Genomic DNA, 138,137 nt, shown 5'->3' with positions numbered 1-138,137 from the left:
CCAGATGTATGAGTAGAAATGCTGAGAAGGCAGGTAAATAGAAGAACCTGAGTCTGGAGTTCAGGGAGAGAGATCTTCTACCTCCCTTTTCTCCCATTTAAAGACCCTCTACTTTGGCCAGGTGGGAACAAAACAAACTTGGTTTGGTCATACTGGGCTCAGAGGCAACTGGGGAGACGGCACTGATATTGCAAACCGTGATTGTGTCAAGCGCAGATAAGGCTGAGAACCAGGACCTGGGAAGGAAGTCACAGGTGGGCTTTTGTAGATCAAACGCCAGGAGAGGCCATGTGGTTAGATGGGGGCAGGATGGGGAGTGTGATGGGAGATGTCCTCAGGTTGAAGAGCCGGCTGGAGCACGTGGGGCTTTAAGCCATGGCAACAGGTGTAGATTTTGCTTTGAGTGCAGTCAGAAGCTGCTGTAGAATTTTAAGCTTAAAATTTGGTTTCTGAAAATAATTAACCCAGTTATTTTAAAATAAAAAATTTAAATCATGACATACATCACCCATGCAAGAGAGTATGCAACGTATATTCAGTTCTAAAACCAATATGGAGACAACTGTTTCTTTTGCTCAACATAAGAAACATCATCAGTCCATTGGAAACCCTATTTATTGCTCTCCCGGATCACGTCTCCGTGACCTTTATCCTGAAATTCTGTAAGCAATTCTCTTGTGTTTCTTTCTTTATGGTTTCCTCATATGTGTACTTAACCCCATACATTACTGTATAACTTAGTTTTGCCTGTTTTTGGACCATAGACAAATGGAATCATATCATGAGTATTTTTTTTCTGTGACTTGTTTCTTTTATTCAGTATATTTTTGAGAGTCATCCCATTGGTGTGGGCAGCTGTAGTTCAGTGGTCAGAGCACATACTGGTTGTTTTGGACCTGCCATTTATACAATTTTTAGAGTCCTTTTAAAAAAATACAAAATTGTAATAGAATATTAGGTAACAAGTGAATTTGTATTTAGAGTGAGAAAAGAACTCACAACAAATCCTAGATTTAAAAAAAAAAACTGGTAAATATCACAAAGATCATAAAATCCAGAAATACATTTTTTCTGATCCACTGTTTGACCCACATTGCTAGGATCCCTCCCACGGCTGTACAAGAGACTTGCACAAGGGAGAGAACTTTCACTGAGGCAGTTTCACAGTGAATCCATCCCAGAAAGTCGTATGTTCCACTGTAGGAAGACGCTGCAGTTTCACTTCATGCTACTTGTGATAAATGGCTCCCAGACCTGCCCACATCCTCTTCCCTGAAATCCATGCGTGTGTTCTGTCACATAGCAAGTTTGCAGATGGAGTAAAATTTGCCAACCTTGAGATGGAAGATTACCCTGGATTATCCAGGGGGACTCCAGTGTAATCACAAAGGTCCTTAAGTGGAGGAAGAGGGAGGCTGAAGAGTAAGAACCAGAGAGATGGCATCATAAAAGAACTGACCATTGTAGGCTTTTAAGATGGAAAGAGCCCACAAGCCAAGAGGTGGGCTGCCTCTTGAAGGTGGAAAAGGCAGAATCCAGATCTTCCCCTACAGCCTCCAGAAAGAACACACATCTGCTGAAAGCTTGATTTTAGCTCAGTGAGACCCTATTTGTCCTTCTGACCTCTAAAACTGTAAGGTAATAAATTTGTGTTATTTCAAGCCACCAAATTTGAGACAGTTTGTTTCAGCAGCCTTAGGAAATTAATATACTACTGTTTGGGTTGGATATTTAGGTTGTTTCCAGTGTCTTACTTTTCAGATAATGTTGCTGTTTGCACAGCCTCACCTTTACCAGGTTGAGGCAACTGCTTCTCAGAGGCTACAGTCTGACTGATTTGAGGAACGGCTGGATGGTGGTGAGACCATTAGGGGCCATCTCAGCGAGCTGGAGGTGAGAAGTGACAGTGGAGGTGGGAAGAAGGGACAAATGTGAGAAATATTAAGGAGGACTAGTCCGCAGGACTCCCAAAGGGGTTTCCTGTTGGAGGTGAGGGAGCAACCAGAAAGAGTCCCGAGTTCTGGAGCAGAAGCACGGATGGTGGTGGAACCAGAGATGCTGATGGCTAGAAGTCTGATACTAGGACCCTTCCTCAAGGGCATCCCCATTCCTACCCTCACTGGTGGGTCTCCTGGTCCCTTCTCATCCTTTATAACTTCATGCCTTGGAAGCTGAACTCTCACCCACTTCTCCCAAGTTAGGAAAATGATCGAAATCCCATGTGAACTGAGAGCCAAATGATGGACAGAAAGATAAACACACACTCCCAAGACAAAGGAATGAAAATGCAGGTGATAACTTCACCGTTAAACTTTAACTAATCTAGTTGAACTAAACTTTAACTAATTTTCTAAGATTTAAAGCAGCAAAGACATCACCAAGGCAAAAACTGAGGGTTTTCATTCTTAGGAACAGTTTAATCTCCAAATCTTCCCTTTGGGAATCCATGTGACTCTTCATTGGAGAGCAGGCTGTACATGAAGACTTGGGAGGTGTCTGTATTATACCAATTCAGAAAAGCAGACTGAGAAAAATTTGTGTGGGGATATAATTTTTATAAAATAGGGCACTTCATCCAGGTATATAGTAATAGTTCATATCTATAGAGCTACTACTGTGTGCCCAGCATTGTGCTGAGGGCTATCTGCTCTGTTGATAGGTAGTAATGTGACAGAGGTTAAATGGTTGGATAGCATCACTGAATCAATGGACATGAGTTTGAGGAAACTCTGGGAGATAGTGAAGGACAGGGAAGCCTGGGCATGCTACAGTCCATAGGGTAACAAAGTGTCGGACACGACTTAGCGATTGAACAATGACAACAATGCATTTGGACCTTTTTCTGTTATTGTCACTTCCTCTGACAGATGGGGAAGGAACCTGTCCAAAGGGGTCTGACTCCATGCTCTAACCAAATCTCAAAGCTTCCCCTCCCTTAGACTTCCCTGGTGGTCCACTGGCTAAGATTCTGTGCTCTCAATGTGGGGGGGCCCCAGGTTTGATCCCTGGTTGAGGAACTAGATCCCGCTGCAATAAGTGTTCGGGTGCCACAAGTAGAAGATCCTGCATGCTGCAACTAAAAAGATCCTGCATGCCACTACTAGGACCTGACACAGCCAAAGAAATGAATAAAAAAATACAATAAAAAAACAAATGCATATTTAAAAAGCAAACAAACAAACAAACTTCCCCTCTCTTAACCTGGGGACTAGGAGGGCAAATTTGTGGCTGTCCCTGGGATCCCCAGGAGGAAAGAGCGCCGGGCACCAAGCCCTCTCTTATTTGGGTCATTGAAATTAGCTGCCATCTGACCCATTGAAACAGTCCTGACTAAGGTCATCTGGCAAAGAAGACACCTATGCTCCCGAAGAGGGAGGTCACTCTGTGGGAAGGCAGACACCACATGAGCTTGGGCAGGAAGCCATGTTCTCCCCCAATCGCGCCCCCACCTTCTGGCATCATTCCTATTTCAGGGATCAAGAACTGAGCTCGGTATGAACCTTGGGGCCAGCAACAGTCAGGCTGGGAGCTATGGAAGTGGGATTGGCCTTAGAATCCAGTGAGCTCTGGGAATCTCAGGCTATTCTGGAAGAGACCTCAAGAGGGAGATGCTGGGCCTCTTTACCAATAAATGCATGCGAGTGCATAACAGATGGTTTAAAAAAAAGCAACCACAGGACTTCCCTGACTGTCCAGTGGTTAAGACTTCACCTTCCAATAAAAGGAGTGTGGGTTCGATCCCTGGTAGGGGGGCTAAGATACCAAATGCCTTGTGGCCAAAATGAACATAAAATAGAAGCAGTATTGTAACAAATGTAATAAAGACTTAAAAACAATAAAACATGCTGAGCTGTGACCAGTAGGTCGTTCTCAAGTCTGGACAAGTGGGCTGTGGATATGTGTATGTACATGCATGTTATTAGTGCCAGTTTTCTCTGAAGAGTGAATTAGGTCATGGCAGGCTTTATTTTTTACTTTTATACTTCCATTTCGTTTTAATTTTTGAAACAATAAGCATGCATTACTTTTGTAATAAAGAACCTTCATAATGTCAGAAACATACATATGAAGAAAAGGCAAAACATAATATTAAAAAACTGCTTCAGAGTAAATATGATAAACATTAAATATCCAAAGCATATAAAATAATGTTACAAGTCCTTGGGAGAAAAATGGTCACGCCACAGTGGAAAATAGTACATAAACAGATAAATTATAGACAAGTAAATACAAATAGCTCATTTGATCTCATATATAAGCTAAGATGTGCAGCATTAAACAGTAGCAATGTCAGATTTTTCACATTTCAGGATTTTTTTTTTGGCTGCACAGCTTGCAGGATCTTAGGTCCCCTTAGTTCCCTGACCAGGGATTGAACCCAGGGCCTTGGAAATGAAAACATTGTGTTAACCGTGAAGGAATTCCCTAAGAGTTTTACAAATGGTAACAGGACTGGGAGTGAGTCAGGCACACCCTTCCCATGCTCGTGGGAGAGGACATTAGATCAACATGTTTGGATAACAATTTGCTGCTAGTACTCAAGGACCTTGAATTGTTCAAGGATCTAATCAAGAGAAGAGAACCAGACAAACACAAACCAAGGGACATTTACAAGATGACTGGCCTGGATCCTCCAAAAACATTGAAGTCATGAAAAACTACGAAGTCAGAGACATGTCCCAGATTACAGAAGACAAGAGAGACCCAACTAAATGCCAACTAAATGCTTCTGGATGGACCTTGGATCTAAAAGAGAATAACTTCTAACAGACATTATTGAAACAGTTGAGCAAGTTTGAATGTTGGCTCTATAATAGATAACGTTGCACCTGTGTTCCATTTCCTAATATGATCATTGGATTGTGCTCTTGTGAGTGAATGTCTTTTTATTTAAGAGATGGATGCTGAAGGGCTGAGAGTGTTGTGATGTCTGCAACTCAGATCACTGAGCAAAATGTATATATTTAGATAGAGATATAGGTTTATAGATTTGAATATATATAGACAGAGGTGTCAACAGAGAACACAAGGGACAAAGCAAGGGTGGCAAATCTTGACAGTTGGTGAGTCTGGGCAAAGGATACATGGGAATTTAATTGGACTATTTTTTTGGTAAAATTTTATTTATTTTTGGCTGCACAGCGTGGCATATGAGGATCTTAGTTTTTGTTTGTTTACTTTTTGGTTATGCCCCACGGCATGTGGGATCTTAGTGCCCTGACCAGGGATTGAATTCATGCTCTCTGCATTAAAAGCACAGAGGCTTAACCACTGGACTACTAGGGAAGTGCCAGCAAGGATTTTAGTTTTCATATGCGGATCTTAGTTCCCTAACCAGGGATCTAACTCACATCCCCTGCATTGGAAGGCGATATCTTAACCACTGGATACTCCAGGAAAGTCTCCCTATTGAACTTTTCTTGCAGCTCGTCTGTAGGTTTGAAAATGCACAGAATAAGCTGGAGGAGAAGCGTTCAAGGTCAAGTGAGTCCAGCGGCACAGCCCATTCTCAACTCAGCTTCTGAGCGACAGGCAGGATGTGCAGCCTGGTGGGGCTGACACTGGCACTCCCAGTACCCCCCAGCTTGCTCCTGTTCTCCCCTGTCCTTAGGTCCCAGCCCTCAGCACTTCCGGGCTGAAGACCCTTTGCAGACCTGTCTGGGGGGTTCATGCCACGTGCTGCTACTGCGCCCTGGTTTCACTCCAGACCCCAAGCCAGTCCTTTCTCCTCAACCCCTCATCCCATGGCCAGGATGAGGCCAAACTGGGACCTTAATCTCAGCTCTCTCTCTGCCTGTGATCTTTTGCCCTCGCCTACCCCTGCGCGCTGCCCTGGGACCGCTTCCTCACTGGACTTGCCTGTCCATCCTCCCTTACTGGGGGCTTGTGTCTTTTCCAGCAAGTGTTGCGTGGGCAGCCACAGCCTGGAAGATCACGGAAACCCCCAGAGCGGGGGGTCTCCTGGGAGAAGCTGGGAGCACCCCATCCCAAATCTGAGGCCCTGCTTCTGCCACCCCAGTGCAGGCCCTGTGGAAGCCCAGGGCATGTGGAGGGTCTGTTTGATTTTATTTTTTCAAAAACCAGCAACACCCAATGTCAGCAGCAGTTCTCTTAACCTCGGGGCACATGCTCTGCTATTGAAGTGGTCAGCTGAGCTTGACCTTGGGGCTCTTCCAGTGAGTAAGAGCCCGCCTGGATGAGGAAATAAAGTGGGGTCCCTGGCTAGAGGCAAGGGAACCAGGGTGTCTTGCAAACAACACACAACACAAGCAAAACCAGAGTTTCCAGGAAAACATGGCAGAGTACACAGGTCGTGGCCCTTTCCCTCTGAGAGACCGAAACCAGCTGCCGGTCAACTCTTTGATGTTTTCCAGGCAGCCACTCCCTGACTGCCCAGAGGAAGGACCATTGGCCTTCCTTGGCTCTGGCTTTTGGGAGTGAAGGGCAAAGATTCTAGAATCAAAGAATTCAGAGAAATTATGGAAGCCAAAAATTCAGTCCTCAGAATTCTTAAATATTAGATTCACAATCTCTTATAGCTGGACTTCCCTGGTGGTCCAGTGGTTAAGACTCTACACTTGCACTACAGGGGTTCGATCCATGGTCGGAGAACTTGGTAAGATCCCAAGTGCCACATGGAAAACAAAAAACAAAACTAACAACAAAAAACACCAACCTCTTATAGCTGGAAAGTGATTAGACGGATGGGCAAATACAGTTTTTCAGCTCCATGCACCACACTCTCAGATACCCTAACTGGTACTCTGACCAGCGCCAGTGGCTGAAGGAACCTGGAGGCGAGGCTGGGATGCCCAGGATGGCGAGGAGGCCTGCATACTGGGTCTAGCTGTTCTCTGGTGAGAGCCATGCCCAACTGCAGCCCGCACATAGCTGGCATCACTCTCTGCAAGTGTTCAAAACATGCTTTGGTGCTGGCTGGGGTGGAGAGCAAAATGCTGCTCCCAGGAAGGGGTGGGCAAAAACTCCAGGTTTCTGCAGCATCTGTGCAAAGGTTCAGGGCCTTTCCCCATGTGCACTGAAGGTGTTTAAACACACCTGAGGAGGCAACGTGGGTGGGAGAAACACCTGAATCTGCTATGTGACCTAAAATAGTTTGCTAACCCTCTCTGGGCTCGTGTGCTCTCTCCTATAAAATCAGCATTGGGAAGGCCTTACTGACCCACTGCTGCTGCTGCCAAGTCACTTCAGTCATGTCTGACTCTGTGCGACCCTGTAGATGGAAGGCCACCAGGCTCCCCCGTCCCTGGGATGCTCCAGGCAAGAACACTGGAGTGGGTTGCCATTGCCTTCTCCACACTGACCCACTAGAAGTCCACAAAGTCTAGCCTGGTGATGAGGTCCAAGCACCATAGATTCATGTTGTCTGGGTTCAGATCCCAGCTTTACCACTTACAGGTATGAGGTCTGGGCAAGCTGACACTCCTGTGTCTCGATTTCCTCCCCCTGTAAACTGGGGACAATAGTAGCACCTCCCTGATAGAGTTTTCTTGAAGACTGAATGTGTATATATGTGTATGGATAAATACGTGTATGTGGGCTTCCCAGGTGGCTCAGTGGTAAAGAATTCATCTGCTACTGCAGAAGACTCCAGTTCCATCCCTTGGTTGGGAAGATACCCTGGAGAAAGAAATGGCAACCCACTCCAGTATTCTTGCCTGAAGAATCCCATGGACAGAGAAGCCTGGAGGACTATAGTCCATGGTGCTGCAAAGAGTCAGACAAGACAGCAACTGAGCATGCACGCATATGTGCATATGTAATATGTTTATATAAATTATATGTCATTTTACCTAACATCTATAATGTTATTATATTATGATATGATTCTATCTATATCACTTAGAAGAGTGCCTGACACATACTCAGCACACTTTAAGCATTAGCTGTTATCATCATTGTTGGTATATCATCACCTGGACGGAAATTATGTGTTTACCCACAATAAGGCAGTAGAGACTCACAGATGTGTTAAATGTCTTTACTTTTGGCTGAGATGTGTGTCAGTTCAGTGTGGAAACAGTGGATTTGCTCCTGCTGATCCAAACCTCTGACTGGCTTTCCTTAATTTTTTTTTAATGTAGATATCTCTTATTTATGAATGTAGGTTGTTTGAGAGACCAGAATTTTTAAAACGTGAAAGAGGGCCACTTAGAGGAATCCAACCAAATGAAATGACCCTTGAATTCACACAAATATTTCTGTATGAGGATGTTCCCTGCAGCATTGTTTTTAACCCTAAAAAATGGAAAACACTCCTATGTGAAACGGAATAATAGTGGAGTAAATCTTGGTCTTATCTCATGCCAGTAAGAATGATGGTGAAGCTCTCCAGTTTGTTGTCATGAAAAGATGCTGATGTGTCAAGAGGTTAAAGATTTCGACAGAGCATTTTTAGCATTTTGCAGTTTTCGAGTAGCCTATGTATAGTGTGATTCCATGAAAGCATATACATTTTACATTAAAAGAAGTATATAAATGTGCATGGTCATGTGTATACACAGGGTTACAAAACAGTCTGACAGGATATTCAACAACTTCATAAAGTTTTGCTTCTAAGTGGTAGGTTTACTGCTGATTCTTCTTTTAGCTCATCTGCTTTTGCTCACTTTCAAAAATTAACATACTTCACTTGCATAGTAAATGTTTTAAACTCATAGGGGACAAAATAAAAGTGACCAAAAAGCTGGTTCCTGCTGTACCTGAAGAACTCCAGGTCCCTTGGTGGCTGAGCCCCAGTCCCATCCCAATTCCCCTAGACCTTTGCCGGATCAGGTGATCTCATTCCTCTCTCCTCAGGGGTGGTTTTCTGAGGATCTCCTCAGGGCACTGCGCTGAGCGTCTTGTGTTCATGATACCATTTTATCTTCAAGATCTTCCTTTGAGGCAGGAATGATTTTTCCCATTTTATAGATGAGGAAGCTGAGATTCAGAGAAGGTAAAGAACGTGCCCATGGTCACAAAGCTGAAAGGCACTGGAGCCAAAACCAAACGTGCTGGACTCTAAAGAGCTTGCCTGTAACCATCGAGTGGTCCTCTCTCCCTCCTCTGAACTCAGGCGGGAAGTCACTGCCAGCCCTTCTCTGCACAGGCAGTATAGGCTGGGGTACATCTAGAGTCTTTTTTTTTTTTTTTAAAACTACGGTTTATGTGCTCCCAGCCTGGCAAAGAATTCCCAGCATACTGTCTGAATTTTAGGCAGTTGAGTTGGTAAATACTGATGTGGTGGAGTCAATATCCATGCCCCCTTGGAGCACAGTGACATAGTCTCCAATGTTTGGCTTGGGCATGTGACCACCCAAAGTGGAAGCTCCCTTTTCCACCCTCTTTTACAATTAAAAATGGCCATGTGACCAAGTTCTGGCCAAAGGAATATAAATAGAAGTGTTGTGCTAGGGCTTTCTTAAGAGAAAGCTGGCATAGGCCCTTTGCCCCTTCTTCTTCACTTCACTTCTCCTAACTCCTGGCTGGGATGCAGATGTGTTGTCTGGAACTAATGCAGCTATATTGGACCATGAGGTGCATTTGTGAATGGACCTGCTGTTTAAGATGGGGTGTAGGTCCTAGATATAAGTGTATAAGGAAGCTGGATCCCAGACACTGACTCAGCTCAGCTTGAGATCCCTTCCTTCAGACTTTTCCAGATAAGGCAAATAAATGTCTTTCTTGTTTAAGCTACTGTTTGGTCACTCACAGCTGAATATATCCTAACTAATTCAGTCACTGATGACTCTCCTTACCAGAATTTGGACTGGGTTTTGGGAACAAAGACAAATCAGACATGAGCTTTATCTTCTTCACACTCACAGTTTGGGGGGAAGATGAAGATGAAATAGATAATCCCAGGACAACTCTAGTCTCAATTTCATACAATAGGAACCATTTGTTCATATAGTCAACTCTTGCCAAGAGTTGGGCCTTCTGCTCAACACCAGGCACTGTACTGGGTGCAAGAACACAGATGCAGCCAACCCTCAAGGGGGTTCAGGCTGAGGACACACACCATGACCCTGGAGCCTTCTTTGCATTCAGAGTAGTAGCCTCTGACTCAGTGCCTCTGGAATGTGGTTCCTGGCCTCCTATCAGTCTGGGTCTGCTATTGGTGAGTCTGAGAAGGCGGCTGGGGCCTGGGGAACTGACTTGGTTCAGGCTGGGGCAGCCTTTCAGACCACCTGCCTCACTGCCCTGTGTGCATATTTTGCTTGGGAAGAGAGGGTGGAGGTGAGGTGGGCACCTTTAGAGGATGCTTGTGTGCAGACACGTGTGTGTTTGAGGGTGTGTATACATACATACGCACATGTTTGTAGGCGTACATGAGATGTGTGGTGTGTGCTTACAGGCTTTTGCGTATGTATACATAAAATACATATTAATATAAACCCTCTAGGCATGCATTTAGTAAAACAATAATAGAGTCTATGAAATATGAATACATAATGTAATGATATTAATGTATCATTGAGCGTGTTAGAATTCATGTTAACATGCCTATTAGAAACCATAACAGTGAATATCTGTTGAACAGTGTTCTCAGTACTCTACAGGAACTACCTCATTTAATCCTTACCACATTCCTACAGGGTCAGTACTGTTATTATCCCCAGGTGAGAGGTGAGGAAACAGGCCCAGAGAGGTTAAGTGATTTGCCTGTAGTCACACAGGTATTCAGCAGTCTGTCCCCAGCCTGCACCCCAAGCTGCCCACCTGCAAAGCCCTGGAGCATATGCAGACTCCTGTGCAGGCTGGATGTTTGAGCGGGGGAGTGTGTGAGTGCAGAGGATGGGGTGGCCGTGGGCACAGGTGTTCTCGACAGTATGCATCTACAGCTCTGTTTACATGGTGCAGCTCCAGGTGTCCCTGCCCACTCCCTCAGCCTGGAGTGCCCTTCTCTTCCTTGGTCTCCTGATGATGCCCAAGTCCCCAGAGACTCAGTGTGGGCGTCACCTCTCCCTACAGGCGGCCCTGACTCCTCTGGCTGGGGCAGTTGCAACATCCACCCTCCCTGGAATTGTCTTCATTGGGGGTGAGGGTGTGTCCTTCACATTTGTGTCACCCAGGTGCTGGGACAGGCCTGACCAGGACACGAACAGCATTGATGACAGCTGCCACTTGGTGGGCTCGGGCCCTGTGGCCGAGTGTCCTCGGGGGCGGTGCCCCCATGACCTCACTGAATCCTGTTTATCAATCCATTCCAGGTGAGAAGGAAGTAAGTACTTGGCCGGACCAGAAATTGAGCCCCAGGCTTGGCGTTAGCTCTGGGGCTCCCGTCGTGTGCTTCTCTGGGGCTCTGTTATTCATTTTTTTAATATACACCAGGTCTTAGCTGCGACACATGGGATCTCTAGTTGTGGCATGTGCGATCTAGTTCCCTGACCAGGGATCGAATTCAGGCCCCCTGCCTTGGGAGTGCAGAGTCTTAGCCACTGGACCACCGTGGAACTCCCCTATTTTATTACTTAAACTTTTATTTATTTGGGAATAGCTACCACTGCACCTGGGAAAACTCAGGAAAGCCTACAACTTCAAAATAAGAGTCCCGTCCCCCTGTCACCCTTCCAGACCCCTCCCAAGGCAACTGCTGCTCCAGGCTTTTGCATGGCCAGGGCCATATTCCCCCTGGGTTTTCCCTCTCCATGTGCACGCACATGAGTGTGTCTCCTTCCAGAGAGGTTCTAAGCATCTCTAAGTACATATGCCAACCATACCTGTTGTATTTTCTTTCTTTTACATGAACAGTGGCACAACCCACACCTGGATTTGCTGATTTCTTTACTTCACATCTTGGTGATCTCTCCACATCAGCATATGAGAACTTCCTCACCGGGGACTTGCCTGATGGTCCAGGGGTTAAGACTTCATGCTCTAAAATGCCAGAGGCCTGAGTTCAATCCCTGGTAGGGGAACTAAGATCCCACAAGCTGCACAGTACCACCAAATAAATAAAAATTTTTTTAAATTAATTAATTAGTTTGGCTGCACTGGATTTTTGCTGCTGCGTGGGCTTTCTCTAGTTGCAGCAAGTGGGGGCTGCTCTCTAGTTGTGGTGCTTGGGTTTCTCACTGAGGTGGCGGCTCTTTTTGCAGAGCACAGGTTCTAGGGCACCTGGGCTTCAGTAGTTTCGGCTCAAGGGTTCCAGAGCATGGGCTCAGTAGTTGTGGCTCATGAGCTTAGGTGACCCACAGCATGTGGAATCTTCCCAGACCAGGGATTGAACCCATGTCCCCTGCATTTGCAGGCTGATTCTTTACCACTGGACCACCAAGAAGTCCCCTCACTGCTTTTTATAACTGCTTGACGCATGTGGTGGGGAATTTATTAACCACTTCTTATTCCCAGTGTGGCAATGAACGTCCTTGTACAGGCACAGATTTTGACTTAATAAGTGGATCAGTGAAGGGGTGAGAGGATGCCTGAGATTGGGGCCTGGGTTATGGGGGGACCCTGAGTGTGGAGTCAGAGGTACCTCCAAGCCTGTCTTCCTAAGGAAATGGGAGATTATGAGAATCTCCTGGAGTCCTGAGGGTCCCAGGTGGCTGGGTCTCAGGTGAAGGTCTCCCGGTGGGATCCCCTTGACTCCTTCTCAACAATGCAGCAACGTCTTACTGTGTGTCCACCATGAGTCACCTTTCACACCCACTTGGCCAGCTGCCCCCATCTCTTGAAGCTAGAGATGCCTCGCTGAGGTGGCAGGACCCATGGGTGGCCACGCCACAGAAGCATCTCTGGGATGCAGGCTCCACGCCTTGCCCTGATGGCGGAGATGGAAACACAGAGACGGCCACTGACCTCGGTGAACCATGATCTCAAGGAAATGCAAGGGCGCTTGGAGAGAGCGGCCAGCTGGGTCCAGCGTGCCCAGAGCCGGGAAGGGTCTGGTGTGGGGGTTCAGAATGGGGTTGGAGGTCCAGGCGGGAAGCCACACTGCAAGAGCTCAGGAGCTTTGAGAAGAAAGTGTGTTTGGCAGCCCCCCAACCCAGATCTTTTCCCTGTTGGCTCAGACGGTAAAGAATCTGCCTGCAAGGTAGGAGACTCAGGTTCAATCCCTGGGTTGAGAAGATCCCCTGGAAAAGGGAATGGCTACCCACTCCAGTGTTCTTGCCTGGGGAATCCCATGGACAGAGGAGCCTGGCGGGCTACAGTCTATGGGTCACAGAGTTGGACTGGGCAGCTCACCCTTTCACTTTCACTGATATGGGGTGAGGCTGGAGCTTCAGGATGGTGAAGGGACAACAATGCAGGCCCCTTTCCAGGGGCCCTAGCCTTCCTAGCCCACTTGGGAGGGAGCTCTTGATCTGCTTCACTGGGGAAACTGAGGCAGGAGTGTGAAGGTGGCTCATCAAGTCAGCCCAAGAGGTGAACCCCTATCTCCCTGCAAACCTATGTCCCAAGCAAGAGACCCAAGGCATGCGGTCTGTGGGTGGTTTCCAGTAAGAAGACCTGGGTCAGCCTGGGAAGCCCCCTGTGCTATGAGAGCCACGGACCTGGACATGAGCTCTGATTCCTGCACTGCTAGGTCCCTGCCCCTTGCCTATAAAATGGAGGTAACAACAATAACAACAATAAAACAAAAACAGAAAAATATTTTAAAAAGAAAGTAACAAAAAAACCCAAACCAAACAAAAAATAAAATGGAGGTGACTATGCACCTCCTTCACTGGTTGTTCTGGGGATTAAAGGAGACGATGAATGCAAATGGTTATTCTAGGACCTGGCACACGGTTAGCGCTCCACAAAAGGTAGATATTCTTCTCTTCGTCAGGTAGCCTGAATAAGAAGATTTGGGCTCTAGCACCAGACACGCGGTGATATGACACAATAAGTTATTGACCTTGGTGAGTCCTGTCCCCTCTCTGAGCCTCAGCTTCCTGCTCTGCAAATGGGGACAACATATCAAAGACGTGTTGTCGGAAAGTCCACTCACAGCAGAAGCTCCCTCAATGTGAGTTCCTCCTTCCCTGGGCCTCAGAGCCCAAGGGGCCCTCATAAAATCCAGAAGGGGACGCTGGGATGACAGGATGACTCACAGTTATAGCCTGGGCCCTTTCATGTACAGGAAACTGCCATTAGCTTCCAGTGCCTCCAGCTGGTTGCTGAGCTTCCCAGCTGGTTTATGGGGAGACCTCACCCTTTGCCGTTTGGCGTGGGAGTAAGGCTGAGGCTGTGGCTGTGCTCTGTCTGGAGGGTGCCTGACTGGGTAGTCATTCATTTCCAGTCAGTCAGTCACGGAGTCAATCAACAAACAAGAATCCAGCTGAGACTCCAGGTGTTCTGTGCTGGGTGCTGGGGAATCAGAAGCAAGTGAGAGCTGGTCCCTGGCTTCACGGGGCTCCCAGACTGAGTGAGCCACGCAGAGAGAACATGTCAGGTGGAAGGGCTGTGGAAGCCAGAGTAGGCATCTAGCCCTATCTGGGGGAATCTGGGCAGGCTTCTTGGAGCTGGCAAGTGATGACTAATCTGCGTCTTGACTCTGCCAGGGGCCTACCAAGGGAGGGGCAGGAAGTGTCAGGTACAAATGGAGGACAGGGGTGAGGACAGACAAGTGCCTGGGTGGGCATGCTTGGGAGCTGCAGGTGCCTTTGTGGAATGGAAACCCAGAGCCCAGGGGTCCTGAAGGGGCAGGGAGAGGAAGCTGGGGTAGAGGCTCATGTGCCAAGACTCCATCCTAAGAACAGCAGGGGCTCAGGGCAGGGTTTCACAAAGGGAGATCTCTGTTTTAGAAAACCCACGCTGGTGGTGTGTGGATTGGATGGGAAGGGAAAAACCAGAGGCTGGGGACCAGGGAAGAGGGTGACTCAGGTCCCAGTTGTTGGAATGGGGGAGGATGCAGAACAAATCATGGGTTTGGAGACAAAGATAAGCAGCAGCATTCAAGGGCGGTAAAGAGTTCATCAGCTACCCTAGGGCTTAGCAAGGGAGATGGAGCAGGCAGTTCCCCACGACCAGGTGGTCTCCTCCCAGACTGCCAGGTGCCCCTACTTGTTGGGATCAAGAGGGCGCAGGGACAAGATGGTGAGAGCTCGCTAACAGGACTCTTTTCCAGAGGATTTATCACAGAGCCCATGAAGGGGGTGGCTGACATGGCAACAGATTCCTGCCACCGCCCCCCACCCAAAGAGAAGTCTCTGGATGCCCTGAAAAATGATAAGTGGGAACCTGCCAGATGGGATAAAGAGGCCTGGATTCTCTCAGGCCATGGAATTGGAGTTTGGACCAAGTTCAACCAGATCTCCTGGAAATGTCAAGGGTCAGGGGCAGTCGGCTGACCTCTGACTAAAAATAAAAAATACTGTTTTGAAATACTGTATTGTGGGCCCCATGGCATGCATTTTACTTCCATCATTTCATTTAACCCTTATAACTACCCCATAACAATAACAATCACACCAGTAATAACATTTTTATTGGATTTTACTGGATCCCAGGCACTTTTCTCACCATGTCACATCTTCTGGCTCATTTTTGAGCTTCACAACATTCCTGAGAGGGATGTACTACTATTCCCATTTTACACAAGGGGAAACAGAGGCACAGAAAATTTATATAACTTGCCCAAGTTTGCCGAGGAGCTAGGAGACGGCTGAAGGACCCTCTGGACCCCTTACTCCCCTGCCCCCGCCGCCGGCCTGAGCTCTTACTCCCTCCTCACCCTGCCTCTCACAGGCATCACAGGCGGCAGAAGGGAAGGGCTGCATCACTAGTGCCTTCTGAGGTGACACTGCCCCGCTCCTCCCAGAGGAGCTGCGCGGCAGAATAAAGTCTGCCAAGGTGTAAAGAGTGAAGGCGGTAGGGAAGTGACAAAACTTTGTCCTCTCCCCATAGCCCCCATCCCCACACAGCTCCCCACGCTCCGCGGCCTGAGGAAACCCAACGGGCCCTTGGTGGGCTTTTCTCCCAGCCCATCAGCCAGTCCCTTCTCAAAGCATTCACTCCCCGGGGCTGTTGGGAACCTACCTGCTGCTCTTCCTTGGGGTCCTGTCCTCCCCTCCAACTCCCACTACATGCCACCCCTAAGGCCAACTCAGAGCCTTCGCCAACCCCGTGTGCTGAAGGGGTTGTGCACACTCCCATCTTTGCCCAGACCCTCATCCTGAAGGAGGGCAGTGCCTGCTTAAAACTCCCCTGTGGCTCCCCACTGGGTTAAGAATGCAGCCAGAGCTTGGACCCATGGTACCCACCCTCCTTGCAGTTTGAATTGCAGGTCTGGCTTGTTCCTCCAGCCTCATTTTGGATCCCTCTATATATGCCAATCTCAATCCAAATACAGCTGCTCTGTCCCTGAATGGACTTTTCTTTCCATCTAATATCTTCTTTTTTTTTTTGACCATGCCATGCAGCATACGGGATCTTAGTTCCCCAACGAGGGATTGAACCCATGTTCCCTGCACTGGAAGGTAGACTCTCAGCTATTGGACCACCAGGAAAGTCCCATCAAGTGCCTTTAAAATTTTTATTTATTTATTTTTATTGAAGTATAGTTGATTTACAGTGCTGTGCCAATCTCTGTTGTATAGCAAAGTGACCCATATATATATATAGCCCTTCTTCTCCCATCTAGTGCCTTTGAACATGGTGTTCATTCGACCTGGAATACTTTCTCCTAGCTAGTTCTGGCTTAGCTCCAGGGCTGCCTCCTCCAGGAAGCCTTCCTTGACCTCCCAGGCTCGATTTGCTGCATCCTCTGTGCTGAGTGCACATTCTTGTAATTAATTGAAGAGGAGTGGGTTGGAGGGAAGACAGGACTTTGATAGCAGCCCTGAGATTGAGGCTGCCCAGGTCTGGAGTTTCTGAGAAAGGTCTGGACTGGAGACAGACAAAAGCCAAGGACTAGAGATCAAAGACAGAGAGCAAGCTTGTCACAGGAGAATGTGTTGAAGGAAGGAGAGCTGAGGTCAGACACTGGGGAACCCCAGCATTAGGGGGCTGATAGCGGAAGATAATTCCACAAAGGAGACTGAGAAAGAGGAGCTGGAGAGTTGGGTAGAGAAGCAGGAACACAGAGGAAAAAGCTGTCTCCCCGTGAAGCACCCCCAGCACTCATGCCCTGGTGCTGTCTGCACACCCCCTCCCCCGCCGAGCCTTGAATCTGGACTGGCCCTGTAACTTGTTTTTGACAAATGTGATGGAAGCAGTGTCACAGCACTTGCAAGCCTAAGTCCTAAGAGGCATGTAGATGCTTCCAGCATTTGAAACTCTCTAGGGAAGTAAACCACCATGTAAGAAGTCAGACTACAGACTGCCCACAGACTGCCATGTTGTGAGGAAGCCCAAGCTAGCCATATGAAGTGACCACATAGAGAAAGAAAGAGAGATGTCCAGTGGCCCCTGCTGTCACCACCATCCCAGTTGAAGCCCAGATACGAGTGAAGAAGCCATCTATGATGGCTGACCCAGGTGACCCTTCAGGTAACTCCAGCCCTGCCACCACCGACAGCAGCTGCAAAGCAGACAAGAGAACTGCCCAGCTGAGCCCAGTCTATCCACAGGGTCAAGTGTGGTCATAATAAAACTTTCTAAACCATTAAGTTTATAGTAGTTGATTACATAGCAATAGATCATTCAAACAGTTGGTAGTTCAATACCTGAACAACTCTGTGGCAGGCATTATCATCTCCACTTAAGAGGATGAGGAAATAGGGACTTCCCTTGTGCTCCAGTGGTTAGGACTCCTCGCTTCCACTGCTGGGGGCTCAGGTTCGATCCCTGTTCAAGGAACTAAGATCCCACAAGCTGAGAGACTCTGCCTAAGTAAATAAATAAAAACACTGGGTTTGCATGCCTAGGGCAGGGGTCCCAAGTTTTTTGGCAACAGGGATCAGTTTTGTAGGAAGACAATTTTTCCAAGGATGTGAGAGTTGATTCAAGTGCATTCCACTGACTGAATTTGTTGAGCAGGAGGAGGAGCTCAGGTGGTAATGCAAGCGATGGTGAGTGGCTGTAAACACAGATGGAAGCTTCGCTGGCTTTCCTGCCACTTACTTCCCGGTGTGCAGCCACGTTCCTAAAAGGTCCATTGCCTAGGAGGTGGGGACCCCTGTTCTAAGGGGAAAAAGAGGGAGATGGGGAAATAAACCCAGAGAGGGATGTGACTTTGTGAGGCTCATGTAGCCTGCTGGAGGCAGCGATTGGGGTTTGAACCCAGACAGGTGTGTCTGATACCCTGCCCTGTGCTCTTTCCACAGCACACACTTGGCTGCCTGAGGAGACCAGACCTAGCAGCCACACCATGTGGCTTTGGCCAAATTGCTGGCGTGACAGGTTATTGTGGTTTTCCTAGGAGCTTCACCTGGACACCTGCTAGAAACTTGGATTTCTTACAAAATTAGACATGATTCATGTAGTCAAATGCACAAATCTTTGTGTGCAACGTGGTAGGTTTTACGTGTGGCCTCCCTGGTCGGGATATGGAACACCTGTGGCACCCCAGAAACTTCCCTTGTGCCTGCCACTAGCCCATGTGCTCTGCCATTCCCGGAGCCCAGAGGAGCCGTGTTCTGATGACAGGCTCCATAGTGACAGTTCTGTCCGCTCTTGAACTTCTATAAATGGACTTGTACAACATGGACCTTCTTTGAAAAAAAGTATTTGACTGCGTGAAGTCTTAGTGTAGCATGCAGGATCTTCTATCTTCATTGCAGCATGCGGGATCTTTTTTTTTTTTCGGTTGCGGTATGTGGGATCTAGTTCCCTCATCAGGGGTCAAACCTGGGCCCCCTGCATTGGGAGTTTGAAGTCTTAGCCCCTGGACCACCAGGGAAGTTCCAGCGTGGGCCTTTTTGTGGCTCGTTTCTTTCACTTAACATTATGTCTGGAAGACTTACTGTGCAGTTGCATAGAGCAGTAATTCTATTTCCCTATTGTATTCTAATGTATGAATATGCCACCATTTATTCATTCTGATGACAGACATGAAAATCTGTTTTCAGATTTGGGCTACTATGAGTAAGGTTGACATGAAGATTATTGTACTAGTTATTTTGTAGACCTAAGCTCTCATTTCTCTTGGGTGTACATGCAGGAGTGGAAATGCTAGGCCACAGGCAGGTGTGTGTTTAACTTTATAAGAAACTGCCAACAGTTCCTCATAGTGCTGGCACCTAGAATACTCCCACCAGCCCTGCGTGAAAATTCTGGTTCTTCGGATCCTCAGACAGTTGGTATGGTTAATTTTGTTGATTTGAGCTATTCTAGTGGGGTGGGGCAGAGAAGGCAATGGCAACCCACTCCAGTACTCTTGCCTGGAAAATCCCATGGATGGAGGAGCCTGGTAGGCTGCAGTCCATGGGGTCGCACAGAGTCGGACATGACTGAGCGACTTCACTTTCACTTTTCACTCTCATGCATTGGAGAAGGAAATGGCAACCTACTCCAGTGTTCCTGCCTGAAGAATCCCAGGGACGGGGGAGCCTGGTGGGCTGCTGTCTATGGGGTCGCACAGAGTCGGACATGACTGGAGTGACTTAGCAGCAGCAGCAGCAGCAGTGGGGTGGGGTGGGGAGGGATATCTCATTGTTTTTCAGCGGCTGAGGTGGGGCACCTGTTCATAGGTTGGCCTGATTTTTCAATTTGCCTGGGAAGCCCTGGCTGCGGAGAGGGTGGGGTGGGAGGGAGCTGGTGGGGAGGGTGTTGCCACAGCCCAGGTGCCACATGGGCGGCCCGAGTTGGGCTGAGAGTCACGGAGGCAGGGGATGGAGTAGAATGATGTCCAGGAGGGGCTGGTCTGGGGCAACAGGGCCTGGTGAGGATGGGCAGGGCTCTGGACTCAACTGTCTGGTTACCAGGGCTGCCCACGGCATGCTCCTTACCCCATGAGACGGGAAGTCCTGAATCAAGGCAGCACCAAGCCTGGGTCATTTGGTGGCTCGGGGATTCTGGTTCTTCTTTCTTTCTGCTCCACCATCTTTAGCATATTAGTGAGAGAGATTGTGGCAACACGGGGACCTGACCCAGCACCGTCCAGAGGTCAGGAGAGAGAGGGCTCACTTCCTTGTGCCCCTAAGAGTAAGGCAGACCTCGGAGGATGATCTGCTCCGTCCCTCCACCCCAGTCAAGCCTTTCCTGGGCCATCTCACTGGCTGGAACTGCATCCCATGCCCATTCCTAAAGCCACCATTACAAGGCAATGGGGCACATTTCCCCCACACCCTACAAGCTTGCTCCCCAGCGGGTTCCCTGAACACACTGGGGAGGTTCACAGGGCACTTGCTCACACTTTTCCCTTAGAATTGGAAAGCCTTCCTGATTTTTTCATCTTGTTTTGCAGTTGCTCAGTCGAGTCCGACTCTTGTGACTCCATGGACCCTTTTTCCACCTAGAAAAGTCATATTCCAAAGCCACCCCCGGAACCCTCTTCCACCTGTCGGCTGGGGGTCTCCCCTGGGTTCCCACAGCCTCCTGGGACCCAACCCTATGTGACCTGTTTCTGTGGCCTCGGTCGGGGGCAGGGCCAGTTCCTGTTCAACTCTACACACCCAGTGCTCAGCACAGAGGTGCCCCAAGGGTTGATGGGAATAGCTGCAGGGGGTGAGGCCGGCTTGTCTTCATCACCTTCGCCACAGCCCTGAAAATCGGACAGCCCAGGCTGGACCGGTGGCATCTTAGAAAGGGGGCCTCTTCCCAGCCCCAGGTGGGGCCATCCATGATCAACACAACAGCCAACAGAGATGAGGCCCCCAGCATGGTGACCTGGGGTGACTGCTTCTACTTCCCCACCCCTAACCCTGCCAGGTTGGACAAAACCTCTGGGCACAGTGTCAACATGAGACTGGGGCTGAAAGATATCCATTTGATGAAGAAGCAAATTAAGGCTCTTAGAGAGGGGCATGGCTTGACCAAGGTCAGTCATGGGCAAAGCCTCAGGTCCAGTCCTTCCTCCAAGGCTGGCCCAGCGCCCACTCAGGACTTTGAGTGAGATGTCCCTGATCTCTGGGTGGGGTGGGGGGAGGCATGTTAAAGTGCAGATTCTGACTCAGGAGGTCGGGGCGGGGCCTGGACTTGGGGTTTCTCACAAGCTCTCGGGTATCACAGCTGCTCCTGCTGGCCTGCAAACCCCACGTGGAGCTGCAAAGCCTGGTGGAGAAACAAGATTCTCAACCCCAGCCTCAGAAGCCCACATGCTGCTCCTTCAGGAAGGGTGGAGTGCTGGAGGGTATGGGTGGTGAAGCCACTTTAAGAAACTCTGACCATACAGACAGTCTTCTGTATTATGCAGGGAACCCAAAGCTGGTGCTCAACGTAGAGGGGTGGGATGGGGGGAAGGTGGGACGGGGGTTCAAGAGGGAGGGGACATACGGGATGCCTTTCTCTCTCTCTCTCTCTCTCTATATATATATATATGCACCTACATGGGCTTCACAGGTAGTGCTAGTAGTAAAGAACCTGCCTGCCAACGCAGGAGATGTAAGAGACAAGGGTTCAATACCTGGATCAAGAAGATCCCCCGGAGGAGGGCATGGCAACCCACTCCAGGTCCTGCCTACAGAATCCCATGGACGGAGGAGTCTGGCGGACTACATATAGGATAGATATACCCATATATCCCCATGTACCTATGGCTGATTCATGATGATATATGGCAGAAACCATCACAATATTGTAAAGTAATTATCCTCTAATTAAAAAAAAAAAAGAACCCCCAACCTCCGCCACCCACCCTGCATAGGCCATCCAGGACACCAGAGCTGCCAGAACATTTTATTAAGTTAAGAAGGCTCACGGAGCAGGAGAGAAATGCCTGCACGGGGCAGCTCCCACAGATCTATGCCCAGCACCCGCTCAGAGGAGGGGGCGGGGCTGTGGGGACAGCTACCGGCTCCCTCTGTCCATCTGTCCCTCTGTCCAGAGTCCCAGGGAGTGGGTCCCCCCAGGGCAGGAAGTAGTTAGTGGGAGGTAGGGTAGGAAGAGGGTGGCCGGCTCCCTGCCTCTCCCACCAAGTCCACCCTGCCACAGCTACTGCCGGGCCTTCGCTAGACCACAGATGGGGACACAGGCCCAGAAGCCCAAGCAGGTGGCTGGAGACAGAGCGGGGGCTGGTGCTGGAGGCATGTGCCACCAGGAATTGCTTTTTTAAAAAGTATAAAGTGTTTTTGGGAAAAAAAAAAAAGGAAAAAAAAATCTATATAAAAATCTCTTCACATATAAAATCCTGAAGAAGGTGCAAGGTAAGACCCAGTGCTAGGGGCGCGCTCAGATACGCAGAGTGTACATGTGTATGTGTGTATGTTGCTGTGTGTGTGTGTGTGTGTGTGTGTGCATGTGTGTGGTGGGTGTGAGTGCATGTGGGTGTGAGCCCACAGAGGGTGGGGAGAAAGCTTGGCTTCTGACGTCCGTCCAGCAGGGAAGGAAGGCGATTGGTCCCCCTGGACTGGGGGGTCTGCAGTGGGCTGGACCACGAGGACCTAGAAGACAAGAGTGGGGGAGTCTGCTAATTAGAAAAAAAATGCACCCCAACGTCCTCAGCAGCACTATTTACAACAGCTAAGACACGGAAGCAACCTAAGTGTCCATTGACAGGTGAATGGATAAAGTATACACATATTAATACATGGAATATTACTCAGCCATAAAAAAGAATGAAATAATGCCATTTGCAGCAACATGGATGTGCCTAGAGATGATCATACACAGTGCAATAAGTCAGATAGAGAAAGACAAATATCATATGATATCACTTGTATGTGGAATCTAAAAGAGATAAAATGAATTTATTTACAAAACAGAAACAGACTCATAGACACAGAAAACAAACGTATGGTTACCAAAGTGGAAAGTGGGGGTGGGGGAGGAATAAATTAGGAGTTTGGGATTAGCAGATATAAACTACTATGTGTAAAATAGATAAATAATAAAGTCCTACTGTATAGCACAGGAAACTATATTCAATATCTTATAATAAAATATAATGAAAACAATTCTGATAAAGAACATATCTATATCTCTATCGGGTTAGCCAAAAAGTTCGTTCCATAACACCTTACGGAAAAATGCAAATTTTTCGGCCAACCCAGTATATATAACTGCATCACTCTGCTATACACCAGAAACTAAAACAACATTGTAAATTGTAACACTGTAAATCAACTACATTTCAATTAAAAAATAGAGCAAAGGAGTCTGGCTGAGGCCAGGGAAGTGTGACCAGCAGGTCCTTCTAAAGCCTCTCAACCCCAAAGGCTGGGCCAGACCTGCTCCTCTGGGCTGCTCCCCACACCTGGCCCGCAGGGTGGCCTCTCCTGAGTGCCTTAAGAAGTCCCCAAGGACGTGTTAGAAAGAGGAAGCTCCAGGTAGACAGGGCAGGAGGAAAGGCATCATAAAAATATCTCAGAGGGATTTCCCAGGTGGTCCAGTGACTAAGACTCTGTGCTCCCAATGGAGGGAGCCTGGGTTCAATCCCTGGTCAGGGAACTAGATCCGACATGCCGTAACTAAGACCCAGTGCAACCAAATTAAATAAATAAAATATTTTTTAAAAAAAGTCTCAGACCCTGCAAAGTCAGGGATGACTGTGAGACTGAGTGGGACAGAACATGGCCTCCAGTGACGTCTGGGGTGTGAAGCTCAGAGGAAGGAACCTGTGGGTGATTAGCACACACACACTAGCGAGCTATGCTGCTGGGTCTGATGAGGAGGTAGGCACACCCACACTGGATGTGCCACCCAAGCCCAGGCTGATCAGTTAGGGCACTGCCAGGCCTGAGAAGGGGTGTGGACGGTGCAGGGCTGCAGCTGTGGCTCTGTGTTAAGAAGCTCCCACTGTCACATGGCAGGGACAGGGCTGATAATCACATGCTTGAACTGGCTGGCCCACCTGAGAAGGCAATGCGCTCCAGCTCACAGAGCAGCCTCAGGGCGAGTCTGACGGATCCCCGGGATGGCCCTGAGTTGCTGGTGTCCCTGTCCCCCTACCCAGACAGGGAGACGGAGGCTGGGAGGAGAAAAGTGCCTTGGGCCAGGGGGCAGCGCGGGTTTTCAGATGCAGGTGAGCCTTGAGGTCACACCTCCAGGCCTGGCACCGTGATGGCCTCCCCCTGCCTGCCCTGCGGCGCCCGCCCTGCGGCACCTGTCCCGCGGCGCCCACCTCTACTCGGCCAGGCTGTTGCGCACAGCCTCCTTCTCCTGCAGGGCAGCCATGGCGAGGCGCAGGTGCTCTTTCAGCTGCTCAATCTCCCGCTCCGACCGCGTCTTGATGTGGTTCAGCTCCACGTACACGTCCTGGTACTTTCCCGAGGTGAAGCGCTTGTCCTGGGGGCCGGGGAGGCACTGTGAGGGCAGGGAGCCCTCCCTCCTGGCCCCACCCATCTGCCGGCACAAACAGCCAGGCCCCTCCAAGCCCCCTCTAGGTGGCCTCCCCAAATGGCTCCCCCGCCCCACCCAGTGACACAGGTTTCGGCATCATTTCCATCCCATTCAAGATGAGAACCAAGGCTCAGGATGGTGAAGCTCCTGTCTGAGGCCACACATGCAAGTGAGTGGCTGGGAGGGCAGGTCAGCCTGGCCCAGGGCTTGGGCCCTTTCCAGGAGTCTCCCAGAACCACCAACACACAGCGCGTTGCCAAAGACACATGGACACAGCACCAAGGGTGGGTCAGGCTGGGCCCCAACTCTCAGTGCCCCAGCTCCCAGAAACACAGGCTTCTGGGAACGCACACTCCACAAGGACAGGGATTTTGGTCTGGTCCACAGCGAGTCACCCAGCACCCAGTATAGTGCTGAGCACGTAGTAGGTACTCAATAAATATTTTCTGATGAAATACTGGTTGGCCAAAAAGTTCGCTCGGGTCCCTTCTGTAAGATGTTATGGAAAAACTCCAAAGAAGTTTTGGGCTAACCCAATAAAAACAAGGGTGGCCTGGAGCAAATCACTTAGCCTCAGTTTGTCTGTAAATGGGAATACTGACTCCTACATGCGGGAGGCACGGGGAGGGCCTAATGAGGCCAGGAGTGGCCGTCACAGAACAGGTGTTCACAGGATGGGGGCACAGCTGGATCCAGGGGCTCCCCACCCCTCTGGCACCCTACCTCAGTTGGCTGGGACTCACCTTCTGCATCATCTGGAGCTCATCTCGGAGGCACTGCACCTCCTTCTTCAGATACTGCAGCTCGTTCTCCTTCACTCGCAGCAGCACCTGAGGTCACAGGTTCCAGGCTGACCTGGGGCCAGAGTCCAGAGCTACCCTGGCCTACCACACCCCAAAGCCTGGCTTCCTCTGCTTTGGGCCCCTAGAAGGCAGCTCCAAACCTGCACCAGGGTCCCTGGGGGAAGACTCCTCCAGGAAGCCCTCTCTGGTTTCTCCTTGCTCTCTCAGCCCGTCTGTATCATGTGAGTGGATATCTTATGGTCACCCCTGCTGTGGTCACAACACAGCACCAGGCCCTCAACTTGAGGGCAAAGATCATGAAAAGAAGCCACAGTATGGCCCTACTGTGAGCCAGAGAGGGCTGGGCTTCCTCATTAACCCCCTCCCCAAACCCTGATGAACAGGTACTTCTATTCTGACCTGACTGAGAAGGAGACAGGATCAGCCAGGGCAAGGGAGGCTTAAAAGCTTAAGACTCTGCAGCCAGGCTGCCTGGTTCAAATCTCAGCTCCCACACTGACAAGCCATGTAACCCTGGGCAAGGTACTTGACCTTCCTGTGTCTCAGTTTCCTCAACTGTAAAATGGGGACAGCAACAGCATCTTTTTCATAAAACTGCTAGAAGCTTCAATGATTTAGCAGATATAAGGGCTTATAGAAATGCCAGGCAGAGAGTAAAGCTGTGTACAGATTTTTGTTAAATATAACCAAAGACGAGGGTGATCCTGGGATCACATATACATTTTCTCATCCCAGCTTCTCTCAGTAAGGGAGGGGCTAGCTCCATTTTACAGATGAGCAACTAGGACTCAAAAAGGTGAGGTGACTTGCCACGGTCACACAGCAGGTAGGAGATAGGATTCAGGTGGAGAACTTTCACCCAGCTGGCCCAGGAGTGCTGGGTGCACAGCAGGCCTCCTTCCGAGCTACCCTGTCCTCTCCACACTGCAGGGCAGACCCAGCCTATCCAGGTACCCTCCCAAGGCCCAGGCTCCACGCCCCAGCTAGGAGGCCTGGCACAGGGTGGGGGGGTGCGGGCGCACCTCCAGCTCACAGGAGCTCCGCTCGCTGCTGCGACCATAGCCATTGCCCGTCCCCTGAGAGGCGATGAAACTGCGCAGCCGGTCAATCTCCTCGGACAGGCGGGTGTGCAGCTCCTGGGAGGGGGAGGGGATGGTCAGTGCAGGGGTGCTGGGATGCCCATGCCCTGCCCACACCCCCGGGGGGCCAAGGCCCACCTGGTTGTGGCGCAGCAGCTCCTGGCCCTCCTGCTGGCAGCGCCGCAGTGTGTGCTCTCGCTCCTCAGCCTGCCGCGTCAGGGCCCCAATCTCCAGGCACTTCTGCGAGTACTGCTCTGATAGCACCTGCAGCTCCCGCTTCAGCGCCTCCACGTCTGACCTGCCAGGGTAGAGTCGGGGAGGATGGCCCAGGTTCTCTGGCCCTTGGCCAAGCCGGGTCAGGTCATGCAGACTTGAAGCGGCTCAGGACTCCTGATTCTTGCCCTAGTTTTGCCTTCGGCCCACTGTGGGGCTGTGAACTGGTGTCAGCCTCTCTAGGGTGCAGGCGCCTCCTCTGTGAGGGGGGTGGGTTGGAGAAGCCCATCTCTTAACGCCTCCATAGCCCCAGCATTCCAGAGCTGTGCTCTGACAGGGAGGGACACCCACCGGCTGCTACTGCAGCCCTGCTCGATGTGTGTGCATTAGTCACTCAGTCGTGTGCGACTCTTGGTGACCCCATAGACTGGCCTGCTGGGCTCCTCTGCCCATGGTATTCTCTAGGCAAGAATACTGGAATGGGTTGCCATGCCCTCCCCCAGGGGATCTTCTTGACCCAAGAACTGAACATGGGTCTCCAGCATTGCAGGCAGATTCTTTACTATCTGAGCCACCAGGGAAGACCCTAAGCCCAGTTCTAGGGGACACTAAAGAGGGGAAGAGAGGGTGGAGACTGAGAATGGATAGACAAGAAGGGGCCTGAGAACAGTTGTGCGCACTGGTGTGGGGTGTCCTGCCGCTTCTGTTCCCTGTGCCACATGACTGGAACAAGAATCTCAGCTGGGGGCAAACTGACATGGTCCCCTGCCCAGGGTTCTCAGCACAGGTCCCTCACTCATAACCAGCAGAGTGGACAGCTGGGCCCCCCGGCTTAGAGGGAGGCCCTGCCTCCAGGCTGCAGGGCCCCATCGCCCTCTTACTGGTGCTGTTTCCAGAGGCCGTCTGGACCCTGCTGGAGAGTCCGTGTCTTATTCAGCTCCCGGCTCAGCTCTTCCTGGTAGGCTTTCTTCATGGCTTCAATGGCTGGAAGCAGGGCAGAGAGGTAGAAGGGAGATTGGGGAGGGGTCAGGAGCGATGAGTTGCACTTCCTCTGGGACTCCACGTGGAGACAGGAGCAGAGAGTGGTAAGCACAGAGTGCTGGGCTGGGCTGTGTCATGGACTGAGTGGCTTTGGGTAAGCTGTTCAACCTCTCTGAGCCTGTCTAACATGGGAGGATGACAGAACCTGTCTGAAGGACTCTGCTGGGGAGAAATTTCAGTGTCTGACCACCAGTACCTCTTGTTATTCATGATTTCTGGATAAGACTACACACAGTCCTCCCTGCTGAGCCTGGAAGGTTCTTTAACAAGGTCCATCTGCCTGGCCCAGCCAAGTAGTCAAGAACACTGGCTCTGTGGCCGGTACAAATTTGTGTGACTTTGTGCAAGGGACCTAACCTCTCTGTGCCTTGAATCCTTATCTGGAAAACAAGGATAACAAAAAACGCCTTTCCTCATGGGTTACTGGGAGATGTGAGTAGAGCATGCAGAACAGAACAATGCCTGGCACAGAGGCAGTACTCAGACACTGGCCCTCACTGGTTTATTTTCAGTCTGCAGGCCCCCAAGGACTGAGTCTCTTTTCACACTCACACGGTGTTGTTGTGAGGATTAAACAAGTCCTCATTCATTGTCTTATCCATAATTCCAAAATCCAAAATCTCTGAACACTGAAAGTGTTTCATAACTCTTTTGGTGCAATCCCCAACCTGAACAGACCCAAGGCTATTTCTGGTCATTATTATCTTACTTAAGAGCAACACAGAAATTTCACCGCTAAATCTTAGTGCTAGATTTCAAGGTGAAACCCAGACCCTGCTGGGGGAGGATATCCTGGGTTATCTTCCTAAAATGCAAAACACACTGACCCCAGGGTTTGGGATGAGGGGCCCTCAGTTTGAGTGCTTAAACACTGGCAGGTGGCAAGTTCCAAATCATGTGACCTCTTTCATCATTTCTATTATTCTGCAAACCCCATGGAAGTGTCTAGGATGTGCCAGACACACACAGCAGGTCTGCAGGGGACAGAGAGGGAGAGCTGGCCAGAATCTTGGGTATACCTGTTCCTGACTTGGAAGAGCAGAGGGAAGGGTTTAGAGCATGGCTTTGTAGTCAGAGTGCTCTGTGCTCCAGCTCCATCTTCTAATACCTCTAAGCTGTGTCATCTGGGATAAGTTGCTAACTTCTGAGCCCCAGTTTCCTCATCTGTGAAGTGGGTTCACTCCCTGGGGCACTGCAAGGACCAAGGTTGCTCATGTGTGTAACAGGGTTTGGTTAAATGCCGACACCTTTCCTTGCTCTCCCCTGGGTCCAGCCCACTGGCCCAGTGAGACGGCACTCATATAAGAGCAGGGTCTGTGGCTAATCAGTCTCTCCCCAGCACATGGCATGGATTTTTGGCTGTGGAACTGCAGCTCAGTGTGTGTGTGTATGTGGCTTGAGGTGGGCCTCCCAGTAGCCACAGGTCCCTGAGGGAGAAGACTAACCCTAACCCATGGTCTGTGTGTAGGGGGAAATCAATTATTGCCTTGGTCTCCCCTTTGCAAGTAGGGTTAGAGGCCATATCTAGGCGCTCCGGACCCCTCACCACAAGTTTGGCACCAGACCCTCATCTCTTATTTAAACACCTCCAGTCAAGAGAAGCCACAGCTTGCAGGCTCATGGGGCCGGGCCCTGTGTGCCGTTCCTGCCCAGGGTCCTCACCTGAGGCTGTGGCCGCCGTCTCCTCAGCCAGGAGCCACTCCTTCTCCTGCTGCAGCCGCTGCAGTTCCCGCTCATGGTGCCGCTGTAGCTCCTGCATCACCTGCTGGTGCGAAGACTCCATCTCTGCCAGGCTGCGCTCACATGCCTCCTGCAGGTGGGAGGCCAGGCCATCACGGGGCTGCCCCCATGGCCCGGGTAGTGCCCCTTTCCCAGCCTGAGGCAAGAAGCCTCGGGGGCAGGCCTGCCCTGGTCCAGGCTTCACCACCTCCCCAAGACCCTGGCATCATCAGCCTGTATCTGTCCCTGCTTCCTGCCACCCACAACCCCCAGCCTGTTATTCTGCTTCAAACCCTTCTGGGCTTCCCATCCCACAGAGAAAGTCCCTGCCAACCCCGATGGTCTCAACCTAAGCCCTCCCCAACCAAGGAACATCATAGTTACTTAAAAAAGAAACAAAACAAAACAGCTCATGGCATGTTCACACCTCTGAGCTTTAGCTCATGTTATTCCCACTGCCTGGAACATTCTTTTACAACTTTCTCTTCCAGGATAATCCACTTGGCCTGCAGCCCGGCTAAAATATCCTCCAAGTTCTGACTCTGGTCAGTCTCTCCCCTGATTTTAAAGGCTCTGCTTCTGCCAGATTATAAATTTCCCCCCACAAACGAAGAAGATCTGATACAGCTCAGAGTCCCTGGGGTCTAGGCCAGGCCTGACTTGTGGCAGATGCTGAGTAAGCAAACTGAAATTGATGACTTAGCACAAAATGGGGCTGTGTAGACAAGACCGGCAAGTTTTTAAATGACTGATAATACCCACTGCTGGGAGAGTCAGCTGCAGCCGGGTGTGTGGAGGGCAGTTTGGTGGCGTCATCAAATTTTAATGACCCTTTAACCTGGCAGGTCCACTCCTAGGAATGCCCCCACAGAAAGTCACGCATGTAACAAAGACTCTTAGACAAGGGTATTGCCTGCGGCCAGGTTGGTAACAGATGAAAACTGGAAACAAGCTAAGTACCTAACAGGGAAGCTCTTAAATAAGTTATGGGATTGCACTTTACAAAGGATCCGGACAGCTGTTAAAAGATAGAGCTGCCCACGCAGACTGCTGTGGAAAGGTGTCTCGAAAATTAGGTCATGAAAGCTGCTTTCTGATGATACACGTGGTGTGATGCCATTCACGGACCAAAAACGCTTAAGAGCTGTAGGTCTGAGTGCCTGTGCATAACGACACAGAAAAAGGTGTAGAAGGCTACCCTGTAAAGTAGAGTGGGTGACCCTCTGAAGATGTCCACGCCCTACTCCGAGAACCAGCGAATATGTTACCTTACACAGCCCAGGGGACTAGAGATTGCTAATCAGCTGACCTTAAAATAGGGAGATTATCCTAGATTATCCTCTGGGACCCAAGTAATCACAGGGTCTTTGGATGTGGAAGAGGAGGCAGGAGAGCAGGGAGAGGAAGAGGGGACTAAGGCAGGAGCCCAGTGGGAAGTGAGAAGGACCGGACTCTCCTGCATGAGTTCTGAAGATGATGGAAGGGCCATGAGCCAAGGAATGCAGGCGACTGCTGGACACTAGAAAAGGTGAGGAGATGGAGCCTCCCCAGAGCCTACGGAAAGGAACGAGATCCCGTGGATGCCTGGATTTTATTATGAGCCTGGGGAGACCCATGTTAGACTTCTACTCTACAGAACTGTGAGATGATCAATGTATGTTACTTATGTTTCTGGCAATTCATTACAGCTGCAACAGAAAACTATACAGATATGCTTAAAAGGTAACCAAGGTAACCCCTGGGGCTGGAAGCAGGCAAGGGAAGGAGAGTTCACACATTTGTTTCTAACCTTTTGACTTGTTTGAAATTATTTTTGAAAATGTAAACAAATTTCTTACATGATTAATATATGTTTAAGATCATTCAAAAGGGAAGGGGAAGAGCCAAGGGAGAAACGGGAGGCATGGATAAGAGACCCAATGCAGATGAGAAGCTGAGTCCTCCCCCAAGGCACAGGGCACCTCACGGCTGGGGCGGGAGGATGACCCCCACCTTGCACCAGCGGCCACATCTGGGGGGCTGCACGGGCCAGTCAGGGGAAAGGACAAGGGCCAGGTCCCCTGGATCCAGGTGTTCTGAGCAGTAGGCAGGGGACGCCTGTCTCACTGAGCCTCTGTGCCAGTCCTCTGTGTGTCCCCTCAGGTGGGGCAATAGAACGTGGCCTTGGGAGTTCCACAGGCCGGGTCCTAGTCCTGGCTGAACCATGGAGTGAACCTGAACAAGCCCTTCCCCTCTCTCAGCCTCAATCTCCTCATCTGTAATACAGATCCCATAAGACCAACTTGCAAGGCTCCCTGAGCTAAGTCAGCGTTCACTATAGAGATCACCCACCTGTAGAGACAGGAGCCCACAGGAGATGGGACCGCTGTTCTGAAAGAGCCCCACCAGGCCGGCAGACCCGGCAGCCAATAGGGCATCCAGAGGCTGATGTCAGGAGGTGGGCACTAGCCCATGAGGGGCTCCTAGAAGGCCAGCCGCTGCTCCCTCTGGCCTGCCTTCCTGAGGGCCCAGTGTGTCGCTGCCACCACTGACATGGATCAAAGTAGGTAAAGAAGTGCCCGTGGCCCCTACTGCAGTAGGCACCGAAGACCCAGGCCCCCTAGCTGCTGTCCTGTGGTGGCAAACCCCACAAGCTGGAAGGGGGCACCCCTCGGCCTGAGATACCAGGCTTGGGAATGCCTGCCCTGCGGTCACCTCACTAGGGTCCACTGACTCTCCAGCTGCCTCCCCCGGGGCCTAAGAGGACACAGATGGTTCAGCTCCTCTTTTTGGGTACCCTCTCCCACCCCGTCTTGGGCTGTTTCCCCATTATGCCCTTTTCACCCCCCACTCCACCTGCTACCCCTGCCCTCCCAATCTAACAGGATGAAATGCTGACAGCCTTGGGGAGCCCAGCGAGTGCCTGGGGACCAGGAAGCCAGGACTGCAGACACAGGTCTGCCGCCAGCTTGGAGGACTCGCCTCCTCTCTGGGTCTCTGTTTCCCCATCTGTACCCTGAGAAGTCAGAGCAGTGCTTTTCTAACTTCATTTTAGTGACAGAAACCTTCCTGCAAAGGGAAATTAAAGCAGATTCTAATAGTCAAAGATGGTGCTGCTGCGGGACCAACAACTGTGGATGGACCCAGCCAAAAAAGGCAGCCTTTGGGGTGTCCAAGGGGTCCACCAAGCTCAATCTGAAGCCCTCTGGGGTGGGTAGGGGGGCATCTCTGAGGTCCCCGGAGGCCTCAGGTGGTGGTGCTGGCCCCTATCCTGTCTAGAGATGCCCCACCTTCCTCTGGCCTCAAGGGAGCCCTGACAGTAACTGGGCCCACCCTTTTCCCTTCCCCACATCAGATGATCCCCAAGCTCACACTCCACAATACACCCCCAACTCCCCTCAGCCCTGGGCTCCCTTCAGCTGAACGTTCCAGAACCACTCAGCCCCAGATGGCCCTAGGCCTTGCAGGGTAGCCCCGGCTCCCGGCCGGCTCCCCACTGCCTTCCTCGGGGCAGTGGGCCAGTCTGAAGCCTCCCTCCCCCCCCACACCCTCTCCCTTCCCCTCCTTCAGGATCGTCCTAGCTCCCTGGGCTAGTGCTGGCTGCGCCCCTTCCCAGACGCCCTGCACGCCAACCCCACCTTCTTGATGTCGCGTCCCAGACCCCAAACCTCCTCAGGTGTGTAGGTGGCGGTACCAGCTCCTCAGCTTGGCAGTGGGTGTCTCCTTGATAAACACCCAGCGGCCCTCCCCCTCCTGCCTCAGCCCCCGCCCCCACCCCCAGCTCCAGGAACACTTCCTGAGAGCCCCACGCTCCCTTGGAACCTCTAGAAGGCCTCCCTTCCCAGAGCCTGGGACCCTAGCCTTCTTTTGTTTTTTTTTTTTTTGGTTCAGGCAAGAGTGTGCTACCTGGGGAACAGCAATTGTCAAGTTTTTAGGAATTCTGTGGTGCAGCTATTTAGCATAGCTGTTATTAGAAATTATATAAACTTATAATTAGTTACATTAAAAAAAAGGCTGAGGGACTTCCCTGGCAGTCCAGGGCATCTGCCTTCCAATGCAGGGAACACAGGTTCAGTCCCTGGTAGGGGAACTAAGATCCTACATGCCGAGGGACAGCTAAGCGGTGCGTTCCAACGAGAGAGAAGCCGGCACACAGCAATGAAGAGACTGAGGGCAGCAACTAACACCCAATGCAGCCAAAGACAAACAAGTGCTAAAACAAAGCTGCTACTCAAGGTTCATTATCTCCTAATTATTTCACTGCGTTTTATTATTAGCTATGCTCTGAGGTTATTTACATGTCCTGTTTCTGCAGGGTGGAAATGCCACATGATGGTCGGTGCACAGCTTCCCAACTCTGTTCAGGGACATCAGCCATAGCAGGAATATTTACACCATGGAAACTGGTAAACATTACAAATCAGAGCTTGATTTACTGTTTTGTTGATTGTCTAGACTTAACCAAATGATGAGAAAAAGCTATTAATGCTCACAGTACAGATGAAACTTCAAAATGTGCACTAGCTCTGACTGGCACATTGTACACAGAACAAAAACCCAAGAAATGTCCTTAAAAGAATATTTTCAAATAGTCTCAACAGTAAAGTATTCTCCAGTTCAGCAAAGAAGTTGCTCATGACATTGACCAAGTAAAGTTTAGGCATATATCTGGCTGTCTTACTCATTCACACACAAAAAAATGCCAACCAACATTCATGTTAGAACGACACTTGTTTGTCAGTTTGCTGTGGATACAAGCATTTGGAGAAATCAACAAAAGTACTCTGAGAAAAATCAATCTGCAATATGGAATTCACAATAGAAGCATGACGTATTTTTTTATTTGTAAGTTGCACACTAAACATGCTCTATATCAGTAAAATTTTACAATAAACATATATAAGTGTGTCAGTGTGTACATGCACACGTATTTTTTCTGGAGAACTAGTTGTCCCAGACATGACAATCAAAAGTGTCTCTGGACACAGCCAAAATGTCCCCAGGGGAACAAAATCAACCCCTGTTGAGAGCCGCTGTCCTGGGCAGGCCGTGCGTCCCCCGAGGGCCGCTGAGGCACCCGTGTCCTGCAGACCACCGTGCGTAGGGCCTCCGCCTGGCAGGATCTCCCAGTGTTTAGGGAGTGACTCCCAGGGGCCTAGCCTTCCCTGGTGGCTCAGCTGGTAAAGAATCCGCCTGCAATGTGGAAGACCTGGGTTTGATCCCTGGGTTGGGAAGATCCCCTGGAGAAGGGAATAGCTACCCACTAAAGTATTCTGGCCTAGAGAATTCCATGGACTGTATAGTCCACAGGGTCGCAAACAGTTGGACACAATTGAGCGACTTTCACTTTCCCAGGGGCCTGCCCACTGGGGGTCCCATGCTCCATCAGGCCCCTCTTCCCCAAAGCCGTACAGAGGAAGGGAGTCTAAGTACAGAAGGTCACATGGGGGCTCACTCATGGGCTCTGCAGTCACCTGAACCCGAGTTCAAATCCCACCTTTGACATCTGTGGACCGGCTGACCTCAGGCAAGTGATATACCCTCTCATAGCTCAGTGGCCTTGTCTGCAAAATGGGCACAGTCCTCACGTCCACCCTCTGAGGAGATTAAGTGAGATGGTGCACATCAAAGGCCTCACCCGGGTTCCACTCCAGTACAGGAAAGGCTCCCAGAATATCAGCTGTTTTCTCAAAACATGGCAACCAGAAACCTGTCCCCACCCCCCACCACAACAGCTCCATGGCCTTACCTGTGAGATGTAGCCAGGGGGTATATGGCCATCCTCCTGGGACTTGGGTGCACCCTGAGGAGCCTCCCCTTGGAGACGCCATGCCTCCAGCTGGGCACGAAGGGACTGGACCTACGGGGATGGGGGGAGACAAGGTCAGTGAGGGTCTTGAAGGGGGAATGGAGCTGGCGGGATGAAGTAGCCCTGGCAAGGACACACGGGCAAGGGGGATGTTCCAGATGCTTCCTGGATGGCCAGGTCAGGGACCTGGGAGAGCACTAGCCCAGAGAAAAAGGCTCAATAGGGTTGGGAGCAGGATACCACGGTCAAAGATATTTACCTATTATATAGGTGGGAGGAAACTTCTTGGAGCCTGTTTTCCATCAGTAAAACAGTGAGGTGGTCTACCCTATGGGACCATGAAACTGCCATGTGACCAGGTGAGGACTACATGAGCCATTGTAAGTAAGGAGGGCCTAGTACAAGGCTTGGTGTGCAAAAGGTGCTCAATAAATGGTCGCTCCCTTCTCTTCCCCCTTCCCTTCCCTGGGACTGCTGAGGACAGAACAAAGATGGGGAAAAACAAACAAAAACAAAAGATCCCCGAGGTCCAGGAAAGAAGTATCCAGTTCACAAGGCATCTGAAGTGTCAGTGGCTCAGGGGTGAGCTCCCCCTCACTGCAGGTATGCAAGAACTAATGCTACAGCATGAGTGCAGGGATGTTAAGGGCGCTGGTGGGGTGAGGAGGCTCCCAGAAGCCAGCCGTGCCCGCCTACCTCCTTCTCCAGTGCCTCGTGGCTGTCACTCGGGGCCCCCCGGCGCTCCCCGTGGCCTTGGTTGAGCAGGGCGGTGAGAGGCACCCGCTTGTTCTCCCGAAGGGGCAGCTTCTCCAGCTCCTGCCACTTCTTCTCGATCTCCTCGCTGAGCCGGCTCTGCTGGTCCTCGGTCAGGGGGGCACCCAGGACCCGGCGTGGACCCTCGCCTGTCGGTGTCTCTGTGGCCCGGCTGTCCGTGGCCTCGAACCACTTGCGTCGCTCCTCGGAGCGTTGGGCCAGGTCCCGCTCCAGCTCCTCCTGCTTGGCCGGGCGGTCAAGGGTGCGGGCCGGGGTGCGGGCCCGCTGCGGGGAGCCCTGAGTCAGCGGGGAGAGCTCCACGTAGTCCAGCGACTGCCGCTGCCCGTCTGCCTTCCGGGGGCCGCCCCGGCTGATGACCTCAGAGCCCACCCGCTGCTCCCCTGACTTCAGGGGGCCCTTTGGGGTGCCATAGCTGTGCAGCGTGTTCTCCTTGTTGCAGTCTGAGAGCCTAGGGGGCCAGCAGAGCCACGTCAGGCGGGACCTGGCCTGCTTGGTCCCAAAACAAGCACTTCTGGAGTGTGACCCGTGCGCCGGGGCCTGGGGACAGACCCCAGTGGAGGAAGCAGGGCAGAACTACAGCTTCATCATGAACAGATCCTGGGAACCATCCCAGCTCCGCCGCTTCCAGGGAACCTGGCCGCCCTCTCTAAGCCTCAGGCATCTCATCTGTAATGTGGGACAACAATGTCTCTCACAGGAGGGACGTGAGGACTAGATGAGTGAATGTGTGCAAAGCGACCAGGAAGGCCTTTGCGAATGGTGACGGCAGCATTAGTGTTAAGGGTGTGGTGGGAGACAAGGCCCTGGGTTCAAGAGGCTCACAGTGGAGTAGGGGAGACGCCCAGGGTCACTGCAGGTGAGGTGAACAGTGGCCTCTGGCGGCACAGGCACGGACCATGGAGACACGTAACAGCTGCAGCGAGAGGCGGCGCCCTCCGAAGGGCCAGGTGCGCCCTGGCCCGGCTCCTGGCTTGGCCGTGAGAACGTGAGCAGCGTTCTGTCCCAGAGGCAAGGCCGGGGCTAGGGGACACACAGCGGCCCCACCAGCTCTGGGCTGGCTTGAGAAATAAACCTCTCCCTTGCATAAACCTGTGTTTGGGGTTTCTTTGCTATAGCAGCAAAGCCCATACAGTAAATCATAGTCCAGCTGCACAGGAGGCAAGAGTTTATAAAGCGCCTCTGTGCATATCCTCACATGACACCTGGCATGACAGGTGAGGAATCTGAAACTCAGTCCAGACAGCAACTGGCCTAAGGTTGTCAGCCAGGGTGTGGCCGGGCAGGCGGACACACACTCTGTGCGCCCTCAATACCACGCTTCAGTTTCTGCTGCCCAACAGCCAGAGTTCCGACCCTCATGGCCATCTGGGCTTTTTGTTTATTTAAAAAGATGCTTACTTACATTTAATTTTATTTACTTTTTGGCATGGCATGGGAGATTTTTAGCTCCCTCACCAGGGATCGAACCCGTGCCCCCCTGCAGTGGAAGCATAGAGTCCTAACCACTGGACTACCAGGCAAGTCCCACATCTGGGGTTTATACTGTGTGGGGGCTCTACCACCACGTCACTCAACCCTCCCACCCCTCTCCCCATAGCGACCTCCACAGGGAGTGAGTTCCCAACCCAGACGAAGTAGCCATCCCCTCTCCCTGACACAGGCTCAGACACAGCCCCCTCGGCACACAGACAGTCAGCCACCTCATGGCCCTTTGACTCAGCGACATTTCTCCAAAGAGCCGAGGCCTCTCCCCACCTTTTCAGGATGGGATGAGAGTCAACCTCCAAACCTCAAGGTATTTCTGGATGAGTGCCACAGATATCCACTGCCCCATCCCCATCCCTATTTTGTTGGCAGAGAAACTGAGGCCCAGGGCCCTCAGGCGAGCACCGGATACCCATTCAGGATGCGGGGAGGGGGGATGGTAAGCACCTCCCCAAAGGCCCCGGAGCCCAGCACATACTTGGTGACATCTGGGGCTGAGGTGGGACGCACAGTCTTCCTCAGAGCCTCGATCCAGTTCCTCCGGATGCCCGAGGTCATGGCCGACAAGGTATAGACAGCGTCTTTGGTCTGCAAGTCCACCCCACAGGTAGGTTGCCACCTGGCCAGCTTCCTTGCTCCCTCCCCACTCGGCTCCAGGGAGGTGCCCTTCCCTCCCAGGGGCTGGTATCTCAGGTCTTGAGCCTGGAGACAAGCAGAGGATGCACACCCTCCCCTCCTAGCCTCGGAAGAGCCCTGTCCCCTCCACAGTCTCTCCAACATTCGAATTGGCTTGCCGATGATACCCGGGATTGTCCCGACAAGCTCAGTGTTGGCAGCAGAGCTTCTTGCTGGCTCTGAGGACAAGGTCTCTGGGAAAATGAGTGATAGGAGCCAGTCTGGTAAGCTACACTCCACCCCCACACCTCCTCTGGGGGGCCCTCCAGGGATACCGCCCCCAGCTGCCCGCAGGCTCACGTGGATCTGGAAGCCATAGTTGCGCTGCACTGCGAACTCGGTGACGTCCGTGCAGGAGCGCAGGTCGATCTCGCCGTCCAGCTCATCCGCCTGCAGCAGGAGGGCTCATGATGGTCCATGGATTCCAGTGATCCCTCCCTGAACCCCCTGACCCCCTACCAGGGGTCCCCTGGAACCTGATGGGGGAAGGAGCCCTCCCACTTCATTGTCTCACCTCCTCAGCGGTGGAATCCCGGTAGTACTTGAGGCTTGAGTCGGTCAGCACAAACCAATGCTTCTTCCACTGCAAAGGAAAGATGCAGAGAATGAGATGGCTGGATGGCATCACTGACTCAATGGACATGAGTTTGAGTGAACTCCAGGAGTTGGTGATGGACAGGGAGGCCTGGCGTGCTGTGGTTCATGGGGTCGCAAAGAGTCGGACACGACTAAGCGACTGAACTGAACTGAACTGAACTGAAGGGTCGGGGGCATGGTATGAGAGTGTGTGTGTGTGCATCATTCCACAGGCATCTTGGGTGCTGCCAGGTCAACTGTTCTGCTTGCAGCAGGTGCCTGACACCCTCACCAGCTGGGCTGAGGGGCGGGGGGGGCAGGGGACAGTGCAGAGTCACAAAATCCACATTTGTAGTTAGCCCCTCTATTCCCTCTCTGAACCTCAGGAGCAGCATCTGTGAAATAAGTTGGCTTCTCCTCACTAACTGCACCCTCCATTTCCTTCTGAGAGCCCTTCCCTGATTTGCTGACAATTCCATAGGCCTCCTGATCCTTTCCGCCAAGATCATCAAGGCTCCTATATGCAAATTCTGCCCGGTGCAGTCCAGGAAGGGGTTGTGACCTGTGTAAGGGTATTTGCCTAGCCAGTCAGGGGCCAGGACTTCAAAAATCTTCTTCCATATGCTACTCCTGGATCGATCACCCCAACAGCCGAGGCCAAGTCTCCCAGAGAGCAGGACCAGAAGGGGGCCCAGGAGAGGTGTCTGAGAGCTGGTCGTATTCTGTTTCTTGATCAAGGTGCTGGCAACATATATGCGCAGCTATGAGAATGCTTTCACTGTACATTCATGATGTGGGCACCTTTCTGCAATGCTTCTCTCTGCTGCAGATGGGGTTAGTGGGCAGGACACAAAGGAGAGGGGTGGGGGCATCAGAACAGCCTGATAGGAAAGTGCCAAGCTCAGCACAAGTCCGGGCTTCCGGCCACTCGCTGGAACGCCAGTCAAGACCCACCCACTGCCAGGGTCAGCCCATGTCCGCCACAGCTCCCCCGCATCAGCAAGCTCTGGTTGTTAATACTTCAAGTACTTGGTTTTCTTTCCTCAAGAAGATGCTAAGTTTTCAAGGGTATACCAGGACGATACTTTCTACTTCTTTCCACGCTGCCTCCCATGAGAAATAGGACGTTAGCATCCAAGAGACCAGGGTAACAACTATTTTATCCCTTCTTAGCTGGATGTCTTTAGTCAAGTGTCTCAACCTCTCTGAGCTTCAGTTTTCTGAATTGTAAAACAGGGCTAAATAGTCCCTAAGCCTCCTGGTGAGGTCAGAAATTCCTAACCCTCCCTGGAATGTCTCTCATGGCACCTGGTGTGTGGTCAGGCACTAGGACGTCGGGGACTGTTCTGAGAGACTGGCCCTCTTAGAACCACACTGCTCTTCTGAGTGACCCGAGCTGCTACACAGGACAACTGTTCCTCTGTAAAGTGGGGCAGGGATTCAGGGACAAAAGACGTCTTAGGCCCTTCCAGGCTTGGTCTATAACTGCCCATGATGGCAGCTGGCTGGAACTCTGTGGGCCTCAGGCACCCCAAGTTCTAGGCCTGGGTTTGCCCCAGGTGCTGCTGGGCCTGGAAGAGATCAAAGCCCTTGTGGGCCTGTCTCCTGTCTGTGCACCAAGGGGTTGGGCTGGCTAAGCTCCCAGGGCCCTTCCAGCTCGGACATTCCAAAACCCTGTGAAAGAGAATGAGTAATGGCCAGTTCTGGGTGGGGCTCATAATCTCTGCCCTCCAGAGACCCTGGGTGGGGAGGCTGAGAAGGGTCACTGGCGGGATGCCCGGCCTTGTGTGAGCCTGGAGCCCAGCCACCAGGGGGCTGGCAAGCAGGCAGAGGGTTCGGAAGGTTGTGGGCTACAGGGAATAAAGCATGTGGGTAGGGAACACAATGAGATTCCCTTTGGTTCCAAGCCCTCCATGGCATGCAGGCTGCACGCAGACTCAAGCCGCGGGCGCATGCAGGACCCAGGCAGGGAGATGTCCCCTCCCAGGTTGGGTGGGAAAGAGGCCAGCTCCACCTCCAGCCTGGCAGCCAGAAGCGTAGAATGGTGAAAAGCTACTGTCTCTTCTGGCTCTAAGGATGCACACAGTAGAGAAAGGGAAGGTTGATTAGCTGAGGCCCAAGAGGGCACTGAGGGCTCTGTGGAACATTTTATGTGCTTGACCTCTGTGACTCTGTTATCCAGCCTGGAAAGAATTCTCACTATCCAGCATGCCCATTTCACAGATGAGGCCACTGAGGCCGGAAGAAGCTGTGACTCGCTCAATGGGGCCCCAGGTTGGTGAAACTTCAAGGAATGTACTCTGAGCCCCTACTCCAGGGTTTGGGGGAGCTGCTGCATGGCTCAGCCTTTGGGAATCTGTATACATCTCAGGCCAGATGATCTCTGTGAACCCTTCCATTCCAGACCCTCAGATACCCAGCCAGGGTTGTCAAGAGGTGGGAGGGCTGAGGGGCTCTTGATGAGGAGAGAGAATGGGGTGCAGGGCGTGAAGGGCCAGGAGGCCACCATCCTGGTGACCTTTATATACTGCAGGCTGCTTTACGAAGCTGAGATGACTAGCAGCCTCTGCCCTCCCACCCCGCAGCCCAAGGCCTTCTTTCCAACAGGACAAGAAACATCCCCCTCAGGGTTCCCACTCTGGCCCTCACCCTCTAACCCCTCCACCCAGAAGCCAGAGTCTCTAGATGGCTGGACAGGCCAGGGAAGCTGCTCAGCCACCTGGGCGGCCCCCAGGACCCTACAGGGCCCTGCAGCAACCCCACTTCCCACTCCCTACCCACCCCTCACCCCACCGCACCGCAGCCCTCCTACCTCTCCAGGCTCGTCCAAGATAGACATCCATCCCTTCTTGAAGTTTAGCAGATCCGGCTATGGGGAGACGGGGTGGCAGGTGAGTCAGGCCCAGTGAGAACCAAAGGGGCTCATCCTACCTGCTCTAAGTCCTATAAGAGTCCTGGGAAGCCAGGAGGGAGGGTTGAGGACTCAGACAACCCCCCAAATCCAGGCAGGCCCCCAGCCACTGAAGCAGCCTTGGTCCCTTTCCTGAACACCCGGCCACTTCTGAGAGGTGGGCCGGGTGACTGGCCGTCCACCACAGACCTCTGAGCTCCTCTCCTGCCAGCCTGCTTCCTCCCCTGAGTGTGGAGGAGAGGGAGAGAGAGAGGGGAGAGAACTCTGCCTGGAACAAGGAACCGCGACAGAGCTGAGGACAGGCCAGGCCAGCAGGGCTGAGCGAACTGTCCAGTTCCTCTCGCTGATGAGGCCCAGGCAGATAATGCCCTAATGATCTTACCTACCGCCAACCCACTAACCCTCCCGTGGTCCAACCAGCCCTGCCCTTCCTCGTCTCCTGGAGACTCTGAAAGATGGGGCCAGGCCCAGGGTGTGGTCTGAGACCCCCGGGACCCCCCTAGCTCTTTGGAAGGGCCGGGGAGTGGGTACCTCAGTTCTGGCAAGTCCTACCTGCCGGGTGCTGCCCAGGGGGGCACGGCCCCGAGGTTTGGGGGCTCCTAGCTGTAGCATGTTCCACAGGGACCTGGAGCTTAGGTCCCCTCACCCGCCTAGCCCCTAGAGGACAAAACTGCTCATCTGGGCATTTTCTCTGGCCAGGCTGATCCTCAGACCCTCCCGGCCTGCTGGGGAGACCTCTCTCTCGTCTAAGTCCCGGTCCCCTTGCAGAGTCTCAGCTCCTGCTCACTGGTGGGCCAAGCTGGCCGGCAGGGAGGAGGCTGCCACCTGTTGCCATGGCTCTGAGCCCACCTATCAGCACCTGCATCACAGCTCCACCGGGGCAAGGTGTCTGGTTGCGTGGAGGGAGCGGGTGACAGCTCAGCAGGGTGGGTGGTGACAACGGTTGGAAACCTGGAAACTGGAGCCACCTGACCTGGCCACTTGCCCTGACCCGCCTTCCTCCGAGGAAGCCCCATTCTCCTCTTCCTCCGGTGGAGGAAGAGGCCTGAGAGGGGCTTGTGCCAGCAGCCTGGACCTCCTGAGCCATCCCCAGCCATGGCCTTGGGACCAGGGCCCCTGGATCTCAGCAGGCTGGCGGCCCAACCCGTCTGACGGAAGGGACACGGGCTCTGCTCAGACCTGGGAAACCCCAGGCTGTGTACGCCCTGTCTGCTTTCTCTTCTTCCCCGCCCTGCTCCCCACGTGGGCCGGAAGCTGCCCAGGGTGGTTCCAAGCTCAGACTGAAGACCAATAGCCATGCTCAGGGCCACCAAGTCATCTGGGTCCACGTGCAGACAGGGGCCTCCCATGGCCTCAGGGCCTGGCATGCTGTGACCCCAGGGGAAACCTGCTGATTAAATATCCACCTTCCTCTACCTCCCTGATCTAAATTCCTGTGCTTTGGGGGCCATTCCCACCCCACCTCCTGGCAGCTGAGGAGCCAGGCTTTTTAGGATGGACCACAGAGCTGGCATCACTGTGCAGACCTGGGGAGAGCTCCCCGGGAAGGACCAGTTTACCACCCAGCCAGTCAAGACAGCCAAGCTGGGGCTGGGAGAGTCATGGGCTTCCAGAGGCTGAGGAAGGGCAGGAAGGACATGCTGGGACCCCGAGGGCTGCCTGGGAAGTGGAGTGACCTTCCTAAGTCACATCTCCTCCCTCAGCCCAGATGTTTGATGTGGCAAATGATGGGGGAGGGGTCCTGCCCTCCCCCAAGTTCCATGAGAGAACTGAATAGGCTACACACAGAGACACTGGTACCCACATACCACACACACGCCGTCAGGCATGAGATGGCATGCCTTGGGGAGAGAAGGTCACCAGTGTGAGTTTTTAAACCTGCTGGCGGGCGAGGTCCTACAGTTACCTGGGAAGCCCCCAAGGGTCAAAAGGTCAGAGAACCTAACTCTCTGCCCCCTGTAACTTCACACCTGGCTCCTCAGCCCCAGATCCTTCCCTCCACCTGCAGGAGGCTCCCTTTCCCTTTTTTTCCTTCCGGAGCACTGATAGGACCTCACAGCAGCCCTCCCTCCTTTGACCACAGGTCAACTCTGCCTCAAGCCAGCCTGGACCATGGACACCGCCCCCTGTATGCACACTCTGGCAGGGGACCCGCTCCGAAAGGCCTAGTGTCACAGGCCCGCTTCAAACCCTCAGGGACAGCATCAGAACAAGGTCCGGCTGCCTCAGGACAGCACGGAAGCCTCAACCTGGGCTTACCCCTGCTTAGGGGGCCCCATGTTTTACGGCATCACACTTCCTCTCTGATCCCCAACACACCAGGACTGGGGCCCTCCACACACACCTATGTCCTCTGCTTGAAACACAAGGCCTCCTCCACCTCCTTCAACCAGGCAAACCCCTTCTCATGCCTTGAGACCTGGCTTCATTGCCACATCAGAGGCGCCTTTCCCAGTACACACCACACCAAATGACCTCCCTGGGCCTCTGTGGCATCTGTGATCATCCTGAAGCCACTCACTTATCCCTCACAGGCTAGACCAGAAGCAACTTCATCACTCCCCCCAAGATCTTAGGACTCAGGGGACATTCATACAAATTTCTTTCTTCCCTTCTTTCTTTTCATCTCTCTCTTATTTTTTTGAACCAGGCCCTGTTCTACACCAGGAAATCAGCGGTGAACAAGAGATGCGGCCCCTGCCCTGGTGGAACTCTGGAGAGAGACAGACAATAAACAAGTGAGCAGGTATATAATTTGATGCCAGGCAGCTGGCTGGGGATGACGTTCCAGGGGCAAGGCTGCACCCGGCTAAGGCAAAAGGAGGTGGAGCAGAGCCTGACTCCAGGCCCAGCTTCCTGAAGCCTCTAAGCATTTACACGTTCATAGCACCTTTGCCATTTTGCTCATTCAGATTTCTGAGGTCGAAGTCAGGGAGATGGGGCCAGGAGAGAGGAAGAGGCTGTGAAGAAGCAATGGGCAGGACACCAGCCTAGAGTGGGCTCAGGTCTGAGAGCAGCCAGGATGAATCCGGTAAACACTGTCAAAGGTCACTACGAGCCTCCTCTCTGCTTCATAACCTTTCATGGCTCCCCAGTGCCCCTGAACAAGCCCAAGCTGCTCTTCCTGGCCTCTGAGGCCCTCCTTCCCAAGTCCTTTTTCTATGTTTTCACCATTTCACTCCCCAAATACGGCCACCAGCCTTGATCCACACTGTAACCCCCACTATCCCTCTCCATTTGACAAAGTCCTACAGTCCCAGGAGATCATTTCCCTGTGGGAGCCTCCTCCCACCAGCAGGGATGAGCCCCCACATGCTGCTTCTAGCAGCCTTACCCGAGTTCAGCATGTGCTTCCCCAGGAAAAGCAACTATGTACATTTATCTGATCCTGAGACAAAACTGGGACAGACCGAGTTACAAATTCTGGCTCAGCCAGGGCCGGGCGTGTCACCCGGGGCACGTAAGTTCACTACCTACAGTGTGAACTCATCGGCGTCCTCATCGGTTAGACGGGGAGTTACCATTAACCTGCAGGGATCCAAGCTGGTAATGTGACAGCACCCAGTTTCAGAGCCTGGCAGGCACCCCGTAGGCAATGCAACCACTCTCCACTAGCCTAAGGCGGGATGGGGGGGTGGGGTGGAAGACACTGACTCAGCTCCTCCCCCCACATCCCTCTCTACTCCCTGGCAGGGGAGGGGAGGCCGCTGACAACAGGAAGGGCCAGCGGAGAGGTGGCAGGATGTGCAGAGGCTGAGGAAGTCCAGGCAGTGAGCAGGTCATCGCACTTAGGAGGCCGGGGCCCTGCGCACACCCACGCTGTTCAACTCCCCCAACCCTCCTCACCAGGCTTTCAGAGTCTCCCTAAGGCGCCTGCCAGAAACCAAAAGCAGTCCTGCCCCTCCCTTCCAGAACATCACAGTCAAGAGGCCAGAGTGACCTGGAAAAGGGCTACTCCTTCCCTTACACTCAGGGTAACCTCTGGCAACTCACCGACGCCCCTCCCCAAGCCTCAGTTTATTACACTGTGAAACGGGGCTATTGGTGAACTCAGCTATGAGACGCTATATGATAATTAAGGTACAAGTACTGATAGAGGTTGGGTATGGCTCATCCCTAAGAGAAAGACAAATCCCTGCCACCGTGTTCCTCACTCCCAATCGCTGGCCTGCCCCACCCAAAGTCCCAGAGCCACTGCGAAGTGGCAAGCCCGGGAGAGCACGGTATCCTGCTACTTCACAAGTCCCAGGATGGGCTCCAGAGGCCCCTTTTCACCCAACCAACCTGCGCCCTGAGCCCACACGGGCGGACAGGCTTTCCAGACCCGCACCAGCGAGACCCATTCCAACCAAGGGAGCGCCTCTCTCCAGCCCCTGGCGAGACCCAGACCCAGGCCAGGCCCATCTCCGCTCCTCCCAGAACCCTGGGAGACCCTTACGGATCTGGCGCAACTTGGGGGAAATCAGATCAGGTTTTCACTAAGGGGAGCTGGAGAAGAGAAGGGGAAAGGGCCACCCCGAATCTGTCCATGATTGGATCAGCAAAAGTTAGGGGGTGGTGCCTGAGAGCGAGAGTTCCCATCTCCTCGGGGTGGGGGTTGCCCGGGCTCCTGGCTCGGAAAGGTGAGGCCGCGGGAAGGTAAGGCAGTACAGCCGGCCCGTGCGGCGGGAGTCGCCCTTCTTCCGGCCGAGACCTCTTCGCGCCTCCGGGAAGTGAGGAGGGGGTTGCCCAGAGGGGAGCGGCGCGGCTCTGGCTCCGGCTGTCGCTCTCCTCCCGGCCTGGGGGTGCAAAAGGGCTGCACCCCCGGTGGAGGGGGAGCACTCACCGTCATGTCGGCACCCCGGGGCGGCGAGAGCAGGAGGCAGGAAGGTGGAAAGGGCTCTCGGGCCGGGCTCAGCGGAGCGGGAATCCCGCCGCCGCCGCCGCCCCTCTCGGCCGCCAGCCGCCGCTCCTCCCGGCCCTTCCCTTCCCAGGCGCTGCCCCGGCCCCTTCCATCCGCCCATAAAACTTTTTTTTTTTTTTCAAACTTCCTGGGAGGATCCGGAATGGCCAATGGGCGGCGGGGTAGCCAGGACAAACAGCGGCGGGGGCCGCGGGCGGGCCAATGAGAGACCGGGAGAGGCCCGGAGGCGGGGCCTCTTGCGACGGGACGGGCAAGCGGGGGCGGTCCCCGGCGCGGCGGATGGGGGCGGAGGGAGCGGAGGGAGCGGAGGGCGGGCCGGGCTCTGGCCCCGAGGGCGCGCTGGGAGGAAGGAAGGGCCCAGCGTGCAGGTGACTCCGTCGGGCCGCTGCGCGGGAGTGCGGGGTGGGGGCAGCGGGGTGTGGCACCCTCGTCGCCCAGCAACGGTTCCCCCCGATCCAGTCGCTAGCCGCCAGACGGGAGCGATGGGTCCATTAGGGCTCTGTCCCTCGATTTGGTGACGACGCGGGCAAAGCACCCAATACTACTAACTCAGCATGGCTCATTACCTATGTAATGGACTTTCGTCCTAACCACAGACCCGACAAGGGGGTGTCCTTGCCTCCATTTTACTAATGAGAAAATGAAGGCTCAGAGAGGTGAGCCAACTTGCCCAAGATCACACAGGAGGAAGAGACGGGGATTCGTAACAAGAATGGGCGCTAGTGGTAAAGAACCCGCTTGCCAATGCAGGAGACACAAGAGACACGGGTTCCATCCCTGGCTTGGGACGATCCCCTGGAGGAGGGCATGGCAACCCACTCCAGTATTCTTGCCTGGAGAATTCCATGAACAGAGGAGCCTGAAAGGTTATAGCCCATAGCGTCACAAACAGTCAAGCAATTTAGGACAATCTAAGTGCAAAGTGAGTTCTGGAATCATAGGCCCTCCCCATTGAAATGCCCCCTCCTCACAGGGAGTCTTTCTCTGCTTAAGAACCTCATTTTGTGCTCTTGGGTGTGGACTATACTGTTTCTCTTTCCCAAAGCACTTGGTGGTTTTTAAGAGGTTGTTTGCCTGCAGGAGCTCCTCTAAGCCCACAGCTGAAGGAGGGACTGTGATGGAATATGTTGCTAAGTGCGTGGAATGGCTTATGGAGCATTGTGACTCAAGCCCTGTGTTACCTTAAGCAAAGTATTTAACCTCTCTGTGCCTCAACTTCACCTTCTGTAGAATGAGATGATGCTATGATTTCACAGACTGCTGCAAGGATTAAGTGTTTATTTAAGTAAAGCACCTAGAACACCCCCTTTATCCCTAGTTAGTTCTCCTTAAGTAGGGGCACAGGGGGATTGGAATAATTACCATCTCAGTGATTCTGCCATCTCACTTTGGGATTCAGAAATTATTTCTGTCATGATTATAATTACTATCCCCATTTCACAGATATAGAAGCGGAGGCCTGGGGAGCTGAAGTTTTCCCAGCATTTCCCACTGGAATTCTCTCCACCCTGAGAAATGAGACCACAGATAAGTCCTCCTAGACACTGGCCTTCTGGCATTGCTGAGCAGTGTTCTCACCCTATCCCTGTACCTCACTCAGGCATTTATTTGGTCCTTGGGAGAGTAAGTGAACAAATAGAAGACCTCAGCTACCACCCTTGCCCAGTGGCATGGGCACTGGGCACCCGACAGTACCAGCCTCCTTGCTGGTTTCCTGGCTCCCCGGGACTCTCTTCCAGTACCCTCAACACAGTGACTAGAACACTCCCCTGCCCAAAGTTCTTCACCACTTCTCCACTGCTGAGAGGTACATTCCTGTGCCAGTAGTCAGTGTTCATTATCATATGGCCCCTGCCTGCTGTCCTTCATCATTAGACACACACACATTTCACGTGCTAGGGCTGTACAAGCACCAGGACGTCCTAGAATAAGCCAGGTCCCCTGTGCCTCCCTAATGGCACATGTTGTTCTGTGCTGTGTCTGGAACACTTCCCTTCCTGTCCTCTTATGCCCCAACACACACACACACACACACACTCACTCTCTCCCTCCCCTCCCTCCAAATGTTTGTTTGCCTGGAAAATTCCTCCTCACCCTTCAAGTCTCAGTCCAAAGGAAGCCAGAGTGCCCCCAGCACAGACTTAAGAGTCTCCTTGTCCAGAGCTCCCTGCATCTGTACACTCTACAAATCAAGTGACGACCACCCTGTGTCCTGACCAGTTCTGTGTCAGTGTCCTTACAAACTGCGAGCTCCTTGTGGGCAGCAAGAGTGGTTTTTGTCTATATCATGTAAAGCCCAGGGCCTCAGCCCATATCAGGTTTTTCACAAATGTTGGTCCAGTGAGTGAATTCACAGGTGAAGCAATGACTCCCTTAATGCAACTTGCCCTGGTAAGAGGGATGGTATATCTTCAGGGACCCAGGAGTGACTTCTTAAACAGAGCCACCAAACTTTGGGGTTATCCAGTTTCAGACTGCTCCTCTATTGAGGATAACAATGTGAGGCTCAGAGAAGGGAGACAATGGCCCAAAGCCACTTCAGTTAGGGGCAGAGACAGAGCTCAAGCTTTAGGCTTTCTGGCTCTTGACCTTGGACTAATTTCACTATCCAGCCTGAGAGATGTTTAAAACTGCTCTAAGCAACTGTCTGGGTGGTTCCACTAGCAGTTCTGTCTCTCAGCTCCTGATTTTCCTCATCCTCAGGTGAGAGAAGCCGGAGAAGGCAATGGCAAGCCACTCCAGTACTCTTGCCTAGAAAATCGCATGGACAGAGGAGCCTGATGGGCTGCAGTCCATGGGGTAGCTACTAGTCGGACACGACTGAGCGACTTCACTTTCACTTTTCACTTTCACACATTGGAGAAGGAAATGGCAACCCACTCCAGTGTTCTTGCCTGGAGAGTCCCAGGGACGGCGGAGCCTGGTCAGCTGCCATCTATGGGGTCGCACAGAGTCGGACTGAAGCGACTTAGCAGCAGCAGCAGCAGGTGAGAGAAGAGCTGCCAATTCATTGAGCCTCAGTTGCCATATCTGTCCAATGGGAAAATCTGCAGAGACTCTTGGGGCTGCAAGGAGGACTCTGCAAGGAGACACAGATGCACAGAGGTGGTGGGGACAGGGTGGGCTCTGAGGTTGGCTACAGCAGGCTTCAAATCCTAGCTCTTCCCCTTGTGTGACCTAGAACAAATGAATTTCATTCCTTCATCTATGAAATGGACAATGTGAACTATACCTGTTACACCCAATGGCGAGGATTCAGTGCAATCAGGTGCCACTCACTGAACACAGAGCCGAGCACATAGTAGGTGCACAATAAATGCTGGTTATCATCACCAGCAGCAGCATCCCAGAGTTCATTTCCCCATTTCTCTTCCCTTTCTCTCCCACCGAGGACTTACCTGCTCCCTCCTGCCAGAACTGCTGTGTGTTAGTGACCTTTAGTTAGGCTGATAAGGTAATTCCCTCCCCTGGCTTAAAGATACCACCCTGACTAGATAACCATGTTTGCTTGGTTATCCTTGTGCCTTAACCCCCATAGAGCAGCAGAGAGGAAATGAAGACGTGGATGGGGGACTTCCCCAGCAGTCCAGTAGTTATGACTCCATGCTTCCCCTGCAGGGGGCAGGGATTTGATCCCTGGTTGGGGAACTAAGATCCCACATGCCACGTGGCCAAAAAATAAACAAAAATAAACTGGGCCAAGATATATATATATTAAATACTAAAAAGAAGAAGCAGGTGGGAAAGTTAGTGTTTGGACGCTGCCCTCCACCCTACCCCCTCACACCTCTGTACATCCTGATCTCTCTGAGCCAGTCCTCCCTGCAGCCCTGATCATCGGCATATACATTTTTTTTCCCGTTAGATAGATGTGGCAACTGAGGCTTGGTGAGTTAGGCTGCAGCCATGCTGTCATCAAGAAATGAGGAAAGTCAGCAAGTGGCTGGTTCCTCTAAACCCTAGCCATGCACCCTTGGGCAAGTCCACCTCACCTCCCTGAGTGTACACTGTGTCTAATTACAGCATCTAATGTGCCCAGCTTAGAGCTAGACCCCCAGCTTATCAGAGTACAAGAACCAGCCTATCACTGAGAGAAGAGAGCCCTTGAGCCAGCCTGTGGCCCCTGGAGGTGGCCAGGCCTGCTCCCTCCACCGTGAAGCAGGGGCCAAAGAGAGCACGTCCTCCTCAGCTGCCTCCCCTCCCCTCCCCGCTCTTGAGGAAACCCCGAACCAGAGGCCTGAGTGTTTACAGCCCTCTCTGGGTAGAGGATGGGTTACGTAATGCCAGATGTTTGTGCAACTGGCTCAGGCCCAGGTCTGAGACACACTTTGCAATCCCAGAGCCCCTCGCAGGCCCTCTCTCCCTCTCCCCCTTCCCCCGCCCCCCCCCCAGCCTGGCTCCCCTCGGCCTGTATGCTGATTGGGAGCTTTCAGCTGTGTGGATTATTCCATCACCTTTCACCCTGCAAACTGAAAGCGGCCCCAGCCCGGTCCTGCAGGTGGGACAGGCCCCTCACCGCAGAGAACAAGGGAGCTCAGGGCTATGCTTCCAGCCCTCCTTTCTCACGTGCGGGTCCCACATCTCTCCCTCAGCCCCTACTGGTTTTCCTCTGCCTAACATCAGCCTCCTCCCTCCCCTCCCCCTCTCTCTCCCACCCTCGCCCCTCCCACCCCACTGGAGCCAGCCTACCCTTTGCCACCTGAGGACCCCCAGAGACAGCAGGAACGGATTGAACAGCGTGGGACGGTCCCCGGGCATCCGCCATGAGGTCACCAGTCGGCCCTTGAGTGGGTTCCCAGCCTTGCCCTCCGCTGGCCTCTTGTCTGCCTGTCAAACAGGGTCCAGTGTTGGCCCCCAGGTCCCTTTGGTGGGATGGGGGAGTCCCTGATGACAGCCTCCCCTGCCCATGCTGCCACGCCCACCTCAGAGGCCCAGAGTTGCCATCTTCCTCCATCCCAGAACTGCCAAGAAAAGAGCTTGTGAACTCGTTCACCCGTGTGGTGTTGATTGGCAGGGCTCTGGGGGCTCAGTGCCCTTGGGAATGTGTACTTCTCCACCCTCAAGTTGGACCCCAGGGAGCCAGCGGGAGGGGAATGCAGACCACAGGTGTGTGTTCAGCCCGCATAGGGTTTTCAGATTATTTTGCATTAGGTTCCAGTGTTAAATAATCAAGAGGTTAACACATAACTACATATTTCCAGCTTCTCTTGAAATATCTAAAGATGGAGAAACTCTGGGTCCCTCTTCCCCATGGCAACAATCCTCTGGAGCCAAAGAGTCACCCAAGTGTCCCCTAATCCCGAGTCCCCCATCTGCCTACTCTCCTCACCTTTGTGAAAGGAATGAGTCCCAGACATCTACAGTCATACCCAGCAGAGCCCCCAAGTGCACCCCCTTTGGAGTCATCCTTGTTTGGGGATTCCCTGGTGGCTCAGCTGGTAAAGAATCCACTGGCAATGCAGGAGACCTGGGTTCAATCGCTGGGTTGGGAAGATCCCCTGGAGAAGGGAATGGCTACCCACTCCAGTATTCTGGCCTGGAGAATTCCATGGACTGTATAGTCCATGGGGGTCTCAAAGAGTTGGACACGACTGAGCGACTTTCACCTTCACTTGTTGGGGAAACTGAGGCCCCCGTGAAGCAGAGGCATTTGCCCAAAGTCCCAGAGGAGGTTACTGGCACAGTCAGGACAGAACCCAGGTGTCCCAAGAGCCCAGCATCCAGAGATTCTCTGGATGTGGGACATGAAGCATCAAAGCACCGGTCCAGAGGACGCTGGGGGGGAAGGACGGCCCCGACCCTGCACCACATCCCCGTCACAGCCCTGACCACTAGACCAGGGTCTCCATGAGGGCACTCCAGTTCGCCGCTGGCCCACACCCAGGCATACAGAAGGTGCTCACTAAGCATGCAAGTGAATGAATGAATGAGGCAGTTGTCATTCTGTCCAGTCTACGCCTCCTGGGGGTGGACTGAGAGGTTTTCTGGGTTGCTGGGGCAGCCCCATTTCATGGAGACTAGAGGGGACCTCTGTATTGCTATTTCCTCTTTGTTCGCAAAACTCCGGCCCCAGGAAGTGTGAAGAAATAACACAGAAAGAGGAAGAGCAAAGCCGCCAGGGTCCCGGGAGAACTGGAAGCACCTTTAGTGACCAGTCCCCATCCCCGCCCATTTCACAGACGGCCCACTCAGCAGTTAGCATGCTGCTTCTACTCGCGAGGCCATGAAGGCAGTCAGGGCAGAGCTGGGACGCGGTGTTGCGGGGGGAGCTGGAAGAGGGCTGGGTGGGGGGTTCTGAGTCCCGGGTCCTAATTTGAGCCCCGCCACCGGTGGGCTATATGATCCAGGGTGGCTGCCAAGACCCTCGTTTCCTCCTCTGCCCAACAGTCAGGAGTCGGGCAGAATCCCCCCAGCTCAGACTAGGAGCCAGGCCAGACAGACACCCCCTCACCCCGTCACACCCAGCTTTTCAGGAGCCAGCATGAGAAACTGCAGAACAACAGGATTAGAGAAGCACTGGCCCCAAGCAGCCTGGTCTCCCTCTCCCGCCTCCCGCTGCCCCAGGCCCTCAGCTCTGATCTCACCTCTCTGGAGGCTGAGGGTGATGAGAACAGTCTGTTTGGCAGGTCGTGGGGAGGGGCGGGGCAGAGCATGTGCTCCAGCTGCAGCCAGGCTTCCCAGCAGCCTTGGCGGGTCCCACCACTTGCACACATCTCTCCCGCCCGGGACCATGGAGATCCTCCAGGCCCAGCTGACTTCTGTACCTCCCTGGCCCTCTTCAGTGCCTCTCTGGCTCCAGCTCCTGGAAGCCTACCCTTTCTCCCAGGGTGACCAGCCCTCCAGATCCAGGAGGACCTTGCCTTCCGAGACTGTCAGAGTCAAACTGCCATTTGCCCAGGGAAGGGCAGTGACCTTTTCAGGGCATCCTAGCAAGTTGAAAGCGGAGCCCTGGAATTCTGACCACAGGACTGTCCATCCACCCAGGTCTCCAAGCCAGAAGGTGGCCCTGCTGCCCAGCTCCTCTAGAGCCCCTCTTCTCAGTGACCCCATGACAGAGCCAGCCTTGGTCTGGATGACGCCAGAGCTCATCTCAGGACCTCGGCCCACCTCCTATCTGATTTCCCTTCCCTTCCCCTCCCTATGACCCACACCCATGACCCAGTGACCCAACTACCGAGTCGGCCTGCTTCTGATCAGTCAGTGAGTCTTGGCCTCTGCTTCGTTCTGATTCCTCAGGCTCCTTTGATTGGAACTGGAGATAAGAAAGAACACAGCTCGATTAGGGTATTTGCCTTCCCAGGTTCTATCCATCTATCCAACTTCTTATCCATCCATTCATCATCCATCCGTCTAAAGTCCATCTAGAATCCAACATCAAATGGTCCATATATCCATCATCCATCCACCATCCAAAATCTATCCTACATCATCTACCTACTCATCTAACACTATTATCCCAATATATCCATCCTCAATTAACTCATCATCTATTCATCCGCCCTATATCCATGTATCCTTCCTTAATCCATCCAACATCCATCTACCCATCCTGCCAACATTCATTCACCATCCATCATGTATATTCTACATTTACCCATCCATGCAGTATCTATCCCGCACCCATCATCTGTTCTGTTTATCACCCATCCACCCACCCACCCACCCATCTGTCACCCATCTGACGTCTCTTTCCCATTTGTCCAAACGTATCATTTATCCGTTACCCGTTCACACATCTGTCATCTATCATTCATTCATCATCTACCCACTGACCTACCCACCCTTCTTCTGTTTCTTATAGGCCCTCAAGCATCCATATATTCACTGGTCAACCAGCCACTGAGCTGAGCTCCTCCTTCGTGTCAGGCCCTGGGCTAGGGGCTGGAGGTATGGAGATAAAGTAGGTGCAGCTCCTGCCCGCATGGAGCTCATGTTTTTTAAGGGAAAATGGCAACAAGTGAGCATGACTCGATGAAAAGTAGCAGAACTACCAAGCCCAGAAAGGAAACATCACCATCCCAGGGGTGGGGTGAGTGTTTAAGAAAGGCATCTCAGACAAAGCACCTGATCTGAGACTTGAACAAGCAACATACACATACATTCACACAATGGAATATTACTCAGTCATTAAAAAAGAAGGAAATAATGCCACTTACAGCAACATGGATAGAACTAGTCATTAGCATACTAGGCAAAGTAGGTCAGAAAGAGAAAGACAGATAATACATATCATTTATATGTGGAATCTGAAATATGACACAAATGAACATATCTGCAAAACAGAAACAGACTCACAGGCATGATTTGTGGTTGCCAAGGGGAGAGGGAGGTGGGGAGGGAAGGATTGGGGGTTTGGAATTAGCAGATGCAAATCATTATTTATACTGTATAACACAAAAAACTGTATTGAATATCTTTTGATAAGCCAGAATGGAAAAGAATATGAAAATATATATATAGGGAGGGTTTCCCTGGTGGCTCAATGGTAAATAATCTACTGCCAATGCAGGAGACATGGATTCGATCCCTGATCCGGGAAGATCCCACACGCTGAGAGCAACAAAGCCTGTGCACCACAACTATTGGGCTTGTGCTCTAGAGCCCAGGAGTCACACCTTCTGAGCCCACATGCTGAAACTACTGAAGCCCATGTGTCCTGGAGCCCATGTTCCACAACAAGAAACGCCACCGCGATGAGAAGCCTGCACACTGCAACTAGAGACTAGCCCCCACTCTCTGCAACTAGAGAAAAGTCCATGCAGCAACAAAGCCTCAGCACAGCCACACACAAAAAAGAAGTAAATAAAAATGTTTGTTTTTTAAAAAGAGTATGTCACTTTCTTATACAGTAGAAATTAACACAACACTGTAAAACAACGATAAAGAAACAAACAAACAACCTCGGGCTTTGGAGTCAATACTTTGGTCTCATTTCTCTTGACTTATGCATGAGCTTCCCTGGTGGCTCAGACGATAAAGAATCTGCCTGCAGTGCAGGAGACCCGGGTTCAATCCCTGAGTTGGGAAGATCCGCTGGAGGAGGGCACGGCAACCCACTCCAGTATTCTTGCCTGGAGAATCCACGTGGACAGAGGAGCCTGGCGGGCTACAGTCCAGGGGTCACAAAGAGTCAAATATGACTGAGCACATATATGTGTGACCCACAGCAAATGCTGAATGCATCTGGGCACTGTAGCTGGCTGAGGCACACATGGTAAAGTGTGTAAAGCCGCCAGCCCAGGGCCCAACACACCGTGAACCCTCCCGTCATCCCTGGGGGAGGCAGCATGGGGCTGCACATCATGATGATGAGGAGCGTTTGGATGAAGGAGCAGGAGCCTCCGCATTGCCCCAGTGGTGCCCATCGGGGAGCAGTTAGTCCCACACTATGCAAGGCCAGGACCAAGAGAAGCTGGGTGTCAAAATGTGCTGCATCCCTGGTGAGCTGAGGCCAGGTTGCGGGGCTCTGGTCTCTAGGACCCTTCCCATCTTCAGATAAATGCTCGGGGCACCACTGACTCTGTGACCTTGCCCCTGGGCCAGGGAGACAGGGCAGGGACTTGATGGGCACCTACTGTAGGTGCCAGGCACTGGGCATGCTTTCCATACAGGCCCCCATTGAAGCAGCTGTCTCAGCAGTGAGCTCAGACCAATAAGCATGTATACAGCTCCTTCCCTGTGCCTGAGAGGTGCTGCAGGGGCCAGAGAGGGGTAAGTGAAGTCGTCCCGGATTTTAAGGAACTCTGAACACTGCCGTGGGGAGAGGACATGACCACATTGGCTGCAGTCCCAGACAGGGCCAGGTAGAAGCCACCAGAAAGCAACACAAACCAAGTATTGTAGGGCCAGAAGGGGAGAAGGCCCTGGTCAGTGCATCTCGTGGGAGGCCTCAGGGTGATCTGCACAAAGCAGACCTGGGGGCCACCCCTCCCTAGCCCTTACTAGCTGTGTGATCTTGGTGAGTGGCTTAACCTCTCTGTGTCTCAGACTCTCTGTCTGTAACTATTGCCTTTCTCATCAGATTGCCACGGAGAGTAAATGAGGAAAATACCATAAAACATTCAGATCAAGATTTAGCACCTAGCAAATGCTCAAAGAAAGGGCTGACTATTATCACTGCAGTTTGGTGGTAGGGACAGGTTTTGGTCAGGAGGGAGGCGGTGTGCAGGAGCTGAGGGGTGACGTTTCAGGAGACTTGTGTCGGGTGGGGCTGACTTTCAGGCTGTCCCTTGGAAATGAGATTGACTTACCTCCCGCTGTGGTGAGCTGGGGCCCTCTGCAGGGCTCCTGTTCCCCAACTGGCCCGTCTCCTCCAGACCAGTCGTAGTTGAGGACTCTGGTCCGCTTGTCACTTTGGTCGTTGGCCACTGGGTGGAGATACTGGCAGGGCTGGACGGCTGGGTGGAGCTCTGGGGCCACTGCCCGGGGTCATATCCATTGACCAGGGCAGCCCCTGCCCCTCCTTCAGGCTGGCTGTGTCGGTCTTGCTCCAGCTCCAGGGTACCCTTGGTGCCTGGAGAAGCCTGGCCAGGGCCAACCCAGTGTCCCGCTGGGTCCTTATGGAGCAACTGGGCCTGCAGGAGCTCCAGGAGGCTCTCCCAGTCCAGCCTTGGAAGACGGGAGGTGAGCGTTGACTCCTCCGAGCAGCTCCAAGTCCTCTCCCTGGGTACCCCGAGAAGGCTTAGCAGGTCCCTCCAGTCAAACTCAGATCGCCTCTCGGGGCCGTGCAAGTGTGGGCAGGCTCCCTCAGTGCCCCTACCCATGGCTGGTGATGTCTCAGGCCTCTGGGATTTTGAGAACTCCCCTGGGACTGCCCTGGAGTTCTCTGGGGGGCTCACAGGCTGGCGAGGACTGGACAGCTCCTGTAGGCTGCCCCAGCCCCGCCGAGCTGACCTGTCCGGGGGTTCCTCCCAGGTCTCTGACTGCCACCTGTGTCCAGAGAGGCCACCCAGCAGGCTCCAGCTCTCCTTGGACTCCCTGGGAGGGCCCCTCCACATTCCCTCTGGGGCTCTGGCAGCCCCCCGGCTGGACTCCCCGAGTCCTTGCCAGCCTCCCAGGCCTGGGCCCTCCTCCTGGCTGTGCCAGCCTCTCTCCAGGCGTCTGTGCGGGCCCCGGGATCCTGGCGGCTCCTCCTGACTCTGCCACCCTCCGGGGGGCTGTCTTGGGCTTGCCCGGCCACGTTCCAGGGGTCTCTGTGTCCGCTGTTCCCTCTCAGGAGTTCTGGCTGACGTCCTCAGGGGCAGCGAGGACCCCTGGAGCCACCGGTCCCCCTCAGGCCGCCTCTCAGGGCTCCTGGGATGAGGGGCTTCTGTGCGGCTATGTCGGGCCGGTTCCGCCTGCTTCGCTGGGGGCTTGGTTACCTGAGGATGAGGTGAGGGGCTGGGTGAGGCTCCAGGCCCCTGGCTGGGTGGAGTCTGTCTAGGAGGACAGGCAGCTGGGGTCCTAGCCAGGCCTCCGGGGAGTTGCAAGCTCTCTCCTCACAGCAGGCTGGATTAAAGTAGGTCAGAGAGTACCTAGGGCCCCTGAATTCCCTTCCTGGGGGTGTCAGCCCTTCCCTCTCACCCACCTTCCTCATTTCCACAAAGAAGAGCTGCTTACTTTCCAATTTCCCCAGCCACCCCTCCGCCCAAGATACCGATTCCAACCTGGGCTCTCAGGGGCCAGAATATCCACCACCAACACCCCATCCCCTGGGTGGGCCTTGTCATCTAAGAGCTACTTGAAACACACAAATCCCCACCCTGGAAGAGACAGCCTGTAGAGCTGGACTGACCCATGGGAGGTTTCCCTGAAAACTTCCCAACTTGGTAGATGCCTAATGAAGGAAGCGGGCAGCGTGGAACAGCCATCTTCAAGATGGATGAACTGGGGTCTGCCTCATTTTTGCCAACTCCTTGGGAGAGAGAGGAGCCGGACACCCATGATTGGGACTTAGACCCTTTCATAAAGAACCTTCCTCCCAGGAGCCCCGCCCAGCATCTGGGGGAGGGGAGAAGCAATGGCCCACCCCTTGGGGGTAGAGGGACCCCCCAGCAGGCTGGCTGTGCTCACCTCCCTGCTGAGGGCAGGGCTGGACTGTCTTCGGAGAAGCTGGCTCTGACCTTGGCTGGGCCGCTGCGACCGCCCCTCGTCCCGGGCCTGGAAGGCCCCCGGTGCCTCGGACTTCCTATGAGCAAATGCAGCCGCCCCTCTGAGGGCCCTTGGGTCTGTCCCACTCCCGGTACCCCAGCTCCTCTACTCCCACCCCCAGTGGCAGATCCAGGGACCCATCACAAGCTAGACGAAGGGCCCAGAGTGAGGGAGGAGCCTCTCAGGGCCTCAGTTTCCCCTTCTGCAAAATGGGGACAGTAGTTGACACCACCCTATTCTACCTGCCTCACGGGGCTGTTGTGAAGATGAAGTGAGAAAAGGGTGAGCAAAAGTGGGGGCTCCACCTTGGCCTTGACCGCCTCCTGTCCCACTCAGTGCTTCCTTTCTGGCCACCACCCCATGAGTGGCCCACAGCTCACCCACAGACTGTCTCAACTGGTCCTTGTGGGAATTAAGATTCATTCAGCACCTACTGTGGACCAGGCACTGGGCACACATGATCTTAATGGCAAACATTTACGGAGCACTTCCTGGGTACCAGGCACTTGTACTATCTCACCTCATCTCCTGCAAGCCATGAGGTGGCGATCAGAGATGCGTTTCATACGCCACCATATCCCATTCTTTTTGCCCTCTTCCTGCCCATATGGTAAATTTTGGGCTTTCACGGCCCACCTGCTTTCCCCCTACCACTAACAGGATTGCAACCATCCTAGCTGTCAGTAAAAGTGCTCTTTGCAAGATCAGAAGAAAGAAATATCCCCTCTTCCTCATAACTCCAGAAAGGCCAACATAAAAACCATTCATGCAAATGTCATTTCTAAGACACCCAGACTTTAGGCATTGTCGCCACATCCAACAAAGATAACCCCTAAGTCCCTAATTTCAGCTAGTTGTCTTGCTTAATAATTGGTAGCCATGGCTATTAACAGTTAACGTGACATCTCTGCTGACGTGTAGGAATACTGAACAGAATCTGGGCACATCTCTCCCCTCCCATATATAAGACCTAACCACTCCACTGGACATTTAGAATATTTATTGCAAGAGGGTTTGAGAGTCAGACATCATTTAAATTGACATATGAAACTGTCTCTCGTGGCTAAACCACACCAGGAGGAGCCTGGGAAAGATGACCAGGTGCTGACCTTGACCAAGCCAGCAAAACAGGAAGAGGAATCTCTGCTCAGGTCTGAGCAAGGACCTGTGCTCTGCAGTCTGCCTCTAGCTTGGAGACTAGGCTGAAACTCTATAGAGATTTGGAGAATAAAACAATTACGGGCTTGGGCTTTGTTCTTGTGTTATGGCTTTTGTCAATGTCATTAGAATCAGATCCATAAACTAATCTGCTGTTTTAGCACTTCTTAGAATGTGACTCACAGGGAACTGAAGTTCCCTACTCCGGAGTGTTTCTGAGTTTGAAGGCTGCCTAATCAGGTTTGATTTTTAATCCAATTTGAAGCGAGAGAGGTTCCTTGATCTGTGAGATCTGAACCGTAGAGTGAGTTTCTCTTAGAACCAGAAGCCTCTGTGAAGTAAAAACCCCAGCGCTGAGTATGTGGGGAGAATGGCAGAAAAGACCCTGTGCAGCTGGTGAGGCAAATGTGTGTTCTCTCCCGAGTGAGGGCATTTTCCATATAAACTTCAGTGTGTTAAATGAGTATTCCTTCTGAGATATTCCCCCCTTGTGGGATGGAGAGATCAAGAAGATTCTGAGCCTTCAACCGAGACCCAGCCTTTCTGATGCTGAAGTGTCTCCTTGGGCCACCCGTTCCTGAGGGTTGGAGTGGCTGCACCGAGGGCGACAAAGGAAATGCATTTCCTTTGAAAGCTTGGATGGGCTCTTCCACTTGCAGAGTGTATTAAAGGACAACAGTTGTCAAGTCTAGCAAATTCCGTGAAGGCTCTGTTTTGAATTTAAGAGACTAGGAAATGCTTACATGATTCTAAGAAAAGAGATTCCACATTGTAAAGCAACTATACTTCAATTAAAAAAAAAAGATTCCAAAGACATTAAGAGGGTAGAAAATGAAGATGTCAAGCCAAAATTCCTAATGCTTTAATGTGATAACCCTTTAAGGAAAATTTTCCAGGCTCAGTGAGAATGATGCTTAGAGTAGATGCTGGATAAATATGTTGAATGAATAAATGGGAGAAAAGAAAAGTATCGCTTTATAGCCACCCATTCATGAATTTCAGCCTGTCCCTTACAGATACTTAAATAGGTTTTCAAATTTTATCTTCAGAGGATAAATGGTTTCCTACTTGGAAAAATTACTGTACAAGAGGGAAAATGTTAATGACTCCGTAGAGTTGTAAAACCTTGGTTAAAAGGTAAATAATCTACTTTACCAAAACATATATGTTAAATATACAACTTTTATATATCAATCACACCTCAATAAAGCTTTTAGAAAAGATGATCTACTTCAAAGGGAGCAAATTAAATGAAGAATCTGTGTAAAAACAATTAAATAGTTAATCAAACTATAAACATATCCCAGACTTCTGCAACAAATCTTTTCTCTCTAAAAGTTATCACAGTAGGAAAAAAAAAAAGAAAATTCAATTTTGGTTTAAAGACCCTGCTGAGTTACCAGATAAAGTCAAACGTATGCAAATTGACTTTAGACCCAAAAGAGTTATGGAACTTCCCTGGTGGTCCAGTGGTTAGGACTCTACCCTTCCAATGCAGGGGACTGGGTTTGATCCCTGGTGGGGGAATTAAGATCCCATATGCCATAAGGCATGGCCAAATTATTAAAAAAAATAAATAATCTTAAAAAAAAAGAGTCATAATAAAAGGTCAAAGACAAAGGGGATTTGCAGGGCAGTGAGACCACTCTGTGATACTCTGATGGTAGACACCTATCATTAAACATTTGTCTGAACTCAGAATGTGCATCGCCAGAGTAAACCCTGCTGTGAACTACGGACTCTGGGTGATAATGTGTCAGCGTAAGCCTATGGCTGGTGGCAGGCCCACCCTGGTGGGGGATGTCAATAGTGGAGGCAGCTGTGCACCTGTGGGAACAGGGTCTACACGGGAAATCTCTGTACTTTCCACTCAGTTTTGTGACCCTTAAAACTTCTCTAAAAAAAAAAAAACTCACAAAAACTGTATTTTACACTGATGCTGGAGCCCACAAAGGTTGTCACCTGGGTAGTAAATGGATAAAACTTTTGGGGAAAGGAAATCTGAAGAAGGGATAAGATTTTTCATGCACATTCAAATCTAAGAGAAAATGTTGTCTAAGGGACAACAAAGAGAGGAATTGTGGATGCAAAATATTACCAGCTCCTCACAGTGATAGAAATGTTCTAAAATTAGATTGTGCTGAAGGTTGTACAACTTGGTCTCAGTAAATACGCTGTAATTTATTGACTTCTACACCAACCAAGTTTCAAGATTTTCAGACCTGTATGTTTTTGGTTCTCTTGACCCTAAATGGGGTTGGGTCCCTAACTAATTAATTCCAGCCCTGACCCTTAAAGACTATGAGGCTGGAACTGCTGATGAAGATCTCAGCTGGATCTGGAGGAAACGTTTCTCCTCCCTGAGGTTGTGGAAAAGCAGATGCTCTGCTGGGTCTTAAACACCCGTGTAAATGAAGCTGATGACCAAGGAGATTCGTGTGATGCCTGGACTTCAGGTGCTGTCGCCGTGCCCCAGAAAAGGAACACTGAACTTCCAAAAAGTCTACCATCCTGTGGGTTCTCTTATTTAAGATATATGGCTCTGGCTATATTTTTAAAATAAATTTATTTTTATTTATTTATGTGGCTGTGCCAAGTCATGGTTGAGGCACGTGAACTCTTAGTTGCAACATGTGGAATCTAGTTCCCTGACCAGGGATAGAACCCAGGCCCCCTGCATTGGAAGCACAGAGTCTTAGCCACTGGACAACTAGGGAAGTCCCCCGGCCATACCTTTAAATTGACATTTCTGTTTCCTGAAATATGAGTCCCATGAGTTTTGTTTGTCAAGGCAGAAAAAAAAACAAACCATGGACTCTTTTCTTCTCCCCTCACATAAGGTGGGAAAAAAATAAAATAAACCTGTGGCTCTCCAACGAAGAGTTTGACCTTATTTAAATTAATGTATTAAAGTCCCAATTTTACAGATGAGGAGACTGAGGCTCAAGTAGGTTAAACCACTTTGCTGCATCACATAGGTTGGGGAATGGCTGTAACCCAGGATTTGAACCCAGCCTGCCTGACCCTGGTCTTTGCTCTTAACTACTAGGCTATGCGCAGTATCATTTAATTGTCAAAAACAACTCTAGCACGTGGAAACAGAGAGGTGGAGTGACTTGCCCAAGGTCACACAGCCAGTAAGTGGCAGGCGGGGGATCTAAACCCTTTCCTCATCTGGAACCTAAGCCTGCAGACTTTCCACCTGGCCTGTTGCCAAGACTCCTCCCCAGCCCACCTGGCCACCCTCACCCTGGGCTCACCTGCGCTCTTGCCCGAAGAGGCGCTCCACCTCTGCACGGCCAGGGCTGCGGGTGCGGCCCCTGTTGCTGCCCTGGGGCCCCAGCTCCCTCTGCGCCAGCCTCCTGGGTGGGGGCAGATCGGCCAGCACGGTGTACTCTTCCCTCTCCAAGTTGTGCCTGATCTCCCCTGGGGGTGCCGAGGCCCAGGAGCCCCCCGAGCTGCCCAGAGGAGGTGAGGGTGCCAGGAGTGCTAGGTCGCTGGGTGGGTGGCGGGGTGGGGAGGAGGCGCGAGGGGCATCCCGGTGCCCAATGAACACCTGAGGGGGCAGCACTGGGGAGCCACGCAGAGAGTCGGTGGAGGGGGCCAGGCTCTCCATACTCGTCCCAGGAGGGTCCTGGAAGAAGAGGGAGGGCTCAGGGGGCTGGCGTGGGGGAGATGAGAAGGACGGTGCATCGCGGTGCCCAATGCATACCGGTGCGGGGATGGCAGGAGGCTCGTGCAAAGAGTCCATGGAGGGGACCAGGCTCTCTGTGCTGGCTCGGGGGAGATCCGGGAACAAGAGGGAAGGCTCGGGAGCTTGGCGGGGCGGGGAGGAGGCCCGGGGTGCATCACGGTACCCGATGCACACAGGTGGGGGGAACTGAGGAGGGTCGTGCTGTGGGGACTGGTTCTCAGCATCCAATGTGTCCGGGAGGAAGGGGAAGGGGTCAAACTGGGTGTGGCGGGGGGGTGAGGAAGCCCGGGGGGCATCCCGGTGTCCAATGCATACGGCTGGGGGCATATAGGGGGGATCATGGTGGGGTGAGTCACTCTCAGATGCGTGGGGGTCTGGGAAGAAGGGGAAAGGGTCATGCTGTAAATAGCGAGGAGGAGAGGAGGCCCTAGGGGCGTCCCGGTGCCCAATGCACACAGTACACAGAGGCTGGGGGGGCTCGGAAGAGGTCTGGGGTGCACCATGGGAAGTGGGGTGCAGAGGCGAGGAGGTCCTGGAGGCCCCGTGGTGGCCTGGGTTATGGGAGGTGGCAGTGGCCCGGAATGGTGAGTTGTGCTGGGTGGGTCCAGAGGAGGACTGGGGTGAGTCCCGCTGAGCTGGTCTAGCAGGAGATGAGGTCTGAGGCCGGTCGCTCTGTGTTGGCCGGAGGGCAATGGATGCCCAGGGAACCTCACTTTGCTTGGAGCGAGATGGGGAAGAGGTTCGGGGGCCATCGCTCTGCGTTGGCCGGAGGGGAAAGGAGGCCCATGGGATGTCTTTGTTGGTACGGTGGGGAGAGGCGTTCCGGGGATTGTTCCGCTGAGAGGAGCGATGGGGAGAGGATACTCTGGGATTGTCTTGTTGGGTGCATCCCTGACAGGAGGTGTTTCCGGGGTTTTCCCGCCGTAAGGAAGAAGATTTGGGATTGTCCCGTTGGGTACAAGAGGTTTGAGGGTTGTCCCTTTGGGCAGAAGAGTTTCTAGGTGTGTTTTGTGGAACATAAGAAGGTCTGGGGTTGCCCCGCTGGGGAGTACAAGTTGGAACAGGAGCTTGAGGGTTGTCCTGTTGGGTGTAAGAGGCTCTGGAGGTGTCTTGTTGGGTGGCTCTGGGGGGAGAGGAAACCCAAGGATTATTTCGTTGGGTGGATGAGGTTCTGGGGCTGTCTCGTGGGACAACTCTTGAAGGAGAGGTTGCTCTGGGGGTGTTCCGCTGTGTGGAAGAGGTCTTGAGGGCATCCTGTTGGGTGGATGAGGTTCTGAGGTTGTCTCGTGGGGCAGCTCTTGAGGGGGAGGTTGCTCTGGGGGTGTCCCGCTGTGTGGAAGAGGTCTTGGGGGCATCCTGTTGCGTGGATGAGGTTCTGAGGTTGTCTCGTGGGGCAGCTCTTGAGGGGGAGGTTGCTCTGGGGGTGTCCCGCTGTGTGGAAGAGGTCTTGGGGGCATCCTGTTGGGTGGATGAGGTTCTGAGGTTGTCTCGTGGGGCAGCTCTTGAGGGGGAGGTTGCTCTGGGGGTGTTCCGCTGTGTGGAAGAGGTCTTGGGGGCATCCTGTTGGGTGGATGAGGTTCTGAGGTTGTCTCGTGGGGCAGCTCTTGAGGGGGAGGTTGCTCTGGGGGTGTCCCACTGTGTGGAAGAGGTCTTGGGGGCGTCCTGTTGGGTGGATGAGGTTCTGAGGTTGTCTCGTGGGGCAGCTCTTGAGGGGGAGGTTGCTCTGGGGGTGTCCCGCTGTGTGGAAGAGGTCTTGGGGGTGTCCTGTTGGGCAGACGAGGTTCTGAGGTTGTCTCGTGGGGCAACTCCTGAAGGAGAGGTTGCTCTGGGGGTGTCCCGCTGTGTGGAAGAGGTCTTGGGGGCATCCTGTTGAGTAGGTGAGGTTCCCACATTGTCCCGTCGGATGATTCGGTGGGGAGAGGAGGCTCGGGAGGTCCCGCGTTGTGGGGAAGCAGCCTGGACAGCGTTCCTTGGGGCAGAGCGATGGAGAGAGGACGCCTGGGAGGTGGCACTTCGAGGACCGCTCTGTGGCGTCGTGGGGGAGGCCGGGGTCGGTGCCGACCGGGACTGCTCCAAGGAGAAGTACCCACTTTCTCCCCGGAGCTTGGCCCAGTGCTGTCCGGCACTTCGGTTCCCACTTCCAGAGCCTAGAGAAAGGAGGCAGGATCAAGGCAAGCAGAGAGGTCCGGGCGGCTCCCACATACTACCTCTCCTGGCTCCCTAGGACAGATGACTGGGGCAGACCCTACACCGTCTCCTCGGAGGTCCTCACATACCTCTGCCCCTCAGAGCAAGCAGACTGCAGGAGGGCTTAGGTGCCCCTCTCAGGCTAAAGTCAGGAATTTGAAATTGAAAACCAGGCAGACTCGGTCAAAGTTGGGTGGGTGGTAGAGCCAAAGGTCACATAGTGACCTTCAGAAAAGAAGCAAGCTCTTCAAGAGCAGTTTTGAAAACCGCCTCTGTGAGCCCAGAGAGGAAGAGCTGGATCTCACAGCAGCTACCAACAACTTTCCATTTCTGTTCTATTTCCTGCAATTGGATTCCCAGAACTCCCTCCCTCCCTTCCAGTGAGAATCCTGTGTGATAGCTCTAGAAATTTCCTTTTGTGAACAGGCAACAGTGGCCTCACCTGAGGGGGTTGCTAGAAATGCAGGCTCTCGGCACCACCCCCCTCACCGGGCACACTGCATCAGAATCCACATTTTAATCCTAGGCCATCTGCACACACGCCACAGTTGAAGAAGCCTTGATCTAAGGGATTCGCGTAACTTCCCTATTCGGTCAGGGACACCCTCACAACCCCCAACCCCATGAAGGGGCAGCATGACAGTGGTGTCACCCTCTACCCCTCTCAGTCCCTTGGTCCCTAAGCATATGGTAGCCACCAGCCCTGTGCACGTACATCCCTGGGTTGGTGCTTCAGAAGAGAAGTAAAGGCTATTGTGGCCTCATCTTGATGGGGCCATGACTGCCTTCATTAAAGGCCATGCTTCAGAGTCCCTCTTTTCTGGGAGGTTCCCTGGTGGCCCAGTGGCTGGGAGTTACTGCCTTGGCCCAGGGTTCAGTCTCTGGTGGGGGAACTGAGATCCCACAAGCCGCATGGCTTGGCCAAAAAACAAAAAAGGAATCCTTCTTCTCCTACTTTGAAACTTCAGCCTCCTCCAAGCTCTCTGAGCTGGTATCACTGAACTCTGAATCTCTAGCACCCTTCAGGGGACTGGAACCACGCACAGAGTGGCACTTAAAGTTTTCATTGTTGGGAATTCCCTGGTTGGCCAGGGGTTGGGACTCAGCATTTTCACTGCCAGGGCCCGGGTTCCACCCTTGGTGGGGGAACTAGGATCCTGGAAGCCGGCATAGCACTGCCCCCGAGGAGAAAATTTTTTTGCATGTTGTTGCCTGATGGGCTGATGTCCCATGACATTCCAAATCTGTCAGCTTTTCTCATCTGCCTCTTCCCACCTCCCTGCTCTCAGCCTCCCTCCTTTTTCACCTGGTTGGTTACAGTAGCCCTCCAACATGTACACTCCGGGCACAAGGTCATCATCTACCCAGGGAGATCCTTTCGAAAAGCAAACCTAGCTAGACTACCCCAGCTTACAAGGAGACTAAGAGATATCTCAGATGGGAGAAAGTTCACAAGACATGATGATTAAATGCAATGTGGGATTCTGGATTGGGTCCTGCCACAGAAAAGAGACATTTGTGGGGGAAAAGGTGAATCCAAAGAAAGTCTGTAGTGGGAATTCCCTGGCGGTCCAGGGGCTAAGACTCCACATTCCCAGTGTAGAGGGCCCAGGTTCGATCCCTGGTCAGGGAACTAGATCCCACATGGTGTAGATAAGAGTTCACATGCCTCAACTGAAAGATTCCGCATGCGGCAACTAAGACCCAGCACAGCCAAATACACACATAAACATTAAAAACAACAAAGACAGTCTGTAGTTTAGTTAACAGTATTGTTGCCAGTGTTAATTTCTTAATTTTGATAATTGGGCTATAATTATGTAAGATGTCAACACTGGAGGAACCCAAATGAAGGGTATAATCGAAACTCCCCGTACGATCTTTGCAACTATTCTAAAAGATTTAAAAAGAAGCACACAAACCACTTTTGGGGCTCCCAACTGCACTTGGAATAAAACCCAGGCATTTCCCGTGGCCAGCAAGGCTCTGCCCGCCCCCGCTGGCCTCCGAGGTCCCCGTGGGCAGGGGCCTGGCCTTCTCACTTACAGCTGTGTCTCCTGTGCCTAGTTTACCATAAGTGAGCAGTAATGTTGCACCACCACCTTCCAGCTCTGAACTCTGCCTCGTCCTGGAGTCTTCCCGCCCCGGTGAGCCTGGGTGCTGGCTGAGATGGCATTTCCTGCCCCTCCCAGAGGCTCACAGCTGGTTCAGCACCCCAGCCCCAGTCCCTTCCCTTTCCCCTCATCAGCACATCCTTTGAGCCTGGCCCAACCTGGATCTGACTTCATTCCTGCAGCCCCTTTATTGAGCACACAGAGCAGACTATGCAGATGTTCACGGTATCTGTGTTTTGTCCCTCAGCCAGCCGGGGCTTGGCACAGCCTGCTCCATCCAGTGTGTTTGCAAACTGGGAGGAGCCCTAGAGGGATGTCAAAGCGTTCCCAGCATCTCGCACCTGGCTGATTCCTCCCAGGCCATGGCCTCCTGCTGCAGTTTGGGAGCTTGCCACCAGGTGGACGGCGGTGACTGCCTTTGATCAAACAGGTCACATAGTGAGGGTTCCCCCCAACCCCACTACCCTGTGTTTAAGAGCAAGAAAGCAGATGTCTAGTACAAAATCCCACCACGATCAGGCTGTTCACACTGGGGAGGCACTTCTTCCCACACGCCCTCTCCCCAGGGCCTGAGAGGGCAGGGCGATTGGGGTGGGGTGCTGACAAGATCTGATGAATGTTTTCAAAAAAGATGGCTCAGCTGCTGGAGGGAGAATGGACTGAAGGGGCCTGGCAAAACCGGAGACTGAAGGAGGCTCCAGCAATAACCCCTAGTTTGATCAGGGAGCAGTGGCGGAGACAGCAAAAAAGAGACATATTTTGGGGTGTGTTTTGGAGGTGCTGATCAGAACTGCTGCTGATTGGACGTAAAGCGTAAGAAGGGACTTCTGTGCCGGTCCAGTGGCTAAGACTCTGAGCTCCCAATGCAGGGGGCCTGGGTTCAATCCCTGGTCAGGGAACTAGATTCCACATGCCACAGCTGAAGGATCCTGCGTGTTGCAGTGAAGACTGAAGATCCTATGTGCTGCAAGACCCACGTAGCCAAATAAATAAATAATTTTTTAAAAGAGGCCTCATGACAATTCACCTCTAAGCCCTGTCCATGAAAAGTCTTAGTCACTCAGTCACATCCAATTCTTTGCGACCCCATGGACTTTAGCCCACCAGGCTCCTCTGTCCATGGGATTCTCCAGGCACGAATACTGGAGTGGGTAGCCAATCCCTTCTCCAGGGGATCTTCCCAACCCAGGGATCAAACCTGGGTCTCCTGCACTGCAGGCAGATTCTTTACTGTCTGAGCCACCAAAGAACCCCTCCATGTGTACCTCCTGAGGGAGGACAGTCTGCTTCTGTCATCACACTCAGGAAGTATAGCATGGATACAAAACATACAGTCCACATTCAGACTTGCCCACTATCCCAATAATGTCTTTCATAGCTCTTTATTTTTCTATCCCAGATCCAAGCCTGGATACACATGGCATTTCGCTTCCCTGACTCTGTAGCCTCTTTTATTCAAGAATAGCTCCCCAGTCCTTTTTGGTCTTTCATGAAGAGTCCTGTCAGTTAGTTTGCAGAATATCCCTCAGTTTGGGTTTGTCTGATGTTCTGTTGGGATTAGAGGCAGGCGATCGATTCTTTTTTTTTAGCAGCCAAACTGGGAAAAGATGTTGTGTCCTCCCCTGTGCACCATGCAGGGGCACCCAGCCAGTTTGCCCCATGCTAGGACGCTGAGCGACCACTTGGTTAAGCTGGTGTCTGCCAGATCTCCCCATCCTAAGGATGCCTTTTCCCTTCATAATCGATGTGTAATCTGAGGGGTGATACTTTGAGGCCATGTGAACATCCTGCTCCCCAACAACCCTTCATGCAGGAATTTAGCATCTGCTGGTGATTTGTGCCTGAACCAGTTATTATTACAGTGGCTGCGATAGTCTCTTTAACTGGCTTCTCATCCTGCAGCCTCACCCTGCCTCCTGTGCATCCTTGCCCCAGTGAAACTCTTGAGGCACAGGACCAATGACATCACTCCCCTTCTCAAAAACCTTCCGTGGCTTCCTACTACTTAAAGGAGAAAGTCCATGGACTTTTCTGGTGATTCAATGGTTAAGAATCTGCCTTGCAATGCAGGGGATGTGGGATTGATCCCTGCTCAGGCAACTGATATCCCACATGCCTTGGAGTAACTAAGCTTGCATGCCACAACTCCTGAAGCTGCTTGCCACAACTAGAGTCCAGGGGCCACAATGAAAGATCCTGCATGACAATGCAATGAAGAAGCCACATGCTGCAACTAAGACCCAACACAGTCAGATAAATAAAAAAGAAAGAAAAAATAAAGAAGGACATAGAGACACTTTAAAAAGAGAGAGAGAAGAAGAAAGTCCAAACCCCTTGGCTTGACTCGAGGCCCTGCATGGTTTGGCCCGACTACACACCCCCCTCTTTGCTGAAGCTGTACATACCAGAATACTCCCTTGTCACTCTCCTAGCCTGCACTCAGCAGTTTCCTCAGCTAGAGCGCCACGTCCAGAAGGCGTTCCTCTGAGTCCTTCCCTGGCAGGAACGAAGCTCTTTCTGCTCTGCTTCCGTCTCTGCAGCTGTTTCTGCTCCTGGGCTTCTGATCTCCTGTCTGTTTGCTTTACTGAGTGATGAGCTTTCTGGGACAGAGACCATGTCTGTCTCCCTCTGAACACCCAAGGTGTCTAGCATAAGGTCTCACACACAGTTAGTGCTCATGTGTTTGATGTCTGAATGCTACAGGGGCCGTGGGAAGCCCAGACTTAGGACATGGGTACCCCATCTCACATCTCCAAATCCTCATGATGCTGAAGACGCAGGCCTGGAGGCAACACCGTGAAGTAGTGATGGAGGGCCTGGCATCCTGGGTTGACCAGTGTCACAGGCATCAGTGGGTTTGGCCTGACCCGCGTCTTCTATTTTTCTCTGGAAACATCACCTTAATTTCCTCCGGACCATCTCCTCTCCCTGACTCTCAGACCATGAGGTTTGCACACGGGGCTGATCCCATCCCTGGTCACCAGTTTGGGCCCAAGAACCATGCTGGGTCCAGGGAGAACCCTTCCTGGGACCGCAGCTACATCAACAGGGAAGATTGTACCCTTTTACTGTGGGAGTTGAAAATTAGGTAGGATACAGCCTGCCACCGTTGCTGCTGCTCAGCATGTCATCATCAGGGGAGGATCTGGCTGAGAATGAAGCCAACATAGAAGTAAGCAAAGCAGAGACCAGATTTCTGATGCTGTCTGAACACCTGGATCCAGCCAAACCTGAAGTCATTTCCCTAGACTTTCACTTGGTCAGTTTCTGTCACTTGCAACCTGAAGATCCTGACCCACCAGTTGTGAGATGATGTCTTTAAAGCAAGTTGCATGGCACATTATGTCTGCTCCATAATTATATGGGAACTGTTACTGTTATTGATCTAAGCTGTCAAAATAAGATGTAACCAGGGGCCCATGTGACCAGAAACCTGGCCATCTGGCTCCACCTGGGCCATCTGGCTCCACCTGGGCCATCACCACACCTGTGGTCACAGGGACCAACCTGGCCTGGCAGAAGGTACTTACCCTCCTTTTTCTGGCCTGCAGTGTCTCCTCCTCCCACAGGGGACTGGATGAGGAGAGGAGGAGCCTTGCGGGCAGTGTCAGCCTTTGGCACCTCCTGCGACTTCCGTGGGATCATCACGGTGAAGTTGTCCCCACTGGGGGCCTCCTCCCGTCTTTTAACAGTGTCCCAGTCCTGCCAGAGAAGGGGAGGAGAAAGTCTGTTTGGAATGCCAAGAGAGAGAGCCCAGGGCCTGCACTCCCCGTGTGAGATGGGTAGATGGAAGGGAAAGGAACTGACATTGAAAGAGCACCTGCTGTATACTCAGGACTGTGCTGGGATCTTCAATAGACCCTGTGCACTAGGTACGCCACTGGCGCTAAGACTTTGCCCAAAGTCACACGGCTGGGAAATGGTTTATATGGGAGGAGACTCGTACCCAGGGCAGTCAGACTCCACGTGGTAGGAGGGCCTTGGTATAGGGGCCCCACCCCAGAGACATTCCAGAGTCCCCAGAGAAGTAGGTGTATTCAGAATCTAACCCCACTGCTTCCCAGACACATGGCCTCAAGTAATACAATTCTCCTCTCTGAGACTCAGATTTCCTGCCCCAAGTCAAGGCCATGAAAGTCTCTAGCTCAGAGTGGGGTGGTAAGACTTCCCAAGACACTGCCCACGGGCTGGGATGTTTTATTCTGAATCTTCTCACTTTCTCTTAGGTTCTCATGGATAGTTTGCCTCTTGTGGCCCAGAACAGACCTTTGAGGGTTGAATGTCCCAGGAAGTTCCCCTGAGTCTCCTCTTTTCCCGGCTAAATGTCCCCCCTAACCCTTGCTAGGCCCCCCAGCCTGCTCTTTCCTCTGATCCTCGAAGATCTATGCCAGGGCTGGTTATGAGGCTGAGCAGTGTGTGACCAGAGCAGGTCCCAGGACCAGTCTCACTCTTGCTCTGGGCACCACACCCAACACCCCAGCCTCTGTGAACTGAGAGATTTTGGCAGCCGGAGCCCTTTGGTGATTCACCGGGAGCTGAAATGCCTGTTTCCATCTTGTCATAGCCAGACCTTCAGCCCCCCTGGGCCGGCCCTGCAGAGTCCCCGCCCCTCCATGGGCAGCCCAATATGCTGGCTAAGTCTGCAGAGGACCTGGGCTCCCCTCCCTGGTGTGAGAGGCTCAGCCCTGTCTGGAGGTTGGGCGGGATCCCAGGGCTGGCCCAGGGCTGACACCTGCTCTTGTCCTGGCCTCCCGCCCCCATCTCACCACCAATGATGAGTCGCTGGTATCATCAGGGGCTTCGCAGTCAGGGCTGGCACTGGTGCCAGAGTCGGGTCTCTCGTTGAAGCTGCCACACGGGGAGGAGGCCAGGCCCTCCAGGTAGGGAGCTGCCTCAGGTTCCTGGCTCCTGGAGGCAGCTGTGAAGCCCTCTGTCAGGAGCCCTGCTGGCGGGCCCCTGGGAGAGGAGACAGACTCATGATTTTTCCCTCAAAGTAATAGGAGTTAAGGAGTAACACCCCACCACCGCTCAGGTACACACACAGCCCATGTTTGGGCGGAGGAGGAAGCTAACACCAAAGGCTGTCTGTGCTCCGCCCTTCACAGGGCCTATCTCGTTTAGCTCCAAAAGCCTCCCTTTTAAGTGAGTGTAATGATTCCCATTTTACAGATGAAGAAACTGAGGCTCACAGAAGTCAAGGGACTGGACAAGATCACAGAGCTAGGAAAAGGCAGAAAAGCACTGTGACTCAGGGCTGTAGCCCCAGCCCTAACCATGTCTCTGGAGCAGAAGAGAGAATCCCAAGCTCGGTAAGACTAAGAAGACAGAATAGTGCTGGGCTAATGGGGGGCTTTGAGAGGTAGCAGGGCTCCAGGGGCAGTGACAGGGCCACCAGTCTGGATACCACGGAGGGGGCTGTAAATAAAGCCCTGCTTTAAAGAAGCCAGTAGGTTAGAGCTGGCTTTATCCCCAAAGAGTGACCTACAGATCAGCCTGTGAGATAGAAAAGGGTGATGACCCTTAGCCTGTGATCAAATAAGTTTGAAATATATTACATACTTCTCCTACCTTCCCCACCCAAAAGCACAATGCATGCTGGCAAACTAAAACCTCTGACAAGTCCTGCAAAAAAAGATATTCAAATTTGTTTATCCAACACTTTCTGAAACATTTGAATTCAGCGCTGTTTTGTTTTTAAATAGGAACACACAGTCCCAAAACAACACTGATGTGATTCAATAACTCTAAAAAAAAAAAAAAAAAAAACAGGGAAACTGAGGTATAAAAAGAGGCCAAAACTTGCTTTTAAGTTCCCACAGCCCATCGGGGAGGAAGCTGAAGCTAGAACTCAGGTTTCTAAACTCTCAGCCATGCCCTCCAAGGCACCATGGACCCAAAGAGGGACTTCAGTCCAACTGAGGCCCCGGAGTGGAGACAGCCTGCAGCAGTTCATGGTCAGGTAGGTGCGTGATAACAAGTGCCCCTGGGTGCGAGACTGTTTAATCTTTTAAAGCAAAAGGAACCAGGAAATGTGAGCAGGCTCTGGGCCATGCCCACACAGGGTGGGTACACGGCTGCTCCATCCCCCAAAGGAACGTGCCCGCTGCTCCTGTGCCCAGGCCAAATGGATGGACCATGTGACCCACGCCAGCAGCCATCACAGGCAGAGGCTGCCATCATGAAGGGGTGTGGGGTGGGATGGGTGAGGGCACCCTACCCCGGGAGCCCCTCCTCAGGCCCCAGGGTCCTACCCACCTCTCAGGCTCTGGCCCACAGCCCGGACCCACCACAGACTGGCAGCTGGAGGTCGGGGTGCCAAGCGGGTCCTCAGGGGCAGGCCGGCGGCGGGGCAGGTCGCAGTAGGGCACCTCAGCGCTCGCAGGCCTCCCAGGCTCCTAAGACAGAGTTGGAGAGGAGGCAGCTCACGGCCCACGTGGGGGCTCCCCTCCCCCTGCGCAGCCCCTCCCCCCACCAGGTGGTGTGGAAGTCTCCAGACAGCTCCTCGGGGATCTCTGCTTCTCAAGGAGAGCTGTCCGTCAGACTGGAAGCGCCCCTGGGGACCCAAGCTGGGGACTGGCAGAGGTACAGGATGTGTGCATGCGCACATGTATGTAGGTGTGTGTTCGTGTAAATTCCTGCGGTGTGTGCAAGGATGCGCATGTGCATGGATGTGTGCATGGCCGGTGGGTGCGTTGGTGCGTCTGTCTGCAGAGTGCATATACGTTTATTCACACGTGTTTATAAACACATGCATCAACATACCCACTCCATGTGTGTACATAAGCAAGCCTGTGTGTGTTGGCACACATGTGTGAGCGTGTGCCTGAGGATATGAAGCACACAAAAGGATCCCAAAGGGTCTTCTGTCACCAGGAGACATGGATGAGGACCGAGGGGGAGGGGGAAGATCAAGCTGACCGGAGACTGTAGGAAAATGCCTAAGGAAGGAAGAGATGGGAAAGGAGACCTTGGAGAAAAGGAGAGCTACGCCCTCCAAAAGGAGAGTCGGGAGCTCCAAGGCTGGAAGGTCAAGGTCCCAGGAGTGGGGACGGGGCCCCTGAGCCGACTGCCGGCTCCTCGCTGCCTCCAGCCTTGATCAGGGCCACACCTGCGAAGGCAGGTGCTAGGCTCACCCGGGGGGAACGGCTGCTCACCTCTGGGACAGCCCCCCCATTTTTCCCCATCTCCTGGGGTGGCAGGGCCCTCCCTCGGTAGGGGGGACAACGGCCACGGCACTCTGCACCCCGCCTCCTCTCGGGTTACCTGGGCGGCGGGCTCCGGCAGTGGCGGCTGTCTGCTGTCAGCACCTTCGTCCCCGGGGGGCTCCGGCTCAGGCCCCCGCGCTGCCGCCCTCCCAGGCCCCGACTCTGGGCCGTGGCGGCGGCCGAGGCAGCGGAAACCTTAGAGGGCCCGGCTGTGGAAGCAGGGGCCCCTCATTACTGTTTCATAAGCCGGGGCCCAGCCAAGAACAATGCAGGACATGAAACCGCAGGAACCCGATCCTCACGGCTCACCTGAGAGTGGGGGCGGGTGAGGGGCCTGGGCACGGGCTCCCTGGGGACCCTGGAGCCCAGAACCAGGGCAGAGGCCACAGCCGGGCTGCAGCCCCAGGGTAGGCACAGAGTCTCCGGGTTCCAGGGAGGCCACCCCTCGGGGACCTGGGCAGTGCCAAGGAGTGGGCTGGAGTGTCTGCTGAGCCAAACTGAGCCAGAGAACGCCCGGCTGGGTTCAGTTTCACCCCCTGCCCCAGAGCCAGATTCTGATCAGCGCCCGGTGGCGGGAGGTGTCAGAACTGCAGCCCAGCCTGGCGCCTTGGCTGCCCTGGGGACCTTGCCACGTGAATGAACAGGGAGCGGCTCTCGGGGAATCGTCAAGGGGTCCCAGCCCAGCTGGGGCCACCGGGACCCCCAATTTGTCATGGTGCCTGCTCCCTGCTTTTACCTCCAGCCCCATCACTACCCCTCACCCACACAAGTAGGCCCAGCAGCTAGTCCCCAGCTCTGATTTCCTGTCTGGCGGGTCAGCACAGGCTCTGGCCTCAGACAAACATCAGGCCCAATCCTGGCGCCTCCACTTCCCAGCTGAGTGACCTTGGCCTAGTGACTTCCCTCTCTGAGCCTGGTTTGCTCACCTATAAAGTGGAGGTAATTAATGGTCCCACCTCCTAGGGGCGTTACGATAATTAAATCAGTTAATATGTGTAAAAGGCTTATAACATTGCCTGGGCTGTACATATTAAATATCATAAACAATGTAAAAACATTCAATGGAATTTTATCAGCGTTAAATCAATGATGTGTTAAATACACTTAAGACTAGATGCATTGAAAAGGAATGTGTGGAGTCTGACATACAGCAAGACCCTCCCACTTAGCCCCTCATCACTCCATCCAGAACCTGGCCATGACCTGGTCAAGACTGTGATTTCCAGGGATAAGCCCTCCCGCACCTCTCAGCCTGGGAGACAGCTGAGAGCAGAGCAGAGATGCATCCAGAACCTAGGAGCCTAGGGGAGCTGAAGTAAGCTTCTGGGAAAGGGTTGCTCTGGAGCCTGGGGCCATTTCTGCATTTCCTTTAAAAAAAAAAAAAAAAACTTCCCTGTTTTATTTTGATGTATCTAATTTTGGCCATGCCCCATGGCATATGGGATCTTTAGTTCCCCACCAGGGATCAGACCCCATGCCTCCAGCCTTGGAAGCTCAGTGTCTTAACCACTGGACTTTCAGGGGAGTCCCTGCATTTTCTAACATAGGTGAAGACGTCAGAACTGGCTCTAACCCCAAGTGAGACATTTATCAGGCCCCTCAGGGATGAGTTTGCTCCGCAGTGTAATTAAGGATCCAGCTGGGAAATGCACAGCTCCATCCATGCCGGGGGGTGCTTTTTTAACACACAGATTTTGTGACTCTACATGTTTGAACCTGTTCATCTGTGAGCAGGGCTTTCATCAGTGCTAGATACTGATGACTTGAAAGCCTCTATCTTCTGCTGAGTCTGGCTCCTGAGCTCGTTATAGTAAGTAAACCCCCCTCATCCTCACTGTGTCCCCCAGGCACCTCTCACTCACCACCCCAAACAACTCCAAACAAGCTTCTTATCCCAGGAACCCTGCCCCAGGAAAAAACTTAGCAGTCAGCCATGTTCTGGCCCCTCATGTTACTCAGTGACCAAATCCTTTCCATTCCCCTATTGAGTTAGTTTTGAAATGTGTCCATTTGTCTCCATCCCCAAATCTCAGCATCTCTGATGTAATTGCACCTTTTCCTCTTTGGTCACCTGGTTCACTCACACTCTGCTGTCCACTCACTGTCCTGCAGTCAGAGTGACTTTTGAGAAAGCAAATCTGATCACATTGCTCCCGTGTTTAAAATCTTTAGTGGTTCCCCATGCCTCTCAGGGAAAAGTCTAACGTCCCCACAAGGCTGGTGAGACCTAGCTCCCCACCCCATTCGCCAACCTTGGCTTCTCTCCCTTCTCAAGTGTGCCTCCTACTTTATGCCTCAGGGCCTTTGCACATACTGTTTCCCTCCTCTTCCCCCAACTTCACTGGCCATGCCCTCATAGTCCTCACCAGGCAGCTAAAATATCATTTACTTGGAGTAACATTCCCCAGTACCCTACCATTTACCCTCATGCCACTTGCTGTTCCTTTACAACATTCATCACAACCATCATAAACTATTTGCCTGATTACTTTGTCTCCATTTCTCTTGCTTGACTACAAACCTCATGAACCAGAAACTCTGTCTGTTCTATTTAGCACTGTTTCCCCAAATCTAGCAAAATGCCTGACACATTTTAAGCACCTCTTCAGGACTTCCCTGGCAGTACAGTGGTTAAGAATCCATGCTTTCACTGCAGAAGGCAAGGGTTTGATTTCTGGTCAGGGAACTAAGATCCTGCATGCCATGTGGTACATCCATAAAATTAAAAAAGAAAAAGAAAAAAAGCACCTCTTCAATACATGTGAACACACGAGGTGGCCCAAGGTCTCATCTGGGAAGGGGTGGGACTGAGACTAGCACTCAGACATGTCTGAACCCAGGTTCCTTCTCCTGTTCCAAGTTTGCCATCCCCCCACCCACTGGGAAAAGGTCATCTGCAGGGGAGACAGACTCACAGGGCTTTCAAGCATCTGCTTCCTGAACTTGAGGGTGAGGGCTGGGGGGCTATTTTTGGCAGTATCAGGACAGGTAGAAAAGAATCCCCCAGGTTTATTTTTCTGGTTGGGAAAATGGAAGAAAGGAAACTAGTGTGTATTGAATTAGCCACATGTGACTTGGGCTGCGCAGGGCTGGATGCCCTGAGGGAAAGGATTTGTTGCCCCACTTTACCCATCAGGAGAGTGAAGCCAGAGAGGTCAATGACTCATGGTCACACAGCAGGTGAATGGCAAACTAGGACTGGAACTCCGGTCTGCCCGGCTCCAACGCTGAATAGCAACTCCCTTATATGACCACTTCTCAGAGCCTAACGCTTGCATGGAGACGGCCACCAGGCTCAAGAAGGGCACTGGGAATGGCAGAGTCATTAGGAGGTCAGCGTCAAGCACTCTTGAAGAGTCACGGTCCCATGCTTCTTATAGCCCCAGGTTTACACAGACCAGGGCTGAGCCTAAAACGTCATCCATCACAAAGTGAGAAAATGCCTCCCCTTTCACTCTTCCAGTACCTTCAAGGAGAAAGTCCCCAGTGGGTATGGGGTATCTATAATGCCTAACACCTACCAATCTCCCTTTTTAACAGATAGACAGCAGGACCCAGGCTCAGAATCCCTTTTATAAAAAAACTTTTGGTCACCCTACTTGGCATGTGGGATCTTAGTTCCCCGACCAGAGATCAAACCAGCATCCTCTGGAGTGGAAGTACAGAGTCTTAACCACAAGACTGCTGGGGAAGTCCCGAGTTCAGAGCCTTTAGCCTATGACAATACTTCCTGCTTAGAATTTAATGACATTTCTGACTTTCTTTTTCCTTTTCCTTTATTTCGTTTTAACCTTCTATATGAAGGACATGATCCTAGTTTTCTATTTGTGGTGGTGATGTAAATTTTGCACGGATTTAAAGAATAATACAGCAAGTAATGACCTTCCCAGGTAGCGTTAGTGGTAAAGAACACGCCTGCCAATGCAGGAGACATAAAAGATGCAGACTCGATTCCTGGGTCAGGAAGATCCCCTAGAAGAGAGCGTGGCAACCCACTCCAGTATTCTTGCCTGGAAAATCCCATGGACACAGGAGCCTGGCGAGCTACAGTCCCCAGAGTCACAAAGAGTCAGACACAACTGAAGCAACAACACAGCAAGAAATAGGTTACATGAGGCTTGGCAAAAAATGATAAGAGCAGGAGGAGAATGACTGGCATTTGGGAAACATTAACATGGTTCTACCGCCTCACTGTACAGACTGGGAAAACTGAGGTTGTGACCACAAGGAAGGTCAGTGTCTGGGTTCAGCTGCAAGTTAGTGGCCCAGCCAAGCACCCACATCATAGACTCCCTTGTCCCAAACCACCCCAACCATTCTGGGAAGCCTACCCACCTGGTGCCTTGCTCTGTGGGCCTCCTCAGGGTGGCAGCAATCTTGACAGAAGCTCTGGGCCAGCACATCAGCTTCAAAGTGTTCGCAGGGGGCATTGCCAGCCACCCCCTCCATATCAGTTGAGTCAGGCCAAGGCAGCTCCTTCAGTCTGATGGTGGGGCCTGGGAAGAATGGCAGGGGGAGGCAAAGACCAGCTGACCTGAACTCCAGCCCCGGTTTAATCCCAGACAGCCAAGGACCAAGGAAATGAGGTTATGCATCAGTTCTTTCATCTGTTTATTCACTCAACAAACACTCATTAAGCGCCTCCTAAGCACCAGGCACTCTGCCAAGCATTTGACATGCGATTTCTACGCATTACTGCAGTGTTGCTCCAAGTGTATTTTGAGGACCCTGCATTAGACTCAGCTGAGCTGCTTATAAGATGCATATTCCCAGTTCCTTCCCTGATCCACCTATTCAGAATCTCTGGAGATAAGGCACTCACACAAGGCATTTATACAATGCATTTTATACAAATCTCCTAGGTGATTCCAAAGCACCCCAAAGTTTCAGTGCCCTTGCCTTACAGTTAACATGCATTGTAGATAAAATGAATGCCAATTTCAGATGAGGCAGCTAAGTCTCACAGAGATTCCATAACTCACTTAAAGTCCCAGTGGCTGAACTGGATTCAAACCCAGGCTGTGTGTGTCCCTGCACTCTCAGAGGTGGGCATGAGGGACACTGGATCACACTGTGCACTCACACAGATCCCCTGGGAAACCCTGGGAAGAGAGGCAAGTGGCCAGCCAGGTATTTTCAGAGTTAAGGACAAAATCATGGATGAAAGTGAACAACATAAGGTCACACAGCAAGTCTGGCAGAGCTCAGCCAAAGAGAAACCCTGGAGTTGTGAGGAGCACCGGGCTTTCCCGGTTGGGCTCCACTGAGGGCTCCAACCCCATGCCCTGGGGGGGCCAGGGGAGCCCCACTAAGCAGAGTGTGACTTGAAGATGCTCTTCTCACCCCCATCAAAGGGGGTGGAGTGAGAGTAATCCATGTCCCCAAGCACACATGCACAGAACCGTGCCCCCAGGTCAGCAGCTCATACCTGTCAAGTTTCCTCCAAAGTGTCCCAGGGAATCTGGCCTTAGTTGCCAATCTCAGCGGAGACCTGGGGGATTTCACATCCTCCCCTGGGGCAACCAGGGAGAAGATTCCTGGCTCCTTGACCATCAGACTTGGGGAAGTAGACAGGCACTGAGGGGGCTAGGGAGCACCCACTGGCCCTTCGGTAGCCCCGGGGTCTCTAATCCACCCAGGGCCGTGATCTCTCCTTGTCCTTCCCTGCTCCCAGTGGTGGGGGGTGGGGGGGACGCATCGGTCGTGCCCAGTCTGGGCGGTTCCTTCCTGATCCCGCCACATAAAGGAGCCTCAGACGAGAACGCTGCTAATTTCCCTGCGGGCGAGTGTGGGGTGCTCTACTACACGTGCCCTTCACCGATCCTGCTTCCTCCTCCCACACCCAACCAATTAAGAACCCTTCTCTAAAATGCACTTTAGGTGTGGATACAATGAGAAACCTTCGGCGGACATGCATGCCCCACCCGGAGAATGGATCCCTGGACCTCTCTCCATCCAGCTAGTCAGATAGTCCCTCCCCGTGTCCCTCACTCCTCTACCTTTCCTCACTAGCCTCCCCTCCCTTCCGGTACTAACCTCGGCTCGGGTTTCCACACACAGTGGGTGCCGGGGTGGGGTGCCAAGGGTCACAGCCTCTCTATTTTAACAATGAATCAGAACGTTGCCCGGGAGGTGGGCGAAGACCACGCCTCTGCCGCTCTCTCATAGGTTCTCCCTAGGTGCTTTATTTGCATTAATGGTGTGGGATTGGACAACCCGAGGACAAGGGGCGGGGCGGGGGCGGGGCGAAGGCGGGCGGAGCCCAGATATCTCCGAGTGCCGGACCCGCTGCACGTTTCGCCTGAGCAGCCGCGTCAGGATTCCCAGGGGGCTCTCGAGGCGTCTGGCACTGGCGCGTCTGGATCTTTCTAATCTCTTTCCCTTCATTCCCGCCGCAGTTCTCTAGTCTGGCTTTAGCCCATACCTTGGGCTAGAGACTTAATCTCTCTGTGCCTCAATTTTCTAACCTATAAAATGGAAGTAGTAACTGTTGAGGACGAAATGAAAAGCCCAGGAGTTTTCAACTATTTGCACATTCATTTGCACACTTCCACTGATGTGGAGCTCACTCATAAAATGCCCAGCTCCTCCTTTTTAAAAAATACGCCTTCTTTTTTAAGCTGACACTCTGCACTGTGTGCCAGCTCCTATTCCAAAATCTTTACATCTGTGAGGATGTAGTAACCTGAAGAATTCAGTACCAAGATCCTCATTTCACAGCAACTAGGATCAGAGAAACTAACTAACTCATCAGCGTCACCCAGCTAGTAAGTGGCAGAGCCAAGACTAAAATCCTGGTGTGTCTGGACTCTACTGGTCACTACAGAGCATCTTAAGTCACTAATTCTTTCAGATACTTACAGGTACCTGGCACATGCCAGGCCTGTGCTGGGCACCAAGGAAATGGTAACGTGAACAAAGTGTGGCTCCTTCTGAAAGGGCACACCCACTGACTAGTGGGAGAGACGGACCTCTGAATAGGTCATCCTGGTTCAGGACGGAGTGGGTGAAAGCACATCTCATAACAAGGATAAAGTTCTGCTCAGCCCCAATTACTGTAAGCAAAACGGAGTAGTCGGCCTTTAGCACTTCTTGGCTGTGTAACCTTGAGACAGTTACTTGACCTCTCTGAGCTGAGGCTGAGGTGGGTGCTTGGTTTGAGTTTGAAGCTCAGGTATGGCCCTCTACCCACCATCAAGCAGTAAAATCAGGAGCCAACTTCAGGGTGGCACTATTGACACTTCAATTCGTTCAATACTTACGGAGCCCCTGGGTTGTCAGTTGTATATGCTGAGGACTCATCAGTGCACAAAAGAGCAAATCTGTTTTTAGGGCACTTACATTCTAGTGGAGACAAACAGATCTCAAACAAGATAAATAAGCAATATATGGCGTATAGTGGCTGGTGGTAGTGCTAAGGAGAAAAATGAAGCTGGGGTGGGGGTGGCGTTGGAAGTGGATGGTGTGAGGACGGAGTCACTTTTTTTGGGGGGGAAGGACTTTTATTTTTATCCTTTTTTTTTTAACTGGAGAATAATTGCTTTATAGTGTATGGTTTCTGCTGTACATCAACATGAATCAGCCACAGATATACACATCTCCTCCCTCTTGAACTTCTTTAGCACCCAGGGCATCACTTCCTAGATAAGGTGGTCGTGGAAGGCCTCTCTGAGACGGTGACCTTTTAGCTAAGACCTGGAGAAGACAAGGCCGAGTGAACCTGCAGGTCCCAGGGAAGAGTGTTTCAGGCTGAGGGGACAGAAGCAGTGAGGCTGGAGTGAAAAGAATAAGGGGGTGAGGGGGAAAATCAGTGGGCAGGGTTGGTGGGCTGTTCTGAGTGCTCTCTGTATCTCTGGAGCCTGCCTGGTTGTACTTCTCCAAGGCAGGGGAAACCATGGAGGGTTGGGCAGCAGTCAGGGTCCTGAAGGAGAGACGGTTGGAAGGAGGCAGGAGGAGGGGGCTGGGGAGCCAAGGGTGTGTTGGGAGGGGCCAAGGGGGCTGTTGGAGGAAGCCCCCTCCTGTAGGGGACAGTGGTAGTTTCAGTCTTGATATGGGAAAGCCAGCTACAGCCCCATTATATAGACAGAAAACTAAGACTCAGTTCGTCGATGACAGTGCCTGGTCTAAAAACATATTCTGAGTTCTGTGGGGTGGCTCAGGGCATAATGGTGGCAGCCAGGCGGCATCACCTCTTGTCATCATGTCGCAGTCTCCCATTCCTCTTTCAGATCCCTAAAGAGTCTGTGCCTGCTCGCCTCCACCCCTCTGCTCACACCATTCACCTGGGCCCAGATAACCTCTTCAGAGATCGGGGGAAGCAGAACAATAAGTAACAGTTCTAATCCCCTCTGTCCCTCTGAGCCTCAGTTTCCTCATTGTTCAAGCAGGAATGATCTTCCCAGGTCTCCCGGCTCACCAGCCTGTTGGAGAATCACGTGGTCTGGGCAGGCAAGATAGAGATGAAGGAGGCTGTGACCCAACTGAGCAGGGGCAGGAAGGCACGAATCTCTGAAGGGGTCATCAGGCCAGGCTCCAGCCTAAGGCTATCCTGGGAAGTAAGTGGTGATCCAAACCCACCAGGCTCGTTTTTACTGGAGAAGCTGAAAATCTGAACATTAAGATGAAACTTCAAATTTTTAAAATATGGCTAAGTCAAATTGCTTTTAAACACTGTGTGAATCACCAAATGAATCCTCAGGACTTCTCTTTCGTGCAGTGTCTCTGGAATGGTAAATCACAGATTGTCATCCATTGGAGAAGGCACTGGCGACCCACTCCAGTACTCTTGCCTGGAAAATCCCATGGATGGAGGAACCTGGTAGGCTGCAGTCTATGGGGTGGCGAAGAGTCAGACACGATTGAACGACTTCCCTTTCACTTTTCACTTTCATGTATTGGAGAAGGAAATGGCAACCCACTCCAGTTTCTTGCCTGGAGAATCCCAGGGACGGGGGAGCCTGGTGGGCTGTCGTCTGTGGGGTCGCACAGAGTCGGACACGACTGACGTGACTGAGCAGCAGCAGCAGCAATGACTTAGGACTTCCCTGGTGTCTCAGCAGTAAAGATCCCCTGAACAGGTCATCCTGGCTCAGGATGGAGTGGGCAATGCAGGAGACATGGGTTCAATTCCTGGGTTGGGAAGATTCCCTGGAGAAGGATATGGCAACCCACTCCAATATTCTTGCCTGGGAAATCTCATGGACAGAGGAGCATGGTGGGTTATATAGTCCATGGGGTCTCAAACAAGTCGGACACGACCTAACGACTAAACAACAAGAAGTGATTATTTAAATGCCACCCCCTCCAGGAAGCCCTCCCTGGTTACCCCAGACTTGAGGGAGGGCTCCCTCTCCTGGGATCTTGCGCATGACTCCCATTGTTCCTAGGATGTCTTTCACATTGTCAACCTCGTGAGTGGCGCCCCCTGGAGGTAAGATCCTGGATCTCCACTTCCCATTTCTCAGGCCTTCTTCAGCTCCTCTGGCAGTGTTAGTGTATGCGTCTAGGGTGTGACTTACAGGAGGAAGGACCCACAACCTGGGCATACGTATGTTCTGGGGCTTTCCCTGGAGATGTCCATGTGTCCAGCCAGAGACCACCTACAGCTTAAATCCCAGCCCCAACATAGAGACAGCGAATAGTTAGAATTCAGCTAAAGCCATGTCCTGGCACCCATCAGGGTGTGTGGGGGGGTCACCTCAGTGTGCCTCACCTGCAAAATGGGCTCAGTGGAATTGCCTACCCTGTGGGGTTACCCTGAGAACTCAGTGAGTTAAACCAGGTAAAGAGGGACTGGCAAACGGTGAGTACTCAGTAAATGTTATTATTTCTCCTCCAGTCTCTTCCTTTTCATTCCCATGTTGAGTTCAGTGAATGTAAGTCCCTGGAGGGCAGGGTCCACTCTGTTTTGCTCAGTGCTAAGCCCCTAATACTGCTTTACTAAGCACTTCCCTACTGGTACTTAGTAAATACTTGGTTTGAGAGTGAGTGGTGAGTAAGAGGTCTGCCCACCTTTCCTTTGATTTTTTTTTTTTTGCCATACTGCACAGCTTGTGGGATCCTAGTTCCCCAACCAGAATTGAACCCTTCAGGGAAACAGATAGCCGTAAGCACTGGACCACCAGGGAATTTCCTCTCCCCTGGATTATTGCTGGAAGGTCTTGGAGCTTCCAGTCTCCCTTGCACCCCTGGTGTTCCCTGACCCTGCCATCAGGGAGATTTCTCTCAAATGAATCCCTGACTTTGACTCTGTCCAGGCTAAACCCCTTCCCCCACTCACAGGCTCCCGCTGCCCACAGATAAGGGTCCAGATCCTTAGTTCAGCATCTGAGACCCTTAAGGGTCTGGTCCCTTCAGGCCTCTGCAGATTTCTCCTCTCCTCTGACCACCCTCCCCAACCTCTGCTCTCCAAGGGTTCTCTCCCTGCCCGCCCATCCCCTCTCCCATCCACCTGGCCAAGCCATCTTTCAAGACTCATGTCAGTGTCACCTCTTCACTGTTCTGTGCCCCACCCTCGGGCCTATATATTGAACCCTGACCTCCAGGGTGAATTCCATGTGTCTGTCTCCCCCATGAGATGTGAGGGTCATGTCTTATTAGTTGTAACCAGGGTAACTTTTGATGTAACTTAATCTGAGGGACTTCCCTGGTGGCTCAGACGGTAAAGCATCTGTCTACAATGCGAGAGATCCAGGTTCGAGCCCTGGGTTGGGAAGATCCCCTGGAGAAGGAAATGGCAATCCACTCCAGTACTATTGTCTGGAAAATCCCATGGACAGAGGAGCTTGGTAGGCTACAGTCTTCACTTTCACTTTCAATATGAGACTCAGTTTTCTCATCTGTCAAATGGAGCTAGTACCTGCTTCACAGTGCTGTTGTGAGTTAATAATGTCACTAGCACATTGGAGGCGCTTGATAAATTTGTTTTCTATCCTCCTTCATCTGATTATTTACCAGTCATGGTGACTAAGAGGGAAGGGAGAGAGCAAAGTTCACTGGACAGGGAAGGTTTCAGCAAAGGCTTGAGGGAGAAGACTGTGGTGATGAGGAGCAAAAACTAGATTTAGAAACTTGCAGACAGGCAAGCATGGCACTAGGGCCAAGAAAATTCTCAAAAAGATTATTTCAAGGAGTATATGAGAACACTGGTGGGGAGGGGGACTGAGTTCAGTGTAATCCAGCCAGAACTGGCTGAAAACCTAGGGGTTCCAGTCCTGTGCCGGGGGTAGACACACAGGAATCACCAACACAAATTTCCCACTCTGCTCAGGGCCTGGCCTGGGGAGAGAGGGAACGCAGTTAGAACATGATCAGTGTTTAAAAGGAAGAAACACAAAGTATACCTGGAGCCCAGATGAAGAAATGACTAATTCCCAGGGGTCAGGGAAGGCTTCCCAGAGGAGGCAACTCAGAGCCAAGGAGAGCGGGACAGGCTGAGGGCAGCCTGTGAACACCTACAGAAAGGGCTTCCGAAGGAGGGAGATGCCTGTTCAGAACAGGACTTTGCTGAGACGGACATGCTCACAAGAGCAGGGCATAAGCACCCCACACTAGGATGGATTGAGAGCCTTCCCTAGAACCATCCTCACAGCCAGAGGGAGGGCAACAGCTCTAGGGAACATCAAGGTCAAGGGGATTTTTTTTTTTCATATTTATTTAGTTGGCTGCACGGGGTCTTGTTTGCAGCATGCAGGACCTAGTTCCCTGACCAGGGATTGAACCTGGGTCCCCTGAATTGGGGTCATAGAGCCTTAGCCACTGGACCTCCAGAGAGGTCCCAGGATCCAGAGGATTTTGGAACAGGAAGCTAAGGGTTCCCTGACATCCGATCCCTTCCCTCCTCAGTTCCAGACCCACAGGGCGGCTCCACCTGGCCTCCTCACCCTAAGCTCCCAGGGAGAATCAGGCTACCCCAAAACTAGATCCTACTACTGAGCTGAGGCCTGGCTCCCGGTAACTATGACCATGGCTTTGTTTTACTAGCACAGGCCTGACCCGTCAGGAAACTTCAGTGTAGTAACAGGAATGGATAAGCCTCTGCTATGGCTTTAGTTCCACGGTCGGATCCCCTCCATACAGCCCTTTACATTTCTGGCTCCTGTGGGAGAATCTCCTGCTTGCACCCCAATACCGATTCCCCCTTCAGCAACACAGTCCCCAATTCTTAGGTGGGTACATGGTTCCCCAGAACAAGCCATGCTCCTCAGCCTTCCTGGCAGCCAGAAGTTCCTTATTTCTCCTGCCCTAAAGCCTTTGCTGCCTGCCTAATAGCAGAAGTATCATGTGTTTCTGAAAGGAGGGACCTTTTATTCCTTCTTCTTTTCTGTAGCTGAGAGGCAGATATGATCGCTGAAGCTCAGGCAGCCATCTTGGACCACGAGGTAGAACCCGTGTGTTGAAAACGGCACAAAACCAAAAGCTAAAAGCCTGCCCTCTCAGCTTCAGGCTCGCTACCTTCCATTTCTGTTAACCTGAGAACTCTAGTTTTATATAAGCCAGTTATTTTTAAATCTTGTTTCACATTGTATGTAGCTAAATCTCATCTTTCCTGATTAAGCTCCTAAAGGCCCCAAACCGCAGGGCCTGATGGATGGACAGCAACAGGAAGAATTCAGGTAGAACATGGAAAGTTCTCCAGAGGGTTTTCACTCCACCATTTTCGATTTCAGAATTGGCAAAGATCACGATTCCTTGGTCTGCTGGATGAAAAAAGGGCATAGGTGGGAGAGAAATGGATGAGAATTTAACACAGGTCAATGTTACAAATGTAGATGGTAAGTTGTGAAAAGACCCTATGGCACTGGGGATGGAGAGCAGGGTCAGGTGTCTGAGCAGCAGCTGCGCACGTGGAAGATGCACCCAGAACGTCAGGAACCGTGGGAAGTGGTTCATGCACGTGGTCTCACTTCAGCCTCTGGGCAGGCCTGTAGGTAGGTGTCTTATGACACCTTACTTGTGGGGTAACAGTTCCAGGGAGGTCAGCAGCGGAGAGCTCACAGAGCGGGCCAGCAGAACTAGGACTCAAACCCCAGCCCGGCCGTGTGTGCAGAGCCCACGGGCTCATCTCCGCTCCTGCTCACGAGGGCCTGTGAGGAGGAGACTCACTGCCCTGGGTCAAGTACCAGAACCATCTAGATGGCCCAGTAACAGACCCCGCCCTCTGCCATGGATGGAGGCAGCCAAGTGAGGCGAGTGGCCCCACCCTAAGTCACATGGGGAGAACAATGGGGAAGGCAGCAGGAAGATCGGGGGGAAGGAGCCAGAGAAGCCAGGTCACAGGGCCTCCTAGCCATAAACCCTGGGCTTCACGTTCCCACGGCCAGCTGCAGCCTTCAGACATGCACAGCCAGCACCAGGTGGTGGTTTAGGGTTTTTTTTTTTTTGGCTCTACTGGGTCATCACTGCTGCATGGGCTTTAGTTGCAGCAAGCAGGCTCGAGAGCAGCGGCTCAGCAGTTGTGGCACACGGGCTTAGCTGCTCTGCGGCATGTGTCATCTTCCCCGACCAGGAATTGAACATTATGTCCCCAGCACTGGCAGGTGGATTCTTTACCCCTGAACCACCAGGGAAGCCCCGGATGGTGGGTTCTGATGGTGATGGGAGAGCGCCTGCCCAATGCAGGGCCAGGACTGTCTCCAGCAGCTCCTCCATGGTGAGTGAAGGGGAAGGCCTGCCCTGCAGACCCGATTCCTGCCCTTTCCTCCAGGAGCCCCCCTGGGTGCAGGGGCGGAACTTGCATTCCCTTCACACACACCACCAATAGCCCACCAGCTTCACAGGGGCCGAGAGCTCACCCTTCACCCCTCTGCAGTCCTAGTGTCAGGGCTGGACACAGCTCCCCTAATCAGGGCAGCATCGGAAATTCCTGGGCCCTGGTCCATAACCACAGGAACCAGTCAGTGCAAGCAGGGTCTGAATCTCCAGAACAGGTGCTCCGGCTGCCCACCCTCGCACCACACCCACCTACAGCAGGCAGACCTACACCCTGCCACCAGCCCAGCTCCGTCAGAAAAGTGGGGAGTATGAGCGACACAGGTCACTCACCTGCTGCAACAAGGCTGGTTTCCATCGGCTCTGAAGCCAGACCTGGAAGAAGTGTGAAGAATCGGCAGCCCTCACCGAGCACCCGCCAGCCACACTTTCAGTGAGAAAAGAGAGGTTTTCTTTACAAATGACTAATCACTTTTTCTTTGTTGGGCTGTCTGAAAGCTGCTGGAAACCTACGGAAACTGCCCAAGTTTGGGGGTGAGAATACTCCAGGACTCCCCATCTCCACTCCTTCAATGTCAGCTAAGGAGACCAGCAAGGCCAAGGGGAGGGACAGGCCCAACGTCCCAGCCCATCTCTGCTCACCCACCGGCCAGTGTTCCAGGGCTGCAGGCAGACTGTGGGACTGCCAGGGGTGGCGCTGGTCTTCACCCCATCAGGGGGCCCAAGCCTAGCACCACTTCTACATACCCATAGAGAGAACTGTTCGACAGCGAGGGTGATTCACGTCCAACAGTTTCCACCTCCCCAAACGCCTGCCCTTGGTGTGTGGCATCAGGGTCAGGGACAAACCAACCACACATGTGCTTAGTTTCACAAATCTGATGAAGGTCCAGGGAGGTACACATTTGGGCAGATGCTCCAAACTTGGCCCCTGGAGGCTCCTCCTGGGGGAGGCCAGCTCTCAGCTGTCCACCCTTTCTGGAATCCAAACCCCAGGCCGGAGGGGTCCTGGCCTCCCCAGCTTGGGTTGTAGTCATTGCCTGGGTGCAGGCTGGGTTATGAGATAGCCCAGCTGAGACAGGACAGGTCCTTGCTGACAAGGCTGGTGCCTGGCTGGGGTCTCAGAGCTCACTCCCCGCTGTGCCGGGCTTTGCCTGTCAGCCGGCGGCGCTGGGTCTTGCTGGTACGAGTGGCGCTTGGGGGCCTCTTGGTGATGTCCTGGGCCTGGCGAAGACGTTTCCTCCTGACCTTCTTGCGATTGTGTGCATGCAGTGAGGCCGTGAGAGAGGAGATCCTATGGGAGGAAGGCTGGTGAGGCTCAGGCCTCAGTTTACCCTGGGGAATAAGGTATGGGCAGAAGGTTGGGTCGGGGGGTGCCTGACAGCCCAGCTCATGCAGGAGAAGTCAACACAGGCCCCAAATGCCATTCTAAAAGCAGCATGCTCTGTCCCAGAGGGCCTGCCAGCTCCTCAGCTCACAGCGACAAAGGCCCTTTACCCCAGGCACTTTGCACCACACCACCCACCATGGGCCAGCGGGAGGTGACTGGCACAATGCCAGCCATAGGAGCAGGCTCACAGGGGAGGACAGGCCAGGGCTCACCGCTGGGACAGCAGAGGGTCTCTGGACTTCCTGGGTAAGGCTCTGGTCAGCTTCTCCACAGATGACACCTCCACCTCAGGCCCAGACCTGGGCCCTTGCTAAAGAAACACAAAACAGGAGTGGTGGATCAACAGGCCTGGGCCTCCTGAGCAGTCACTACTCTGCTACCTCCCACACCTGCTCGGGGCTCAGAAGGCAGCTCTAGGTGGGGAAAGGCCATGTGTGCCCTGAAGCAGGAATGACATGGGGCAGAGGTGGGTTCTGAAGTCCTCCACCGCCACAGCCCGTAGTAGGCACACTGCAACACTTGCAAATGAAAGAATTCTAAAATGGGGACAAGACTGGTCTTTGCATCAGACCGGACAGAAGAAAGGGCTTCCCTGGTGGCTCAGACAGTAAAGAATCTGCCTGCAATGCAGGAGACTTGGGTTCTATTTCCGGGTCGGGAAGATCCCCTGGAGAAGGGAATGGCTACCCACTCCAGTGTTCTTGCCTGGAGAATCCCATGGACAGAGGAGCCTGGTGGGCTGCAGTCCGTGGGGTCACCTAGTCAGATACGACTGAGCGACTTCACTTTCACGTTTCACTTTCACACATTGGAGAAGGAAATGGCAGCCCACTCCAGTGTTCTTGCCTGGAGAATCCCAGGGACAGAGGAGCCTGGCAGGCTACAGTCCATGGGGTCGCAGAGTCGGACACGTCTGAGCGACTTTCTCATGCACGTAACGAACAGAAGAATGAGCACCAAACACAAGGCGAGTGTGAGCTCAGAAAGGACAGGGTTAAAGCAGTGGCTCCAGAACTCACCCCACGCAAGGGGGTGTGGTTTACTGTAACTAAACATGCATGTGTGTCTGCGTCAGTCAGTCAGTCGTGTCTGACTCTGCGACTCCATGGGCTGTAGCCTGCCAGGCTCCTCCGTCCATGTGATTTTCCAGGCGAGAATACTGGAGTGGGTTGCCATCCCTTTCTCCAAACTACACACATACATGTGCATAAATCCCTACACAACCCAGACACAAGCTTAACTGAAACATACCTTTCATAAGACTACACTTGCTGGGATGCTTTCTGATACTTTTGATATTGTTGTTTTGTTTTTTTTTTTAATGCTGGTTGGAACTTGCTATGACTCACACCCCACAGGTCAGAGCAGAGAGACGTGTCTTGCAGGGGTAGCAAGCACAATCAGCGGCCCCTGAGTGCTTCTAGTGGACTGACCACCTTTATCCTCACAGCGACCAAGCGAGGCAGCTGCTATCATCGGTGACCCCCAATGTACTGGTGAAGGGAAGAAGCAGGTGAGGCAGAGGAACCTGCCCAAGCTCCCACAGCTGCTCATGGTGGAGCTGACCTCTGAAGCCCCAGGGTTCAGGGCTTTGGTCCAGGTCCTGGAGGGTTACCCAGAGGAAAGAGCCCCTTGTACTGGAATCCTTGACATGGACCAGCCCTTGACGTGGACCAGCGCTTACTGACCCCCTTGATAAGCCAGGCTGACCCTGTGTCCCTTTTTCCCTCAGGCTGGGAGGGAGACCCACCTCAGGCGTGGACAGGCCGAGCAGCCGGGCCCCTGAGAGGTCCAGGTCACTGATGGTGGTCACAATGACTGTGTGGTTGGGGTGGTCATACTGCACGGACTCTGTCTTTGCTGTCACCAGCCGGTCTAGCTCGTCGGCCTCCTCTGTGCAGGGTGGGTACAGGACCAGGCCTCAGCCTCAGGACACAAGCAAGCAGGCTCCAGCACACACACACCCCTGACTCCAGCCCTGGAATGTAATGGCCCCCTCTACTCTACAGAGTGGCACCCAGGAAGTCACTGGCTCCAGAGCCTGGCCTGCAGAAATGTGCTGGAAATGACCCAACTCCTCCGTTCATGCTCCGGGGACATCCCAGACCACCTGTCCCCACCTGGATCCCAGGAGCTGCTGCTACCCCCAGTCTCTCCAGGCCTCAGAAACTGGGCTTTCTGCTCAGGATCCGTTTGCCAAGAGGTCTGGGTCTCCTCCTGCTCTCTGATCCACTGACATTTAGAGGTACCTGAGGATACCCCTGGCTCCTAGGGCACCACCAAGATCCCTAAAGCTAGAGACGTCAGCTTCTCTGCAGCCCTTATACCCTTCCCTTCCACCTACCAAGGGATAAATAAACTCAACCAACTGGCTATTCTCCAGGTCAGGTCAAGGACTGGACTTACCCAGAGCCTCCTCTCTCTCTGCCAGCATCTTCAAGTATTCCTGGTGGCGCTGAAACCGAAGGGAAGGCAACATGGTGAGTATGGCCTCTCAGTCCAGACACTGCTCCCCTCCAGGATGAGTAAGACCACGGCTCGGAGGAAAAGATCAAGAGATCTTAGCCTAAAGCTTCCCCACACCTGGACCATGGCATCTCTATCTGCATAAACTGCACCCCAGGCCTGCCCGCCCCCTCAGGCCAGCGAGGCTGCAGGTCCCCTGGGAGTCAGAGACACTCTCCTGCCCTCTCCCTCTGCACCTCTTCCCGGAGCTTCTTCTGCTCCTCCTTCAGCCGCTGCTTGATCTCCTCAATGGCTGCCTTCTTTCGCTCCACCTTCCGCTTGTGGAAGCCTGTCAGGTACTCCCTACAGCAAAGAGACAAGAGAGACAATCAGGACACAAGGAAAGAAGGGCTCACTCCAGGAAGAGGGGGAAAAAAAAGCTAACACTGCACTCACCATGTGCTAAACACCGTTCCAGAAACGTAAACGTATTAACTCATGTAATCTTAACAGCATTCGTATTGTGGGGGTTACTGTAGTTCAGTGGCTCAGTCACGTCTGACTCTTTGTGGCCCCGTGGACTGCAGCACGCCCTGTCCTTCTCTATCTCCTGGGGCTTGCTCAAACTCAGATCCATTGAGTTGATGACGTCATCCAACCATCTCATCCTCTGTCACCCCCTTTTCCTCTTGTCCTCAATCAGGTACCCATTCCCAATTTACAGATGGGAGACACTGAGGCAGAGAAAGGTACGATGACTTGCCCAAGGGGGTCAGAGAGTGTAAGGTTAGGGAAAGAGAGGGAGGTGCTGCCTCTCTCCCCACTCACTACCCTCCTGGGCTCTTGGCTGCCAGCAACAGGGCCAGGTGGTGGGCATAGGCTGAGAGCCTTTGAACCTACAACAGGTGAGGGTCCCTTCTTCCCTTGCAAACTCAATTCCTCAGTAAATTAGGCCGCTTCAAGTGGGGCTTTCAAGGCCACCCTCACCCAGACCTCCACAAACTGTCCATTGGACCAACACCCATTTCCCCAGGACTCTGCCCCTCGACTAGTCTGTAGGTCTTGCTGATGCCTCCCTGAGTTTCCTGACGATGGCCCGGCACTTCCTTCCCCACGCTCCATCTTATCTCAGCCCCTCTCATCTTCCTAGGTCTGGCCGCACCATTTCTATCTGTTCTGGGGCCCAACACCAGGCTTTTCGCTGACCCACTACCATAGGTCCAGGTGGCACTCTGAGTGGTGCTAGACCAGACGCTAAGGCTTAGAGGACCGACTCAAAGGTCCGGAGACCTTTGTTTCATTCACTAATCATTCATCCAAATCAGCTGAGTCTACTGTTAAGTCCATGGGATCGCAGAGAGTCCGACAGGACTGAGAGACTGAACAACACAACTGCCAGCGAGACGGCCAGGCTGGGGAGGGTGAAGCCCGCTCTCGGGCCGCGCACAAAGCATCACAAGGCGGCTTGGGGAGCAGAGAAGCGACGCGAGGGCGGGGCGGGCGATTCCATCCCTACGGGCTGGGGGGCCCAGAGCTGCGGCTTCCACCCGCCAGGGCTCCGCGTGAGCGTGTGCGGACAGACCCGGCCTCTGCCTTGCCCGGCGGCCCGAACGGAATCCGCTCAGCCTTGGCACTCACCGCCGCTTCTCCTCGTCGAAGCTCAGAATGAGCCGCTGCCGCCGGTCGTCGCCATCTCGCTTCTTCTTCTTGTTGCGGCCCATAGCAGGAACGCTTCGGCCGCGCGGATTCCGCGCACCAAAGACACTTCCGGTTGTAGGACGGCCAGCCTCCCGGAAGTGCTCCGCAGCGACGCTCGGCCGTTCCGCTCGCCGAACCCCGCCTTTTAAAGGGGCCGCCCTGCGTTCCTCCCGTCCCTCTCTGCTTCGTGTATAACAGGCGGGATCTCTACCCCTGCCCCCACGCTCCCCACTCCCCTCAGCCTAACAACAGGGTGATGAACAACCGTCTCTCTGGCCCTGCACTGCCACTCGTGGCCATGCCGCTTGCCATCCTTGGCACCCTCCGGGGTAGAAGCATTGCCTTGGCTGCAGTGGTGCTCCCCGCCTTTCCGCCAGCAAGATGCCCGGCCGGCGGCCTTCCGTGGAGTCTCAGAGAGGGGAAGTAACTTAAACAAAGTCAGCTCATTCTTAAGTGGTGTGCAGCATCACCCCCGATTGCCGCCCTGTGTGTGGAGTGGTTCTGCCTTCCTGGAACTTCCGGTCAGGTGCAGAGACTGGAACCGAATAAGAAGACAGCTGCTCTGTGGGGATCTCTGTGCAGTCGGCCCTCGCAGCCCACCCAGCCCGAGCTGCCTGCCCACGAGGGGCTCAGGGAGACCACATCTGCGAAAGTTCCCAGCGCAGAGTGAAGTACGCCACCTAGGGCAGGTGCCGTTGTTCCAAACTCTTCCCTGGGAGTTCCAGGTCCCCTTTACTCCAGGGAAATAGATGTGGGACTGGCAACCCCACCCAGACTCCAAAAGCTTGAGAGCCCTTTGCTGCAGTTAGCTCACAGTCTAACACACTTCCTTTTGGATCACTTTCTCCTTGAAATTATTTTTATGTTCATTGAGCATATTTTTATGTTCAGACACAGCAAGAGATGGCACATTTTCTTGATAGAAATGATGATGAAGGTGATAAGCCAAAGAATAACAGCAGCTGCCATTTAGTTCTTTGCACGGTATCTTTTTTTTTTTTTGGATGTGCCATGTAGCATGTGGGATCTTTAGTCCTCAAACCCGAGATGGAACCCATGTCCCCTAGAGTGAAAGTGTGGAGTCTTAAGCACTGGACCTCCATGGTCCCTAAATGATTATCTTTTTTGAGATGTGAGTCTCATTTTAATGAGGATCAGAGAGGTGTGGTCACTTACCCAAGGTCACACAGACAAGAAGAGCAGATGCTGAGGGTAGAGCCTTGTCATCTAAAGACAGAACTCTACTTATTGTTTCTCTGGACCCAGTTTCATAGGCTCTTGGGACACACGGGGTCTGAAAGAGGTGAAGGGAACCAATGTTTACAGAGCCCCTGCTATGTGCTAGGCGCAATGAAGTTCTCCACATTATCTCTGCTAATCCTTGCAACAGTCACACAAGGTGGACACTAGTATTAATGCAATTTGGTAGGTGAGGAAACAGGTTCAGAGGGGTTATATAACTGGTCCAAGGGCACACAGTGATGGAACTGGGGTTTGAACACAGGTCTATCTGACTCCAAGCCCAGTTTCTTTCCTCCACAGTCAGTGATCTCCTAATCTGCCCCAGGAGCTTTCCTCTTCCTGGTTGTAGTCCTGGTATATTGTGTGTTCAGCCAGGGTAGGGAGAGTAAGTGGAGCGAGAAAAAGGCAGTCAAGAAGACACTTTCTCTAATGTCCAGCAGAGGGCGCCCCACCCACAGCCAGACTTCCAAAGCTGTCTGGGTGGCCACTTGGGTGCCCCAGGAGAGCCTGGAGATTGGGTGTGGCTCAAGGCAGCTCCCAGACTGTGCTCCATCCTCCGTGGCCCACATAGAGATGTGTCTGGCAGTGGACCCACCGAGATGGGAGTCATCCACCCAAAGGGGTCAGTTGAAAATAATAGCCCCCATTTTACAGGTGAGAAAACTAAGGCTGGGGGAAAGAGATCTATCCAGTGTTTCACAGCTGATGCTAGCTGTTCTGGAGACTGAAATTAGCCAAGCTCCCACCCCACACACACCTCAGGAGGCTGCCCTGGGGTTTGGGGGTTGCCTACTGAGGTTCTGATTGTAAGCCTCTTTGGAACACTGGCTCATTTCCCAGGGGCTGTTTCCCAGGGAGGTAGGGGCCCTACAGGAGGGAGCAGAAAGGAAAGGGGGCAGAGGTGTGGTCAGTGTGCAGGGTTACCCAGCCATCAGCTCATGTCCCATCCCTTGTGACAAATGAGCATGACAGAGCTGGGTGAAGCCTTGCCCTCCAGAGTAACACAGCCTGGCTGGCCTTGGAAAGCACATCCTCTGGAAACCAGCAGAGGGGCCCATGGAGGCCTCATCACAAGCTGCCTGAGTCCCCTGCATGCCTATGCTCTGCAGGGAAGAGGCTGCGTGCAGCAGGAGGCCCACCTGCCTCTATTTCTAGGCTCTCTGCAGTGGCTAGCATCCCCCTCCCCCATTCCTCCTATCAGAAATGGGCCAGCAGGTGGTGCCAGGGCCATCGCCCAAGCCCATCTTCCCACTGTTGGGTTAAGAGTCCTGAGTTTCCAGACTGGCACGCTGGTTGCCCTTACACACCAGCATTCAGGGGTGTGGCCAGGCACCACAAAGCTAGGGTGATTGGGGAGCCCCAGAAGGCTCAACTGGGCCTGGTACAGACCAGGGAGTCACCACCCAGAGCCTGTTTCCTCCCCTTCAGATTCAGGGGATAAGATCTCAAGCGATAGTGGGGCAGGGACGGATATACTGTCCACTGCGTGTTTGTCACGTGCCAGACCTTCACTCGTCCTCCTTCACACACTTCATTTCATCCTCTCAACAATCCCATGAGAAGCTCCATGCTATCCTCCCCGTCATGTAAATGAATAAACAGGCTCAGCGAGGCCAATTAAGGCCAGAAGGGCACACAGCTGGTTTTCCTGCACTGTCTGAAATCAGACGGCTTCCTAGCTCATGAAAACAAATGAGGGGGCCCCAGGTCTTCTTCCCTCTGCCTCCTTCTGTGCTGCCCCAGATACGATGGCATGAATCAGCCTGTTCTTGCCTCTCTCCCTGTTTTCATTTATTCAACACCTTCTGAGCATCTACTGTGTGCTGGGGTCCACTGAGTTAGGAACTGTTTGAGGGCAGTGACTGGGGCTTATTTAGTATTGAGTTCCTTACTGGGTACTGAGCTTTCTGTTCAGCCCAGGGGACCCAGGGGAAGAAGATGTCAGTGGCATGTAGGAGGTATGCCTGCACTTCAGTCATGTTTGACTCTTTGCGACCCTATGGACTGTAGTCTGCCAGGTTCCTCTGTCCATGGGATTTTCCAGGCAAGAATACTGGAGTGGGTTAGAAGCCCACTTAAGAGGCATAACATCAAGGGAGTTCCCTGGCGGGTCCAACGGTTAGATGCTGTCACTGCCATGGGCCTGGGTTCCATCCCTGGTCAGGGAACTCAAGATTCCATGAGCCACATAGCGCAGCCCCACCCCCCAAAAAGGTATGCATCAAGATAGTGAATGAAAGTGAAGGAAAGGGCAGAGACAGGGCTTGGGGGAGTTGGTGGACCCCTCCTCTTCCACACCCACACACACAGGAGGCTGGATCAGGGGGAGCAGAGGCAGCTGCCTTTATTGGGGGCCATGGGCTGGCTGGCCCATGTGTCACTCAAAGGCCACACACTTGATCTTGAAGTCACCACCTGCAGCCAGGTAGTTGATGGCCTCCAGGTTGAGGCGGTTGGGGAACTTGAATTCGTATCCATCAGGCAGCTTGATGGTTAGGTCTGTCTGGTCGAAGGAGACGCATACCTAGGGGTACAGAAGGGTAGTGAGCACGTGGAGCCCACAGAGACCCTTGACTCCGCAGCCACAGCTGCAGCATGCAGGTCCTAGGCCCTCCCAGAGCCCTTTCCTCCCTCAGCCCTGACAACAGCCCTGCTTCATGGGTGAGGCCCTGAGGTTGGGAGAAGGGGATATTGCTCACCGAGGATCACACAACTGGTGAGGGAAGGGCAGGGAGATGGGAAGGGAGAGGAAGGGGGACCGGGGGTTGGAGGGGTGGGACCTAGGTCTCTAGCCACTCAATCCAGCTCTGCCCCAGCCCACCCAGTGTCCTGATCCCCTGCCCCCTCTAGGCCCCAGCCCACCTCCGCAACACTTCCAGGCTGGAAGGGGAAGGCAGATTCCCGCTGCTCAGCCCCCCAGGCCCCAGCATCCTTGCTGTTACACACGATGGTGTTGATGTCCCCATGCGCATCGAAACGAGGGTTGAAGTGCAGGCACAGATTGTTGTCGTCTTTGCCCAGGTTCAGCGAGAAGCTAGGGGTAACAGGTGGGCTTGAGGCCACCCCCACTGGTTACAGCCCCCTCAGACCCTCTAGTCTGTGCCACCCAATCCATGTGAATGCACCTCGCTGGGGAAACTCACTGAGCTGAGAAGCAGGAAACCTGGATTCTAGCTGTGTCCCTGCCTCCTCCTTGCTGTGTGCCCCTGAGCAAGTCCCTGCCCCTCTCTGGATCTCAGTATCCGTATCTACACAGTGGGGGCTGCACAAAGAGGATCTCTTAAGGGTCTTGCTGTGCTGACAGCCAGGACTCTTGAACACATGAATTTGTGTCCCAGCCCCTTTGATCAAGGTCAGAGACTCCCTCCAGATGGCGTCCTCTGGGAGGACAACTGTCCTGTCCCTCTTGTCTGTCTGTAGCCCTGGTGCCCAGCACGATGCGTGGCACACAGAAGGTAGGCGCTCAATAACTGCGGGGCTCATGAACGAATAACAATACTACATTTGCTGAGTGGAGCTAACAGCAATGCCTACCTCTGAGGGTTTGGAAAGAATAGCACAAGCGGTGCGCGTGAAACCTGCGGCTCTTTTATACGGTCAGCTGGTCATCATCGTCACCGAGAGATCCAGCATTGCACCTTCACACAGCAACCTCCCCCTTCCAAGAACTGATTAACAAATAAGGCTCAAGGCGGTGGGTTGACTGATCCACGGTCACAAGACTCCGGAGAAACTAGGCCAGCTGGCCGAATGAATGATGAGTTCAGGAAGGAGTGAAAGGTCGAGAAAATCGAAGGGCGCAGGGAAAAAAACGGATCTCGGAAGGCGGGCAGCAAGGGTGACGCCCTTTCATCCCTTCTCCCCGCCCCCTCAGGCCCCGCCCACGGCAAGGGGCGAGAGGAAGGCCAGCCGAGGTAGATGACGAGGCAGCAGCTGGTTCAGTTTAAGGGGGCGACAATGGTGGGGGCGTCCAGACCCCGCGGAGGAAGTGACTCATCCAGAAGACACGGCCCCAGCCGCCGCGGACCCGAAACCCGCCCCGCCGGAGGGAGGGGCCGGGCCCAGCCAGCCACGCCCCTGGCCGGGCCCGGCTCCTCCCTGGAACTGAGCCCCCGCCCCTGCCGCCCGCAGCCCCTGCCCTCGTCCCCCTCACCTCTTGGCGTCTGCGGCCACCTCGCCCCGCACTCTGAGGCACTCCCCAGGTTTGAGATTCAGATTGCTGGCGACCAGACCCTGCCAGACGAGACCCCGCCCAGCCGGGTTAGAGGACGCAGTGGCGGGGCGGGGCGTCTAGAGGGGTGGGTGGGGATGAAAGGGTGGGGTCGTCCCCTTTTCAGGGTGCTCTGACCAGGCCAACCTGAAGCCTGAGGAACCCGGCTGCAAGTTCTAGACTCTCCTTCTTTGTGTGGTCCTGGGCAAGTCCCTACTCCCAGCTGGGTCAATTTCTTGTCTGTAACATGACTGAGGTTCTAAGAAGACAGGATCTAGAAGTTTCTGCCATTTAGCCTGGGGATTTTAGATGCAAGGTGTAGCCTGGGAGGTGGAGTGCTGCTGCTCCATTGCCTGACTCGCTGAATAGATGGAGAGAGCCAGCCTCCACACGGGTCTCTGCGAGTTGGGGGCAAAGGTAAGTGAGGCTGTATGTCCATCTGCTGGAGAGGAAGAGGCCTGGGGCTGGGCGGTGTCCACCATCCCCTTCAAGCCCCTCTATGCAGAGAGGGACAGGGGCTGGAGAGGAGTCCCCTAAGGAGCACAGTTGTTGTGGTGGTTGATCGCTCAGTCGTGTCCGACTCTTTGCGATCCCATGGACTGTAGTCTACCAGACTTCTCTGTCCATTTCCAGGCAAGAGTACTGGAGTGGGTTGCCATTGCCTTCTCCAGGGAATCTTCCTGACCCAGGGATCGAACCCAGGTCTCCTACACTGCAGGCAGACACTTTACCCTCTGAGCCACCAGGGAAGCACAGTTAGACCCCTCTAATAAGGGAGAATGGGCCCCCGGGGTAGGAGCCTGCACCCTGGCTGGTTCAGGGTTAACAAATGCAAGTGCAAAGCTTAACTGGTGTAAGTGGTTCCTCCTGCCAGAAACTTGAATCCTGTCCCTCGGGTCCTGCAGAAGATTCTAGCTTCCTCCTTGATATCCCTTATCACACATACACACCCCTCCCAGCTTGGAGGAATGGGTCGTCAGGCACTCTCCCCCAACCCTCGCCTGACCGGCCTGGACAGAATCACTCACTGCTGCCGGCTAACCTATACAGGCTCCCCCCAGGCAGCGTGGCTCAGATCCTGGCGACACTTCAGAGCTCTCTGGAGCACAGGGTGACTCTGCCCTGGCCCAGGGACTGGGGACAGCTGCAGGGGGGGAAGGGAGACGAGTTTCTATGGGGTGGAGGAGGGGGAAGGGACAGTGTCCTGGGCACTATGAAAATGCCCCCCCACCGTGTCCAGTCGGCCACACCCTTTCCACTCCCACTTCTCAAGAGAGCTGCAGAAAGTCAAACCTTGGCAGAAATAATTGTGCTATCGGACTCTGGAGGAACCCAGAAATTTCTTAAGCCAGAGAAGGCCTTGGGGGACCGTGGCCCTACCCTCATTTTACAGACACGGCCACTGAGGCCCAGAAAAGACACTTGTTCAAGGCCGCACCACAGGAACTAGAACCCAGATCCTGATGTACCCTTGCTCTCCCCGGCTGAGCCCCCAGACCAGCTCTGGGCCTTAGGGTGGGGGGTCCCCATACTCACACAAGCCATGACTGAAGAGAGGAGGATGTTCCTGGAACTTCGGCAGCAGCTCTCTGAAGACTGCGGGAGAAATGGGCTTCGGGCCGCTCCCACCCTTTTAAGTGGACCAGACCCCGGTGAGTCCCGCCCCCTGGATGCTGAGCCAATTGTAACTCAGGAAGGGGATGGGGGCCACAGAAGGCGGAGTTAATGGAATTTTGAAGCCCGTTCTGGAGCAGAGATGACCAATCAGAGTGGAGACCCCCCCATTCCTTCTTAGCCACTCCCACAAGGTCCAGGCTCCACCTCCCAATTCTCCTGCCCCTTCCCAAAATTGTGCTGTGGCAAGGATTGGGGGAAGCCAGTGGAAAATAGTTTGAGGATGAATTAGGCCCAAGAGTTAGCGGGAAGAGGGCCAGGGCTAGCTGGCTGAGCTGGGGGGATACCCAGAGAAGACAGCTGAAAGGGTGCAGGGTCTCTCGAGAATTATATCTGGGGTTCGAGAGGCCCTGTTCCTTGGCAGGAGCCAGGGCGTGGCCCGCTCTGGGCGCCTCTGCAGAGGGCCCAGGACCCATTAACCACAAAGCCCTGCCTCCCCCGGAAACAGGGATTGCGGCTGCTGCTCTGCTCTTCACTAGCGCTAAAGAAAGGCTGGGCCGGTGCCAGGCTTTAGACTGCCGCCCAGGCTCGGGACTCAGGCCGCAAGCTTTGGCCCTCCCGAGGGCCCTGCTGCGGATCCTCCAGGAGCCCCTGCCTAACAGCTTCTGGCCTGTCCAAGAAAGTCAGGCCTGGAAGGAGGCCCAGGGTAAGCCAGGCCATAAAAGGTTGGGGTCCCCGGTCTGTGCATCCGCCTCCATTCTTTCTCCCTCTGACGCCAGGCACAACTTCTTTTCCCCATCTGTTTAGCAGGTATTTTACCGAGCACCAAGTACATGCCTGGCCCTGAGCTGGCCTCAGAGGATTCAAAGATGAAGCCCTCAGTCCCTGCTCTCAAGTAGCTCTCTGTTGGGGCAGAATTTGACTGTGAACCTAATTAGGAAGTACGATGCTGGCTCTGAGAGAAGTCATGAGCAAGCACTGTGGTGGGGTGGTCCAGAATGGGAAGAATGTGGGTCTTTTCTTTTTTTGGCCACCCCACGTGGCATGCGGGATCTTAGTTCCCTGACCAAGGATTGAACCGGTGCCAACTCCAGTGGATGGGCAGAGTCTTAACCACTGGACTGCCAGGGAAGTCCCAGAAGGTCGGTCTTTAAGGATGGGTGAAGAAGCAGGGGCTGGCATTCCAGCATGGGCACAGAAATGAGACAGCACACATCTGGGAACCGTGAGCATCTGGGCATGGCTGGAGTTTAGGGGGTGCTGGGGAAAGATGGGGTTATGAGGCTGGGAGGCCAATGGTACTGGATCATGAAGGGCCTCACAGAGGGGTTTGGGCATTGTTTGATCTGAGGGTGCTGGGGAGGCCACAGAAAGTTATATGAAGATTGAGTAGTGAGGCCAGATTTGACTGCAGGGAAAATCTCTGTAGCAACAGACTTGAGGGTGGGTTCAAGGGGTGCTCACCTCACATTCAGAAACCAAGTAGAGGAGTGTGGGGAGCCCTGGGTGGGTGGGGTGGAGGGCTTGCTAAGAGATGTATCAACAGGACCTCCTTCACATCACTGTCCCCCTTCTGAAATCACCAGCACTGCAGAGCTAAGAAGATGTGAAACAGGGGTGACTCACATCTGGAGGCCCTGCCCCGAGCTCGCTGCCTCCCCAGCCCCCATCTTCCTCCAGAGACTGAGGCCCACGCTGGCACAGGAGGAGAGGGGAGGGCACGGGGCTGAGAGGCAGGCCCAGAGAGGTTGGGTGGCACCCCCTGTGAGCCCCTCACCCCTCCTCCTAGACCAAGCCAGCTGCCTCAGAAACCAACCACCAAAAGTGCTTCACTTTTTCCTCCAGGGCCTCCCTCCAGACCTCTGCATTAGGGAGGGGTGGGTGGTACCCAGCTCCACTGCCTTTCCTCTGCGCTTCCCCTCTGAGGCCCACAGACACCCTCTCTGCCTGGACAAGGAATGAGGGTATTTCAGGAGGAGCCCTGGACCAAAGCCAGAGATGCTTCAGACGCAGTCCCTGCCGTGATGGCCATCAGGTGGACCTGGCTGGCTGCTCCCCAGTGGTGGGGCTCTTAAGGCCTCAGGAGCTGCTCCTTCATTTCCCCCCATCCTGGAAGATGGGGTTTGGCACCAGGAAGTGTATGTTGTTGGATGAGGGCTGCTTTACTCCTCTGTGGCATTTGGCCTGCCGAGGACTGGTAGGGAGACGAAGTGGGATGGTGACATGGGGTGTCGGGCCCCAGAAAGGCCCCTCTGGGAGTCTGGAGACTCGGGTTCTGGTGCTAGCCCTATCATGCCCTCCCAGGGGAGAAGCAAGTTGCTTCTCCCTGCTTCTCCCAGTCTGCCTGTCTGTGAATTGGGCATGAGCAGCCCTGCTCTCTTGCACAACGTTAGCATAAGGTAGAGTTCAGGTCTGTTGTATATCCTTAATAGATGATTCTTTTGTTCATAGAGTCTCAGAAGGTTTTTGCCTGCTTCTTGTGTCTTCTCCCAGACTGAGTTCACCTTCCTGGGTCAACACTTCTGGGAGGCCGCCCTCTTACCCCCACATCATCCCTAGGTAGTCCCCCCCACGCCAGGCTGTGGTGGGGAGTCTCTAGAGAGTCCATTGTCCCCTGTAAATAAGAGGGGCCATGGTTTTCTGGGGGCGGGGACAGGGACAAGCTGCATTATATCCCCCACCTCCAGTCTCAGGGCCTTCTGCTGGTGGTGCCCACTTATCTGTCAGGCCCTGTGCCTGGCACCTCGCTTTCATACATTATCTCATTTCATCTTCACCTCCCTCCTGAAGCAGCCACCTGGGTCAAACTTCTGCACAGGGAAGCTGCTCTGGGGCCCTGAAGCGAAGCTGACATCAGAATCGGAGAGCAGGGGCAAGTCCGGATTTGGGAGCTGCTGCTGCTGCTGCTGCTAAGTCACTTCAGTCGTGTCTGACTCTGTGAGACCCCATTGACGGAAGCCCACCAGGCTCCCCCGTCCCTGGGATTCTTCAGGCAAGAACACTGGAGTGGGTTGCCATTTCCTTCTCCAGTGTGTGAAAGTGAAAAGTGAAAGTGAAGTCGCTCAGTCGTGTCCGACCCATAGCGACCCCATGGACTGCAGCCTACCAGACTCCTCCATCCATGGGATTTTCTAGGCAAGAGTACTGGAGTGGCTTGCCACTGCCTTCTCCGGATTTGGGGGCTGCCGGGCTGGAACTCCAGCCAAGGTCCTTGTCCTCCCTGAACCTGTATCCAGGCCTGGAAAGTGGGGATGTTACCCATCTGCCTGGAGGGTTATAGGAGTGAAGTGAGAGGGGCTGAAAGTCAGCTCTCTCTCCTGCACTCCCCAAGACCAAGCCCCTCCCCACCCAGAGACTCTCCTGTGCCTCACTGCAGTGGAGGCAGCCAGCTGTCTGGAGTTCCTCCATCCTGCAGACTGGCCCTACGGGCTGGACCTTGACTGCTGCTGTGAGAAATGAGTTGAGCTTGTCCAGACAGGAGATCCAGGCCAGCCTGGCTCTTCCCAGGCTGCCGGCTCCCAACCAGCCCCCCAGGAAGGCTGTGGCTCCTCCAGCTGGCCGTGGTGGGGAGGGCTGCCAGACCCCCTGAGATGCCCTCTGCACCCCCAGGCAGCCTGGCTGGCCCAGCTGGGGAGGGTGAGCATGGCCAGAGCCAGCTCCAGAGCTCCTTCATTTAATGGTGGTAGCCATTTGGCCAGGGTCACACGGGGAGGCTTGGGCTGCAGTGCTTTCATCTGCTGAGCCAAGGAAAGAACAGTGTGATGCTGGGATTCTTGGACCTCAAAAGTGATCTTTTCCCCCTGTTCCATGAAGGGTCGGGAGGACTAGTGGGGGGCTGCCCCCAACTTCAGATACTTTTCCAAGCAGATTGCACTGGAGCCCACCTCCTCACTTACCTGCCCGTCCTTTCTCACCTCCCTGCCTTTGCTTGTGCTGCTCCACGTGCTCAGCCAGCCGTCTCCCCAAACACAGGGGGTGCTGTCACTTTGCCTTCCCACCTAGTGTTTGTCCCGCTCTGAACACAGGCCCCAGCTTGCCTTTGGAGAATCACCTCTCCTCTCATATGAGGTCTAGGTGAGGTCCAGACCCTGTCCCTCATTATCCTCCAGGGCTCAGGCGTGAGTCTTATATTTTTTTTAATGGTTCTTTGGTATGCAAGTGTGTGTGTGTGTGTGTGGGGGGGGTGACATAATTATAGACTCACAGGAAGCTAAGAGCTTTTTAAGAGCTTAGAAAATATTTGAGACTTGAAGAAAAAAAAATGTGTTGGCCCCCAAATACTAAGACTGCAGAACTGAAGTTAATAAATGTTTACTTTGGTCAAACTTAACCCTTGCTAGTCATAAAAACTGTATTGCCTTTGCAAACAATTTTGTGGGTGGAATTTTCTCCTTCAAAAGCATGTCCAAGTCTTCCTAGAGATTGGTCACTCTTACATTAGATCCCCATAGCCAAATAATGTCTAAAATGAAAGTATAAAAATCCTTGGAGATATGTATAGTAACCCCCCCATAAATATATTTAATGGGGGATGTGGATGCATTTTAATGTTTTCTATAATATGCTTGGGACCTGTGTATCAGGAGTTTAGGGCTGCAAGTAACAGAAAACTCAAGAAAAACTGCTTTAAAATTAAGAAAAATTCACATACCAAGTAGTCTGGAGCTAGGAGGTTTCCGTGGCAGATTAATTCAGTGGCTCAAAGAAATCATAAAAGATCTGGGATCCTGTATGATCATGGATTATGGCCATATAGACAGTCCTCACTCTTCTGCACAACCACAATCCACAGTTAGCCCCTGCTTTTAGGACAGACAATGTAAAAGATTTGAGATGAACTGTCTTCATACCTGTAACATACTCTTGAACAAGCCAGTGTAAAAATGTCAATATATATACAGAGCAACTAAGCCAACTGGACAAATAGAAAACAACTGGGAATGTAGATGAAGGGCATGAGTGTTCATTGTGCCATTCTTACAACTTTTCTAGGAGAAGGCAATGGCAACCCACTCCAGTACTCTTGCCTGGAAGCCTGGTAGGCTGTGGTCCATGGGGTCACGAAGAGTTTTCTGTTGGTTTGAAATTTTTATAAATTAGGGACTTTCCTGGTGGTCCAGTGGCGAAGACTCGCACTCCCAATGCAGGGAGCCTGGGTTCCATCCCTGGTTAGGGAACTAGATCCCACATACCACAACTAAGAGTTCGCATGCTGCAACTTAAGATCCTGCATGCCGCAAGTAAGAGCTGGTGCAGTCAAAAAATAACTAAGGGAGTGTGACATAGTAAGAAATGTGTATTTGGTTTATGACCCTGATTCCTGATATAGAGCTCCTAAATCCTGTGAAATTTCCTGGGTGATGGGAGCATTTTTTGTTCTGATGAGGTGACTCTTGGTGAGCACTTGGATGGCTTCAAGGTGGGGGCTGGTCACCAGAAAGATCAAGCAGTGATCAGAAGCTTGGAACTTTCGGCTCTGCCACCCATCTTCCAAGAAGGGGAGAGGAGCTAGAGACTAATGATCTATCATGCCAACGTGATAAACCCCCTCCATAGGAATTCCCGAGCTACACAGTTTGGAGATCTTCCGGGTTGGTGAACATGCCCACATGTTGGGAGGGTGGAACACCCTAACCCCACCCAGACAGCAACTCTTCTCTTAGTACCCTCCAGGACCTCGCCCTGTGTATGTCTTCATCTCGCTGTTCATTGGTATGCTTTGTCATATCCTTTATTATAGAATAAACCCATAATCATAGTTTCCCTGTGTTTTGTGAACCATTGCAACAAATAATCAAACCTGAGAAGGGGGTTGTGGGAACCTCTGATTTATAGCCAGTTGATCAGAGTACAGGTAACAGCCTGGCGTTTGGGCCTGGCATTGAAGTAGGGGAAAGTCTCGGGGGCTGAGCCCTTAACCTGCGGCACCTGCATTGATCCCAGGTAGCATCGAAATTGAGTTAGGTTGGACACCCAGATGGTGTTCACAGAAAACTGGAGAACTGCCTGATGTAGAAACCCCATGCATTTTGGTGTCAGAAGTACCGTATCCTGTGGGTAAACAGTTTTCTGTTTCAGTTGGTGTCAGAGAAGTGGGATTTGCTACAAAGGCCCTGGCTCATAGAAGTGTGTGGGTTGAAAAGAGAAAGTATGAAAGGGCAGGGGTGAGGAACCTTTGATTCCTAGGTGGTCACGTGGTCACCCATGGTCCAAGCAGCAGTGCTGCATTGCCTCTAAAGGTAAACCTGGGAGAATTCTCTGGCGCTCCAGTGGTTTGGGCTCGCGATTTCACGGCCCAGGGCCTGGATTCAGTCCCTGACTGGGTTACTAAGGTCCTGCAAGCCACGCAGCTTGGCAAAAAGAAAAAAATTTATGTGCATTCTTCAAAATTTTCTTTTAATACATAAAGGTAAATGTTACCAGTGGAATTTAGACATGGCTCCAAGTCCTGGGGAGTCAGCTAAATGGATGCATAAGGAATTGCGAAAAAAGTAAAATTTACAGACCTGTAGTTATGGTTATCTGTAATAGATAAAATGAAGTCAAAAGGGAGTGCTGGGTGGGACTCTGATGCTAGATCAAGCTCAGATTTATTTCAGCGAGTCTGAGCTTCAGCCACTAACTCAAAACCACTCCCAGAGGGAAAAATTATGGCAGCAACAACAGAAAGTACCTCTCAGGCTTCTGTTCACCAAGAAAGTAGTCAACAGGTAGGGGTGGGGGTGGGGTGAGGCAAAACTAGGAAACTATTGAAACCGGGGGGTATAATGTGAAGTTGTTTTGTCAGTTGGTGTCATCAGTTTCCTGCAATATTAGCTAGGAATCTAGTGAAGACCATATGGTATTCATTGTGCTGTTCTTAGACTTTTTCTGATGGTTTGCAACTTTTAGAGGTCTACCCCCAAGTGCTTCCCATTTTTCTGAAGCAGAGTCACAGAGCAGAGAAATATACCGGGCCATGCCTTGTGATCACAAAATGGCTGCAACCACTTCCACATCCAAAACCCATAAGAGTGAGAGGATGAGAGGGATGCACCTGAAGGGTGTGGGACCACCTCACGGGGCAGCCAATCAACTCCTTTATGCCTTAACCAAAAGTCACTGGAAGAGCACATTTGCGCCCACCTCCTGATGCAGCCAGACTCAGTCAAGCACTCCATCTTCCCAAGAAGAACCACACTGAAGATAATTTTCCAGACCTCAAAGTCCCACCCCTCACTTTACACATGAGGAAACAGGCTGAGCAGGAAGGGGCTTGTGCAAGCTCAAGTGACAAGTGCATCAGTGACAGTCAGGCCTGCCCATCAGCCAGCTTCCAGCTGGGCACCTGCTCTGCAGGAGGCCCTGGGGAAGCTCGAGGCCAGCAGGGCAGACAGTCACAGCAGCAGCCCAGGTGTGAAGGATGCCTGAAATCCCATGAAGGGGTGTGCACTGCACCTCCCCTGAGCTCCTGGAGGAGGGCGAGGGCCTGTCTCCCTCAGTCTCTGCAGAGCGGGGCTGCAGCCTCCCAGCGTCAGCCAACACAAGTTCCGGTCCCACTTAGGTGGCCACACTTTCTAGGTGTGTGCCCTTGTGTAAGCTAACATCACCTTTTCGACCCTCATTCCCCCAAGGAGTAAAGTGGAATGAGTAATGCAAGCTTGCTGAATTTTCTGAAGGACTGAAACATGTTGTTACATAAAGACTCAGTGAGGGGGAACCTCCCTGGTGGTCCAGTGGTTAAGACTCTGCACTTCCAGTGCAGGGGGCAGAGGTTCAACCCCTGGTCGGGGAACTAGATTCCACATGCCATGTGGCTTGGCCAAAAAATAAAAAACTCAGTGAGGCATAAAGTGCCATTAAGCTAAGGTAGCACTCTGCACAGAGACCATGCTGAACTGGGGTGGATCATTTCACAGCGGGAATGGGCCAGTTCTGGGGAAAGACTCAGGCAGGGGCTCCTCCCCCTGGCCCACCCTGGACACGGACTTGAACCCACACAGACACTCCTGCTCGCACTTTATTAAGTACGGGAGGAGTAATTACAACAGGGGTGGAGGTGGCGGGGGAAGGCTCAGCCCCCACCCCCACCCCCAGTGGCACACGATAATAAATAACTGGGGTGGGCACAGGAGAGAGGTGGCTCAGCAAACACCGACAGCCCGGCGGGGGCACAAAAGCCCCACTCCCAAGCTGTGGCCACCATCAGCACTGGTCTGATACCATGATCAGGGAGGGGTGGGGCCCTCACTACAGAAGCCTCCAGAACCACTAAGGGCCCCATTGGTGGAGGAGAGGTGTCTTCAGCACTTGGACCCTTATTTATGAACAGAAATCTGGACATTGGCTGGTCCAGTCAAACCCAGATAGTCGAGAGGCCACTGTCTCTCAGACTTCTAGACTGTTCTATTCAGGATCCAAGACACTAATGGCTCATTACTACCTGGGGTCCTGACTGGTCTACCCAGGACCTAGGGACCTGAGAGGGTCACTGTCACTTAGGCTCCCAACTGGTCCATTCAGGACCCAACAGCAATACGTCACTATCACTTAGCCTTCTGATTGGTCCATTCAGGGCTCAGGGGAATAATGATTCCTGGTTACCTAGACCTCTGATTGGTCAACAGGCACCCCAGGCCAGGACCCAGGAAGAGCTCTAGAGGCCCCAGGGCAGAAGTGGGGAATTAGGTGCTCAGGGTTGGGGAGATCTTCACAAGGCAGCAGGGCCCAGATTGAAACAAGGGGAGGTCACAGGGCAGGATATAAGGCCACCTGGCTGGGTCAGGCCAGGGTAACCAATAAGAGGGGAGGGGGCAGCTTCTGGGATAGCAAAGAGTGCCCAGCCACTGCTGGGAGTGGGTGTGGGGACCTTGACTCCTTCCCTGGGTTCCAGTCCCACCCAGGTAGAAACTGGGGTGCGGGAGCCGGTAGCCCTTAATGCAGCTCTTGGCCCATCACCTCCACCTATGGGAACAGGGTAAGGGAGGGTTGCGGCTGCGCTTGCGTCAGTGGGCTCAGTCCTCCAACCCCTCCATCAAGTCCGCGATGCTCTCCACGTAGTAATGGGGCACGAGGTCGTGCTGGCCGGCCGCCAGGTAGGCCTGGGCCTCCTCCAGGCGGGAGACACCCGTAAGCGTGAGCACGGTGGTCATGCCGCAGCGGTGGCCAAAGAGGATGTCGGTCTCCAGGCGGTCGCCCACCATCAGCGTGCGGCTGGGGTCCACGCTGAAGTGCTCTGTGATGCACTCGAACATGTAGGGGCTGGGCTTGCCCACCACCAGGGCCTGGCGGCCCGAGGCTGTCTCCACGGCGGCAGCCAAACTCCCGGTGCCTGCAGGGACACGGACATTTGGTCAGTGCGGGAGGCAGCGGGGAAGGCATCCTTCCAGGCCTGGGAACTGGAATCCTCAGAGGCAGCTCGGCACAGGAGTTAAATCAGGCTGAAATGAGTGAAAAGGCCGCCTGCTTCCCAGTCTTAGTGCGGGGGTTAAGGCATAGATTCTGCAACCAGCTGCCTGCATTCACACCCCATCTCCACTTTTCTTGGGCAAGCTATTAACCTCCCTGTGCCTCAGTTTTCCCATCTTGAATACGGAGCCACTGCACATAAGCAGGCCCGGCTCAGTCAGTCCTGCCTGTGGTTCACTATTTCACCCTGGCAGCCGTACATCTCTGGGCAAGCCAACCTCTCTGAGTTTCCTTGAACTCATTGGAAAGGGGGATCCAAGTGATGCCTGCCTTCAAAGAGGTGTTGTGGGCACCACGGGGGCAAGTGCTTTGGAAATGGAAAAGCTCTTAACCAACAGCAGTAGTGGTTAAGGCTATAAGAATGTGTTCTGGCATCGGATATTGGCACCAGCTCTTCTGGAACACAGCAGGGCACAGAAATGTTTGCACCTCTGACCCAGTCTGCCTCCGCTGGGAGTGATCACAAGGCGAGAATTCAGACTGGAGACAAAAGCTACATGCTTGAAGATGTCCGTGGCTGCAGTAACTATAATAAGCAGAATTGTGGAACGCACCCAAGTATTGAACAATAGCAGGGCTGTTCAGAAAAGGACGGTTCTGATTCTCAGCCCAGTACCATCCTGCCCTATACAATGAGTCCACTGTGCCCGTCCCAACGGTATGTCTTTGTGCCAGAATGTTCTACCTTCACACTAATGTCCCTGAACAAATGATGACGATAATCACAATTTACTAAGCACATTCTAAAGTGCCAGGGGCTGTGCGGGAGCTGGTGAACACCCATTTTACAGATGAGAAAGCTGATGTTCAGTTGTTAAGTAACTTGTCCAGGGTTGCACAGCTTAGTAAGTGGCAGATGAAAGATATGCAATCAGGTAAGTCTGACTCAGACACACGAGGGCCAGCCTGTACTGGCTACAGAGTGCTGAACGTTTCCTTTTCAGGAATTCTGTGAGCTGGCAATTAAACAAAGCCACTGTTTAAAGTTAACTCATATGAACTTAAAATGTTTAAAACAAAGGTAATAAATTCTCAAAACTCATCACTGCCTAATTATTTTACCATTATCTAGGCTCTTGAGGTTATTTACATCTGTAATGATGGAAATATTACAGAATGGCGTGTCCTTACTTTCCTTCCCAAGTCCACGATGGGAAGTGACCTCACGTCGGTAGGCTGAAATCGGCCACTGGGGGGGAGTACTAACACTACAGAAATTGGCAAAAGTGTAAATCAAGGCTCTTCAGGTTCTTAAAGATTTATCAATATACCACTGGTCTGACCCCAAACACTCTGGGCCTCCTGTCTCCCTTCTCACAGTGAATGACATTCAACGTGATTAAGCCAAAGGCATGAAGGTGCACAAACAGCAAGTGTCTTCAGCCCTGCTGCCCCCAGATGAGGAGGAAGAACTTCCCTGGGATCAAGGCAGAGCCGGCCCAGAGTGACCCTGTGGGGCAGGTCTCCCTGACCTCTGAACTGGACTTTGCCCACTCGGTTTCCTAAGAACTGAGTCAGAAGGAAAAGCCATTTGCCCTGTGGTTAGAAATTCCTTCCAGAATGGGAAGGGCTCAACTGAGTCATCCCAAAGGGATTTTCTCGGCTCCAGGACCATTGCTCTGTTAGCGTCTTCCTTTCCTACCAGGTCTGAGCTTATCACAGACCCTCGTGTGCCACCTCACTCAGCCAGTATTACTGAGGCCCAACTATGTCCCAGGCACCAGGGACAGAGCAGTGAAGGAAACTGAGATCCGTATTCTGGGGGAGCAAACATCCCAGCAGGGGAGTCTGAACGCAACTCTGCCCTCAGAACATCACATCCCAGTCTTCTCAACATCCTGTCATCCAAGAGTCCTGTATATTCTGCTGGTGACGTATTCCTAAGACAGCAGGCCTTTCTATTTGCTGGCTCAAGTGGCTGCCACGTGGTAACAAGATAAACACACAATTAAGCAGACCCAGGGATGGGAGGGGGAACTGGGGTGAAATTCATATTATTTCAGATTGTATGCATACTGGGGTCTTTATTTAAAATGTTATTCCACTTACAAGCTGCACGATTCAGTCATGCTCAAACAGGACAGCAGTGGTGTATTTCATGAACTCTGTCTCCCCCTCTTGGCTGTGGGAATGACCAGCAGAGCTGGTGGGCACAGCCAGGTGGGTGCTGAGATTCAGGGGCACACGTGGGCAGGGTCTGATCTCTCCCCAGCACCTCCACACCATCCCTCCTGAGCCCTTGGGTGAGCTTCTGAACCCCACAGCCTTCACTCAAGCTTTGAGGCCTCTGTAGAGACTCACTTTTCACAGCATGGCCTCAGACAGGCAGGAGCCGCTGGCAGCTGGGAGCCCTGAGCAGCGCTCTCCCCTTGGATTTATGTGGACACTGAAGTGGTCATGCAGCAAGTAGGTCTGCGGCAAAGCCAAGATAGGCCTAGAACTATTAATATTCCCAGCTTGGAACTGATTCTGCCATAGCCCAAGCCCTGTCCTGCAAGATGCCTCCTCCAGGAAGCCTTCCCAGGTCTCCTCAGCTCTAGGCCCTCCCTGCCACCCATCATAATACTCTGTCTACTCCATCAATTTCACCCTGCCCTCCTAGGATCTTGAATCAATAGAGTCAGTGGCCAGCAGGGAGAAAGTGATGGAGATCTGTCCCTCCCTCAGCCAACTGACTGGTTGTCCCTGCTGTCGGTTAGCCTTTGCTACCCTCTGCTCTAGTCTAACGTGAACCCTTCAAGATGTAGGAGCCTCCTTTGCTCCTGCCTCCTCTGCAGATGTGAAATTCCCAGATGACAGCAGCGAAGAGTGCCCTGGATGGCGGGAGTGGGGTTTAGAGGTTGGGGATAAGGTGGTCTCAAGCGCCAAGTTCAGGTCCTCTTGCTTTTGGGTAGCTCACGTCCTTTCTCTTAGCCTCAGTTTCTTTAACTGGGAAATGGAACAATAACTTCCATCTCCAGAGTAATTCTGAAACTAAATAACAGATACCAAGGTGCTTCATACAGCTCTGTAACAAGAGAGGGCTCAGATACAATTTACATCATCTGAGCACCTAATACAGAGCAAGCACTTGCCCTGATCACTCTCTCCTCAGCGAAACTAAAACTGACATGGTTAGTAGTCCCATTTTACCCCCAGGGAGGAGATGCTCCTCGGTTATGTAATTTAACAAGATTACAAAGCCCTGCAACTGGAACTCAGGTCAAACTCCATCCACCGCCCCTTCTCTCCGCACACCTGCCTTCAATCTGCCGCCAGAAACGCCTGTTCCAACCCTCAGGGAGGGCAGGCTTTGTCCCCAACTCACCCACCTCACTCCGATGGCGGGTGGGGAAAATGACAGGAGCCACGGAGGCTGGTTCAGGAAGGCTAGGGTTGGGAGTCGGGGCCCTGGATTGCACCTGTGACTCCCCGAGCCACAGTGTCCTCATCTGTCCAACTGGACCCCACTTCTGCCCCTTACAGGGTGGCAGCTGCAAGAAAGCTGCAAGAAATGCCAGATGTGACCATGAAGACATGCTGGGCTGTTGCTGGGTGGGGACCGCCCGCACATCCCTCCAGTCCCCCTCCTATCGCCTGGAGACGCCCCTTCCCCAGCCCTCACCCCCAGGAACGGAGCTGAAAGCGCGGCCCGCCCCGCCAGCTGCTTCCCCGAGCTCACCGGGGGTCCGGCTGCCGTCGCTGAGCGGGTGCCAAGGGTCGCGGTCGGTGGCCACCAGCAGGCAGTCGGGGTCGCGCAAGTGCGCGCAGGCCTCGCTCAGCTTGGCGAAGGAGAAGTGCTCGTCGTAGCCCACAAGCACGGCGCGCACGCGCGGGGCCGCGCCCGGGTCCTCGCTGGGGTCCCCAGCCAGGCGCAGCCCGGCGGCGCGCAGCTCGGCCCGCAGCCCTTCACCGCCCAGCACGAACACCGCGCCCTGAGTGTCCGGAGGTCCGAGCAGGCGCTGGCGCAGCAAGCGCGCGGCGCACAGCGCGGAGCTGAAGAGCTGCTCGGAGCGCAGCCCCCCGAAGCCGAGACGCGCGAAGCGGAGGGCCAGCTCGGGCCGCGCGCGCCGGCTGTTGTTGCTCACGAAGAGCGCCGCCTTGCCAGCCCGAGCCAGTCTCTCCAGCAGCTCGGGGGCGCCCGGCACTGCGTGCTCGCCGTTCCACAGCACCCCGTCGCAGTCGAACAGGACCCCCTGCGCCCGGCCCACCACGTCGCGCAGGGCCGCGCCGCGCAGCCGCTCGCAGTGCGCCATGCAGCCGGCTGGCTGCCCGCACACCCGAGCCGCGCCGCTCTCTTCCCGCGGGCACAGAGCGCTCGCCCGCAGAAGGCTTGTCGCGGGCACCCGCCAATCGGCGCGCCGGTAGGGTCAGGGGGCGGGGCCACGTCCTGAACTGCAGCCAATGGGAGGGAGAGTCTCGGAGAGGAGCGGCAGGGGGGCTGGGAGCTACAGGAACCTGGAGAAAAGGGCGGAATCTCGAGCTCCACCAAGGGAAGAGGGACCAATGAAGACATAGCCTGGTTCTTCGTCCCGCCTCTTAGCTCCTCTGGACCAATAGTCACAGAGTTTCAGCCCCGATTCGCCGCCTGCCGGGAGAGGGACTGACCTTTTTGACCAATAAGGAGTTACGAATGGAAAATTAAGGCCGCTCCTCGTTCCCCAGCCAATCACAAGCTTAAGGCATATGGTTGCTAGGAGGAAAACAAATGCTAAAGGAGATGTTATCTTTGGGTCAGATCTCATTGCCTTCCTAACCCTAGACGCTCCAGTTCCTAGCGGAGTCCTGGGAAGAAGTCCCGGGATACAGTGTGGTTGTGACTGGGGAGAGAGGCACATGGTGTCCCCTCAGACGCTGGAGCCCTTGGCCTAGACCAGTGGTTTTCCACCCTGTCTGCGCAGTAGAGTTCCCAAGGAAACGGATTTTGTTTTAATTATATAATTTACATACAGCAAGATGTGTGGATCTTAAGTGTATAGTTCGATGACTTTTGATAAACGTTTTTTAAAACGTGTGATAGAACCCCATAAATTCTGATTTTAATTCCTTTGGGTGAGCCCTGGCTTTTTTGTTTTTTAATCACCCAGGGATTCTGCTGTGAGACCAGAATGGAGAGACACTGGGCTAGAGGCAGCCTGGTCCCTACTTGGTGAGGAATGTGTCACAATTCTAAGGTTGTCTGCCAACCTCTGAGAAGACTCTGAAGACTGGTCTGACCCCTAGGAGCAACTGGAGCTTCAAAGACCCGAGAAAAGGCACACCATCAGCCTCTGGGGCTTCTATTTTCTGCTTCTCATTGCCCTGGGCTTTTGCTCCTGAACTTTGCATAGGTGGTTCTCCTTCACTTGGAGTGTTCTTCCTTCTTCCTCTACCTTGCCAGCTCCTGAAAGACTGCCCCCTCCAATACTGCCTCCTCGAGGAAGCCATCAACACACACACACGCAACACATACACACCCCATTGTGGGTTAAATGGCTTGCTCCTAAGTGGGCTCTCATGGGCTCCTGGTGCCATGACACTTGATTTTTTTTTTTTTGGCCTTGCCGCACAGCTTGCAGGATCTTAGTTCTCCGACCAGGGATTAAACCTTGATGCTTTTGAACTGTGGTGTTGGAGAAGACTCTTGAGAGTCCCTTGTACCGCAAGCAGATCCAACCAGTCCATTCTAAGGGAGATCGATCCTGGGTGTTCATTGGAAGGACTGATGCTAAAGCTGGAACTGCAATACTTTGGTCACCTCCTGCGACGAGTTGACTCACTGGAAAAGACTCTGATGCTGGGAAAGGTTGGGGGCGGGAGAAGGGGACGACCGAGAATGAGATGGCTGGATGGCATCACCGACTCTGTGGACATGAGTTTGAGTGAACTCCGGGAGTTGGTGATGGACAGGGAGGCCTGGCGTGCTGTGATTCATGGGGTCGCAGAGAGTCGGACACGACTGAGCGACTGAACTGAACTGAACTGAACTTGGAAGTGAAATTGGAGTCCTAACCACTGGACCTGTAAACTCCCATGATACATGATTCTAATTGTCAGTTCTCCTGCCCTTCCCCAGGAGTTCCCTGGGTATAGGGCTGAGTTGGGACCTAGCCCAGAGTCTGGCACAGAGCATGGTCAGGGAATGTTTGAAGACAGGTTCATTCTTGCTCCCTGGGGAGCCTCCCCTGGTAACAGAGAACACCACAGGTGGGAGAAAACAGCGACAGCAGCCATCACTTACAGGACACTTGTGTGCAAGAGCAGTGCTTTGGTCTTTACAAGTGTCTCATTTAATCCTCACAACATTTCCATGGTGGAAGTTGTTAAAGTGATTTCACATTTGAAGAAAAGGAAACTCCAATTGCTCAGGATGTGAGGGACAGGCTCTGGAGTCAAGCAGACCTGGGCCAGGTCCATGCCTCACTCGCCATGTGACCTTGGTCATTTTCTGAGTTTCAGTCTCCTTACCTGTAAGAGGTAATGGGATTTACTTCCCCGAAAGAGGATTAAATGGAACTCATGCGTGGAAAAGTACAATATGTAGCAAAGAGTAAGTGCTAAAAATGTTGGCTGTTACTATTTTAGACAAGAAAAAAAGAAAGGAGGCAAAGAATAAGTAATTTTTTCCCCCTTTTATCAAAGTGGCTTCTTTATTTCAAGGACAGAAAATAAAACTATCATTTGGGTAGCTGCTCCAGTTTTGTCCAAAATAATTTATTTGCCAGCCTTACAAAAAAAAAAAATGTTGGCAAGAGAGAAAAAAAAGTCCTGTGGGAGCAGGCAAGCCTCTGCTTCCTTCCGGCAGCTCCCCTGGGACCCTGCCAGAGAGCAGGGAGGTGGCTGAGGGGCCCCTGAGGCCCAGGGTAATCCAAGAGGAAAAGGTCTGGAAGTGGAGGACTGTCCTGAGTCCTTCTTGCCATGGGGGCCGACCCTGCGGGCACCAAGGCACTTTAGGCAAAGGCTGGAGGCTCCTGCCCCCTTGGGAAGGGTGAGGGCTGTGTCCTGGGAGGACGAGGTGGGAGGGAAGGGGTGCTGAGGGGTGTCGGGGAGGAGCTGTGGGCTCAGTTGGTCTCTGAGGCGAGGCTCCTGGGCCGGGCCTGAGGGGGGATGACTGGGGCAGTGGGGGCCCTGCCTGCAGCCTCAGGGGCCTCTCCCTCCTCAGTGGCTGCCCCCAGGTCCACATGTGCAGGTGAGCTCAGAGTGACTGGGCTGAGAGAGGCTGGACCTGGGGAGGCCGGGCTGGGGGAAGCTGGTGAGTGCCGGCTCTGACGCCGGGCAGGCTGTGGGGCGGTGGGGGGCAATGGGGGTGGCACTGTGGGGGCCCGGAGGCTGCTGCCAACCAGACGGCGGGGCAGAGCCCGAGGGGTCACAGGGCTGCCAGAGCCGGGGGGCGGCGGTGGTGCTGGAGGGGAGCTGCGGGTGCCGGAGACCTGGGGGGGTGGCATGGTGGGCCTGGCGGGTGCTGGGCGCTTGGCTGTGGAGGAAGGAAAGGGGTGGTTAGGCATCTATACTGCCTGGGGCAAACCCCCAAGCTTGATGCCACCGCAAGAACTTTTATCTGCTGTCCCTTCTGCCGGAACAGTGTCCACACTGGCTGTTCACCATTCAGGCCTCTGTCCACATCTGTCCTCAGCTCGAGGGCCCCTCCCCGACCCAGCCCCAGTTACTGTCATATCTTCCAGTCATATTTTCTTCATGGGGGACTTCATGTTCTCTGAAATGATCTTGTCAGTTTTAATTTTGCTCCCTTACTTCTTGTTTCCCTGAGTAGAACACAAACTAAGTGAAGCCATCTTCTGTCCAGCTGGCTGGCACAGCGCATGGGTGGCACAGCACAGGCACTCAGTGCATATTTGTTGAATAAAGAAATGCACCTGTCCCACCGGCCAGCTGGGTCCTCCTCACCCCCAACTCAGAAGCCCACTAGGGCTGCCCACCTCAGAGTCGTCTGCACGGTCCAGCCTTGCAAGGCAGCCGAGGGGATGGGTGGGGCTAGGACAGCTGGGCTCTGCTCCAAGCTCTGCCTCTACCCACTGGGGGACTTGCCCCCTGGAGCCTCAGTTTCTTAATCGCTGAGATGAGGTGACAGCTTTGACTTCCCAGGGCTGGCGTGAGGATGAGCCCAGGTGATGCTGTGACAGTCCTTTATCTTGTCCTCTGGTGAGCTAACATTCCATCTGTCCCCACCCCTTCCAGGAAAAGTGGCTAGAAGCCCCCTTCTGTAAGGAGGTCCCTGTGTGACCTGCCAGCTCTGGCCGGTCCAGAGCTTCCTGCTCCATCCACTGTCATCCAGGTGGAAAACTCTAGCACCTCCTGGGCCGGGCGTTTCAAGTGTCCTAGTCACCCTGGCAGATTCTCCGCTTGAACTCTTGACCTTCTCACCTGCCTGGCTTTAGACCACTTCAACATGTAATTGTACCAAAGAGGCACAGAAGGAGACCATCTAACCACCCCCACTGCCACCCCTTCATTCAATGTGCCCCACCTCCCTCTGTACTCTGTGATACCGGGGTTTCTTGAGGGACTGGACTCCACTGCCCTCAACACTGTCACTGACTTGGAGCATTTACTGGGTGCTGAGTATGGGCCAGGCAGCCCCATTTAATTCTCTAAACAGCTTCAAAGCAGGTGCAGTTATTGTCCCATTACACAGAGGAAGAAGCTGAGGCACAGACAGATGAAGTCACCTGTCCAAGGTCACAAAGCTGGAATCTGATCCCAGAGTGTCAGGCAGCAAACCTAGGCCCTTAGCCCCCTGGATTCCATGCCTCCCCTGGCTGTCTGAAAACATGGGACAGTACAGGCTTGTTGATCCTGCTCCCTGCCCACCCTCTGCCCCTTCTCCTCCCATGGCCAACTCACTCCTCCGAGCTGTCTCCTCTGCTGGGGCGGCCACCTCCGGGGGACTCCGACTGACCTTGGGGGAGGTTGGTCTGTGGAGCACCTCAGACTCTGCCCTGCAAGGGAAGGAGAGGGTCAGGGTCAGCCATGGCATCTCCCAGAGGTCTCCAGGTATCCGGGGGGGACTCCCAGCCAACAGGCTGAGTCTGGGTCCTCCTGGAGCTGTTCCCCACCACCTTGTGGCCGGGCCTCAGGTCTGACAAGATCTTCTAGCATTGGCCAAAGTTTGTGTCCACTGGGCCCTGGCTGCTGTGTGCTACTGTGACAGTGTCCGTGGTCCCCCATGAGGCCAGGATGGGGGGCAGAAAGTCTCAGCTCTCAGCCTCCATGCGACCTGCTTTTAAAAGTAATTAATTTGGCCAGGTTGGATCTTACTTGTGGCACTCAGGATCTTTTGATGTGGTGCACGGACTCTCGAGGTGTGGCTTGCAGGCTCGGTTCCCCAACCAGGGATTGAACCCACGTCCCCTGCATTGCAAGGTGGATTCTTAACCACTGGACTACTAGGGAAGTCCCAGCCTCCATGGGATCTTTTTGGGATGTTTTTTCCACTAGAAGCCACAGAGCGGATGACAGGCAGAGGAGGCTGCTCCTTGGGGAGGCCCCTCCTGACCCCCACTTTCCTGATCCCTGTTCCCTACTCGACCACCCAGCCGCGTTCTACTGTTATTCGTAGCACACATAACTGGCTGACATTATACTGGTGTTCTGGGTGAGTCTGTCTCCCACCTCCTGGAATGCAAGCCCTAAGGGCAGCATGTGTCTGTCTTCTTCATCTAAGGAAATTCATGTTCTGGGCCCCAGCAGTCTGTGATAACTGAACAATACCCACTGGGTAAGGTGACAGTACAGTACCACGCAACCAGTTTAAAGGATCCTTCCAGTTTAAAGGATCAAGGAGAAGATTGGAAAGTACGCGATTTACAAATTCCAAACTGATCAGTTCCCTAAATCTCCAGGGCCTGAATCAGTGCCTGGCACAGAGTAGGTGCTCAGTAAAGAGCTAGAGATCACAGCAGGGAACGCATCAGAGGGTGAGAAGAGTGTGCCCGAGTCCCACCCACTCCAAACTGGGAAACCTGGTATTTGGGAGGAAATTATAATAATGATATTTTCTAAAATGCTCCTGGATTCCCTTAGAGACAGTGCCTCTGCCTGGGCATCTTGGGGCCAGGATGGGGCCCTTCATACCCATCAGTCCTTACCTTTCCTTGGTAGCCATTGAGGCTGGGGCAGGGGCCAGACCGAGAGCTGGGACAGTGGCCGGGGTGGGTGTGGGAATCGATGGAAGCTCCTCAGAAGCCGGCCTGTCACTGACCTTGTCCTGGGGGGCAGGCGCTGAGAACAGGCCCGACACGTTGAAGTTGATCTCTGGAAGACAGAGGGGCAGGTCTGAACTTTCAGAGCTTCCACTGGCCTCAACTCGGCAGGCGTCAGGACCACTTTCCCTTCCTCCTGATGTTGTATTGACTGCGCTTCACCTTCCCACTCCCAGGTGGGCCTCACGGCAATCCCACTGAGCAGGCACAATCATCCCCATTTTACAGATGAGAAACTGAGGCTGGGGGAGAAGCCATTTCTTCCAGGCCTCCTGGTGCGTTTGCGGGGCTGCCAGCGACTGAAACTGAGTCTGGAGGGCGCCAAGTTGGGTGGATCGTTCATAAAGACAGGAGTTTTACCTCCAGGAAAGAGGGTGTCAGTGTTCTGTATCAGAGCCTCGACCACGCCTACCACCTGGATGGATGAGACCGAGGCTGCATCCAGCTGGGCCAGGTCCCTGGGACAAAAAGAGAGACAAAGTGAGCCATCATTTAGCAAAGTCTAGTGACCCCAACTCTCTGGGCCTGTGCGGGGTGCTGGGGACACAAGGATCAATCCTTTTGCCATCCGCGGCCAGGTGAATTACAACCCCTCACATATCATCACACTTTACAGTTGATAACACATTTCTCTATTTATTATCTCATCAAATTCCCAAAGCAAAAATTCTCAGTGTTTGTCTAGTTTCTCTCCAATTTATAAATAAAGAAATGAAGGTCCAGAGTGACTTTATAAGGTTCATCACTGGAAGGTTGGAGGGGTGAGGCTGGAACCAGATCTCTGGCTCCTGCAACAGGCCACCAAGCACCCCATCAAAGCCATTACCCAGAATGTCTATCTCTGAAGCCCTGTGGGGTCCATGATCCCATGATCCTCACAACAGCCTTGACAATAGAAGCTGCTCAACCCACTCCAAGGATGGAGAAACTGGGGCCCAGGGAGAAAATCAGCAGATGATGAAATGGGGGGCAAGACTGCCACCTTCCCCCAGCCCACAGCCCCTCACCCTTCTTTCTCAGGGGGCCACAGCAGGTTGGGCCCCAGGACGATGGCAATGTTGCTGGGTGTCATCTTGTTCACCTCTTGCTCCTCGGCCAGCTGTGCTAGGAACTTCATCAGATACCTGGGGGGTGGGAAGGAGGCTTGGACCAGCGGCCGGATATCTTAGGCCATGAATACCCATGGATGCCCCCAAGACCTAAGACCGTCCCAGCCCAGGGTTTCCAAAGAGCAGCAAAAACACCACATGGGACATTTAAACATTTTTTTTACCAGTTACATTAGCTGACCTACTGAGCACCACCTCCATGGCGGCACCAAGTTGCGAACCCCCCAGCCGCCCTACAGAGCTAGGACTGTTATGTTCCATGTCTTCCACGCGAGGGCGCCAAGGCACAGAGAGTCAAATTGCTAGCCCAGGACCACAGAGTGGCAGAGGAGTGATCTAAAGCCACTGGGTAGGGTGGCTTCAGGGTTCAAACTATATATTCAGTTCAATGTCTAGTATTAAAAACACATGGCTAATACATCAAAGAGGTATTTTCAGAAATATTGCCTAGTACAAGGCAGGAGGACTCCAGCCCAGGGCCCTGAAAGGCCAGCTGGGCTTTGGCTGGGGAGGCCAGGGCGAAGGGGGGTGGTGGTGGGGGGTGGTGTGGGTACTTACCTGAGGTTGCTCAGGTTCTCGTGGGGCAGACGGCTGCACACCTCCTGGAGGGCCTCCAGTCGGGCTCCCAGCTCCTTGAGGCTGGGGAGGAGGAAAGACCCAGTAAGCCTGTCCTGGATGGCCTATCTGCAGCCTAATCCTCCCCAGCACACGCCCCTCATCCTCACCTGGCTGCCCTCATCCAATCGTCATAGAGGTCAAAGGTCATCAGGGGCTCTGGCAGCTCCCGCAGGTAGGACTTAAGGGCACCTGCAGGGGCGGCAGGGACTCAGACACAGCCCCCAAAGCCCCCCCACCTTTACCCCCAGTCTAACCCTAGGAACATGTCTAGGTCTAACCCTGATGCTGAAGCTGAAACTCCAATACTTTGGCCACCTGATGCAGAGAAATGACTCATTTGAAAAGACCCTGATTCTAGGAAAGATTGAAGGCAGGAGGAGAAGGGGATGACAGAGGATGAGATGGTTGGACAGCATCACCGACTTAATGGACATGAGTTTGAGTGAACTCTGGGAGTTGGCAATGGACAGGGAGGCCTGGCATGCTGCAGTCTATGGGGTCACAGGAATTGGATGTGACTGAGCAACTGAACTGAACTGAATTGTTTCTTTGGGTCACAAGCTCTCTTGAGAAAATGATGAAGACTAGAGATCTTGTCCCCAGAAAAACGTACACACATTTCAGGGAGCTGACGATGGACCCCATGTTAAGGACCCCTATGCCTCCTCAGGTGTCTTCTTGGCAGAGAATCAGGCCTTAAGCTAAACTATTGTGGGACTGTTTCGGGCAGCTTCAGGGGAGGGCCCTCCACCCAGGGCTCCTCGGTGCAGGTACCTGCCACAGCGTGGGGGTCAGAGCAGAACTCCTGCAGGCTGCGGGGGTCTGAGGCCATGGTCTGCTTGAGGCGCTTCAAAACCGACGCTCCGGCGGCCAGACGGAAGAGGCCCTGAGGGGCAAGAGGGGGCGAGTGGGGGTCATGGAGGGGTCGGGGTGGGGGCCGGACCACCTGCCTGGGAGGCCCTGGCCCACTCACGGCCCAGGGGAAGGGGGCCTCAGGGGCCCCCTGGGCTGGTGGGCAGAGTGAACACCACCGTGTCCGTGGCTCCTCTCGACTCTCAAGGTCTAGGATTCTGAGCAAAACGAGAAGCCTGGGAGGAGCTGGGAAAAGTCAGGAGGAGACTGGAGTCTGGACAGGAATGGAGGAGAGACAAGAGGCCCCGCAGGCCTGTCCTGAAGCCTAGGCCTGTCTTTGACGTGTGATCCACCTCCTAAAGGTCTGTCCTCAGGAAAGCAGCCGATGTGCTAGCAGGACCGAGGTGCACAGGACGGATGAGGGCAGCATGGGGCCGTGACTCACGGGGCTTCCCCAGCTTCTCCGCCAACCTTCTCACCTGCCACAGGGCTCGCCTACCCACTGGCTTGTCTACCTCTTGCAAAATGGAGCCAATTTTGCAAGAGGGAAGGCTTGCAAAAATGGAGAGCTCCCTGCAAGGTTTACTGGGGTAATGCAACGGAGCAAGGAGTGCAAAGGGTTGATAGCACAGGGCCTGGTCCATGTGAGCATCACTAAGCAGGAGGTGGCATCAGTTCAACCGCAGGAGGCCACGCCTTCTCTTGGCACCTGGGCACTAATGGTGGGATTACACCCCAGTGCAGGCATGGGTGGGAGGTGTGGGAGGGGTGGGACCGGATGAGGGGACCGGATGAGGGGCCCGTGCTCCTTCCCCACCTGCCCCAGCGAGCCCCACCTCTTCCTTCATGCCCTCAGAGAGCAGCATCATGACGCAGGCCTCGATGGGCAGGGCGATGTCCCGGCCCAGCTCTCTCAGGTGGGTTCCCAGAGGCACCCCATACACCCTGGAGAAGGGGGCGGCCGTCATCGAGGGGGAGGGGTCTGCAGGGACGAGACAGATCAGCGGCCCAGGGTCCTCCCACCTCTGAGCAGCCAGGTCAGGGGGCTTCCACCTCCCTCCTGACCACCCACAGGACACATCCTGAAAGCATCCCACACATCTCTCCAATCCGCCCACCTCCACGGCCTCCACCCCAGCCCAGGCCTCCGTCACTTCCCTTCTGCCGCCTAACAGGTCTCCATCCTGCCCCTGCATGCAGCCGCCAGAGCAATCTCTCCGTCACAAATCTCACTGAGCCCTCCCCCGGGCAGAACTCATCCCGGGCTCCCCAGTGCCTTTCGGGATGGAGTGCAAGCTTCCTAACGGGTTCTGAGCAGGGTGGGGGACAGGGGTGGGGTCAGGTCCCCACCTGTTTGGCTGTGGTTCTCCCTCAGCTCAGCCAGGGCTGTGTCCAGCGAGCTCAGAGACTTGCGATGGTAATCGGCCTGAATCTCCATGAGCTGTGGGGACAAGAAGGCACCCCCCAGGGTGGGTAGTGAGTGAGGGAAGCTGAGTCTCCCCCAGGGGCCACAAACGCAGAGCCTTCCCTCCCACCACCTCGCAGGGGATCTCAGTGGCCCCCGAGCTCCAGGTGGCTGGAGCCTGGTCTTGGACTCACATGGATGAAGTAGTTGGCATAGGTGTCCTCCTTAGTGGCAAAGTGGTACAGGTCGGCCAAGTACTCGTCCTTGGGGACAAAGAGAGCAGGGCTTGTACCAGGGAGGCTGGGGCCTGCTTGGAGCGGGTAGAGGTCTGCCCAAGTTGTATGGGAGGGTTAGAATCCACTCTACTCTCGCTCGGCCAAGGTTTGCTCCTGGGCCAGCCCACGGGAACCCCTCCGAACTCTTGAGGGGCTCTTCTGTTCCTGCCCTCTGTGTCCACATATCCTCAACCCAGGGCTCTGTATTGCTCACCACTCTCTCCTTCACTCACCCAGCCAACACCCAAGATCCTCCCCGCCCCCTCCTGCCCAGGTGTTAGGGGTATGACACAGACAGAAGCAGCGACCCGGTAATGGCTGAGTACACAGACCCGGAGCCTGGCAGCGCGGATTCAAACCCTGGCTCGGCGGCTTCCTAGCCACGTGGCCTGGGGCAAGTCGCGTCACCTCTCGTCACCTGTGAAGTGGGGACGGCGGCCACCCCCACACCCAGGAAGCCGCCGGTGCCCCTCACCTTGCACTGCTCCACCTTCCTCTTCAGCTCCTCCTCCTCCTCCTTCAGCGTCTCCACCTTGTTGGCTGTGGCGGTGTGGCCACCGGGGCCGCTGCCCAGGCCCTGACCGCTGCCGGAGTTCTTAGCTGCCTGACTGAGCCTGAGGATCATCCCAAGGTGGGATGGTCACTGTCCCCATGGCATGTCCAGAGCCAGTGCCCCACCACTGGCCCGACCCCATGGGATTCTGGGGGTTGACAGATGTAAATCCCAGGGCGGCACAGGTCCGGGGTCTCGGCTTGGTGTGGACAGTGCTTTGGGGCGCCCCCTGGTGGCGGGCTCAGTGATCCTAGCCGTACACCTTCAGAGTGGAATGTGGGGGCCCTCCAGTGTTCTTGGAGGGTTGTTGATGGCTCTCCCAGGTTTTGGGGTTACCTCCAGCTGACACAAGCACGTGCACAGAGGCCCCCTCACATGCACCATTACCATATGTCTTCCTAAGCCCCAGGTGTGTGCCCAAGGACACACACTGTACCCCTAAGGACCCTGCAGCATCCTCCTAGTGTGGGAGGGGTCTCGAAGCTCTGTGGCCACATCTGTGGGCTGACCTAGGCGTGAACCACCCCCCTAGAGGCTGTGGCTCCCACCTGCTCTTGAGCGTGTTCCAGTCAGACACCAGCTTCTGCAGGCTTTTCTTGTGCTTGAGGATGGCTGGCAGCTCCTCCTGGGGGCAGGCGTGGGCAGGAGGTGGGGGTGGGGGTTCAGCGGGCTGTGGAGGTGGGGGCTGGGGGAGCTGGGGGCAGAAGTTGGGGTGTCACCTCACTCAGCCGGTTGAGCGGCTGCAGTACGTCCCTCTCCAGGGTCATCTCAAACTCGGCCAGGATGCGGGCCAGCTGGTTCTGAATGGCACAGCTCATCTCCAAGGCCTTCCTGTGGACACAGCACCCAGTGGGCCCGGGCTCCCACAGCCCCTCACCCCCTCTCTGGAGAGACTGAGCGCCTCCTCCCTCCCTATCACCTTCTGTCTCTTCTTTTTTTCAAAATTCTTTTGACCATGTGCATGGCACATGGGATCTTAGTTCTCAGACCAGGGGTCGAACCTGCACCTCCTGCACGGGCAGTGTGGAGTCTTAACCACTGGACTATCAGGGAAGTCCCGACCTCCTGTTCTGTCTCTTCTTCATCTTCACCAAGCCCCATGCCCTCCCAGGCCTGGCTGCCCTCACTGACCTGGACACTGTTCCCAGTCCAGGCCCTCTCCCCAGCCTGGTCACCCTTCCACTGTGGGTGCCCTCTCTGACCGGGACCCTCTCCCAGCCCAGATCCCTCCTTGGCATCTCCAGGTGAGGGCTGAGGGCCCTGTCCGTGCTCACCCCATGCTGGAATCGGGGTCCAACTCCTTGAAACTCTCGGCCATCGTGGTGGACAGAGCCATGAGGGGAAGCTTCTTCTGCAGGGAGGGGCAGGGGCGGCCGTGAGCATGAGTGCGCACGCCTGCCTGCTGGGCTTCCCTCAACCCTTCCCCTCCCACCCCCCACCCCACCCCACCCCACCGGTCTGAGCACATGGCGAGTCTCTTCGTGGTAGAACCCCAACAAGGCCTTGGGCTTGGACACGAGTGGCAGGAACCCAGGAGGGCCACGGTGACAGGTGAGAGTAGAAGCGAGACAAGGGCAAGGCACAGTGGAGGCGACATCTCCCCGCAATGACGCGCAGAGCCCCGACCCACCTGAGGCCCCGTGCCCCTCCCAGAAGCCACCTGAATGGGCAGAAAGACCGAGTTCCATCACTGAATGGAACGCTAAAAACAGCACGTGGACGTGCCTGCGGTCCGTGCACAGTTAGAGGGAGAGCGGGGAGCCGGGAAGACAGCCCTGGAGTAGACCCTTACCCCTGCCGCAGGGCCTCTGTAGCTGACCGAGCTTCTGAGGAGTTCAAAACCCTCCATGGCTCCCTGTTGCTCTGGCCGTACTGAATGGTTGTCTGATTATAAAACATGCCTCCCACGTCCCTAGCTAGTGTTGTGGAGAGTACCAGTTTAGGTCAGGGAGACCAGAGTTCAAATCTCGGTTTTGCCACGTACTAGCTGTGTGACCTTGAACGAGACACTCTACCTCTCCATTTCCCTCTGCAGACAGTGCTAATAAAGGCAGCTTCCTCCCACGGCTGTTGTCAGCATTCAGTGAGGCAAGGCATGGACATATCTTAGCAACAGAATAGCCGTAATCAGTCCATAAATACTGGCTGCTGATTAATACTAGTGAGTAACACAAAATCCAGTTCAGATGCCGCTTCCTTCAGGAAGCCCTCACAGGCTGCTCAGTTGAGAGCACCGGCTCTGCACTTCTCTGACTGGACAGAGAAGTTCAGGTGGTCAGGGGCCTGGCTTGGGTGCAGAGGACTGGCGCTGAGGGGGCGGGGTCAAGAAGGGAGGGGAAGAAATAGGACCTCATGAGTGAGGGGCCGGAAGGGCCTTGGGACAGAGCAACCTCCATCCCCTTGGTGCCACAGACTCAGACTAGCAGGGAGACCCCAGCCCCGACCTCACTGTCCCACTGGACCTAGGTGTCCTGCCAAGGCCCCTCCTCCCTGGGACCCCCCACTTACCACCCGCTTGTCCATGTCCGCCCCACTCTGGCCCTGCAGACAGGCCTGCAGCCGTTTGTGGACATTGTGGGCTGCTCGCTTAGCTGGCTCCAGCCGCTGCTCCACCTGGGAGGGGGTCCGGGGGTTATAGATCATGGGGGGTTGTCATCCTCCGTGCCCCACCGCTCTTTTCTCCCCCAGAGCAGAAACTACCTTTTTCTCGCTCCTCCTGGGGACCCCATGGCCAACAGCATGGGAATGACTCAACTCGGGGCCCCCACTGGCATCCCTGCCCAGGCCTCCACGGACAGCCTGTACGGACCTGCCCTGCCACCCGCTGCTGGCCCAGGCACCTACCTGCTGCAGGTCCTCCCCCAGGAACTCTGCAGTCTCCGGGGTGCTGCAGTGGGGAGAGAGCTTCTGCTGAGCAGGCCCAAGTTAGGAACCCCCTGCCTCCTCCTGCCCCCCTCCCCATTCAGGGCACCTGAACCCCAGTTCCTCCCAGTGCCCCTCCCCGTCAGGCCGCCCTGGGTGGCCCGCCCGCTCAATCCCAGTTGGAACACATTCCGTGGGGGCGGGAATGGGATACTGGGCTTTTTCCTCCTCCACCCAGGGCTGTGTCCTGAGACAGGGCGGACGAAACTGAAGTGGTGACTGGAGGAGTCTCTCTCTTCTGCTGACCCAGGGAGAGGAGGGTTGGGCTGGCCCCAAGAATGGGAAGTGTGCAAGCTCAGACTCCCAAGCTGCTGGTCACACAGGACTCTGGACTGTGGTGGCCGGCAGGGGCTCAGGACATGTGCAGACACTGCAGCTCAGAGAAAGGTGGCCCAGCTGCCCACACTTGCACGGGCATCTGTGTGGGTCTGTGGACACCCACACCCTTCCCCTGGGCCCAGCACAGGGGTAAAAGGAGAGAAGGCAGGCTGTGGGAGCTCCCTATATTTCCGGCCTCCACCCCACCAGCCCAGAGGTTTGTGGACTTGGGGATGTTTCCACCTGAGGCTACGAAAAGCAGAAGCAAGACAGAGAAGCAGGAGGCCTCGGGGTTGGTGGTGGCAGGAAGAGGCGCGGGGCAGGACAGGGGCAAGACCCTCCTTCCTTCGCTGCCTGGACCCTGTGTCTTCTGCTCCCCCAAGGTCTGGGTCCCTGAGCGACCCTCACCTCCCCCGGGCAACCAGAGATAGTTAACATCCCCATTGTACAGAGGGGACAAGTGAGGTCGGGGAGGACCATCCACTCGGGGGCTCCTAGAAACAGAGAAGACCCAACATCCTTGATCCTCCACCCACCCTCCAATGAGAGCCAGGGGTTCCCCTGCCCCAAAGGCCAGGGCCTGCTCCTCCTGCTTTGGAGGTGGGGGTGGCTTTCGGGGGAAGGAGGAGAGGTGGCCAGTCAGAAGGTGGCTGTCCAGCTGTCCTCGACCTCCCTGGGGTCCGGCGGGGTGAGGATGGGGCTGGGAGGAAGGAGTTGACACTCACCGTCCCAGGCTGCCCGTTTGGGCCAGCTGCCGCATGCGATGCAGCTGCCTCTTCATCATCTTGGGGGCGGGCTGGAGGCCGCGGGGTCACGGTGGGGGTCGAGGGCCCGGCAGCCCCCGGCCCAGCCTGCCTCGGCCCGCGGCGCCTCTCTCGCCCCGGATGGGTGGGCGGCGCTCCTCGCTTCCTGGGCCAGCCGCGCTCTCGCTGCGGCTCGCTCTCTCCTCCCCCGCTGGCGACTCCGCCCCCGGCCCCCAGGTCACTCCTCTCTCCCAAGTTTGTTTTCTCGCTTTTTCGCGTCTTCCGGGCCCCTCCAGGCCCACCCCCACCCGCGGGTCCCGGCTAGTGTGGGTCCGCCGGCCGTCCGGCGAGCCACAGGTTGTGTGCGCGGCCCCTCCTCCCCGCTCCGCCCCGCCCAGCCCCGGTGGCGGGAAGCAGGTAAGCCCGTTCCTGCCACCGCGCCTGCCCGGCTTGGCTTCCTGGGTTCCTGCCCCACCCACTGGCCTGCGGGGCCAAGGTATAAATAACCTCGGCACCCTCTTAAAGGAGACACAGGGTTCCATGCTTAGGAGTCAGAGGCCAAGAACAGGTCCATCCGGGCTTCCCAAAAGGATGCTGTCCTATCACCCATTTCCCAAAGGACCCCCTGGCCACCTGGAGCCAAAGGTCAGCCTCCTCTCCCCTGCTGGAAGATGACTGACTGGACGCTTTGGCGTCCTGGGCCACCTGGCTGCAGTGTGCCTTCAGACCAGTCCCTGGAACTCTGGCCTCACTGCCTCTAATGGCCTGTGGGTCAGCTGTCCTGACCTTGCCCACCTGGAAAAGTGGACAAGATACACCTGCCTGCTCCTGCAGCACCCATGTTTCTGCTCCCATCGCCTGTTTCATGGGGGTACTCACCTTCCTTCAGCCACGGCAGACCCTCCCAGAGCAGCTCCCTACCACCCTGCTCTCTTGCGGCCTCAAGATGGAGTTTCCTCCATCTATGAAGTCCCTTCACTGGGGGGACTTCCTCAGTCCCTGCCCTGACTTCTTGTGAGGCAGTGATGTGGCTTACGCTCTGACCTCCCCAAACTCAGTAGTAGTTATTTCTTTGAGCCTCCACCCAAAGCAGACTTGGACATACAGTAGATGGGCCATGCGTGTGTGCTCAGTCACTTTTCAGTCGTGTCCAACTGTTTGCGACCCAATGGACTGTAGCCCACCAGGCTCCTCTGTCCTTCTTGTCCTTCTCCAGGGAGATGCTCCATGCTGCTGCTGCTGCTAAGTCGCTTCAGTTGTGTCCGACTCTGTGCGACCCCCTAGACGGCAGCCCACCAGGCTCCCCCATCCCTGGGATTCTCCAGGCAAGAACACTGGAGTGGGTTGCCACTGCCTTCTCCAGGGAGATGCTCCATAACTCCTAGTAAACTCAAGATGAGAGCCTTTGGGAAACAGCAGGCTCTCCTTACTCTGAACCTCTGCACCCCTTGGGCATCAGGAGCTCCGAGGTTGGGGGTGGGATCCTGAGGTAGAGTCCTGGTTCACTCACTGCTCTCTGCCTTGTTAGAGCTTCAGTTCACTTTGGAGGGTTACTCGAGCACCTGCTACTGTGTGTGAGTGGGCAGGCTGGGGACTTCTGAGAGTAGAGCCTCCGATTTGGACATCTTGACACATTCCCAGTGCCCAGCATGGGCTCTGGCTCACAGTGGGCATGCGCTGGACACTGGCTGCCCCTCCACTCTCCAAAGGGAGAGCAGGCAGGCCCTAGCCAGGTGGAGAGGGGCTGTGAAGGGAAGCTGAATGTGGAATCCTGGCTGGAAGTTGGGAGGTTGTTGGATCAAAGGCTCAGGCCAGGATGAGGGGATCAATCCCAGGCTAGGTTTCCTTGCCCACTTCCCTTCTCCTAGCTGGAAGGCCCCCTAGGAGGGGATTCTCGAGGAAGGCAGGGCTTGACGAATGCCTTGATGGAAAGAGACATCAGAGTCCCACGTAGACTCGGCTTCTTAAGATGTGGGGCTGCTCTTTGCAATGTCTGGGTTCTAGTTCTAGCCTCTCTACCTTCACCATTGGACTTCATGATGACTCAGTTTCCCCTGTCTCTGCAGTGGTCGCAACCGTGTGCAGAATTAGGAAACAGAAGACTCCCGAGGCAGCAACTTGACACCAGGTGCCACTGTCCTGGCATCTGGGAAACTTCCAGGCTACGTGGGGTCCCCACCCTGTTCCAGCCTTGCCTTTGGCCCGGACCATACTGGCCTGGACTTGATCGCTTCCCCAGCTGTTCTGAAGGGCCTTCAGGGCAAGTCCTGGCTTGTACCTCTGTCCTTCCTAGTTTTGCCTGAGCCTGAGCCCCCAGCTCCAGCTTAAGGAGGGTTCAGTCCATGTGGACTGTAGCAGCAGCTGCTGTGGAAACAACTGAGCCACATAATCAGGCCACCTGAACTCTGGGCCTCCCCTCTGGGCTTCAGACTCCCCTCCAACCAAACCCAAGAGCCTTTGCAGGAAGGGCACCTGGCTCCTCTGTGTCCAGCCTGGGTGGCACTGCCATACCTTTTAGCTGGGTAAGGGGTATATTTTAGAATATATTTAAGCTCGATCACACTCAGATCATCAACAATCATAGAAAGATTTGAAGCCCTTGTAGTTGGAGCATAAGCTGTTCCTTTGAAGGATGTTGTCATCAGAGACTTTCAGACACAGAGGTTTCAATCAGTGAACGTTGAGCTCATAGTTTTAAACTGCATATGTGGGACTGCAGAGGTCACCAGCCAATGACTTGCTGAGTGTCCTCCTGACGAGGGCCTGCATCTTGTCTGGCTCATGCTGAATTCAGGGGCTGATCAACATGCCACAGTCACAGGAGCTCAACAAACAGCCAACTTAAATGGCAAGTGAAGACACTGCATCAATGGACATTTATTTCCAGCCCAAAGAGACCACAGGAACAGAGCTTACTGGTGTGGACAGAGCTGGCTAGCTGGGCTCAGCCTCTCACTAGCAGGGGGACCTGAGCTGAGGCCGTTCACCCTCCTGAGCCTTTGCTCACTTGAGGATAATAATAGCATCTACCTACAGGGTGTTGTGTTAAATAAATTGATCTGTAAAATGCTTAAGACAGTGCCTGACCCTGTTTATTATTCAGCCTGCAAAGTCAGGAACAGAAAGATGCTTTAACCCCCATTCCTGCCTCAGTTGCCCCCGTGCCCTCTGTGTCTTGCTACGTGGGGACAATGGCACTTACTGTCAGATACTCTAGCGCCTTCTCCAGTGAGGCTGGGATTGTGGGGTTTTATAGGTGAGTAGACCCAGGCTCCTGGCCCACGTCCTTGGCCGGCTAAATGGTAGAAGCCAAGTTAGGAAGCAAATCCGACAGGCTCCAAAACAGCCACGTGCTCTCCTGCTGCGCCAGATGGCACTGCCTGGAGACTCCAGAAACTCTGGTCCCTGCCCGCCCCCGCCTCCCGCCTTAATCCCCGTGGCTGCTTCAGGAGGCCCAGCAGCTTCAGTGCAGATTGTCTGCAAAAACCTGCAACAGCCTGGGAAGCGCCCGCTGCTGAAGCTCCAGCAGGATGTGGGCAGGGAGGCCAGCGACTGGCGTCGAGGTGGTGGTAGCAGGGGTCAGTGGTGGGGCCGCAGAACTGAGCAAAAACATCCCCTTTTAGACACTTGACTACGTGTTTGTGGCCGGACTGGTGCTGCCCTCCATGTGGAGGCTTCTGCCTGGAGCAGCTAGGCAGGTGGCAGTCATTTCTGTGGCTCCAAAAACGTCCTCAAGCCAAAAGGACTTCCCAGGAAATCCTGGGTGGAGCTGGGGCAAGGACACACCACAGTCCTGACAGCCCTGGAGAGCGTGTGCCCTCAACCCTGGCCCTGGGGGACAGCACCTGCTGGGGGGTGAGGAGGTTGATGATGTGCAGTCAGGGTGGTCACCTCCCAGGACTGCTGGTCACATTTGGGCCCTAACATGTGCCCTCGGGCACTGGATAAGCTCCCCAAGCCTCAAGTTTCTTATTTTCATGGGGGCCAGAGGGAGAGGCTGCTTGCTCCAGGCCTAGCGCAGCACCAGGTTAGGCCGGCTCCCCTCTTATCTACCTTGCTGGCCTGGAACCCTGCCAGGGGGCCTATGGAGGATGGGGGCAGGGGCATCAGGGAACAGCAGAGACAGGCTCTCTGGGCAGTGGTGGCCTCTCTCTTGCTATAAAGGGATGAGCTGTGTCCTGTGCTTGCTCTTAGGAAAGCAGCTGCCTCCAGTGGCACAAACAAAAGTGGAAGTGTGGCTTCGAGGCCTGGGAAGTCCCACTGCTCCTGGGGTGGAGGTGGGGGTCACCCTTGAGGACGCAGAGAACACTTCCTTGTGTCCCCCTCTCCCAGTCTGAGGGCTCCAGAGGCTCTGGACCTGTCTAGATTGACACCCTGTATTTGGGGATGATGCAACAGGTGGTGGAGGCAAAGGGTCCTCTCTTCTGACTAGAGCACCCCCACTGGCCCCTTAGACAGATGCAGGCTTGTGGGGCACCTCCCGTCTACCTCCAGCTCCTGGTGGCAATGTTCCTGGCTCAGGGGTCTGAGGACAGGGCTGCTCAGGAGGCACTTGGTGGGACCGACAGGCAGACAGCTGGATGGGTAGACTGGATCAGGGAAGGGTGGTCCAAAAGACTGAACAGATCTTCTTGTCCCTGTGGTCACTGCAAGTCGACAGCCCTTTGGCCCAAGGATTCTTCAGAGGGGCCTTAAAGCTCACTGGGTCCCTCCCACCTTTTCAAACAAGAAACGTAAAGACCAAAGAAGGAAGCACCTTCTTCAAAGTCACATAGCCAGCCAGAGCTCCCAGGCTCCCAACTGGCAGTCACGCTGGCGCCCAGGCCCACAACAACCCTTCCATGGCCTGTGGAACACATGCTCCTGAAGGGAGTTTCTGGGACCCTAGGGGCATGCTACAGGGAGCAGGGTTTTGTCTCATGTAAAAGAATAACATTCTTCTTAAAAGAACATTCCAAGGAGAGATTATCTTTCTGAGGCATCATTTAAGTGTTTAGGCAGACTCCTGCCCAGAGAGTAGGGAGGTGAACAGGAAGGAGGCCAGGAGCCTGAGATCAGGGTGTCTGCAGGCCCAGATGTGGGATGGTGGTCACACCGGGCGGATCTGACAGGAGGCTCCTGATTGTGAGGAGCTAAAGATGCCAACTCAGAGGCCTTGCCCCTCTCCTGTGCCCTCGACAGCGTGCCCTCCCTGTGGAGGAGCCCTTGCCCTGTGCATCCAGGCTGGCACAGAGAAGAGCCCTCATTTGCTGAATGGAAAAGAGCACATAGGCTGGGCTGGCCTCCAGCCCTTCCCAACAGTATGTGCACGACGGTGTTCACCGCCTAAATTCAGACTTGGGAAACACTGGGTTAGACAAAAGTGAAAACTTGTGTCTTCAAAGCAGAACTCCCACCATCTTCTAGGAAAGAGAAGTGGCAGGCAGGCTTCCCCAGATGTCTGTGAGCAGAGTGCAGAGGGCACAGAGAGCCGGCTCCCAGCCACAGGGAAGGCCCCCTGCTGAATGCCTTTCAATGGCTCTGCTGCACGTTGGTTGGCTCCCTCAGCTGCCAGTCTCTAAGCCACGCCCCAGACCGGTACCCCAGCCTCCCAGTGAAAAGAAACATCCCGAAAACCCAGGGAAAGTCTGCTGTCCCTGGGAATGGCAGGGGGCCTCTGTGCCTCTGCAGAAAGAGGCTGCGGTTGGTGGTGCTGCACTGCAGTTGTGCTTTCAGGGCTGAGCGCAGCAAGAGGAAGTAGCGAGTGGCCAGGGGCCTCCCCTTCAGTGTCTGCAGCAGCTGGGGCTCCTGGCAGGCCCAAGCTGCCACTCACTTCCAGCTGGGATGGCTCTGGGCTCCCCCACAGCCCCCCGGGTCCTCTCTGGTGACTCAGCAGTGGCCACAGCCCCCGCCCCCGCCCCCAGCAGGGCCTCTTCCGGTGCCGGGATTGGCAGCCTCGAGGAGGGGAACCATGCCCTGATCTCCCAGGAGAGGCAGAGGAGTCTGCAGGGTAGCCCCCAGGGACCTTGCATGCCTGGATCCTTCCTGATTCCCTTTCTCTCAGAAAGGCCACAAGAGTAGCTGGTCCAGGAAAAAGGACGTTTTATTTCCATAAATACTCCTGCTCTCACTCAGGCACTGACCCCACTTCTGCCCATGGATAGATGGGTGAACAAAGCCCAGTGAATGCAAGAGACACACAAGAACTCCAGTGTAGGACCTCCCTTGGCCAGGGGCCCGGAAGCCCCCAGCTGGGGCCATCGCCTGGGGCATTACCTATGGGCCAGCAGTCACATGACCCCCTAGTCCCACCACCCAGAAGCCTGACAGCAAAGGGGCCAGGCGGGTAGAGTGAGATCCCCAGGAGGGGTGGGGGACAGGTGGGGGGCTCCCCGGATTGGGCCCCCTGAGACGGTGACCGCAGGGCCACTCAGAGAGAAAAGCTAAGAGAATCAAACCACAAACCCGAGAGTGCAAAGGGCTGGGGGTGCAGGCGTCACCCCCACAGTCACCCGGTTCCTATGGAGGAGGCCAGAGCTGGTCCCGGCTCCAGCACAGCCCCGAGTTATGGCTGGGCCTTCCCATAAGGCATAAGAGACGGGCAGGGAGGACCCCTCCCCAGGCTGGGGTCCGGGCTAGGCCTGAGGTCCTGACCTTTGCCCGACAGTCATGCTTCTCCCCCATGACCCCAAGTCCTTCTGGGGCCATGCGGCCCTTCCCTGCTCCAGGCTTCCACCTGTGATGACGGTCCCCACCAGTGCAAACCCAGGCCCAGCCTCCCGCTGGGTTTGGCTCCGTAGGGGAGAGGACAAGGATGGCGGGGGCTGCAGCGGTGAGGGGAGAAGCACCAGACCCAGGGGAATGTGGCCGTGGGAACACAGGGTGTCCCAGGCCACCACGGCCTCCACCTAGGCTTGGCAGCAGCCAGTCCTGTGGCCCCTCCTCTCCCCAGCCCTCTCGGTTCTAGAGGCTCCCCCAGGTCTCCGGTGGGGGGAACTGGTCCACATCCCCCATCTCATTGTAGGTCTGGTCGCCCATGGTGAAGAGGAGCTTGTAGCGGAGGCGAACCTTCTCCTGAAGCAGAGACGGCGAAGGCAGAGGGTCAGAGCGGGAGAAGAGGCAGCCCCCACTCCACGGCCACGCCCTGTCACAGCCAGGCCCCTCACTCACCTTCTGGGGATTGGCAAGGAGCAGGACCTGCGTGATGGCTGAGGGGTGGACAATGGGGTTAAACGCTGGCAGCTCCGTGCCTGAGGGTGGCTGAAGCTTCACCTTCATAACCTGTGGAGGGTCAGAGGGCAGATTGGGCACAGCCTGCCCTGGCTTCTTGTCTCCAGTCCCTCAGGAACAAGGCCAGCCTCCTGTCAGCTCCACCCTGGGGGCCCCAGGGCCTTGCCCTTGGGTTCCCTTCTACCCCCTGACTCCCTGAGAGAGACAGAGACCCTGAGAGACCCTACCCCCTGCTCTGGAGAGCTGGCTCCCCATCTAGCCCCAAATCACCCTGCTTTGAGGAGAGAGGCACACCCAGGTCACCTTGGGGACAGCTGACTGGAAAACGATGTTGCGGATGGGCTGGGGGGCGGTGCTCAGCATGGAAACCACCACCACCAGCACGTCGGAGCGCCCAGGCAGTGGGTCTCGTGCGAAGTGGAAGAGGACCCGGAAGCCATGCTGGTCATACACGGTCACCGGCAAGATGCTGCCTGGCATGGGAGACGGGGGAGAGGCTGATGGGGGCAGGGGCTGCTCTGCTGCGAATGAATGAAAAGACCCAGACCCAGCGTGCTGCCTTGACCCCGGGCAGCAGTGTAGAGTCAGGGGTATAGTCTGGGGCCAAGACGGGCAGGTAGGCTTCTAGCGTGACGGTGGAGGCAGGACGCCCACCCTGGAACTGAGTCCTAGTCGGGCTCACGCAGTGCCGTGTGGCTGCTCCTGGCATGCTGGAGTAGAAGGGCTGTACGTGAGCTGCGGGCACACGCTTGCTGTGTGACCCAGGTACAGTCACTCTGTTTCTCTGAGTTCAGGGTCCTCCAGGCTGCTAAGACAGCGGCACCACTAACCAGCTCCCAAGGACCACCCTTGTCATTGTGACCTTACAAGATGGCCAGTGCTGAGAAGACTGGCCGGTCTTCCTCTGTCTGGTCATAGTCCGGTGATGTGAGTGGCCCCTCTTTTGCTCCTGGGCAGAAGCACAGGCTCAGACCTGGATCTTTATCCCTGTGGTTTTGGGGAGAACCCCCCAGACTTCCCTGTGTCCTGGCCCTGACATTCCCGGGGAGTGACGCAGGGGCCACCCATAAGAAGTCCCCTGGAGTCACCCTGGAGTTTATTTATTCTTTTGGCTGCATGGCTGGGGGATCTTAGATCAAACCTGGGCCAAGTCCTAACCACTGGACTGCCAAGGAATTCCCCATCCTGGAGTTTAGAATGCAGTTCTGTGACACTCTGGGACCACTGAGGAAACTGAGTCCTAGGAATGGGAAGGGTCTTACCCAGAGCCCCCCCCAGAGTTGGGCAGGGCTGGGAGGGGAGCCCATTTTTCCACCTGCTGCCCTCAATCTAGCTCTCTACAGCACAAGGCAGGGGGAGGAGGGGGTGCAGGCAGGGAGCTGCCCGAGCTGGGCCGGCCCCTGCCGCGCCGCTGCCCTACTCACTGGGTTTGATGG

At 53.9% G+C, this 138,137-nt stretch overlaps 6 protein-coding genes and 2 long non-coding RNA genes across 11 annotated transcripts in view; 2 read left to right on the top strand and 6 right to left on the bottom strand.

Annotated features, from left to right (window-relative positions):
- Positions 1–21,689: 21,689 nt before the first annotated feature.
- TRIOBP (TRIO and F-actin binding protein) lies at positions 21,690–79,234 on the bottom strand. Its single transcript, XM_055394941.2, has 21 exons — positions 79,099–79,234; positions 73,814–73,953; positions 72,325–72,514; positions 71,089–71,260; positions 62,824–65,404; positions 58,328–58,442; positions 56,527–57,636; positions 53,451–53,528; positions 41,275–41,331; positions 38,401–38,469; positions 38,187–38,276; positions 37,690–37,799; positions 35,649–36,174; positions 34,893–35,003; positions 29,108–29,255; positions 27,286–27,388; positions 26,330–26,489; positions 26,135–26,248; positions 25,053–25,139; positions 24,092–24,255; positions 21,690–22,412 (listed from the first exon to the last, which is right to left on the bottom strand). Exons 1-20 carry the CDS (start codon positions 79,210–79,212, stop codon positions 24,094–24,096), a joined length of 6,237 nt encoding a protein of 2,078 aa, XP_055250916.1. The 5' UTR covers positions 79,213–79,234; the 3' UTR covers positions 21,690–22,412; positions 24,092–24,093.
- Positions 79,235–89,336: 10,102 nt separating this feature from the next.
- Positions 89,337–94,157, bottom strand: NOL12 (nucleolar protein 12). The gene is made up of 6 exons (XM_055396176.2): positions 93,947–94,157; positions 92,566–92,671; positions 92,270–92,318; positions 91,614–91,756; positions 90,076–90,173; positions 89,337–89,767 (listed from the first exon to the last, which is right to left on the bottom strand). The coding sequence occupies exons 1-6, from the start codon at positions 94,027–94,029 to the stop codon at positions 89,602–89,604; spliced, it is 645 nt and encodes a 214-aa protein (XP_055252151.1). The 5' UTR covers positions 94,030–94,157; the 3' UTR covers positions 89,337–89,601.
- Positions 94,158–97,567: 3,410 nt separating this feature from the next.
- LGALS1 (galectin 1) lies at positions 97,568–101,145 on the bottom strand. The gene is made up of 4 exons (XM_055395451.2): positions 100,995–101,145; positions 99,402–99,481; positions 98,111–98,282; positions 97,568–97,772 (listed from the first exon to the last, which is right to left on the bottom strand). Exons 1-4 carry the CDS (start codon positions 101,001–101,003, stop codon positions 97,626–97,628), a joined length of 408 nt encoding a protein of 135 aa, XP_055251426.1. The 5' UTR covers positions 101,004–101,145; the 3' UTR covers positions 97,568–97,625.
- Positions 101,146–101,213: 68 nt separating this feature from the next.
- LOC148777733 (uncharacterized) lies at positions 101,214–106,830 on the top strand. Its single transcript, XR_016037710.1, has 2 exons — positions 101,214–101,778; positions 103,863–106,830. It is a non-coding gene; the product is annotated as an uncharacterized LOC148777733 (long non-coding RNA).
- Positions 106,831–106,978: 148 nt separating this feature from the next.
- On the bottom strand, positions 106,979–114,839 carry PDXP (pyridoxal phosphatase). The gene is made up of 2 exons (XM_055395450.2): positions 114,181–114,839; positions 106,979–110,382 (listed from the first exon to the last, which is right to left on the bottom strand). The coding sequence occupies exons 1-2, from the start codon at positions 114,752–114,754 to the stop codon at positions 110,066–110,068; spliced, it is 891 nt and encodes a 296-aa protein (XP_055251425.1). The 5' UTR covers positions 114,755–114,839; the 3' UTR covers positions 106,979–110,065.
- A 2,255-nt stretch (positions 114,840–117,094) lies between these two features.
- Positions 117,095–129,858, bottom strand: SH3BP1 (SH3 domain binding protein 1). Of its 2 annotated transcripts, none has more exons than XM_088837481.1 (18): positions 129,475–129,858; positions 128,354–128,396; positions 128,018–128,122; positions 126,784–126,860; positions 126,229–126,340; positions 126,058–126,134; positions 125,432–125,570; positions 124,876–124,944; positions 124,627–124,717; positions 124,113–124,258; positions 123,199–123,310; positions 122,532–122,613; positions 122,365–122,445; positions 121,705–121,821; positions 121,058–121,155; positions 120,584–120,749; positions 119,332–119,434; positions 117,095–117,295 (listed from the first exon to the last, which is right to left on the bottom strand). In XM_088837481.1, the coding sequence occupies exons 1-18, from the start codon at positions 129,531–129,533 to the stop codon at positions 117,155–117,157; spliced, it is 1,818 nt and encodes a 605-aa protein (XP_088693607.1). In that variant the 5' UTR covers positions 129,534–129,858; the 3' UTR covers positions 117,095–117,154. The 2 variants fall into 2 exon arrangements, with proteins under 2 accessions (XP_088693607.1, XP_055252050.2); XM_055396075.2 differs by lacking the exon at positions 117,095–117,295 and adding an exon at positions 117,389–117,951 and having other exon boundaries at positions 119,340–119,434; positions 129,475–129,856.
- Positions 129,772–131,881, top strand: LOC148777732 (uncharacterized). Its single transcript, XR_016037709.1, has 3 exons — positions 129,772–129,909; positions 130,709–130,817; positions 131,559–131,881. It is a non-coding gene; the product is annotated as an uncharacterized LOC148777732 (long non-coding RNA).
- Positions 131,882–135,556: 3,675 nt separating this feature from the next.
- The window catches only part of GGA1 (golgi associated, gamma adaptin ear containing, ARF binding protein 1), a 19,229-nt gene continuing 16,648 nt past the window's right edge, over positions 135,557–138,137 (bottom strand). Inside the window, exons 14-17 of one of the 3 annotated variants that reach the window (XM_055395382.2) lie at positions 138,126–138,137; positions 137,005–137,222; positions 136,642–136,752; positions 135,557–136,545 (exon numbers count right to left, since the gene is read on the bottom strand). The exon at positions 138,126–138,137 is cut by the window's right edge and continues 182 nt beyond it. In XM_055395382.2, coding sequence (XP_055251357.2) covers positions 136,435–136,545; positions 136,642–136,752; positions 137,005–137,222; positions 138,126–138,137 — 452 coding nt within the window. In that variant the 3' untranslated portion in view covers positions 135,557–136,434. The other 2 variants (XM_055395383.2, XM_088837480.1) reach the window with 2 other exon arrangements.

The sequence above is a fragment of the Moschus berezovskii genome, chromosome 6 (genome assembly GCF_049115385.1).
Source record: "Moschus berezovskii isolate FMDL1 chromosome 6, NW_MosBer_1.0, whole genome shotgun sequence".
In the NCBI taxonomy this organism is placed as follows: Eukaryota; Metazoa; Chordata; class Mammalia; order Artiodactyla; family Moschidae; genus Moschus; species Moschus berezovskii.
Note: the sequence above shows the minus strand (reverse complement) of the source record. Positions and strands in the feature narration are given on the sequence as shown.

Excerpts from the sequence above, each read along its gene's own strand:
- TRIOBP (XM_055394941.2), bottom strand. The coding sequence starts at position 79,212 with ATGGAGGGGGTGGCTGGCAATGCCCCCTGCGAACACTTTGAAGCTGAT. Across the intron at positions 38,470-41,274 it reads TCTTGGACGAGCCTGGAGAG|TGGAAGAAGCATTGGTTTGT; the intron begins GTAGGAGGGCTG and ends TTTCCTTTGCAG. Across the intron at positions 36,175-37,689 it reads TCAGCCCCAGATGTCACCAA|GCTCTCAGACTGCAACAAGG; the intron begins GTATGTGCTGGG and ends CTGGCCCCCTAG.
- NOL12 (XM_055396176.2), bottom strand. The coding sequence starts at position 94,029 with ATGGGCCGCAACAAGAAGAAGAAGCGAGATGGCGACGACCGGCGGCAG. Across the intron at positions 92,672-93,946 it reads TTCGACGAGGAGAAGCGGCG|GGAGTACCTGACAGGCTTCC; the intron begins GTGAGTGCCAAG and ends TCTTTGCTGTAG. Across the intron at positions 92,319-92,565 it reads AGAAGAAGCTCCGGGAAGAG|CGCCACCAGGAATACTTGAA; the intron begins GTGCAGAGGGAG and ends CTTCGGTTTCAG.
- LGALS1 (XM_055395451.2), bottom strand. Across the intron at positions 98,283-99,401 it reads GTGGCCGCAGACGCCAAGAG|CTTCTCGCTGAACCTGGGCA; the intron begins GTGAGGGGGACG and ends TGTTACCCCTAG. Across the intron at positions 97,773-98,110 it reads AGCCTGGAAGTGTTGCGGAG|GTATGCGTCTCCTTCGACCA; the intron begins GTGGGCTGGGGC and ends CTGTACCCCTAG.
- PDXP (XM_055395450.2), bottom strand. The coding sequence starts at position 114,754 with ATGGCGCACTGCGAGCGGCTGCGCGGCGCGGCCCTGCGCGACGTGGTG. Across the intron at positions 110,383-114,180 it reads CGACGGCAGCCGGACCCCCG|GCACCGGGAGTTTGGCTGCC; the intron begins GTGAGCTCGGGG and ends GTGTCCCTGCAG.
- SH3BP1 (XM_055396075.2), bottom strand. The coding sequence starts at position 129,533 with ATGATGAAGAGGCAGCTGCATCGCATGCGGCAGCTGGCCCAAACGGGC. Across the intron at positions 123,311-124,112 it reads CTGAGGGCATGAAGGAAGAG|GGCCTCTTCCGTCTGGCCGC; the intron begins GTGGGGCTCGCT and ends CTTGCCCCTCAG. Across the intron at positions 117,952-119,339 it reads AGAGGAGACAGCTCGGAGGA|CCAAGCGCCCAGCACCCGCC; the intron begins GTGAGTTGGCCA and ends CTTCCTCCACAG.